A 144,179-nucleotide genomic window follows, 5' to 3' on the forward strand; every position below is an offset into this window, starting at 1 on the left:
ATTTAATTTCAATGTTTTTTATGTGTTTTTTTTTTTTTCTTGTGAAGACAGGAGAAAATGTAAATGTAAAAACGCATCTCCTGACAGACTATTTCATCATGTGAAATTATGTACAGGCAACAACAGTGAAGCCAGCCCTGGAAGCTCTAAGGTTATTGATGTTCTCTGGTGCTATCTAAGCCATTATTTTTCAAGAGCATTTGAGACAAAACTTATGTTGGGAAGGAGAAAGCTGAATTCTACGCAGGAGACACACAGCTCGCATGGAAGAATTTAAACTCATGCTGATGAGTGGGAGATTTTGAGAAAAATGGTCTAAAAGCGGGAGATCTCCCATCCAAAGTGGGAAACGTGGAGACCAAGATAACCACAACACGAACTGGATGAGAGACATGGCTGTGAATTAGCTGCTTCAACTTACCGCTCGGACAGCGTCGATGACAGGGGCCTTGTCTTTCTTGTCAGCGTACTGCAGTCGTGTCTGCTCACTGACCAGGCTCCATAGCTTGTCACAGTTGATGGCAGGCTTGTAGTACCTCTGCTTGGTCAGATGGAAATGCCTCATGCCAACTTTGCCGAAGTAACCAGGATGGCTTCGGGACGACAACAACACAAAAGAAAAATGCATTAAGGTTTGGAAAACGAAACATTCTCCAACAGTGTTTTGTCACTGTATTGTAAAATCATACCATGGCCCAACATAATGATGTTAAATTAAATTTGCTTCTTTGCTTGTTCTTAGCATTTTTCAAATCAAAGTCTTTGGGAAATCTTAAACAATTTCAAAATGCATATTTTTTTCATCAAAACTTACTAATGCTGTATTCATAAACTTTATCTACAACAGTTACACACTGAATAGTGAAGCTCCATCTGTTAATCCCTTAAGGCGCACCTGGTAAAGTAGGGACTGCGAGCGACGGAGAGCGACACTCAGCGACGGGGACATATTGCGAGAACAATGAAGTGCGTCGCAGTATGTTTTCACTCCGTCGCTAAGCGTCGGTCAAAGCAGTACGCGCCATCATTTTGATGATACCGCGACGCTTGCCGACGCTTGCTGACACTTGCCGACACCCTCGAAAGAAGCTGTTGATTTTTTTCTATGTTGCGTGACCTCCGCTCACGCAAGTGTTCGTTTTAATAGCGCCGACGTTTCGGGACATGGCGCTTGAGATGTAGCGAGATTTCTGAATGGTCACGGCCAGTGCTCAAATTGAATAGCGAGCGACGTGTCCAGACGCGCCTCTCCAGATTACAAATGATGTTCGTGATAGCCCGACGATGAGCGACGTGTCCCGACGCTTTCCTTTGTATCAACATTGGTTATGAGTTGATTTGCGTTTCGTTTGGCTACTGTAAAAGTGGTTTCTTTCGCGTACAGAAACTTTCGCGGTTTCCATCGGTGCCGACTTTTTCGCGTGTGTTTAAATTCGCGGTCGGTAATGACGGCGTTGTAACAACCCACGAGTTCAAAACGTAATTATGGGGTGTGATCTCACTGAACGGGGAACACTTTGAAAGTAGCGATCGACGAGGGTTTATGAAAACACATGTAGGTCTACACTTAAACGCGAATGTATGCCTTAATTAGGCAGCTCCATACATGTAAAATTTTGCATGCATGAGGTGAGATCTTTTTTTATCTGTCAAGTGACTCAAGAACTAAATACAGTGTATTACGAAGTCGTCCTATTTCTCCCGTAGGAAAAAGTCAGAATGTTTGCCTTTACTTTTGGAAATGAACAGCGGCAACAATCGGCTCCGCAAGATGCTAAAATTAATGTCAGGTGTTTCATTTTAATTTTGGAAATGAATAATGGTAATTTCGTATGATACTAAAATAAATGTCGGATGTTTGTTTATACTTTTGGAAATGAATAACGGTAAGATTCAGCTCCATACGGTGCTAAAATTGATGTCAGATATTTGATTTTGCGATCGGAAATGCATAAGGATAACATTTTGCTCCGGAAGATGCTGAAATAAATGTCGAATGTTTGCTTTGACTTTCGGAAATGATTAACAATAATATTCAACTCCGTACGATGATAATAAATAAACGCCGCATGTTTGCTTTTACTTTCGAAAGTAAATAGCAACATTTGGCTCCAGAAGATGCTAAAATGACTATCAAATGATTGCTTTTACGTTCGGAAGCGAATAGCAGTAATATTCTGCTCCATACGATGCTAAAATAATTGTCGGATGTCTGCTTTTTAAATTTCGAAATGAATAACAGTAACATTGATTCATTAAAATTGATGTTTGATGTTTGCTTTGACGTTCGGAAATGAATAACAATTATATTCAACTCCGTATACGATGATAAAATAACTGTCTGATGTTTACTTTTATGTTTGAAAGTAAATAGCAATAACATTCAGCTCCGGAAGATGCTATAAATGCTGGATGTTTAATTTAACGTTCGAAAGTAAATTAGCGATAACATTCAGCTCTGGAAGATGCTAAAGTAAATGTTGAATGATCCCTTTGACGTTTGGAAATGAATACCAATAATATTCAACGCCGTGTGATGGTGAAATAAATGCCGGATGTTTGCTTTAATGTTCGAAAACAAATATCAATAACATTCAGCTCCGGAAGATGCTAAAATAAATACGTACGTGTCTGTGGGTGTTAAGGTAAGTTAGTAATCGACGCTGAAAATTATCGAAGAGTCCGTCGACGTTCAATCGACGAGGGAATTGCAAACCCAACGGCTGCTTATAAGGTACCACCAAGATAGGAAAGAATGAATTTTATGAAAACCAAAACAAACGAATGAACACGAGTGTGAGCGCTGGTACCAAGGTATGTTGTGATACACATCGATAATAACATTTTATTGGTGATGCAGTTATGTTCCCTATCTATATACATTACTTTTTTGTCTTAATACTAGATGAATGATGATACTGTTGATTCGTGAATGGACAGAGAAAAATAAATCGTGATGAATGAACAGTCACTGATGCCAACATGTGAATGTCCAGACCCCCTTCTTTGATGAACATTTTAAACCTTTTCGTATTTAATCAGTGTGTATATAAAGACGAAATTTAGACGAAAAGTTTAATGACATAGGTTTAATACAGAATTTAAAACTGCTGTCATGAATGTGACAGCTTTGTAGAGCAGATCTATATCAGCAAGATGATGTTCTCTCTTTGAAAACAATGGTTTTACCAAGAATTACAAACAACGCACCAACGCGCGCTGGAAGATTAAATACTACGTTAGTATGCTTCATGATGATGACTACAATCGGCCTCGTATCTATACTTGCCACTAAATACAACTGTACTTAGTGGGTGCTGTTCGTTATTCATTATAAAGTAAAGAATGGCATTATAAAGTACAAGTGTATAAAGAAATTCGGCATTTTATATCCTTAACTTTTCCACAGCTGCGTGCAGTCACCAGCTGTCCGAAATACTTCCACAATCCCCTTTTCCGTTTCTCTGTCCAGCGTGCAGGCACTCTCTTTATTTCTTTCTTTCCCTTCTTCCCTTAAATGTGTGTGTGTGTGTGTGTGTGTGTGTGTTTTTGCTAAGGGTATTCCTTTCAATCGTATCCCCCTCAGTTTAGTCATGCCATGTTGTTGTGTCTCTGTTCTTTGTTTCATTTTGTCTTATTTCTGTATTATGTACATGTACTTGTACTTACAACAAGTATTTTTGAAGATATTTTAGAGTGGTCCACAATCTACAAGCAATGCTTTTTAGTGGACCCCTCAGTTCTCATTTTTTTATCCTTCAAACATAACTTTGTAATTCCAGTATGTGTGCATATCTTTGCAAGTTTGTTGATTACCATTGATTGTTATACTTTGTAATGTATATAATTATGCTTATGATTGAATTTGAGATTTACTTTGTGTTATGTTTTGTGGAATGAAAGAAAAAAATGAAAATGAGAATGAAATGAATCAAATCAAATCAATTCAAAATTCAGAAGGTTCGCTATTCTGAAGGTTCGTTATTCCGAAGGTTCGTTGATCCGAAATACGCAAATTCCCTATATCTAGACGTTCGTTAATCCGAACATTTGTGGCGTTATTCCGGAGATTCGTTAATCCGAAAATGAAATTCGGGAATAACGAACCTTCGGAATAACGAGCTATAACCTACTTAGTAGCACGTAAGGGACTATCACAATTTGCTGAAGGTCTCAAAGAACGCATTTAAGAGAAGAAAACGAATCACGTTTTACTTCCAAATCCGTAGTATTTAGAGTAACTTTACGCTTCATTAAGACATTGTAAGATAATGATTAATCTTCTCTTCTTTGTTTGCCAGTACAGTTTAGCGCTTTCTATTCATTAAAAAACAGCAGTCGCCATATCAGAGAGGGACTCCTCGGGACGCATGATGACGCAGTTAAGCAGAAAGCAAAATAAAATGTGATGTGTGTATGCTGTGGCGACGGACATCCAGTCGCTGGTAATCCAGAATGCGTCCGGCATGCAGGCATTCTCTACTTCATTCCCGGTCCACGCATTCTGCCTGCACTGAGAATGCCCTATTGTTACTCCCCTCAGCCTTGTGAATAGAGGCATTCCGTCGTATTCCGAGAATGGGGATTATAAAATCCTCTATTCAAGGCGTCCGGAATGCGTCCGAGAATGCAGACGCGTTATACTGAAACCATTCATTCACGAAGAATGATAGCGGCCTCGTGCACCTCTACTATTGTCTTTGACCTTCAAAAGAACTACACGCCGCCCTGTTGCGTTGTGAGAAAGAAAAGTCGCGCCATTATACACGTTGTGTTTCAGTGTGAAAAAAAAAATGAGTGAAAGTGTCTCTGGAAACTGATTTCTAACACAGAGATTTTGTTTTTATTCGATTTTCTGTATTGGTATGTTGGTTAATTTGTTTTTTTACGATATAATACTCGTCGCCTAAAATTGCGTTTCGTACCGCAGTTCGATACATTCGTATTTTTTCTTGCCAGATTGAGACGCCAACCCTGTTGCTAGGAGGTACCTACCAGGTATACCGTCAGGTCTCGATACTAGCGGTGGCCCGGGGCCATCAAAAAACGCACGTCGGGCACCAGAATTTCATATACAAACTGTATGAAGGTTTTGGTGGACCGATCGGGCCACCAAGAAAAGTCGGATGTTTGCCTTTATACTTTTGGAAATGAACAGCGCTAACAATCGACTCCATAAGATGCTAAAATAAATGTCGGATATTTTGTTTTTATTTTCGAGAAATGAATAACGGTAATATTCGACTTTATGATACTAAAATTAATATCGGGTGTTTGCTTATACTTCTGGAAATGACTACAGTAAGATTTAGCTTCCTAAGGTGCTAAAATTTATGTCAGATATCTGATTTTGCGTTCGGAAATGAATAAAGATAACATTCGGCTCTGGTAGATGCTGAAATAAATGTCGCATGTTTGCTTTTACGTTCGAAAGTAAATAGCAATAACAGTCAGCTCCGGAAGATGCTAAAATAAATGTCGAATGATCCCTTTGACGTTCGGAAATGAATAACAATAAAATTCAACTCCGTACGACGATGAAATAAATATCTGATGTTTGCTTTTATGTTCGAATCTGTAGCAATAACATTTACCGCCGAAAGATGCTAAAATGGATGTCGGATATTTGTTTTTAATTTTGGGATATAAATAACGGTAATATTTGACTTTGTATGATACTAAAATAAATGTCGGATGTTTTCTTATACTTTTTGGAAATGAATCACAGTAAGATTCAGCTCCGTACGGTGCTAAAATTAATGTCGAGTATTTGGTTTTGCGTTGGGAAATGAATAAGGGTATCATTCGGCTGTGGAAGATGCTGAAATAAATATCGCACGTTTGCTTTGACGTTGGGAAATGAATAATAATGATATTCCACTCCGGACGATGGTAAAATAAATGCCGGATGTTTGCTTTTATGTTCGAAAGTAAATAGCAATAACATTCGGCCCCGGAAGATGCTCAAATAAATGTGGAATATTTCCTTTAACTTTCGGAAATTAATAACGATAATATTCAACTCCGTACGACGATAAAATAAATGTCACATGTTTGCTTTTACGTTCGAAAGTAAATAGCAATAACATGCAGCTCCGGAACATGCTAGAATACATGTCGAATAATTTTCCTATCTGTAATTTGCCCGTTTGCTTCATGGTTGTGAGGGTAGCTCGTTAGCCACGCTGGTCTGTAATTTCATAACAGCAGAGACTCCAACCCCAAGCACCTTCTGATCTGGAGATTCTCCCGCCTGAAACCCCTAGCAAACGGGAGACTCCAAGTTTATGTGTGCGAAGCGCGAAGTTCCTAGGATTATAGATGCTCTCTGGTGCTATCTGAGGCTTATTTTTGCAACATACGATAGCAATAAGTAAGAAATCCTTTCCAACGGGAGACATTGAGCCAGGGCGGGAGAAATTAAATCTCAAATGGGAGAACGGGAGATTTTGCAAAAATGGGTTTTCGGCGGGAGATCTCCCGTCGAAAACGGGAGAGTTGGAGTCTCTGTGAAACAGCCCTGTCGCTTTAAAAACGCTTTGTAATACATTATAGGTCCTGCAGTATAAGATCAGTAACTTGTAATCATTCGTAGTGACGTAGAATGCGTTTGTATTGTAGCATCAGCACTGATTTTCATATTATTATTCATATCAGTTCAATTCTGTTTGATCCAAATCCGGTTAATTTCACATGATCGGCATTTGAGGACAATTTATGGAACTGTGCAAAAGTATAGGAGACAACATGCTCAGCAGACGATTCCTCCTTTTGATTCCCCTCTCCCTGTCTCATTCCCTCTCAGCTCACTTTGATCTTTCCTCTCCCCAGCCCACCCGACAAAGAAGAAGTTCGGTACAATACAAAAACAAAAACTAAACTAAACTAAAACTAAAACAAACAAACAAAGGAACATGTGCTAGCTGAATAAATGGAATGATACCTATGCCCCAGCCAGGCAAAGCTTGTGGAAATTTCCATGAAAGCAGAGTGGATCAATCAATAAGTTAGTGTTGCCTGCCAGCAAAGGAATGCGCGTATGCATTCCTTCACACCCCACCCTTGTTGTAAACCACGTGTAGATATCAATTAGACAGTCTGGCCTGGGAGTGGGAGTGAGCCAGGGACATGTCTCTAGCACTAGTCTTGAGTAAAAGCCCCTTTTGAGTTCCTGTAAACGTCATATGATACTGTTTTGTCTTTCTTTTCGCCTAAAAAAAGCATATAGCGAACAGACCTCACCTCCCTGATATCATAAATGTTCACGTAGCCATGCAAAAGGATTGATTTATTCCTTCTCGGCGAAAACTGAATTAAATGTCCTTTGATAGAAAATTCGAAATCTAGCATGCCTGTATAAAGACTACATTGGTACCTTCGCAATACCAGGCCAGCTAGAGATCCAGCCACATGTTCGATCGTTGAGAGCTAGCGAAGGAAGCAAAACGGTGAGCTAGTAGCGTCATGTACGTATACAAAATGCACCTCATTGGTGAAAGCGTGGGGCTGATGGAATGCATGCTAGAAGACAAAGGTTGTGAACCCTGGTAAATTAATCCTGTTGGTAGTGTTACCGCTAGGTTTTAACAGACAATAGAGAGATTAGACAAAGTCACCCTTATTGTTGATGCATTCTCAGTTTCATTCCGGAATGCCCGGCTTATTTCTAGGCCCTGTTAAGCTGAGCATTCCCAGGCGACGGCCGGAATGGGTATAGAATGGGCGCATTCTCGAGTGCATGCCACTGAGATAAAAGGTACAAAGTGTATTCCGAACGCATTCTGGAATACCAACGAGTGGATGTCCGTCGTGCCTTAAAATGACAGTAACAAAAGTTGTTGGGACCAGGGCTCGCTGGCCCTGTGAGAGATTTGACTTGCAACTGCAAATAAGTAATACAGTTTTGCCTGAAACTGTGCGTTGAATTAGAAACAAACGCAAATTGGCATTGGATTCGTCAAGGTTGCGTTCGATATTTTCCCTACGAAATCGAGCGTCCGCTTAGCAATGAACTTGCTTGTCGCTCTCGGGCGGGAACTTGCATGTGTTGATGCTTTACCTCTCACAACTACTGAAATTTCCCAAGCTCAGTGCTTAGATTATGTGCACTATACCACACGCTATATTATAACACAATACTTAATGCGTATCGGGGATTTTCGGAACGATATCGGGAGTTGTAGCGAACGAGTAGCGCGAAACAGTAAATTCGCGATTTTTGTAAGCATCGGGCAGCAATTCTACCTTCATACTTAATGCCGAATTTGGTTCGAAACTGCACTGCTGAGGAGCTGAATCATGTCAGACTTCATTTCTGTAACCTAGAAAATCAGTAAGTGTAATTTTCAGGTCAAAACGGTGCGTAGCCCCAAACCCTGTTCTATTGCTGATGGCTTCTCCGCTTCGTCTGCTAGTAATATGTAGCACTTTCTATTCCATTTGATTAGCGAAGGTTGCGTTCGATATTTGCCTATACGGAATCACGCTTCCTTTTAGCAATGAACTTCCTTGCGTTTAAATGAAAATTTACGTACGGTGCGGGGACTTGCATTTGATGTTTTAGCTCTCACAAGTCACAGCTGTGCTTCATAAAATTTCATCTCAAGCCCAGGGCGCAGATTGTGTGCCCAAGTATACTCGGACGCTGCACTACGTACACGCACGCGTATCGGAGATTCGTATGAGTAGCGAGCGAGTAGCGCGAATTAAACGGTAAACTCGCGATTTTTTAAAGCATCAAGCAATAGTATATTTATGGCATTTCCTCCTTAATACTAATTGCCGAATTTGGTTCGCAGTTGCATTGCTGAGGAGTTGAATCATGTCACAATTCATTTCTGTAACCTAAAATACATTAATTATTTTGCACATGTATCAGTAAGTGTAATTTTCATGTCAAAACAGTGCGTGGCCCCAAATCCTGGATTGCCGATGGCTTCTCCGCTTAGCACTAGTAGTAGCACTTTAGTTTTCTATTCATTACGAAACAATAGTCGCCATTCAACGAGGGACGCCTCGAGACGCATCGGGACGCATCGGTAGGGTAGAGGGAAGGAGCTTATTTCGCGGACGCAGCGAGACGGCCACCAGGTAAGCTCCTTTTCGTACATGCAACGGTCCACTTGTGAGGGCTCGTCTTTTACAAGTATACTTGGGAGTTAGCCGACGCTTTGCGACGCTCGGCGGCGCCCGCCGACACGCAGTCTAAACTAGTGACTGTACGCCGTCGCTAACCGTCGCTGGGTGTCCTTTGACGTCGGAAATTGAAAGAAATTTGCAGAAGCGTCGCACCGCGTCGCTCGCCGTCCCTAGTTTACCAGGTGCGCCTAAATGCATTTTCCAACAATAACTACCATTCATCAACTCTCCCCCCCCCCCCCCCCCCCCGATGCTCCCTCGAAGGGTACTTTGTGTTTTATACTCACTATTTGTCAAAGTTGATTCGATGGTGGTGCTGTCCACCAGCCAGACCACGTCCTCCGGGATGCTTGCGGTGTTTGCCGATGCGGCCGTGCCCGTGGCTCACGTGACCACGCAGCTTACGGGTCTTCTTTTGCTTGCGGGGAGCCTGGCAATGAGAGGGTCAAGTAAAGCAAGATAAGGGTTATTAGCCGAGACTTTTGCTCAGCACGAAAAATTAATCATGCGAAAATGTTGACATTTCAATACACCAAAGTACTTTCAAAGGAATGGTCTCACATACAAATGTAATCTATTTTCTTTAATATTGACATTTACTCTACAGAGGAATGGTCTCACATAATAATCTATCTTCTTTTGTAAAAATGTGTACGTGTGTCTCTAAATTTCCATTACCTGGTACATGTAGGCGTACATATTCAAGTCCCCACCCTTCACTATCCCCACACAATGCACAACCCACTAACCCTCCATCCCCTTCCCCCCACAAAATTCAAAAGGTGGCTGCCAAAAAAGAAACAGAAAAAGATCAAACTAAACTAACGTTTGACTTATGCACTTGTCAATGTAATGACGCACCCCACTACCCCCGGACATGGGTGCGTCATGGTCATTTTTTGACTGACCACATGGGGTTTTTGACGGACACCACAGTCACTTTTTTGACGGACATAACGCTGCAAGTGACGAACACCACAGTCACTTTTTTGACGGACAACACGTTGAAAGTGACGCACACCTCGGTCACTTTTGTGACGGACATCCTCGGTACATGTGACGCACCCCCGTAAATACTGAAACGATTTTTGCATACGTTTTATTCAAGCAATTTCATTTTCTTTTGGTTCGTACACATAATTTGTAAAAGTTTCGGCAAGTTTCCCTTACCATGTAAGCACCGTATTGTCATTCACCGTACATCACGCTGCTGCTACGATAATAGTATTCCGTATAGTAGTATGTATTCTGTGCATGCAATCCATACATGACAATCACATGTGTGCAGAATTTGCGCTGTGTGTGCGCGGCCATTGCTAGTGCGGTGGATGCATACTGCTGCAGCGCAGGTAGGTACACACCACGCCACGGCATTCATATTCCCGCTCGAGTACTGCGTAACTACAGCCTACTACTAGTAGTCGCTGTACGTAGAGATTCGCACATCTAACGTCGCGCGCGCGTCTGGCCAGCTGGTCGGGCTATCCCGCGAGCAGAAAATGGCATGCAGCAGGCAGTTCTTCTGCTGCCGTTTCGACAGGAAAGATTGAACTAAGTTGTTACATCGCTGAACAGTCCCTGGTTTGAGATTGAGTATGCATGATTTCATGGGTTTGTTGGAGGGAAAATGTAAGGAGAAAGGGTGGCTTTTAAATTCTTTGCTTGCCAGATTCTGGCAAGCATTTTTTCCTCTTATTCCAAAACGCTTCCCGACTTTGATTTTCACTTGCCGCGGGAAAGCGCTCACTGTAATTTCACTCGCGGTACGTGTATCCGGGACGCGGGGACCGGTAGCGCGCAAAAATGCGTGCAGTTTTCCACAGCCAAGTAACGTACCATGACGCACCCCTCGGTTCAAAATAATGCGTGTTATTTTCCATAGCCAAGTGACGTACCATGACGCACCCCTCGGTCAAAATTTTGACCGACAATGATGGGATTTTGACGCACCCCTCGGTCAAAAATTTGACGGACAAAGCTGGTAAAATGACGAACACCTGGGTCACAAATTTGACGGACCAAACGAGGAAATGACGCACCCATGTCCGGGGGTAGTGGGGTGAGTCATTACATTGACAAGTGCATTAGGCCGCCTACGCTACAGAAAAATCATAAATGCAGTGCCAGAGGATAAACATTGAGATGATCTGCATTTTTACTGACTATAGTCTGTGTAAATGATGGTTTGCAGGGCTGTCAACTCTGCCGACTCACGCATTTTGGTCCTTTCTCACTCTAAAATTTTATTTCATTTGCATGCATTTCTATTGATCTCATGCATTTTGACTCTTAAATTATAGCATTGGCCTATGGGAGTCTCATTCTCAACTAACTGCTAGTTTCCTATGTTGACAGCCCTGGGTTTGGTAATTGGATTGAGGTTTCTGGTTGCTGGACAAACCACAGTGTGGAACTGAACTTGAACAACGAGATCAGTTCGTTCGCCGGCTCATTGACATTGGGTATTTGTACGCGTACCGAAATGTGACAAAATCTAGTGTAGTCCCATCTGCAGAGAACGGCGTAACACTGCACATTGTTTCAAGAGAAAACGTAAATTACGAGTACAGTAGGTGATTCTTTGTGGCTAGTTCTTCCTGAAATAATACATCTTGGCGTTAACTGATCAGCTAGCAGTAATTAGATACACATGTCTCAACAATCAAAAGAAACACCCCTGTTGTCAAGATCATACTCGAGATCCAAGAACAGATGAAACCCGAGGATAACACAAAGTACGAGTCTAAAATCGCACAGAATTCCCCCACTTTGTCCCCAAAACATGACAAGATAACAAATTTTGAATAAAGTGTCATCGAAAATATAACTGCTTCATCATATTTGATCATTTTGACCATTATTATCATGGATGAAAGTGGATTTAGTGTTTCAGTCACAGTTGTCTGCCTACCATTCTTGAGACGTACGAGAAAAAGAGACAGCGAGAGGAACGCCCTCTGTGGACTAAATTTGCCAGGACTGCTTTTCGAGTGTCGCCGCCCTGTAAGTCCATTTTAGACCATGGGATGACATGGAAAAATCAGCTTAGTTTTTGAGTTTCGTAGTCCGTATTTAGGCTCCACCTGAAAATGTGCCAAACTGGGGTAATTTGGGGTGCTGAATCCAAATATCAATGTTGCCAAGTCAGCAACATGCACGTTCTAATGATATTAGTGCTTAATTATGCAAATTTATGCAAGAATGTGATATTTTCAGTTTGTGTTGGTGGGTCTGCATTTGAATCACTGAAAATTAGCAAACTGGGATAATTTTTGTGTGCTGAGTCCATATATGAATGTCATTTAGTCAGAAATGTGTGCTCTTTTTCATAATAATGCTTAATTATGCAAATTTCAGGTATTCTATGCAAAATTCCTATTATTTCTATTTCATCTTGGTATCATGCATTTGAACCAATGAAAATTCATACATTGGAGTTATTTGGGATGCTGAGTTCATTTATGAATGATGAAAAATCATTAGCCATCATGTTAACTTGGTATCAGTGCTTGATTATGCAAATTAGATTAATTTATGCAGAACATAGTATTTTCATACTTTCAGAGCGAGTCTTCATTTGTGGAGCAATGAAAATTAGCACAGTTGTTAAATTGGGGGTGCTGATTCCAAATATAAATGTGGTAAAATCAGTCACCTGCATGATTGTACTTGATTATGTAAATTTAATTAATTTATGCAAGATACAGTAATTTCTTCTTTCTTGGTTGGTCTGTGTATTTTGATCACTGGGGGAAAATGCCCAGTGGGGTTATAAGGGTTAGGGTCCGTATGTACAGGAAATGTTTCCAAGTTAAGCTGCATGTGATCAGAGCTTAATGACACAGAGTACAAACTGCAGTGATGCACTGCATTTGGTTTGCAAATTAAGTGCTTAATTAAAGCTTTTCCACATCCACACATTATCCAGGGGTAAAATTACGTGTATACTCAGACCTTGGTCATTGTAATAACAAATAATTCATAATCATATTGCCAGCTGATATGATCTCTTATTATTAAAAAAAAATTAAACTATTCAATCACACAGTCTCTGTATCTCTGTCTGTCTGTCTGTCTGGCTGTCTGTCTCTGTTTCTCTCTCTCTCTCTCTCTCTCTCTCTCTCTCTCGATATTATATATATATATATATATATATATATATATATATATCGCACATCAGACCTTTTTGCAACACAGGTAAAATAGTGCACAAGGTACTTTAAAGTCAAATGAGAACTTACAAAATGTTTCACATCGGAATACCTATGCTGTATTGCATGTTCAGTTTACAAATCACTTCTATTTCACTTTAATTTGATCTCAATTTCAGTCACACAAAGTGGTCCATAAGTATCATTAGATCAATGGACATAAACGTAATGGTCAACCAAGAAATATAAGCATACATTGTAGATAGTGCAAACAGAAAAAAAAGGCTGTATGGTTGTGTGGTTTCTTTAATCTTTACATTCAAGAACACTCTTTTTTTTCTTTTCTATTGTTTTTACTCTCTAAAAAAAGTCGAGTGAAAATATTCACTCTTAAAAGAGTGAATTAAAAAAAAGAGTGAATTTCGAGTAAAATTGGAGTGAAAATGCTCTTTTTCACTTGTTTTAGAGTGACGTCAGGGATCCACAAAACTTCACTCCAATTTCACTCTCAATTCACTCTTTTTTGTATTCACTCTTTTAAGAGTGAATATTTTCACTCGACTTTTTTTTAGAGAGTACAGATGTACCTTTAATAGAGATTATTTATTTGTGAGCATGGGAATCCAAATTTCATATTCTTTTACTGGCATAGGGCAAGTTCAACATCCCAAGAAAGAGGAAATAATTGTCAAGAAAGTAATTGATTCTATCACATGTATAAAATGGAAATTGCACTTATACCAAATATTATCAATTCATCACTTCTGCGTTCTATTCATTAAATGTATAGGCCCACTTTGCTTTGCAACACAAACTAACAAGTGTGTTTTCATAGTATCTTCAACAGTATGACTATCATAAACAATAACTCTGATTGCTACAAATTTTGATTTATCTTTAAGACTATTTTGCCACAAAAGTCTATCAAGATGCAATTTTTTTACAATGTCACATATGCACAAACTCTTAGTACAAAATCACTTCTTTGAACCAGTTTAACAGCCTTTTTTTTATTATTATGATGTACATGTACAATGAAAAATATTCAGGGATACAAATCTCATATTGTATGTAAATACGCGATTTACAAGTGAAGGCCTACATGTGTATTTTCACTGCTAAATAATGCAAACATATCTTGACATATTGTTGTAATTAATGTCACGAAGGAAAAGTTCAATCTTCAGCATATGCTTTCAGCCACTTCTTGTTACAAAAAGATGCACCCACGGTGAGATTATTTGCTGTGCATATCATTAAGTATGAGACAGTGTCCAACCAAATGCATATCTATTTGATGTATATGCATTGTGCAAATACCTAGATTCTGCTCTTTGGAGTTTCCCAACATGACAAAACTTCAGATAACAGCCACGATGGTATCCAGCACTCTTTTTCCTTTCACTAGAGAAACACACTGGTATCGATGTAATGACGTGAATGCCACATTTCTTGGCAAAATTCTTTGCTGCATCTCCTTCTAACGAGTCAGCAATCTTAGCCCAACGAAGACAGCAACCACGTTTTTGTCCAACTTTTTTCTTGAAATGGTATGACTTTTCCTATTTCTTTTGATGACACATGAATACAACGCTCAGCTGAATTTCCAGAGTCTGAAGAGTCAGAAGATTCATAAACCCCTGTCAAATCAGGCAAAGCTTCCATGATGTGATTGTGTGCATTGTCAACAGTACAATGATACTACCACTGAGCTCTATTGTAAAATGATATTCTATTCCCTTTCTAACTCCTTACATCCATCCCACTATGATGACCAGAACTGTCTCTTTTTCTCCGGCCAGTCATTGACCTCCAGCAATACTCTATCTCCACTTGCAGTGAATCACAGACCTCTATCATCCCTCGAGTATAGGCCTACCACTAGAATGTTAGAATGACCCCATTGTACATCAGACAACATCCAGCCCTGGTAACTTAGGACAAAGTGTATCAGTTAAACCATGATTTACGACCAGGGTGATTTAATCACCTCCCTGGTCAATCCTAAACATTCTGTCCTACGAAAGGGCTTTTTACACTTGTAAATTTTTGCTTAGCCCCGGACTATCGGTGGGGCTAAGGGGGGGCCTTAGCCCCACCGTTGGTACGGGACTATCCTTTGCCCACTTTCTGTTTACACTCGTTTTTGCCAAAGTGGGCTAGCCCCACCGATAGTACGGTACTATCTGGCCCTGCAAAATAGCAGGGGTTAGCACCGCAATTGCGGTGCTAGCACCGCAATTGCGGTGCCAAGCAAGTGAGTGTAAACAGAACGAAAAAATAATCCTGGGCTAAGCGACGGAGACGAAGTCCGACCCTCACTGACCAATCAGAAACGAGGCAATCAAGTGCTGCCGGTGCGTGCGTGTACGTGTACAGTACACAGCGTAATTATGAATATTCATGTGGTTTGGAAAGTCCGGGGCTAAGAAATACGAGTGTAAAAAGGTCAGTTTTCTCCTTAGCCCCGGACAAGAGATAGTACGGGACTAATTGGCCAGTGTAAAAAGCTGAAAAAATTGGTACGGGACTAACGATAGTCCTGGGTCAGAGAAAGTCCGGGGTTAAGAAACACAAGTGTAAAAAGCCCTTTAGAATTGTTGTTGAGCCAAGAGTTAATGCAGTAGGCCTATGGCTCTATGAATACTACCTCCTAGTCACCTCTTTGTTTCCATAGCGATTAAAATTTTGTCTCAACCCCCATTCACCCCGTCATTGTAAGTTTCGTTGTCTTTGAATATAACCCCCTAATACAAACACGCTATTCGAAATAAAATTTTATTTGAATTGAACTGAAAATTGCATGTTTACAAGTTGTGTATCATTGATGTATACAAATGAATTGTGACATGCTGGACGACTTCAGATTCAAATCAATTCAATTCATTTATTTTATTCTTTTCTCTTTTTCAGCATAACGTACCACAGAATAAGTCAGAAATTATAACACAGAAATGAATTCAACTTTTCATGATTGATAATGGTTAACAAATAAAATTATATATGCATACCGGCGAAACAAAAAGTTATGCTTGGAGAAAAAAAAAAGGAACTGCATGAGATTGAGAGGCCCACTGAAAAGCATGCTTGTATACTGTCAACCACTCAAAAGGATTCTTCTGAAAATATTTGTTTACAAAGCTGAGAGAACATATATCACACATTACATCAGAAAAGAAGCCTCTTTAAGAGAATACACAACAAAACTACATTCATTGTGCATCAGAAGTCTAGTCCGTGATCAACAAACTATCCCTGTAGTAATACACACAGTTTATGTGCATGAAGATATGAAACACACTGAAAGAGGATGCGAATCCCATTGACTCCTGTACCTAACACACACACACAACATTCACACACGCACATATGTACCGATGCACACGGCTGACCACTCAGGCATGTCACTGCACACACGTCTATGGTGACCTCGTTCATGTTGATTCAAAGCCTCTTATTTTGTGGCTTTAAAAATCATTTTTGAAGTAAAATGCAACTTTAGCAAAAAAGCCAACAACTTTTTGGATGCAGTATATTTTAAACTAAATTGTTAAAGAAAAATTAGGTCAAGTTCTCTGACGGACAACGAAAAGTCAGAATTTTGAGGGTCATCCCATGGTCTATTTTTAGTGAAAATAATTATTCATATTACCTCGACTTAAAGAGTTTGTTCGCAAAAACCGATAAGTCCATATTTGCCAAATGGAGATATTTGCGATTAAAGGTCAAGAAAAATAAAGAGAATAATAGAAAATTTTTGCTTCTTTTGACCATAACTTCACAAATGTACCTTAGATATTGTGACCAATGTCATTTGAAAGGTATTATTTTGTACTTCATGACAGAGTCCGTATTTCAAAATCTTCAAAAATGGACTTATCAGTTTTTGCGAACAAATTCTTCACTTGTTTCTGACATACATGGAGAGTATTATAATTCCCCCAGATTTTTTTTTTTTTTTTTTTTTTTTTTTTTTTAGAGGCAAGTAGAATGATATGAAAATATTGTTTGATTCCTTATAGGATATTTGCTACAGTTTTCTCATCCATGACGGCAGGAGCATCGACACTTTAGAATCCCAGACTTTAAAAAAAAAAATCCTCAAATTCACTGATTTGTTCCAACATCACACTTTTGAGTTCATTCTCTTTGATAAACATGAGTGGGCCCCTCTTTCCGATAAAACTGTTCGAAAAGTTTCATATATGTGTGCATCGTTCTCATTTTCAGTTTTTTTTTTCTTTTGAATGTAGTCCTATGTTCCTAATCTTTTGTATTACATTGATTTGTTGTACCACCGCCGGCGCCACGTTTTAGCTGACAAGAAGAAGAAGAAGAAGAAGAAAAAAAAGGCCTTTTGCGCGACGCAACTTCTGGTGCCACTTCCGGGTTTCTTCGCCTGACAAACGCAAAAAAAAAGGTCTTCAGCCAAAATAAAATAAAAAATAAAAAAAAATAAATAAATAAAAAATAAATAAATGAATAAAAATAAACGTTTCTATTTTATTTTTTTCTAGCTTTCTAGTATCACTTACGCACTTCAACCCAGGGTAAAAAAAGAAAAAGAAATAAATGTGTGTGTGTGCGTGGGGGGGGGGGGGGGGGGGCTCAAAGTGGTGACCCCATATGTATTCCTTTGAGTGGTGCAAAAAAAAAAAAGTTGGGGGAAGGTGAGCACCCTTCTCCCCCCCCCCCCCCCCCCCCCCCGTTCCACCGGCCATGTGTAGTCATTGTATTTTGAAGAATTTGTAACTATTGGAATAAAATTTGATTTGAATTTAATCGAAGTGAACAGCAGAATACGAAAACTGACACATATAATCGAGGTGAAATTTGAGATAAGAAAATGAATCTGTCCAAAAAGGGCTGACGAAAAAGAGGAAGAAAGAAAGAAAAATTGAAAGTACATGCGTGATATTATCAGAAAAGGTCAGGCAGATATATCATGACAGAAAAATATATATGAAGAGTTTGTTTGCAAAAACCGATAAGTCCATATTTGCCAAATGGAGATATTTGCGATTAAAGGTCAAAAAAAATAAAGAGAACAATAAGAAAATTTTTGCTTCTTTTCACCATAACTTCAAAAATATACCTTTATATGTAGTGACCAAAGGTATTATTTTGTACATTATGACAGAAATCGTACTTCAAAATCTTCAAAAATGGACTTATCGGTTTTTGCAAACAAACCCTTCATATTATGATTATGTTGGTGTATATGATACATACAAGTTGCCACTTTTCACACTACGTGTTTAGCAGGCATGATCAAGCCCGTGGATATTACTTTCCCTCTCTTTCCCTCTCCCTCGAGTCTCTAAATATACGAGGAATATCACTATGTCTATTATGAGTACAAAAATCTGGTACCCAAATTTCGTTTCATTTGATTCATTTCTATCGTATCTATCGAGAAAGACGAAAGAAGCATATAGAGGGCTAACATGCAAATCCAAACAACGCTGACACGATACCACCTTTACAAATCAGTGCACAAATTACACAAAAAGATAGCTGACGATAAAAATGGTGAAAATGGAATGTATAAGAAAACATTGATGGCTTGTAAATATGTTCATACCTAATAGTGTGAGAACGTATTGGAATCAGCGGGAATAATGTTCTAGTCATAGAAAATAAGTATGAGACAAAAGATTTAAAGACATAACTATTAAAACTTTTACTTTCACACAGAACATCAGTATGAACTTCGAAGGATCTTTTCTACTGTTTTTGTAATGCGGTGGTTTTTTTTTCTGAATTAACTTCGAACAAGTGAGTTATACGTGCGTCATCACGATCATGCCCATTGATGGGGGGGGGGGGGGATTCGACTCGAGATTATCCATTATCCATATAGATCAATTAGATTTTGACATAAGTTCAGCATGCAGCAAATGAAAAAAAAAATCACACAACAATATAGAATATTTAGTGTTTCCCCAAGAGTAAACATTGCATGTATACCCCAACCCCTGGATAGGGGTCATGTCGACCCGGAGATAGCTCCCAGTTGCTCGGTCTCTTCGCTCGGACCTCAGAACTATAGAGAAGGTTCATGATTAAAATTTTGAATCCCAGTCGCCCTATAAAAATCCTAATCTATAGTACTACAAGTAAATCGTGTAAGAGAAGGTTCATGATTCAAATTTTGAACCCCAGTCGCTCCATAAAAATCTTAGTACTACATGTAAATCGTGTAAGACCTATACTTATAGATGGAAACGTCATTCTGCAGGCCTGAAATGTTAATTCTTCACGTAATGGTGCAGAATTGCAACATTCAGATAATGATAATTGATGTAGGACCTTTTTCCTCAGGAAAAAAAAAATGTTTTGGAAAAAGCAAAAAGACCTATGTAAAGCAATTATTCGATTATAATTTATCAAAATTACGTGCCATTGCGGCATTCATGAATAGGGCCTAGAGGCTTTGATTATGTAACAGGCCTATTTTGTCATAACCCCACCCCCACCAAAAAAAAAAAGAAAGAAAAGAAAACTGCAAAAAAATATATATTCAGAACGTAGGCCCATATGACATTCTTCTGACTTCGTATGCATTCACCCGCAGAAAACATATTAGTAATTATATAGGCCTATGCCTAATAATCATTTCTTTATGACATAAGAATATAAAATGATGACAAAAGATGAGGTTGAAATGGGTGTATGATTTCGCTGTTATGATTGAATTATACAAGCACGGGTAGAAAAAAAAAGATGAAGAATGAGGAAGAGGAGCGAAAGAAAATAACGAGAAATACTTTAGACAAGTAAAAGGAAAGGAAGAATAAGATGATACTTTCTTTAATTATCATAGGCTACTATAACCACCCATGCATCAAAGAAATTTGGCGTGCTGTAATTAACCCTATAAAGCCCAAGGGGGGGGGGGGGGGCACATTGTGCCCCCCTACCGTATTTTCGTTTGCTACTCCTACACACTTTACCCGATTTCAACCAAATTTGGTGACTTTTCCTAAAATCTTATTGCAAACATTTTGGTATATAATTTAGCTATGTTTGATATTGCTGGTTGCCATGGCAACCGTAAACTGACAACCATGTTCGTCAGATTTTGCATGTTTTTCTGTTCCAATTTCAATCAACAATATAATAATGGATGAAATGTGGGTTTTCTTGGCTGTAATTTGCTGAAGAACCAAAATGTGAAGTAATTATGGTTGTGAATTACCCTGAGATGGTTTTCTTATTATTTCCTTTATTTTTATATGATGTAGGCATCAAACAATAGATATAATAGAAATAATAAAAAATACAGCATTTTCCAAAGACTACCCGTTTATTTTGTGTTATTTTCACACAAGCTTTGCCTGTAATATCATTTGTTGATCATATCATCAATCTGCAAACTCAAATTTCCAATATTATGGAAATATTAAATGTGATACCAATATATGTACCTATCCCAAGCAATACATCAGAGGTTTAATATATTTCTCATATGAATAGCGCCCCTATATGCTGACCTTGAGAAATTTTAACCATAACAAATAGTGATGGTTGACTTGCTCTTCCTTTGTGGCAAATATGAAATTGATTGATACAAAATAAAAGCATATATACTGGGGATAAAGAAATATAAAGAAAAAATATGATTTTAGCATATTAATTTCCTATGTACTTCTTTATATTTTGGTAAATACCGCCCTCAATAGGTGACCTTGAGAAGTTTCAAATGTTAGGTCATGTAGAGTATGAGTTGCTCTATCCATGTGCCAAATATGACGGTGATATATCATATAATAAAAAAGTTATATAGGGGGGGCACAATGTGCTCCCCCCCCCTATAGGCCTGGAAGGGGTCAAAATAGCTTGGGCTTTATAGGGTTAAAGCAGCGTAGGTGAGGCCCTAATGTTTTGCAGTATAATTTCAGTTGGCTTCAACTGAATTGATAGTGAATTGAATTGAATTGAATTGAATTGAATTGATAGTGAATTGAATTGAATTGAATTGAATTGAATTGAATTGAATTGAATTCAATCTTCACAAAAATTCATGGTATGTATAGGCCTATAAATAAGTTACTGAGGCTGCATTATAGTCACAAATTTTATTTTGTTTATTATTTCTTCTATAAAGAGACTATACGTGTGCCCTCAGCATTTTCAAATTGATCACATACCGTTATCTGTTGGGCCTACTTATTTGTTGGAAATAGATGTCACTGAAGTGAACTTGAAACTATCAGCATTTTATACCCGTCATTCAACATCATGTAGCCCGCCGTAAAATGTAGGCTTACCGGTACATCAATTAAAATTGAAGCAGGTGTATGGAGGCCTATACACATCAATTATTGCGTGTGACCTATAAAGCACAGCTTGTTGAAAAAAAAAAAGAGAAAAAAGTTCCCCAAACACAGATAGGGCCTACCCGTATACTTCATATTATGTTCAGACAAGTGAAAGTCATATTTCAGAATTAAGGTGAATGGCTGAGATGAGAAACCAAGAGGAAAGTGGGAAGGAAAAAAACAACAACAAACGAGTTGCGAATTCGGATATCAAATATATTTAGGAGGACGAATACAAATACAGTATGACAGTGCAAGTTTAATTGGCATTGTAATATTGAAAAGCTACACAGCAATCGTACGTATGATCAGCTCAATAAGAAATAGGCCTAGGCCCTAACAAGCATGGGGCGCGTTCACAAAGTTAAAGGGGCGCACGCACCGGTACCCCTCCCCCATTTTTCTTTTTATTTCTTTTGTTTCATTAATTAACCATTAATTTGTTTCATTAATTAACCAGGCTTTCGCCTGGTGCCGTCCTCCCTTGATCCGCCACTGCTAACTGTATTTGCCCATCATCAATCAACATACATGCATACGAGATGAAGGGGATTATTTATTTTTTCTTTTTTTAAATACAGATAATTAGTAAAGCTATGGGCCGAGCTGCAATTGATACTCAATTGGTTGTCATTGTCGTTTATCAAACAAAACTGAAGACCCATGATGAAAGAATGTCGTTGACTTGTTTTCTCTCACTGATTAATAATCCACTGATAGTACAGTGTACGTTCTCTATCGATATAAAATTATCCAGGACTAGACTATTCCTAATCTTCCTCGAAACTTCCAGACGATAATCCCACTCAGGATGATGACACGACCACGCGTGTGAACACGTACAGAGTGTGTTTGGAAACCGCGTGTGCAGGTATGATGCACCCACATGTACGTCGAAGGCCCATGGCCATTTTTGATCCAAACACGACTTGCTGATGTAAAAATGCACGTTATTCGTTTATTCACGGCTGCTTTGCAATCTTGGTGATCTGAAAATTCCAAGGAGCCGGGGACTTTCTTGTATTTGTGATCTCAATCTACGCATACTGTAAGCGACAGAACATCTAATAAGGTAGGATATACAGGGGAGATAGCTCATGGCAAAATATTTTATGGATCTCATTGCTAAAACTGTAAAACGGTGTAAAAACGAACTTGCTCTCATCGCTAGTCCCATAGGTGTATGTTGGTGTTAGTAATTTCTTGTTGTTCCTAGGCAGTGAGTGTAAATCCAATAATTTACTGCAATAGACACTCTCTAACCAACTAACCGTCACAAGGCGATAGATATCTTTGTGTCTGCCCTGTGCTGTGTAACACTAAACACTCAATAGTTGTGGTTGTGTCCTGACTTTAGGTTTCCAACATTTTTTGGTGAGATAATGAGAAAACTTTAAAAAAACTTTGAAGAGCATGCATCATGCATGTGGTTTCAAGAAGAGAAATTCAGCATTTATTTAATGAAAATTGGTTTTTAAATGGCCGAGATATCAAAAACAAAGCGATCCTAAATGAAAGTTCGGACCCACCTTTCATTACAATCGCTTTGTTTTACTGTGTTTTTGGATGTCTCAGCAATTCCAAGCAAAAGCAATTTTCATCAAATAAACTTTGAATTCTGGAATGCCTGAATCAATGGTATGTACTATTTCATAAGTCAGCGATTGATTTCTTGGTGTCGTGCAAAAAGTTTAAACCTCAATTCTCATTTCCACCATTACTAAACCATCCCTTTAAGTTTACAATTTATTGGTACCTAGGCAAAGGTTCGTCTTGTATCCCCGCTAAGGAATATTTTGTCTTGCCACTCTGTACTCCACCGGCCACCCTTGTCACGTGCAGCTGCACGGATAGAATGTATGCGTATGCTGGCAATGTCCCAACCATGACCATTTGCCAAGTATGTGTGAATGCATGCATCCGTGCATATTGTAAAAGCTAACATTATAGCAAATTTAGTGGGGGGGGGGGGGGGGGGGTACATAAGGAACTCTTTCCGGCACACGAACCAAGGTGAGACCTCCCTTAGTATTACCAAGGTTCAACTGTGCGTAAAAGCATATAGGTTAAACCTCTTTCAAAAAGCAGAGGGATTAATATTACCCTTAACATATGTCAGTAGCATGTCAATGGAATGTGTGTTTACTTTCCGTGAAAAATTAAATTTTGTGGTATTCTCTATATATTTTCTTTATTTTTATTGTCCACAATTAAAGGACAAGTTCACCTTCATAAACATAAGGATTGAGAGAATGCAACAATATTAGTAGAACACATCAGTGAAAGTTTGAGGAAAATTGGACAATCGATGCAAAAGTTATGAATTTTTAAAATTTTTGTGTTGGAACCGCTGGATGAGGAGACTACTACAGCTTGTGAGTCATATGCGTACAACAGTATAAAGAAAACGTAAAGAAAATTCAACATATTTTCACTTTTTTCGCATAATAAAAGAGCACTTGACTTGCCTCTTTCTAAAGGCACGGGGAATGATATTACCCATAACATATGTCGGTAACGAGTCAGGGGAATGTGTTCTTTTTTCAAAAGATGAAATTTTGTGAAATTCTCTTTATATATTCCTTGTATTGTTGTACGCATGTGACATCTAAGTTATTCATACACTGCAGTAGTCTTCTCATCCAGCGGTTACTGCACAAAAACTTCAAAAATTCATAACTTTTGAACGGATTGTCCGATTTTCCTCAAACTTTCAATGATGTGTTCTTCTAATATTGCTACATTCTCTCAATCCTTATGTTTATGAAGGTGAACTTGTCCTTTAAGTCATGGACTGCAGTAATCTCCTTATCCAGCAGTGACTGTACTGAAACCCTTAAAATTCATAACTTTTGAATCAACTGTCCGATTTCCCCCAAGCTTCAAATGATACATTCTACTAATAATGCTACTTTCACTCAATCCAAATCGATATTTGAGTTTTGGTTTCCTTTAAGTATGCTGAGAATGTAGACCACTGTTGGTGATGCACCTCCAGTTAAAACTCCATGAAGAATACATTGTGTTTTAGAGGGGAAACTACTGTAAAAGCGGATATTTTTGCGCGACTAATTTTTCGCGGTCAGCGGGGTAAGAAGAGTTTTGCATGTTTGTAATTCCGCGGAATCAAGACATCAACTACCATACTGGAACATATGGCAGGCAAAAATATTTAAAAAAAATTGACACCGCGAAAATTTCCACTTTTACAGGACATGTACAGTGTAGATCTACCAAAGCACCAAGTACCAAGTGCCTACCAGTCAGATGAGTTTGGATAGAAAGGTGTCACTATCAGTCTTGTTTTGGCCCCTTTTGTCCCAACACTCACAACCACAATGAGCCAAATTTGTCTCTGATTATTATGGATTTGTTTATTTCATATAAATTAGAATTAATTGAACTAACATTAAAGATAATAAAGAGTTTTGGTACCTCAAAAGTTTCCCTGAATTTCCTTGTCTTAGTTTGTGTTTCAGGTTAAAGTGCGTTGTCTGTGAGAATTACTCGTCCCAAAGTGCTCTCATGTCTTAGTAATCATGCAATAATGGTTTCGTACCAGAGCCACCGCCGTATGGCGGCGAGGTATAGTATTGTACGAAACCAATGACTGCGACCAGCAGCGTGCAGCCCCATACGCATAGCTAACTGCGACCAGCAGCCCCATACGCATAGCGTAATGGGGCTTCGCATTGTAGCATTCAGGATCAAGACAGAATTAGTATCGCGGGTAAATGTCAACTTGAAATCCAAAAATTTCTTCAATTTGAAGACTTACCAATTAAGTTGAAGTATTGAAAACAGGCTTCGGACAACGTTTGGTTCTGCCAATAATCCCTTTCTGTTCGAATTGATGACTGAATGTGACTCGGTCGAGAGGACCTTGGGAGAGCTACATACGCTGAATACTACGGCCAGCGCATGCGCACACAAACATCTTATCCGTTCATGGATTTTAAATTTGTGCGCATGCGATGTGTTCGCATGCACTGGCTGTAGTATTCAGTGTATGTAGCTCTCCCAAGGTCCTCTCGACCGAGTCACATTCATTCATCAATTCGAACAGAAAGGGACTATTGGCAGAACCAAACGTTGCCCAAAGCCTGTTTTCAATACTTCAACTTAATTGGTAAGTCTTCAAATTGAAGAAATTTTTGGATTTTAAGTTGACATTTACCCCCGATACTTAATCTGTCATGATCCTGAATGCTACAATGCGAAGCCCGATTACGCTATGCGTATGGGGCTGCTGGTCGCAGTTAATTGCATGATTACTAAGACATGAGAGCACTTTGGGGCGAGTAAGTCTCACAGTGTTAGTTATATGAAAGGTACTTTAACCTGAAACACAAACTAAGACAAGGAAATTCAGGGAAACTTTTGAGGTACCAAAACTTTTTATTATCTTTAACAACTCGAAGGCTACTTGCGGATAAATTCAATCTAGATTTGTCCTCTTGTTGTTTGTGCTCTTACATGATTACCTGCCTTCACACTTTTCTTTTCTTCTTCATGAGACTTTGTGAGAGCATTATTTCCTAGTACATCATGTATTTGTTCCTCTGTTTCATTCACTGAAGTGGTAACCATGGCTACAGGAAGAGAGGGAGATGGATCGGGGCGGAGAAGGGGCGGAGGAGGGGCGGGAGACAGTATCCAGGGAAGTCTCAATCAAGTCTTGCAGTACGCCATCGCGAATACGTCGACAGACTCCCCGTCACAGCCACGAGAACAGGAGGAGAGAGAGGCACTCACTGCAGAGGTCAGTTTCAAGAAAGTTTTAGGTTTTTGTCACTCCTATTCTTCTTTTTCTTCTTCTATGACAGGGACCACAATCAAATACAGTTTGTGCAGTACTATGGCATTGGAGTTTGATTGTGAAAAAAAAAAATGTATGGGGTAGATATGTGATACAGCTTTCATTTACCCAGTTGCAAACTAGTCCCAAAGTATACTCGCGAAGGTGTTTATAGGAAATGTGCTCTATAGCAAAACTAGCTTATTCTTAATGGATTAATGTTAAGATATTGTCACTTCCTGAAGTAAGACGGGGTGGATCCAGGAAATCTGTAAAGGGGGGGCGTGACTAATATTTCTGGTGCCACTACCGGGTTTCATTTAATTTTTTTCTTTTATTTCTTTTGTTTTTAACAAAAAATAAAGGGGGGGGGGGCGGGCGTGCGCCGGTTGCGCCCCCCCCCCCCCCCTGGATCCGCCACTGTAAGAGAAAAATGCAAAACGAGACATTACATTTTTATGTATAACTACACTCACACACATGCAATTATGTAGAATATCATGCAGATTGCAAACTGAGTGAAAAAAAAAAAATTGTATTCACCATGATTTCCTTTGGCGAGATATTTAGATGCAGTTTCATACAAGTTTATCATCTATGTCTAATGAAAATAATTCAAAGACTTTAAATTGTGGTGAGTGGACTTGTAAAAAATGTTACTGTCATCTCACAAAAATCCTAACTCAACAGCAATCATCAATCAGATAGACGAAAATGTGGGTGATTTTCTGTTTCATCTCCTCTTTGTTGTGGCATGTATTCTATGTGGCAGAAAAAGGAATTCATGGAGAAGGTCTTTGCAGAAATGCTGCGTGATGAGGTGAAGGAAATGAAAGAGCACATCGACACACTCAAGGGAATCCTCAAGTCGGAGACGGAGGAAGACCAAGAGACGAAGGAAGAACGCCTTGAGTTGCTGCTCGATCTCTGCGAATCAATCGACAATGCCCAAGGTAGGGCCGGTTCCCCCACATTTCAGTTTCTGTGCCTTGTTTTATGTTCCCTGTGCCTATTTTTATGCCTCCGCCACGAAGTGGTGCCGGAGGCATTATGTTTTCGGGTTGTCCGTCCGTCCGTCCGCTTTCGTTTACGTGATAACTTGAGTAATGTTTACTGGAATTTTACCAAACTTGGTCCAAGTATGAAGTATGATAGGTCAATTATTTGATTAGATTTTGGGTGAAATCGGCTAAAGGTCAAAGGTCAATGTCAAATCATGAAATTGTATCCGTTTACGCGATAACTCAAGACTGGATAGAGCAAATTTCACCAAACTTTGTTGGAGGATGATGTATAATGGGAAAATTACTTGACTAGTTTTTCAGTGGAATCAGACAGAGGTTAAAGGTCAAAGATCAAGGTCAAATCCCAAAATTTATCTGTTTACGTGATAACTCAAAACTGGATGAAGCAGCTTTCACCAAACTTGGTCCAAGGATGATGTATGATAGGACAATTAGTTGAGTAGATTTTAGTGACATTGGCAAGAGGTCAAAGGTCAAACGGTCAAGGTCAAATGCTACAAATGTTGCAATTTCCCCCATATCTATGCAATGCCCAAAGGTATTTTCTTGAAACTTGGTGTGGACATGAACTATTGCGTAGAGATTCTCCACAGAGAGTTTCATGTCATAAGGTCAAAGGTCAAAGGTCAAAGGTTAGGTGAAAATGTTGCAATATCACTTTTCTCGCAAGTTGAAATGGTTCAATGTATCTTCGTGGAACTTGGTACATACACATGTACTGACTGGCAGGGATTATCTAGGGAATTTAGGGGTCATGGGTCAATAGTCAGGGGTCAAAGGTCAAGGTCATCTCAAAATTTTACTATTTCCCTCATATAATATGCAATGCTTGCATTATTAGTTTCAAAACTTAATACATTCATTACCTAATGGAGATTCTCTGGGAAATTTCCAGCCAGAAGGTCAAAGGTCAAAGGTTAAGGGTCAAAGGCCAGGTTTCAATGCCCCCCCCCAAAAAAAAAAAAAAAATGCATTTTGTACCGTCATTACACTCTTTCTTCATACCTTAGAAATTACTCAATGCATAAACTTATAAAAAGGTCTGTCAGAATTCAAGTAAAAATTCCCCATATATGTGTACCTGCACTCTAAAAAAATTAAAGCAAACCCAGTTCAAGACATTTCTGACAAACCTGTCATTTCAATATTTTGCCAGTTATGTGAAACTATCATGGATCACACATTGTGAAGACATTGTACTACAGTTGAACCTCTCTTATCAGGCCTCCCTTTATCCGGATCTCTCTATTATATGGACGCATTCTTGCCGTGATTTTTTTTTTTTTTTTTTTAATAATTACGGGAGGAAAGGGGGATTCCCAACTCCTTGAGAACTCTTACACAAACACACATGAATTACATATTACTTCCAACATGATTAACATACATTACATCAAATTTCCTTCCAAATTGCTTACCTTCAGACATTTTAACATCCCCAAACATCCCCAAATCATCGCAAGAACATGGACACAAGATTATGCGCTTGAGTCCTCTCACATGTAACTATGGAAAGGTTGCAGTATACACATTACTACATGTGGTACTACAATGGGCTACATCAGTACATGTGTATGTATATGCACATGTATAAAGCATTGAGTCTCCCGTATCCGGCCAAATCCCTTATCCGGATGAGCCCCGGTCCCGAATTGCCCGGATACGAGAGGTTCAACTGTATACGCCTATTGGGAGAATCATGCATTATGGTGGAGGCATCAGTCGCCATAGCGACATTTCTAGTTCAATGCTGTTTCTATCTGTATTGATAGTCTGACAAATGCCCCAGTTTAACATGTTGAGGACGAGTCCCAAGTATACTTGGGCAAGTGTCTATGGGAAATGCGTGTTGTTGCAAAATCAGTCCGTCCTAAACGGGTTTATAGGAACATTCCTACTTTTTTTAAAATTCATACTTTTGGAAAGAAAAAGCTTTATTCAGCTTTTTGTTGCTATTATGAATACTTACTCATGGTGCTGGATGGAATATAGATAAACATTTTGACATAAAAAATTCTGCCAGTGATTTACCCATTTACTGCTATTCATTGAAACTTGGGATTGGTAGGTATTATAGTCCTAATGAAATAAGGAAAGACGATACTTGGAGGATTTTTAGCATGAAGGGGATGCCAAATTCTTACAAAATAGTATTGCAGCTACAAGATATCATCATGTTAGCATACATGGCAGCTGGTCCTAGTTAGTCAGAATATATTCCTGCTTTTTCAGGAAAGAAATTGCATGTAACAGTGTATTCGTATTCTTATGAGCATTTACTTATCAAATAGTTGAGGAGGCAAGATTGGTAAAAGTGCCAATTCTGCCGCTGTTCTTCCCATTTTTTCCAGTTTGTGTATTTTCAGGGATGGCTGGTACATATGCATCAGTTGTCACATTCTTTGTGAGTAATGATTCTTCTTTGAAATTGAATAGAATGTAAAGTGACCCAATCAAGACTTCTTGCTTTATGATAACTCTTTTAAATTCCTTTCTAAACCAAAGATTTTCTGAAACTCGGTGGAACCGACGTCGCCATGTCGCTGTGCAAGGACCCCAGCGCAGAGGTCCGGTGGCGTGCCCTCGACCTACTTGCCACGACAGTCCAGAACAACCCCACGAATCAGGGGGCCATGCTGGACCGTGGAGGCCTGAAGATGTGTCTGCAAGTGCTCGATGAAGATCAGTCATACCAGGTCCGGGTGAAGGCGCTCTACGCAGTATCCTGTGAGTTGCATACGAATTGTATGCGCTTTTTACTTTTCTTGTACATTTTGCCATATCCTGTGATCAGAGACACCACATATCCTCAGTTCTACACTAGGCTCTCTGAAAGATAAAATACTCTTTTATGCTCTTACATGAAGAAATTGCAAGCCTGCTTTTGGGATTGCTACACCTCTGCCACAAAGTTTCGCCAGAGGCATGATATTTTTGTTTTGTTGTTTGTTTTTTGCCTTTCTCAAGATGCATGTAATAATTCTATTACGTAATACTCGTATAAGTCTTCAGAGGTTAGCATTTCCCAGGTGTTTAAGGCAGTGAAGTCACATAATGAAATTCAAAGTAGGTAAAAATTCCAGGCAGTCCCAGTTGGCTATAAATACCTGTGTCAGTGAGCAGTAAGCATCTTTTTCAAGTGTGACGGCAGTGAATCATACCAGGGAGGTGAGACACCTCCCTGATTATACATCTCAAACTCCAATGTCTAGTGATCGGGAAGACGACGCTACCTCTCAGCCCCCATCCCCGCGGGAGATCAGGGCATGGAAGGCCGCCTTGGAACTCAACTACCGGTATAGAGAGACCGAGATACTCTCCCGCTTCATGGATAGGGCGGCGGCACACCGTGGTAATGACAAACGGCATGCGAGCCATGCCAGCTGGTGCAGGAGAGCTTCTCCTCCCGGCGATTAGTCCGGACATGCGAGCCATGTCCGCGGGGACAGGGGCGCTGCCCTGCCCATCGAAGACTTCAGCGAGCTAGCCATCCCCATCGGCAGCTCATCAGACGACGATATTCTCATGTCAGCCTCCTTCCCGGCAAAACTGATTGCGTTACCCTGTATGGGTGGCCTTGACTCTGCCCTTGTGGTTATGGTCCTTTTGACAACCGAATTGATCCGGATGCCATGCCCTTACAGCCAAACTCTTTCAAAGCCTGGTACCAAATTTGATTTTAACTGAAATTCTGATCTCATTTGGGCCAAATTTAAAGACTGGCTGATTTACTAATGAAGGCAGTCACACTGCCACATCAGAAGGTAAGTCTCTGTAAAATCGCGAAGCAAATGCTCAATTGCCATCGAATGCCCAAGCAGTTCTCACACCAAAAATCGAGAGCAAAATTTGGGCGATCCTCCTTCACGAGGCCTTGGGTCTTGTGAGCTCCCACTTCTACAACAAAATGTAGTGAAGGGACTTCTATACCACATAGATAAATCCTTTCTGAAATTCACAGATCATGCACGGATAATCATCCATGCAATTGACACAACGAGAATTTGAACAACTCATGTCACCATCGATGGCCTGACACTCCCAGGCTTTGCTTATCGTATGATCTGAGCATGCACCATCGAGGTATCTTGAAACCCCTTCTCAACCCTTCTCAACAACACTTGCGCAGCAAGTCGATTCCACTTGGTAGAAAGTTGTTCAGAAAGACATCTGAGAAAAATTGACAAGTGTCACATAAGCATACATCGTGGGTCATGAATGTCTCTACGCAAGCCAGTTTAAAAAGAAGAGTACTGTCCAAAATCGTTCAGTGCTGGAAATCTCAAGCTTTCCAAAGATGACTGGTCAAAATAATTCCCGAACCTTGGATATTGGCCACAATATTTGGCTATGAAACCAATAATTTCATTTCAACCCCATACCAATAAATTTTTCCTCTACAAAGTGTACATTCTACCGAGGAGGAAAAGGCAACCCATGAAGAATTGTCTCCGAAGATTCTCGCAAAGCAAGCTATTAGAGTGATTCCTCACATGGAGTATCAACTCTATTCTAGCGCTACCAAAGACTGGCGGTCTAAGTCCAATCATAAATTTGAAAAACTTGAACAAATTTGTAAGATACGAACACTTCAGAGTGGAACAGTTTCGCTTGATTACGGCCTTAATTTGCCCCTCCAAAGGGTGCATATTTATCGGTATCCGTCCACCTTGTTCATCAAGCATAGTCTTTCGAATAAAAATAGTATTTTTACTGCTTTCCTTCATTGCCTTCCATCTGGCCTTAATTCGACCCCGCAGAATTTCCTCAAAGTTATGAAACCTGTCTTTGCCTCGGTGAGGAGTAGTGGCTTTAAAACAATCACCTATTTCGATGATATCCATATTCTTTCTCACACAAGAGAAGAGTGTCTTGACAAAGCCAATTTTATGATCAACTTGTCACCCTTAAAGAGTTTCAGTAAGGATTTCGACAAATCCAGTTTCAACCCAAAGCACGTCGAGACCTTCCTTGGTTCTCATATTAATTCCCAGCAAATGATTTTCAGTTTTTTCCTCAGAACAAGATTGACAGATTACTGCCCTTGGAAATTCAATCTTGTACTATATGGCAACGAAACCAAATTTCGGGAATTTAATGCTTTCCACAAAGAAATCTACATTCTCGTCACTTGGGACTAGAAAAAATAAATCAACTAATGCTCTGCGTAAAGCAGAAGATGACTTCGACACGAAGTTTGGTTTCGTTATCTAGTCATGCGATACAAAACATTCTTTGGTGGTGGCTGTCTCGCAAGACAAAGAATTATTTTCCACCTCCATTAGCATGATAATTTCAAGCGATGCTTGCATCTCAGTATGGAGAGTAGTTAATTCTGAACAATGACAATTCCTTTGCTCAGAGAGTCTGGAGTGCCAAACAGAATTCTCCGCATAGCAATGTGTGTGAACCTCTTGCAAATTCAGAACGGTCTTGAAGCCCTGTGTGACTCGTGTACCAATAAAAATGTGCTTATTCATAATTCGCTCAGACATTAAATTCTACAGCTAGTAGCATACCTGACCCGAACGAATTCGCGGCCAACATTGGAATTGGTGTCTAGCAATTGGATATCAGCTTCACATTCAACAGATGTAGATAATTCTGAAGTTTCCTGCTTGTCTCGCAGAGACATGAACAACTAATTACTATTTTACATGCTTTTCACCACATAATCCACAAACTCTACATATAGATTAGCAACGCTCCTCATGTCAAATGGAAGCCGAGTTTTATTGCCCAGAATTTTGATGCCTTTTTCCTTACCCTAGAACGTTTTCAGTCCTCCACAAGCTTCAACTGAACAAGGTGACCTGAGCAATCGTCACTGCCCCAATGGTGGCGGCAGCCATGGGTCTCATTATCGCTCGAAATGCGAATAGCCCCACCTCTATTACTCCACGAGAAAATTCTTGCCCCACACCCTCACCCACCGACGAGCCTCCAGCTCACACTAGCCGCCTGCATGGGTGCTCTCTGCCAGCGATGACAAGTGGCAGACACATCGCAGCACATTGCAAAGCTCCTTTCATCATGGCGAGAGAATACCAATAAACAAAACAAATGAGGGTGCTTGAAGACAGTAGCTATGTCTGTATTTTGAACAATCTTGTGATCCTTTTTAACCCATCTACAGAACACGTTGTCAGCATTCTAAGCCTATAGCATAGCTTTTCAACAAAGCCCACTCCACGATTAACTCATAGACCTGCTCGGTCTTCCATACTACCTGAAACCGAGAGCTATGACATAGGCAAACAGCCCCTAATAGTCAGACTTATGAAGGGCGTTTCTATTAAACTCCGACCCTCGCAAGCCTAAATCCGGGGATCTTTCAATTGTTTTGAATCACTTTTTATCGTTTCAAGATACCTATGAACTATAGATTCCTTCAGTGCCATGAGCCAAAAACAATTTTCCTAGCTCATTTCGGCAAAACGTATACAAATGCTGAGACATCTAGTTCTTATGACATTACCGGAAGATGAGGCCACGTTTGCACATTAGAGATATGAAAGGTATATCTCTAACCAGGTAATTAAAGTGCCTTCTTGTACCTCCAACCCTAAACTCTGTGTTCCGATCAACTCTTTACGAGTATAAAAATGCACAGAGCATCTCCAACAAGCAAGTTCAGAAAGCAAACTCATAATTTCTCCGAAACATCCCACTTCCAAATCGGTGACGACAAGCATCTTGGAGCGGAGGCTGAAAGCCAGTCCCTCGCTGCTGCTTGTATAAACACTTAAAATATAACTAATATACTGTCAATAGCTGTACGTATACATCCCTGTACACTGTACTGACTGCTGCATACAATTAGGTATGAATATATTGTTGCTATGGGAACATGTACCGAGTTTGTTCTGTCTTCGAGATCAGTATGAAAGGGTACCACAGGACGTACCTCGTGTTCACATACATAAGGATTTGGGAGCACAGTCATCCCGCGTTCATCCCAGACTCTGGTCTGGTAAGACATCCAAGGATGACTCTGGTCTGGTAAGACATCCAAGGATGCCAATATGAAAGGGGTATCACATTCTCAGCTCATAGCTACAGAAGCGCCGCAACTTCTAAACTTTCGCGCATGGAGTAGAAAGGTCTTAACGAAATCTTGTCCACAACTGACTGGACGAACGCTGGTACATTTTGAACCTTCTACCTTCTAACAATTGATTCCACATTAGTTCAACAATTCTCAGTTCTACTGAGTTAAAAAGATGCATGTAAATTGTGATAGTATGTGTATACCTGTATATTAGTATCTCAATTAAGAACAATATGTCCTAATACGAGTCAGATAAGACACAAGACCATCACGTTACGTTGTGCATTGGAAAATGGCGACACATTACCCGGCCACTCGTTTATAGGAGATTCGGTCCACCAAACTGATGAATTTAAACTCTAATATCAACCCAAAATGCAGTGGACTTGCCTCTAATTATTGCTGCAATATTACTTTGCCGAGTATGAACTGGTTAATGTCTAATTCTTCCTTGAAATGTACATGAATTAAGGAACATGATTATGATTATGTCTTGATTGGAAAATCGGTACAAGAGGCCCATTTGATTTGTCTGTGCGCTATCATGCTTAATCCTGCTCCAGTTAAAGCACGCAAGGTATCAAAATGATATCATACTCAAAACATATGCCTTGCACCTTATACTAATAGGTTCTCAAGCAAACTTTGCTCGAGTTCTTCTCCTGCTTGCGACAATGTGTGTCACCATCGATAAACACTCTCTATGCATGAGGTGTCATGACTAAAGTTTCAACCTTGTTGTGAAAACTGTCCATCATCCTTCTTGTCCTCTTGCCCTCACTCATGCCACAGACTGACTTCTGGACGGAACTTTGAACATGCTAACCTCTGAAGACTTATACGAGTATTACGTAATAGAATTCCTAAATTATACAAGTAATAAGAAGTATAATTAGAATTCTATTAGTAATAATGAAGTATAAGTCGAAGAGGTTCTCACCCAGCATCTCATTTAACCCTATAAAGCCCAAGGGGGGGGCACATTGTGCCCCCCCTACCAGATTTTCCTTTGCCACTCCTTCGTCCTTAATCCAATTTCAACCAAATTTGGTGACTTTTCCTAAAATCTTATTGCGAACATTTTGATATATAATTTAGCTATATTTGATGTTGCTGGTTGCCATGGCAACCATAAACTGACAACCATGTCAGTCAGATTTTGCATCTTTTTTCTGTTCCCATTTCATTTAACAGCATTACAGTGTATGAAATGGGTGTTTCTTGGCTGAAATTTGTTGAAGAAGCAAAATTTGAAGTAATTATGGTCCTGGAAAGTTTTTCTTATTATTTCCTTTGTTTTTATGTGACAAAGGCATAAAACAATAGATATATTAGAGATAATTGAAAACAATAATATTTTCTACAGATTGCCCTTATATCTTGAGTTATTTTGATTCCTTCACCCAAGTTATGCCCCTAATATCATTAGTTTATCATATTATCAATTTGCAATCTCAAAATTCCACTATTATGCAAATATGAAATGTCATAACTATACATGTACCCATCCCAAACATTTCATCTCAGGTCTCATAATGTATCACTATGTTGATATGTATAGCGCCCCCATGTGGTGACCTTGAGAAATTTCAAACATAACAAATAATAAAATTCCACTTGCTTATCATTTGTGGCAAATATGAATATGATTGGTCTATTAGAAGACATATATAATGGGGATAAGGAAATTATACCGAAAAATCATGTTTTTAGCAGATTTCCTATGTATTTCTTTATATTTTTGTAAATAGCGCCCTCCATGGGTGACCTTGTGAAAATTCAAATGTACGGTCATGTAGAGTATGAGTTACTCTACCCACGTGCCAAATATGACGATGATACATCAAATGATAAAAAAGTTATATAGGGGGGGCACAATGTGCCCCCCCTTGGGCCTGCGAGGGGTCAAAATAGCTTGGGCTTAATAGGGTTAATCGATACTCTTCAGTTCTGAACCCTCCCTTTCCAACACTGTACAGAAGTCAAAACTGGTGGGCCCTACTGTATGCTGATGTTCTGCTTAATTGCTTGACATGAGATGTCCATACGTATAAGAATGCTCCGTACCTTTGGAACAGCAATGATTGTGCTTTATTTATTGCTTGTCTGTATGATGAGAAGGACCAGTGAGCTAATTGTCTGCATTGCACCCAATACTGCATGGTGTTGCTGGTCTGTCTATTTAAAGCCGTATTCTCTTTGAAAAGATGCTTACTGCTCACTGACACAGGTATTTATAGCCAACTGGGACTGCCTGGAATTTTTACCTACTTTGAATTTCATTATGTGACTTCACTGCCTTAAACACCTGGGAAATGCTAACCTCTTCGACTTATACTTCATTATTACTAATAGAATTCTAATTATACTTCTTATTACTTGTATAATTTAGGAATTATACACCATTTGGGGTTTTTCTGTGATTTTGATTAAGGAATATTGCCCAGTGCTGTATGATATGGGCACAGCATACCTACCAATGATTCCTTTTTCGTGGAATTATTCCTGTCTTGCAGGAAAGAAGCCTTGGTTAACCCCATATTGCTATTTTTGTGAACATTTGCTATTACTAGTGTTAGATGGTAGATGGCTGGCAAGTTAAGCGGCTCCCTGAGCACATCAAGGGCTGAAAGCATTGCCACATCAGTTCAAATCAATATGCTATGTGACAGCTATGTGAGAATTATTAACCCGTTGAGGATGAGTCCCGAATATACTCGGGCAAGTGTCTATGGGAAATGCGTGTTGTAGCAAAGTCAGTCCGTCATCAACGGGTTGAACGGAAACATGTCGGTTCAATCTTTCCATTACATCGTCCACACATTGAAATGTGACCTTTGACCCTGCGACAGGTCTTGTGCGGGAGCATGACGCCGCTCAAGAGGCGCTGGTGGAGGCGGATGGATTCTCCTCCCTGATGAGGGCCATGCAGTCTGACGTAGAGAAACTCCAGATAAAGGCAGCATTTCTGCTTAGCGCCCTCTTGTGGGAACAGCCCAAGTTTAATGGTGAGGGGAGATACTGTAAAACATGATATATTTGTGGCAGGAAATTTTTCGCAAATTGGAGCCAAGAGCCTTTTACGTGACATGAAGTTTTCATGAATTACCACTGGCATTCAGTGCATAAAGTGTAGACAAGAACTTTCACATGCATTTTAAATCCACGAATCTTGGCGCTCGTGAAATTAAAATGCATGCGAACATTCCTCGTTTTACAGTAGAGAAAAAGAAAGAGGAGAAACCATTTTCTCCTCGGTTTTTAGGTGATCCGAGTATCCTTCGGATCATCTTCTGTATCTGTACAGATTCTTTATTTCTTTATTTCTGGACAAAAGTTATGCAGAGGTTAGCTCAGAAAGTCCTCTTCCTATCAATTTCAAACTCATACCATATGTGACCTGCTACAACAAAATGATCCTAAAGTCGGGCGAGGTCGATTATTTGAAAATTGCATGACACAATTCCCTAATCTTTCTGCTTTAAATTGATATATAACACGTCTCATAAAAATAATCGGCTGCGGAGGTATCGATGTTTAAAAGAAAGCATGTCAAGACGTCTGGGAAATCACTGTTTCGAGAAAAGCGCCCATAAAGTTCTCCTTGCGACGCAATCACAATCAAGAGACACGCAAGTCAGTATTCACCTCCGGACAATAGAAGTTAAGCCCTAGCAACCCCCGAAATGCTCCTTCAAACACAGCGTCGGCGGTCTCCTCACCAACCAATCAGTGACCAGGATGTCAGGAGAAGCGGCTAGGCATAGCGCAACCCGCCCGCACGCACCAGTCGACTGGGCAGTGTGCGAGCTTCACGCTTCGGTTAGCGGCAAGCAGCAAACTGACCAATGAGATCACTCTGGTCGTTGTTAGGGGCGGAGCCTATGTGTGGCGCTCAATCCAAATGTTCGAACCAGTTTCTGCTTCGTTGAAACGCCAAAACAACATGGCCCAGAAAAACGCTATTTTTTGGTCTTTCCTTTCATCATTTTGCTTCAAAATTTCGACAGATGATAGAAGACATGTCAGACTCTAATAATATGTCAAATTCAGAAAATCGTAACTTTTGACCAATTTTGATGCTCTAACTTCAAACTCGATTTTCACGGTTTCGACAGTGCGCGACTTTAGGACCATTTTGTTGTAGCGGGTCACATATATGTATCACGTCCCAAAGACGACAAATCTAATGTATCATAGTGATCAGTCGACCGTGACGTCACTATGACGTCATTATATGAAAACACATTCTCAATCATATCTCATTAATGGAATGGAATTTTTCAATGAAATTTACGTCACATATATTTCAAGTTATGCGCATTCTACTCATGTTCTCAAAATTCATATTTTCTCTCAAAACTTGCGCGTATGCGCTCGTTGAAATATTTGTATCTTCAAATCGAGCTGAAATTTTTTTTGCACACGTTTCAGACCATTTGGAGCATTTTTTGAAAAATTGAAAAAATCGGACGGACGCGTACGCGCGCGGATATATACGCACGCACAGCTCATATGCAACAGAAATTTCCCGTTTTTTCACTCTTATCGGATGCCTGAAATGTCAAGGAATATTTCTACCAAGTTTCAAGTCAATCCGACTCAATATGACGTTATACGGGCCCGTCAAAGTTGAAATTCCGCGCGCGCGTCAATGGCGATATACAGTGCAACTATGCCAAAAACCCGCCAATTTTAAATCCGATTTTACTCGTCAGGATGGATGGTGACTTCCAATTTTCTTTATATATTCTGAAAGCTGATGAGTTGTACATGTCATTTTATGGGTTGGCGATGCTGGAAAAATGATTAAAAGATCTCAAATTTCTTAATAAAGCAAAAAAAGTAAATTTTCAAAATGACGTCATCAAATTTCAAGTTCACTCGAGCGTATCTCACTTATCCTTTGCCAATTTTCACCCAGATTTCAGTATGTTGTAGCTTATTGAATGTTCTTTCATTAATGTAATAACAACATTTTGATTAGATGACGGTATCACCTCGTAAAAATGGATTGAATGTAAGCTTGTCAAATTTGACCAGTTTACGTGTTATCTCTATGGGAGTGCAGTTTTTCTGGAAATGAAAATTGACATGACTATCTTTATCGAGCACTAGCCCACTTACCCTTCGGTGAATTTCTCCCAGATTTTAATATGTTGTAGCTGAGACTTTGGGCTATCGTAAATGTGCCCTTCGTTTTTTCATTTGATGTCGTGATCACATCAAAAAAACTTGGTTCAAAATAAACCTTATCTTCGATGTATTGAAATATTTCTTTCTTTCTGCATCTTTCTTTGCAATAACTTAAGAAAAACATACCCTATCACCACCATATTTTGCACATGTTTAGTTCATGTCACGTACATTATTTCATAAAATAACAACTACTTGATCAGACGCCATCTTGGGTATGTAAATTAGGGTCAGAGGTCATAAATGTATCATCCTGTATCTTGGTAAATGCATGTCCTTTCTTTCCCATATTTTGTACATGTAAAGACCATTTTACAAGGATCATTTCACAAAATAACCACTTTTTGCTCAGATGCCATCTTGTCTGTGGAAAGTGGGGTCAAAGTTCAAATATACTTCATTCTGTATCTTCGTTAGTATACACGGAATTGTGTACCATAGATGGCAGATCTGACTCCCTTTTCTAAATGAGAATCCAAACATCACACGGCCAATGTCCACTAAACACAGATGAAACCGGTATGGTCATGCCTATTGGGATCAGGAGACTCGAACAATTGATTTCCGAACAGATCGGATGTGCCCATTGGCAAAGAAAGCAGTGGGCATTTTAGTTGCTGAACAACACACACCAGGGGCCAGTTGCTTAAAAGTTTCTACCTGAGAAACCTCAGGTTGATTTTTCAACAAGATTTTTCCTGTGTTGAAGTCAATCCAAGTTATCATTTCTTACCAGAGTATTTTTTTTTTTTCAGTGTAAATGTATTATGCAACAGGCCCCAGGAATTAAGGAACTTAATGGAACACAGTCATCCTCACCTAAAGTAACCGTGCACAAATGAAAAAAAATTTGCTAGAAAATCCAAGAAAAATTCTACCTTGGATGGATATAAATGTGTTTAAATTCTGTTGTGCACATCAAATTCACATAAATTGGAAGGCTTTCTCTACTTCACTGTGGATTTGACCGAGGCAAAGTTGATTGTACTTCTATTCACATAATTATGGTGAGGTGTTTTCAACGTGATGATATGTTATACTGTAAAACATGATATATTCGCGGCATGAATTTTTCGCGAATTGGAGCCGACAGCCTTTTTCGTGGCATGAAATTTTCGCGAAGTGCCACTGACGTTCAATGCATATAGTGTAAACAAGGACTTTCGCGTGCATTTTAATTTCGCGAATCTTGGCGCTCACGAAATTCGCGAAATTAAAGTGCATGCGAAAATTCCTTGTTTTACAGTATATTCTTATTACTTTCTCCCCCATCCCAAATGTTCCACCCTCCCCTCTTCCCTTTCCCCCTCCCCTCTTCCTTTCCCCCAGACACCCTCCACAACATGGGGATGGTGCAGCAGCTCATTCACATTCTACAGGGCGAGCATCGCATGTTCCATGAGCACGTCATGTCGGCCGTTCTCCACCTGGTCTCCGGGCACGACGGTTGCTGTGACGACGCGCTGAATCCCCAACTCGGCTTCCGGACCTTCTTGGAGAACCGTGTCAAAGAGCTGACCGGCAAGGAAGAGTTCATGGTATGTGGATCGGATGCTGTGCATCATTATTTTATTTGTCAAGAGCATCCCATCAAAGTGAGCAGTGATTTGGAATAAACTAGTAGCTAGTTAGAGCAAAACAAAGATATTATGAAAGGTACCTGGTATTAGCTGAATCTGATGAAACAGTGAAATATGTGACAATTTCATTTTCCCTATGTCATCATTAAAGCCTGGGATATATTTGAGAAGTACAGAAGACTCTAGCTTTACTCTTTCGTATATAGAATCACTTTGTATATGGCTGGGCGTTGTGGCATGTGCCTGTATTCCAGCTACTTTGGAGGCAAGGGCGATGATATGGCTTTTCTTGCATAATTTGTCTTTTTTTTCTAGCATAATACAAGAGTACTTGACTTTTTGAAATTACTTACATTTAAAGTGATGAGAGACTTTGCACCAAATATATATCATTTTCACAGAATTCGAATAGGTGCTTTGAGCTACAGCTCATTTTGGAATGGTAGAAATGAGCTTGGAAGTCATTGTTGTTGTTTTCAGTTTAGAGGTACTTAACAAATCTGACTATTAGCATGTCTTTTTTTTTTTATTATGTAAATGTCTGTTTGTAGGAGGAACTGGATTACAGCCAGAAGCTGCTGGCACTCTTCAGAAAGTTTGCACCTCAGGATGGTGCCACATCGGCGGACAGGTGACCCACTTGCAGTGCCACCCTCTACCCCTCACCCCCCTTTAATGGCTCCAATCCCTCGAGGCTTTGCTTTGTGGTTTCTCTCTCGGGAGCTCTCGAAGATGGGCAAGAAGCCGAAGGCAGAACCAGTCGGAGCTCGCCATTGCGAGAGGGAAACGCCCTGCATCTGCCTGTGCCACTGCAAGAAGCTCGCGACTGCGCACATGAAGCCCATGCATGCACATGATGTGTGACCCTGGATAACAAAACTCACAAAAAGTTGTCTGGTTTGATTTTGCAATTGATGTAAAAGTAGCCCTCTGGTAGCACAGCTGTTTGGGACTTTTTGGTGATATCTGACAGAGTTACCCATTTTCTATTTGAAGTTTAACTTCAGAAGCACAAAAATTAATTGTAAGTTATGTTTTGAGTAGTTTTTCAGAACTTTTTTTTTCTGTATCTGATTTTCCGTTTTCCTGCTATTAGGTGTGTGAAAATGCACAGGAAAATCTGACAGAAGTTCATAAAAATTCGTGTTATAAAGCATGTTAAGTCCTGAACAAGATCTTTACTTTCAGAGTTTGAACTCAACAAAATAAGTGCTCTCTGTTGATTTTCTGTGGACTTTGTTATGAAGGGTCACTCAGTATTATAGGAGTATATTATGTTTAGTCCCTAATGTGTCATACTCACGTATGCTTGCTGCTGACGGAGTGCTCTTCTGTTGCTGTCGGCACTTCAGTCATTGTGTATTCTCATTGATCTTGACAGCTTGCATTACATTGATGAGTGACTTCTTGTTTGAGTAATCGCAGGGACTCTCAATGTGTTTTGCTTGCATGTTTACCTAAAGAAGCCTTTTGCTGGAGTAAACTGCTATTGTAGTGTTAAACTGCTAGTGCTAAAATGTGTAATAATTTACAACATTATCTCCAAATATATTGGACACTAGAGGATTAGGCAGCTTGGTGCTATCTATTGGAAGAAAAGCAGAAACGGTGTTTTTGCATGAAAAATACAAATGTATGCCTTTTTAGCCATCAGTAGTGATAGCGAAATTCTAAGAGTCCACTGTATTTGTTTTGTTTTGTTTTTTATGCAAGTTATCAAGTGACAATGATGCAAAATTATTATTCAATGTCAAGAACAGAAGTGTGAATACTTTCAGAAAATAATGGCAGTTGTCAAGTAATTATGTGCTTTTATACTAATCAAGTTTGACTTTAAAAAAATCATGATAATTGTTATTTTTTATTATTTTCAAGTTCTGTGAAATGGTGTTTTCCACTTGTCTGGCAGGTTGTATATGAGATTCTGTCTAATGTGTGATTTAGTCATTGAAAAGCTGTGATCTATATTCATATGCATAGATGCTGTGAACAGGGTATTTACTAAAACCTGTTTTACATCATTTGACTTGCTTCTCTGTACTCTTTGCATGAAAATGTTTTGTTTACAGAGAGATGTATGAATGCAACCTCTGTACCCGTAATCATGCAAAGAAATCACAACTGATAAAGAAAAAAAAAGCGTCAACAACAACAGAAAATAGACCTAGAACCTAGAAGAATAGAGCTGTAACCTAAATGTCTTTATTCTGCACTATAAATGCACCAGAAGCAAGGACTTTGTTTTGTATGACAGATACACCTCTAGCAAAAATAGTCGACCTTGCCCAAGTCGGGTGCCAACGGCACCAAATCCTTCGACTTACTTGAATTTTGAAATACACAATAGAATTAACAGAAGTTCACATCTATCCCGGAAGAATTCTTCTTCGACTCGGGCCAATTCTTTTGACTGGTGCTAGGTTGACATAGGCAAGATTGACTCTATTATGACTATTTTTATTTATATAAATCCTGAACTATTTGTGAAAATCCCCCAGTTTGGAAAGGGCAGCTGAGAAATGACCATCCCAACATACAACATCAGTATTTCTGTGCACACATGTGTACAACATACCTCAGAGGACGCAAGATGATACAAAATGTACGCTTGTGTTTTGGATGCTGAAATTGGTAATGGTCCCTGGGAAAAACTGTGTTGTTAAATCAGCGCTTTTAGACAATGTTATCTCCACACTTGTACGTCATACACAAGCTAAAGAGGCAATACTCACACTGGTATTGAAAAGCCACAGAGCACAACATAATGCAATTTGTAAAGTAATAATGCTCCCAAACCCTTACTGTGCTTTGTTTGTCCATTGGCACAGGTGTGTGGAAACTAAATTGTCAACAGATAGAGATTAGCTAATCCCCCTAATCCCCCTAATCCCTCTTGAGTCACCATGGCCTTCCTGTTGGGACTAAGGCACATTGCTATAAAGACACGTGAGAGGGCTAGTTAACTTTGCAGCTGGGTCAAGTTTGGACTGAGTTCTAAATGCCAGTGAAAAAGTTTGGCAATTTAAGTCTGGTGCCTGGGAAGTAAAGAGTTAATGACCTTCATAAAGGCGATGATATTAAGCATTTTCTGAACTTGGTGCTCTTTCATAAGCCTGTAGGAGAATTAGGGTGGGATTTCACGGAGCACGCGAACGATTTGCGAAGGATGCGAATGGCAAAATTCAGCATTCGTATTTTAATCGGCAAAAGATCGCCAAACGAACGTGAGGGTTCGGAAGCGTCGTCAATTGTTCGCAAATGTCGTTTTTACTTCGGCGATGATTTCAAAAAAGTTTGACATTTTTTGCGAACCTTTTCCGCACACTTGGTCGTGATTTGCTCGTGAATTGTTCTCGAAAGTGTCTTTAAAGCCTCGTCATATGCGCAAGACCTTCGCAAGACACGCGCGATGTTCGCAAAATGTTTGTGAAACCCCAAACAGACTCTGAAACTTTGGAGAATGTCTCGCGTATGTTACGCGAAATCTGCGAAGTTTTTCCGATCATTTTACGACGCAATCGCAAACTGTTCGCGTACCTTTTGAGACATTCTCGCGAACGTTTGGCGCACGTTTGGGGATGTATGACCTATACGTTTTCTACAAATAAAAATCGTACCATACATCTAAACATCAAACAATCATTAACAACTACAGTAACAAAAGAAATTAAAGACTACCAAAGAAAAAGACATGTTTGATATACAAAAAAAAAAATCGCAGAATACACTTAATATTAATCTAAAGTATGCAAAATTTCATATGAACTGTATATAGAGATTATGTGTTGGAGGAACTGCAAAAAAAAAATGAAATGCTTTACTAGTGGAGATAGGTCCTAGGGAAAAAAAATGTAGGCAAGCACACGATAGAGAAATGAGAGAAAAAGAAAGGAGAATAGAGGAACGAAAAAAAAAATCAACATAAGACAGCTTCCACCTCTCCTTGGGTACATTTTCTCCCATGATTATTGAACATTTTTCGTTGTTTGCATTTCCGTCGCGTGTTCTTCGTGTACGTAACATGCTGTACTTTAGCAATGATACACACGACATTCGCACATACGTCGTGGAAACTTCGCGCAAATTGCGCAAGAATAGTTTTCGGCTTCATTGTTGGAACACATTCGGAGAAAAACTTTTCCGAATGTTGGATTTTGTCATTCGCGTCCTTCGCAAATCGTTCGCGTGCTCCGTGAAATCCCACCCTAACTGCACATTGTTCTGTGAGGGCCTAGTTACCCTCACCTGTAATGTAGTCACTATCTGTTGTCCAGGTCTAGTGGTTTGAATGTTTGACCACCAGGCAGGTGTAGGGTTCAAGTCCCCACCCCAACAGTTGTGGCTTTCCGCTAGATATGGAATAGGCCTATCTATTATGCTATGTGTTACCAAGGCCTTTGAATTAATTCATGCACTGGAATGGAAGAATAAGCGAATGTTGATCTTATTCATGTCATATCGAGCAAAACATATAATTAAAATGAATGCCATTTTGGACGCACCCCTTAAAGTGTGTGTGATGTACTTCTTTTCATTTTTGTTTGTGGATTTATATTCTTGCCCAAATGCAGTAACTTAGTGTTGATGTTACGGTCTTCTTCTTCTGTCGTATGATGCAATACTATTGGATGGGTGAGGGGTTATAGACTTACAGGTTGATATGTAAGCTGCGGATCCAGTTCAGGGCAGCATCACTTGCTTGAACAAGTTCTTCAAGCCCACCTGGGAACCTCCGCAAGTGGCAGTCTTCGACAATGTGATGCAGGGTTTGGTCAGTCACACGCTGGGGTAGCTGAGAACCCCGATTTGTGTAGACAGTGGCCTGTCCTTGCATGGAGGGTTTGGATGCGGTTCAGGATGAGTCACGTGTTTCCCAGGGAGGTTGAAGCCCTCTGGCTTTGCTGTCGGGTCAGTGATGGTGTTCCACGTGACTTGAGTTGTGTTGGAGACAACATCAGACCAGCATCTGTGCCATTCAGTTTTGGAGTCAAAGTGTTCCAGCGATGAAAGGGACATGCAGACTGGCTTGCAGGATTTCAGGCGCATTGATGGTAGGTTGTTCAAGTCGTCGTGGATTGGAAGGTCAGGGTCTGCATTGATGGCACTGGCGACCCTTACCATCCTATCCTTCCTACCTAGGGAGGGGGGAGTGATGTGTGCCAAAACAGAGAGCCGGTGAAGAGGGGTGGACTTGAGTGTGCCCGAGATTGCTTGTGGTCACCAGACCTTTGTTACCTCCACCAAGGGAGGAGGTTATGTTTTCGTTGCTGTTTGTTTGTTTGTTTGTTTGTTTGTTTGTCCGTGTGCAAAATAACTCAAAAAGTAGTTAACGGATTTGGATGAAACTTTCGGGAAAGGTTGAGAATGACACAAGTAACAAACGATTAAATTTTGGTAGTGGTCTGAGAATTTTTTTTGGAATTTATGAAGGATTTTTTTTTTGATATTTTAACATCTCCAGAATACATGTATAGATTTCTGTCACCTTGTTGTGAAGTTTGGGATTATTGCTGGTGCTTGTATTGAGTTAGCACTACCACCAGAATTTGAAATCACCCAGTGTATTATTTTCTTTAGATTTGATACATAATGAACACATAAACACTGCATACACTGTACATAGTGATGGAAGCAAAGACAGCAGAATCTCTCATGGATCGGCTGAATGAACCATTCAAGTACATGTACACAGGCACAACACACAATAATCTGCAGTATGTATGGTTTAAGGTTTATTCTTCGTTTACTGAATGGACGATAACACATAGATACTTTACAATATTTTACAAAGTTGAGTGAAAATTTAAAAGAAGTTTTAAAAATGAATCACTGAAGTATTATCCATTCACAGGAGCACATATTGTCTAGGAAATGCATGCCAATTCCTGCTCTACCTACACAAGCCTACAGGAAAAATTCACGATGTTCTTATCGAGATAGAATACTTTCTTATGCCCTACATAATGCCACATTTACAGACAGAATATTGATCAATTTGCGATGCCTATGTACACAGTCAACAACAAATCTTTTACTGTACACGACAAGGACTCTCAGTCCCCACTCTGGAAAGTTTAGAATTCCAAGATATTTACACATTTTGGTACAATTGTATTTTTTCCTACAAGGAATGCAAACAGATACAAAGAGACAATTTTCACACAATTAACCTTGCTTAAGACAACCTTGCATAAGTCAAATAATCGCCTAAGTTGAAGTTTTGAAGTTCTCTTCTCTCGATATTCTATTGATTTTAATCCCTCACATCTTGAATTTTTCTAAGACGAAGCTTTTTCTTCAGTCCAAATAGATTCAACTTGGGCAAGGTTGACTTGTATAATCAGGGCAACTGTCTGTCTAAAGGTACAATGCTTGTGACCTTAAGTAAAACGTGAAGTATCTTCCGCACACTTCTTATGCATATCATTACCCCTCCAATACACTCCCTTTACAACAAACACTGTTTGTACTACGAAACTCTCGTTACAACAAAGTAGAAATTCAGGTCCCAAAATTATGTTTTACATCTTTTTATACACGTACATTACTGTTTCCCTATAGTGATATTTCAATACAACAAAAGAAAACTGCCAGTTCCCTGAACATTGTTACAAAGGGAGTCGCCTGTACATTGTATAACGTTGGACTACTGCAAGACATGTACAGTGCACTCCCGCTATAACGAATATAACTGTTATACAAATGATGTTCGACTCGTGCATGTTTCACAATTGCAAATACCCTCGAGTGCGCTACATCTCCACTAACGCCACGAAATAATCCTGTGCATCATTTGTTTTATAAAATGGGTCGAAAACTAACAGCATTTTTCACGTACCTTTGTGGGTCAATACCAGTCAGCTACATGTAGCACTCGCTCAAGAGTCAAGATGTCCGAAGATGTTCGTCCCAAACATTTACACACGTCGCACTCGGAAATCCCCCACATATAAGTACTGTACGTATAAGAGTATACGTATGCCACACACGTTATGCACACAAGAAAGGCCGGCAGGCAGCCTGAACTAGAAGTTTTTTACAGGATTGACAGCGCGTAATAGCAGCGTGTGACGCACTTGTAACAACTGATTGAGTGCGCACTGCTAGTGTAAACATTGTGACGTCAGGCCGTACATGTTAGTGAGAAATTAATGCACGCACACGTGACTCATTTCAGCGCTTCCAATTGGCTACATTCTTGAACCCATTTTATAAAACAAAATACTAGTGACAACAAAGTAAAAATTTAGGCCCCAACATTATCCGCTCTGTTTTCTTATTGTTAATTTGTTTGGTTATAATGAAATTTTGATACAAAAGAAAACTGCTGGTCACAAGGACTTTGTTTTGATGGGAGTCCACTCTACTGCTTTAAACCCATTCAAGCCCTGGAGAAATTTTGTAGCAGACATCATCTTGTCATCTGTAATTAACCTTCTCTGCACTAATGAGGCAAATGTGCACACATTTCACATACTCTATATGCTGTTACTTTCACGTACAGATATTTTCGCGAATGAGGAGGTCACGGACATATTCGCGAGATGTTTTTCGTGAATTGACACAGAGGCCTTCATAAGCACATTATTAGCTCAGCACATGGTGACATTTTCGTGTGTTGTTAAATTCATGGTCCAACCGTGATTCGTGAATACGTGAAAATAAAACCCTTGCGAAAACAACAGCTTATACAGTACATGCCTATGGGCTAATGAAATGTGGTGCACAAATGGTTAAGCTGACCTCTAAACTCTTGGCAGACTTCACACTGAATAGAGAAGAGATGGAACTGATAAAATTAACTAGAATTGCACAAACATAAGGGAGATGTTTATAACATTTAAAAAATCCCATTGAGGAAGAAAGGACTTCAATCTTCTTTAAAAAAACTTGCCATTTTTGAACATTTATAAACGTAGAAAGATTATCTTAATAACTTATAATTGAAAATTGAAATTGAAATTGAAACTGAGCCATTAAAGGGGATGGCTAGTATCTGATCAGTGGGAATCAGTGGGAATGCTGAGGGATGATTGTTCCAATCCTTTGGGATTCATTTAAGAGTACATTATATATCTACTGTTGTGTGAAAATTATTAGCTTCAGAACGGTCTCATATTCAAGTAATGTGCAGATTAATGGCCCGTCACTGACCAGGCACACTAACCTGAAAACATTAAACTGAATATGAGACCATTCTGAAGCAGATAGTATTTTCACACAGCAATAGATATATAATGTACTCTTAAATGAATCCCACAAGGATTGGAACAATCATCCTCCAGCATTCCCTCTGATTCTCACTGATCGGTTACTAGCCATCCCCTTTAAGAGCCTTTTTGAAAATTTAGCAACAGAAGCAATCTACTAGCACCATGTGAAACACTCAAAAGCAAAGTTTATAACTAGAAACATCGATCACAGGATCAGAAAGAAATTGAAATTATATGCTTGAAAGTTTGATGGCAAAACCCCACAATGTATTGGGTGGTTATACAGTGGACATACATTCTTTGAACCAAATTTCATTTGAATTTTGACCCCATGGATCACAACTTTCAAACAAACATATATATACAATAAAAACCAATTTTCATGACAATACTTTCAGCAATAGTTCAAGATATGGCACAAGTCAAATTTTGACCACATGGCTCAAATCTTGCAATACAGAAACAGTGTGCAGTATTAAATGCATGAGTATACATTGTATCAAGTTTAATTAAGCGCATACATGTACATTGAGTTATATCCAAGATGTGGATAAAGTAGCGTTATTTCAGCAGGAAATAGTAGAATTTTAGCATTCATACCCGACCTCTCACTCCAGACATTTAACCCGTGACCCAAAACTTTTCGAGAGAATCATTGCTAGGAAATACATGTACCAGGTATTTGTGGTATGCATACCAACTTTTTATGAAGATACCTTGAGCCACTTCTGAAGGAATGGAGAAAAAAGTTAAGTTTAGCCTTTTCACTTGAGCTGGTTTTAAAATTGTCAAAAATTGATTGAATGTCTGCTCTCTGGACAAGTAAAGAAATCAGAATTAACTGTTCGGTCATAAATACAGTAGATCTTTGCACCAACTTCTATATAAAATCCTGAATAGGTCTTGAATAAAAATACCTAGATGCATATATTAAAAATAGAAAATATGAGGACATATAATGCTTTTAATACCACCATCAAAGAGACCTAATAATGATACCTCGGTGCATCTGATAAAATCGGTATGATCTGCTGTATATGCCATGCATTTCACAATGGCTTTTTCTTTGTGATGAATTTTGTTCTGTGACTTGGTGTCATTTTAGCAAAATTATCCTCATAATCAATTATTACTTCCCAACATAAAAATTTGATGCATACAGTCTCAAAGGTGGGAAGAAGTTTATTTTGCTTGAGGAAGAGAGGTTTGTGGCAACATCATGTTTTTTTCACCAAACCTCTCTTCCTCATTTACATCACCATGCAAACCAAATTTGGTTTTGTTTCTAAAGGGGATAGCACATTGTATTTGCTGTTTTTTATATTCCATTATTGTGGTTCTCAATTGCAATTTCAACCACAGGAGATATTGTCTTTCAAGTCAATACCCATTCACAAAATACAGTGTATTACATGTATTCTTGTGAATCTATAACATGCTTACAGTACAATGTACATGTATTCTATGCTATTTTTTACTCTTGTGAGTAAGCTCATCAAAATGGTATGTAACAGGAAAAAATTCCTTTGGTATAGGATTTGTTTATCTCATCAGTGTTTGTTACTAAGCACTTTGCAAAGTGACCAATTTCTAAGTTACAAATGTTACGTACAACTGGTTTAACCCTAATCAGACATTGGTTTGTTTGTTTGTCTGTTTGCAAAATAACTCGAGAAGTTGTGGTCGGATTTGGATGAAACTTGCAGGAAAAGTAAATAATGTCACAGGGAAAAGAGGATTAAAAATTGGTAGTTATCTGAGAATTTTTATGAATTTTGAACTGATTTTCTATCTTTTGACATATAGGGTCAATGAATGTGGGAGTTCAAGCAGCGCATATTTTAGGTATTCGTACATGCACTAAAGCACACATTCTGCTCAAGGCCGTGCTGCGCAGCAGGAATTGTGAAACTGATGATGTAAATAAAAGGCTTGTACATTGGGAAATTGGGCGATTTTCAGCATGAGTGTATAGGTGGACATGAGTTGCTTGGCGGAGGTACGAGTTCTCCGAGTGCTTTTCTAGCTATTTTTTAATTTTTAATTTAATTTTTTTTTAAACACAGGACCCTTCACTAGAATCAAGGAGAGGTTGCTGCTGTGTAAAAAAAGTCTTTGTTCTACCTCTTCATAAAGTTTATTTTAGTTCTGACAACTCTTTCTGAAATTTGCAATGATTGCTACAACTGTAATTCACATTGATATTGGCAATGAGAAATCTAAATTGAAACAGGCATGTCGCAATAGCATAACCTTAGGCATCTACTACTTTAATACATGTACTACAACTTTTTCTCTCAGTCTGCTTCAGTTCATCCTATTTCTTTCTTCTTTTTTTTGGCGTTAATGCTAGTACAAGCAAATTCAGTCAATTCACAAACAAGATTGTTATATTGCATAGAGTGCTATCTCTCTCTCTTAATGTGCATTTGATCTGCATTCACTACCTAGCACAAGTTTTGCACTAAACTTTGCTTTCCAATCTTGCATAAAGCAAAGAGTAACATTGCCCACTAACTTAAAGCAAAATGAAAATTCACGGTCTGAATTACTCTCATGGTGACATTGTGGAAGTTAACATTACTGAGTGAGAGTGTGCGAAATATTTAGGCAAAGTGATGGGGCAGTTTCAGCTTTTTGAAGAATACTTCAATAAGAGAGAGTGATCAAGAAAATTGGTTTAATACGAGCGGTGAACAAAATTGCACCCGAAATTCCTCCACTGTTGAAAAATTCTCAGGTCTTGATATCTAGAGGGCATTTCGTGAAGCCTTTTGTCAGATATTTTTTTTTCTCACAAACTGTTATATGCTACTGAAATTATTGCTTCTGATTGGATGAGAGGAAATTTGTAAGACAAGTTTGTCGGTCCAAATTGTCTGGCCCTTTTAGGGTTAAATATTCCTTGCCCTATAAGGTTCAAACTTGCAGTGATTTATTCGAACATATCAAGCATTTGAATAAGAATAACTTCACATTGTCACATTTGGCGTATGATCCCAGAAAGGCATTTCAATTTCAATTTATCCCCAGCGATGACGTTATTAAAGTAAAAGTGGGAACCACCCAAGAATCTGTAGTGAGGACTTTCAGGATGTAGCGCATAATACATCTGCTGAGGCATGATGATATTGCCTTCAAGCAACTGTGCATTTACACCTTCACAAAAAACGCATGCCATCCTGATTTGGTTTGTTCGCTCGTACAGTAGGTTGTGCTGTTTGTGATTTAATTAGGCACTGGACTTGCCAGAAATGATAACCGCTGGGGAGAAATTGAAATGCCTTTCTGGGATCATACGCCAAATGTGACAATTTCAAGATTCTCATGTCTGACGCCAGGAAATCGCACTCAATCACTGCCCTTGCAAAACATGCGACTTCCCCCACTCACAATGTGATTCAGCTAAAAGGGGAAGGAGTACTTTACATGTTATTGTAGAGTGCACAGCAGGAACCCGGCGAATCAGGAAACGGTCATTAGTACACTGAAGTATGCCTGTATACATGTACCTTTGAGAATTAATCTAGATTGCCATTCTTGGGGTGCATTTGAGACTTTGTTCCTTAACCCGCTGAGGATGAGTCCGAAGTATACTCGGGGCAGGTGTCTACGGGAAATGTGTGTTGTGGCAAAATCAGTTAATCCTCAACAGGTTAACCTCATCTCTTGGTTTGTGGAAAGGTCCCTCCCCCACACAGTGTGGGTGCAATAAGGGAAGTAGTTAGCCCCACTACAGATTCATCTGAGACTAAGGTTAAAAAGTCCATAAAATCCCACGAGCTTATGAAATTCATAATCCTATTCCCCTTGGCAAAAAAAAAAAAAAAAATAGAATAGAAGAAATATACAAATAACTAGAAATGTCGCTATGGCGACTGGTATGCCTCCGCCATAATGCATGATTCTCCTAATAGGTCTAGATAGTACATGTAGACAATGTGTGATTACATTTTCACAAAATTGGCAAAATATTAAAAAGACAAGTTTGTCACAAATGTGTTGAATGTTCACCTTCCTTGACCTAGGTTTAATTGGATGAATAGGAGAGCATGTATTTGGGGATTTAAGGACTTTAACTTGACTTTGACCCATTCATAAGTTTATGCATTGAGTAATTTTCAAGGTACCGGTATGGAGAAAAAGTGCAATTTCTGTATTGAATAGTAAATTGTTACCATTTTCATCTAGCCTTTGACCCTAAAATTCATAAGATAATCACTTTCAGGTAGAACATGCATAAATATGTAGTAAGTTTCAAGATAACTTGAGCCACTTCCAAGATATGGAGGAAAAGGTTAGTTCAGCACTTTCACTTGATCTTTGACCTTTTGACCTTTGAGGCAAAAAAAAGAAAAAGAAAAAGAAAAACTTTCCAGAGAATTTCTATTAGGTTACACATGCATACACCAAGTGTAAAAAAAAATAATAATCCTGCTGGCATTGCATAAACATGAGGGAAATAGTAAAATTTTGAAGTGTTGCACTTGACCTTTGACCCTTGATCTTTGACCCCCATGCACCCTACATTCTCTAGATAATCACTGCCAGTCAGTACATGTATATACTATGTTCCATGAAGATACCTTGAACAATTTTCCAAGGAATGGAGAAAAAAAGGAAGTTTTAATGTTTTTACTTGACCTTATGACCTTTGACCTTTGACCTCATGACCCAAACTTTCACCAGAGAATCTTAATTGGGTAATACATGTATACACTAAGTTTCAAGAAAATATCTTTGGGCATTGCATAGATATGGTGGAAATAGTGAAATTTCATGTATTTGACCTTGACCTTTTGACCTTTGACCTTGAGCATGTGCACCCAAAAGTTGATAGGCACAACTTCACCCCCTAATACACATACATGCCAAGTTTCATTAGGATACCTTAACAGGTTTTGATAGTTACCTTGTCCACAAAATTCATTACGGACGGACGGAAGGACGGACAGAAGGACGGATGGACGGACGGATGGACGGACGGACAACCCGAAAACATAATGCCTCCGGCACCACTTCGTGGCGGAGGCATAAAAAACATTCACATGCAGCGTCCAGATAGCTCCTGGTCAATTTGGCAAACATGATTTTCAACAATCCACTCAAAGTTGCTTGCATTCCTGACGAGCGCTTGTGAAAAATACTACGGCTGCGTGAGATGATTGGCAAAACTTGGGCTACTTGCAGGACATGAAAGGAAAATATTGCAAGGCAATATCACAGACATACTCAGCGAGACTCGAGTTGATGAATGCAATCATTATATACGAGACAATTTATACCTGAAAAAAACATCCAGGCTTGCTCTTTACATTACTGTATTTGGTCCAGGCTGAGCTGCTCCATGGGCCACTGTATTCATAACAGTTACTTTCTCCAAAGGTCTTTGTCAACCACGAGAAGTTCGAGTCAGGGCGTGGCAACATACGATCTCTCCCAACATGAATGATAATGCCCAGGGAGGATTTGAGCCTGCGACCCTGTGATTTTGGAGCAAAGATGAATACACCACGACGTATGGCCCACCAGGGTTTCTGGCAAAATGTCCGCTCACGAACGAGACGAAGACGTCGAGACTGTAGGAAATCTCTGCCGCTATTGGTATCCCTACAAAACGTTCATCCATCCTATATACACGCAGAAACGTCATACATTGGGAGCAAGGTGCACTTGTGACAGGACTTCAGCCTCGTCGAATGGGGAAGGGGGGTACTGTATACGCCATACACTATCGCGAGTCTAAATTTTCGCGAATCGCGAATTCCTGACGATTTCGCGAGTGGTTAAATTCGCGATCGTGAAGTCCTGTACTGAATGGAGAAGAGTACACGTGTACGTCACATTCACATCGGGATCAGAGTCAATATTTTCATGTGTCTTTAATTTCGCGAACAGCACCTGACTCGCGAAATTCGCGAAAATAAAAACCTCGCGAAATATTCGGCGTAGACAGTAATCTCAATGGCTGGCAAGAATGCTTCATCGCTGGTTTAAAGTCTGAAGGTGGGGAGTGGGCGCTGGGCTGGGGAGGTCGCTACTTGATGTGTATGATGGGGGTGGGGAACTCCTGTTTTCGCCGCTTGGCGGGCCGGTCCTGCCCCGACCCTGCTGCAGTGGCGTGGGCCTGAGCATCGAGGTACTCTGGGAGGAACCGCCTGGTGAAGCGGGAAGCGTAACGCTGCAAGTGCTGGGCCACCTGACCCAGGGTGGATGATTCCTGGAATACAAACAGGCCAGAGTAATTTCAGTGATGGCTTCCTTACAACTGACTATTCTGAAGAAGGTTCATAATAGGCAAATACCTGTTAGTCTGTAAAGATGGGTTTCATTGGTTTTGCTTTTCTGCGTGGATATACGTACATTTAGCTCCCGATGTCATAACCACATTTTTAGTCTGAGAAACATTTGCTTAATATTGCAATCAATTTTCATTAGCTGACTTGCACATTCATGAAAGTGTAAAGGGTGATTTTTGTGTAATTATTCCTTGAACTTCTTTGATGAAATTCAGTGGGCAAATTAAGAAATAAGATAAAACATATGCAGAGAGTCTTACTCTCTGCATATGTTTTATCATACGACAGGTATTCAACTGTTAATTTCATTTCAAGTTTCCATTAGAAATCACAGACTAACAAATGATTGTTAATTGTCAAAATTGTTATTCTTTTTTTTTTTTTCAAGAGCCAGTACAGTTTGACCTCGATTATCCGGCCTCCTTTTATCCGGAAAGCTCTATTATCCGGACGCGTTCACGCAGTGAAGGACTTTTTTTTCCATCCAAAAATTGAGAAAAAACAGTGACTTTAACATCTTTTCATGGATCTACTTCACTAATTTCATAAGATGTGCATGATATATTTCTCAATATCTAATGAGGTAAAACATGTATGATTTTCACATAAAGATATACTTTCTTTTTGTGAAGAAGGGACTACAATTTTGCGTAGGCTACCATAGATTACACCACCGTTGCGGGGTATGCTACCTGCCTAGCTGCCAGTGCACTGGGACAGCAGCTTGGACGGTAGCTATATACATTAACATTGTGTCTCCCATAGCCGGCCAATTCGCTTATCCGGATGAGCGCCGGTCCCGACATGGCAGGATAATCGAGGGCGAACTGTAATATGGGGGCACCATCCCCCACCCACTCCATGGCTCTGATTACTACTATGAATATGTTTATCCTTGCCTCTCAAGCTACATGTACCACTACAATTAACTCTTTTTATCCCAGGGAGTCAAATGTGCACAAATTTTACACACAAACCTATGGACAGGAAATCAATGTGACTTACATACGGTTAACAGTCTTTAGCTTCAACACTACCATCGCCATATCTGACCCAAACCAATCCCCACAACTATCTATCATCATCATCATCAATCATCGTCATCGTCGTCGTCATCATCATCACCATCATCATTGTCATTGTCATCATCATCCATCATCATTATCATCCATCATCATCCATCCTCATCATCCATCATCATCATAAATCAACATCATCATCACCATCATCATCAACATCATTATCATCTGCCATCATCATCATCACCATCGTCATCATCATTATCATCCCCATCATCATCATCAACATCATTCTCATATGCCATCATTATCCATCATCATCATCATCATCATCATCATCATCATTATCATCTGCCATCATCATCATCATTCATCATCATCATCATCGCCCCAACAGTCCATCACTCCCCCCCCCCCCCTTCCCCACTTCACCCCAGAGAGGACAGGACTACTCACCCCGTTGTAGAGGTAGCAGTTGGTGAACATGACGCGCAGGTCCTCCATGACCTGGGAAGGGGTGCCATACTGACAGTGGGGCAGGTAGCTCAACTTGACCTTGATGGTAGAGAGGTCCATGGGGTTGGTGATCAGCTCATGGTAGCCCTCCACCTGCCCAGGAGAGAGGGGGAGAAATAGTTGGTGGGATCAACTGGACAGGTCAGAGCTTTTAACGAGCACAGACATTTGTTAAAAACATGTATAGATGTGTGTGTGTGTGTGAATACATAAAAGTACATGGCAAACCCTATCTACTTTAACCCACTGAGGACGAGTCCTGAGTATACTTAAGCATGTGTCTATGGAAACATCGGTTTCGAAATGGATGAGATATCCAAAGCAGGATTGCTTTGTACTTTATCTTTGGATATCTCAGCCATCCCTTTAAACCTTCGCAAAAAATAACACTGTAAACGCAGAAATTTTCGCGGTACATTAATTTTCGAGTATTTTGCACCACTTCTGACTAGAGCGACTTCTAAAACCAGTGAAAATATCTTCACAATTTTCTCAGCACATTGCGAACTGTTTGACAATTGCCCAGCGCGAATTCAACAACCCATGAATTTGTTTTTAGGCCGCTCAGAGCGGAAAATTATTCACGCGAAAATATCGACATTTACGGTAACAGCTTTCAGAGAAATGTGGGAAGGTGACGTACGTCTGGTCCTACAGGCTCCAGGAAGGGGTCCGAGTCCTCCAGACAGTACATCTCCAGCAGCAGACGCTGACAGAGCTGAAAGAGAACAAGACAGAGACAGACCGGGCCCTTTTAACTCCTTGCGTGCTGTGAGTGGTGATTGGCACAGAAAACCCCATAGCATTGTACACTGTCCTATGTCCCTGGTACAGAAAAGGGTTAAACTCTACACCTGCACTTTGGGACCACTGTCTCATTTTTCTACTGCACTCTATTAAAGGGGCTGTACAGTACTGGTTGAGGTGGGGATTCATGTTTTTTACATTCCTAAGTGAGATAATGAGAAACCTTTTATGAAATATGAAAGAGCATGTAATTTTAAGGATTCAACATTTATTTGATGAAAATTGGTTTTCAAATGGCTGAGATATAAAAAATGTATGTATGTGTATGCCTCCGTCATAATGCATGGTTCTCATAATAGGTCTATAGTACAATGTCTTGACAATGTGCGATGGCAGTTTCACACAAATGGCAAAATATCAAAATGACAGGTTTGCCACAAATGTGCTGAATGTTCACTTTCCTAGAACTAGGTTCAATTGGATGAATAATTAAAACGTCAGAGTGCAGGTATTTGGGGGAATTGATGATTTTTACTCGACTTTTGACCCTTTTACAAGTTTATGCATTGAGTAATTTTCAAGGTATTGAGAAAAAGTAAAATTTCAGTATCAAATGGTAAAATAGTATTATCTAAACCTGGCCTTTGACCTTTGACCTCACAATTCCAAAGAGAATCACTGTTAGGTAGAACATACATAAATATGTAAGTTTCATGATAATACACCTTGAGTTACTTTTGAGATATGGAGGAAGAAGTGCAATTTAGCACTTTCACTTGACCTTTGACCTTTTGACCTTTGACCTTTTGGTAAGAAACTTCCCACAGAATATATATTGGGTTATACATGCATACATCAAGTTAAAAAAAAATCCTTCAGGCATTGCATAAATATAAGGAAAGTACTGATATTTTGAGGAGTTGACCTTGACCTTTGACCCATGACCCCCAACTTCCCTAGATAATCACTGCCCATTGGTATATGCATATATACTAAGTTCCATGAAGATACCTTGAACCATTTGCGAGATATGGAGAAAAACATGAAATGGAAGATTAAACGAGAACTTACCGTTTGAAGTTTAATATTAATTTTATGAGTAATTGGAGGGTGAGATTACGTCATATATGAGATCCCGCTAGTGCGCGCGCCACTCAATATTAGAAGCAAGAATGTGACCACTGATGTAGGAAGATAACGAGAGATTAAGTTACCGTTTGAAATTTGGGGGAGGGTGAGGTGGGACGTAATCTCACCCTCCAATTACTCATAAAATTAATATTAAACTTCAAACGGTAAGTTCTCGTTTAATCTTCCATTTTATATCGTAATTTCGTGAGAGATTACGTCATATATGAGATTTCAAAGCCAGTGGTTACATTCTCGAGGCAACCCCCCAAAAAAGGGGTAGGAAGCATACCTTACAAGAGGTTCCATTGCAAATCTCATTCAGGTTGAATGCTGCAGAGATATTGTGTCTCCAAGAGTTCACAAGTTCAGGCAGTTCAAGACATGTCTGCCCAAATCTTAGGGCTTCACAGTCTATTTTTTGATAATTGTTTCTACAAAGGTTTTCTCAGCAGGACAGGGCTTGTTGTAGTACTTGCGAAAGATTCTTTCGTTGGCCCAACCGGCTTGCGCAAGTATCTTAGATACTGGGAATTTTCCTTATTGGCTGCGGAGGTAGACGCTGCCCGAGTAGAGTGCGCCTTGTAGATCCCTGTATCAATACCCGCAGCCTCCAAAACCTCCTTAATCCAGCGAGCGATTGTTTGAGATGAAACCCTGTGATACGGTTTCTTGTAGCTAACAAAAAGGTACCGTTCACTAGCTCTGATTCTGCGGGTCCTGCTGATGTATTCCTGCAAGTACCTGACTACACAAAGTCTCCTGTCTGGCGGGTATGCCTGGAGCTTGACACTGTGTGAGTAATTTCCAGGCTTGCTCTGTTTTAGGAGATCATGAAGGTGAAAGGTGACTGCATTATCTCTTAACACCATACCATCCAAGCTTAGATAGTGTAATGATTGAATCCTTTGTGCTGAGATTAATGCAATAATCACACACAATTTAAGCGTCAATTTTTTCAGGTCCAAAATGTGCGCTGGGGACCAAGAACGAAGAAAATTGAAAACAAGGTTAACGTCCCACATTTCCATGTATCTAGGCTTGGGTGGGCGTAGCTGAAAGACTCCCTTCATAAACCTCTGGATAAAGGGATGGTTTCCAACTGTAAACATAGTATCTCGAAGAATCACAAATGAAGATAGAGCACTCCGTGCTAAGTTTATGACACTGTAACCTGCCCCTTTATCGAAGAAAATGTCACTCAGGAATTCCAGGATAGCTTGAACATCTGAGTACAAGTAGTTGCTGCATTTTTTGTCACAAAATGCTTTCCATTTGTTTATGTACACTGCATACTGTTTTTTAGTCCCTTTTCTCCAAGAGGAGGCCATTACAGCAGTTATCCGTGCATTCAATCCCGCATCTCTGAAGGGCTTGCACAGAACCTGCAAGCAAAAAGATCAATCTGAGTGTTAAGTGGGTGAGGAGTGTTAGAAACTGGCAATGTTAGTAAGGATTCACTCCTATGAATAACAAGTGGTTCCTCATTCATTATCCTGTTTAGGAGAGGAAACCATGGCTGGCTTGGCCATTTTGGGACTACTAGTATCCCAGTTGCATTATCAGATTTGATTTTTTGAATGCACTTAGCAACTAAGCAGAAAGGAGGAAATGCGTAGAAGTACCACTTTCCCCAATCGAGAGTAAAGGCATCAATAGCCTTGGCATGTGGGTCGGGCAACCATGAGACATAGCTCTCTACCTGCTTGTTAAGTCTGGAGGCAAATAGGTCTATTTCTGGTGTCCCAAAACGTGAAGTTATTTCTTGGAAAATTGTGCGGTCAAGCATCCATTCTGTGCTGTCATTGAAAATTCTAGACATTCGGTCTGCCTCCACATTCAGCTTTCCTGGCAAGTGTGCTGCTGTGACCCAAATTTTACTAGTTTCGCACCACTGCCAAATCTCTCGGGCTGCCCGATCACAGTCAAGGGATTTAATGCCTCCCATGTTGTTAATGTACGCAACAGCAGTACTGTTATCTACCCGTAACAAAACATGAATGTTTTGTGAATTAGAACAGAAGGACTTGAGTCCCATGCCAGCAGCCAGGGTCTCCAGATAATTAATCTTATTCTCCCTGGCTTTTTGCAGCTCGTCTTCATTCCATCTACCCCCTGTATGGGTGGTATGATCAGATGCCCCCCAGCCTTTGCCACTGGCATCCGTGCACAATTCGAGCATAGGTTTAGGGTGTCGTAATGGTGAGAAAGCAGACTGCACATTGTCTGTCCACCATTGCAGCTCTTGTTTTGCTTCCAAAGATAGGCTCATTTTTCTGTCAAAATGCCCCTTATTCATTTTGAGTGCTTTGATTTTGTCCCTTTCTAAAGCCCTGTAATAGAGCTGTCCATACTGGACTGCGGGAAATGATGCTACCATTTTCCCGATAATTCTAGCCACCTGCCTGATACTGGGGTTTGCTATTTGCATAAGTTCAGTGCACAAGGACTGTATTTCCTCTGATTTGTTATCAGGCAGTCGAATTGTCATGGTCTGAGTATTGAGAATGAAACCAAGAAATTGTATTTCTTGAGTGGAGCATAGTACTGATTTTTCTGGGTGTACCAAGAACCCAAGTTGTGCAAGGATGCTAGTGGTTTCAAAAACCGTGTGCAATGTTTGATTCTCACTTTCTCCAATAATGAGTACGGTACATCGTCAAGGTATCCAATTACTACATGCCCTTGCTCTCTCAGTAATGTGAATACAGGTTTCAGTAGTTTAGTGAATAACCTTGGCGCCATGCTCAGGCCATTAGGCAGTACTTTGAATTGCCAAAGTTGATTTTTCCAGGAGAACTTTAAGAACTTCCTGTGTGTTGGGTGCACAGGTACTGTATAGTACGCGTCCCAAAGGTCGACTGAAGCCAAGAAGCTATTTTCTGAAATGAGTTCAATAGCAGTATGGATATTTTCCATCTTAAAATGCTGGTACTGGAGATATTTGTTGAGATCAGACAGGTCTAGGATAACGCGTGTATACCCCCGTCTTTTTTAGGCCGTGTAAAAATATTAGACACGAATTCTCCAGTTTCCCTCTGGCACGGTTCAATTACTCCCTTGTCATGGAGTTTAGAAATTTCAAGATCAATATCAGCCTCTTCGGCTTTATCACACCGAAAAAGGTAAGGGGGTTTAGTTCTAGATGGTGCACCCATCTCTTTACTGAATTCAAGCCTGTAACCACTTACAGCATTTAGCACATGTGGGTCTGAAGTAATTTTGCGCCACTTTGGGAAGAATTGCTTCAGTCGAACTCCTACCATAGGTTCTACATTATTATGACATAGCTTTGCATAATCACTAGAATCAGATGTCATGTTTACCTCGTCAGTTGAACTGGAGGTTATCGTGCTCTCTTCATCCCTGAGCCCTGCTTGCTGCCGCAGTGCGGTTGGTGCTGGCTGGGATGTGTGAAGGTGTGGGGAGCCGACGGCTTCCCCCTCCCCTTGGGGCGCTGGCCTAAAAAAGCATGGCTGGTAGCTCCAGTCCACGGTCCTTTTGTACCTGTAGGCCTAGTGACATCACTTGTACTTGCACGAGAAGTAGTCCAGCCCGCGTCGCGGTACTGTTGGGGCAAATTTGAGCTTTTTGATGTAATCTTGCTCCTGCCCTTGCCATATGCACTCCTGCCATAGTCATATGGGCTGAAACGCTGCTTTTTGTATTGTCTGCTATGCTCACTCCTGAGGACACCCTCAGTTGCTTTTTGTTCATCTCTTATGTCTTTCATTTGCTTTCCCAGGTCGTCACCAAAAAGGAATTTGGAGACCGGGGTAGAGGGCTTGCAGAGATGCTGGAATTGATAACCAATGTCTGGTTTCATGAATTCCTTGCGCAAGGAATTTAGCTCGAAATTCGCACTGCACAGAAGTGCTAGTGCATCTTGTTGCTGTTCAGTGATATCCTGTGCCGACACTGTATGTATGTAGGCATTGATGCCTCTCGTGAGATTCTTTTGGAGTCTCTGAAATTTGAGGTCTCGTGTCTTTGAAAAGGCAGGTAGCCCATTCCAGATTCTTTGGTTGACTTTCGGCACATCCACCAGCTCACAGTTGCTGGGAATGGGGTATTTAGTGATCGTTTCATCTACCACTTTGGGCTCGAGCTGGTGGGTCAGAAGGTAGGCTGTAGACTTAGCAATTTCTGGGTCAATGGGGGGACCAACTTCCTCAGCCACAGCAAATTTGGCTGCAATGTTTGGAACTTTCTCCACTACAGAAGGGGGAACTTCGCCTTCTTCAATATCAAATTTGTCATCCTGACGACTATCCCCTTGACCTGGTTGGATAATCACAGAGTTTTCATCCATATCTCGGCCCAGAAATGGTGCCGCATATTCATCATCATAATGGCAGTCAGTATCTGCCGAGTCTGAAGGGGAGTATTCAGAACGAGTCCTGATACTCTTTCCATTGCCACCGCCTTCACGGGCTGGTGTCTGCTTTGCCGACTGTGCCTCCACAAATTGAACAACCACAGCTAATTGGCCTTCAAGCTTGCCGAGTCTATCTTCCAAAGTTGAAACTTTAGAGACCAGTTTGGCAGGTGGTTTCACTGTTTTGTTTGCACCGGTACTACCGCTAGGGTTAGCACTGCTTGTTGTAGTAGTACTATTACTAGTACCTGCCTTGCCGGCTCTAGTAGGCGTTTTACCTTTGGCTGTCGCAGTTTTCTGCTTGCACTCTTGTGCGTGCTGGTCTCCGCGACCCCCGCCGGTGGCTGCCGGGGACGCGACTGCTGTCAGCAGCGGTGGTGCGGCTGCGCCGCCCACGTTTGGAACGTTGGTCGAAGACATAAATTCCGTTGCTGTTCAGCTGAAGAATGATCGTTAAAACCAGAAAAAACCTGGCAAAACCTCCCGTGGAGGTAACTTTCGCTATTACGTCGATCCAACTCGAACGAAAACTTGAATATTCAAGTGCAATTCCGGCGAATTTTCCGAGCACAGAAATTCGCGTGTTAGCAAGATGGCGGCGACTAACGAATTGAGTGGCGCGCGCACTAGCGGGATCTCATATACGACGTAATCTCTCACGAAATTACGATATAAAATTTCAACCTTTTTTTCACAAAATAACCTGTGACCTTTGACCTTTGATCCTGTGACCCTAAAATCCAAACAAAGTATTATCCCCCAGGATATACCCTCATACCAAGTTTGATGCAAACCACCTCATGGTTCTTGAGATATCGACAAAAACAAAACGGGACGGACGCACGTACAGACGGAGGACGGACGGACGGACGGACGACCCGAAAACATAATGCCTCTGGCCACTTCGTTGGCGGAGGCATAAAAAGTGATAATACTATAAAAGACTACAGGCCACGCCTTTTATTAGGATCTCTTTGTTTCACCATGTTTTGGGATATCTCAGCCATTTCAAAACCAATTTTTAATCAAATAAACTTTTGATACCCCTTAGAAATGCATGCTCATTGACATCTCATAGAGTGGTTTGTGAATATCTCGCAAAATGTCAAAAGCTAAATCCTCACCTTGACCAGAACTGTACACACCCTTTAAATCACCACATGTCAAGATACCATCAAAGTGTGACCCCAGGCTAAGAGTAGGACAGGTTGCTTCATACCTTGAGTGGAGATTCACATTACCAAGGTTTCAAGTTGACTCAAATTTTACTGCAAAATGAGGAATGTTCGTGTGCATTTTAATTTTGCAAATTCAGCCAGAGCCAAGATTCGCGAAATTAAAATGCACATGAAAGTTCTTGTCTACACTATATGCATTGAATGTTACAGGCAGCGCGCGAAAATTTCATGCCGCAAAAAATATCTTGTTTTACAGTAATAAGGAAGTCAAGCAGAGAACCGAGAATATGCACTTATTTTGCACCTTACAATCAAAGTTTTGTGAAAAAAAGAGAGACTCTAAAATTCTCTAAATTTCTAATTTTCGTTTATGATAAAACTTCTACCACTCTATTTGTCTGATTCTGCCTTGATTGTACTCTTTTACATTAGATCGTCCACTGCCTCGCCCTAAGAGCCCTAATGCTTGTGCACTCGAAAAATCACTCCAAAATCTGGTAACATCATGAAAGAGCTTTCAAAACTCTGTCGAATTATGTCATAAACCAAAAATTTCACACTAGGGTCCATCTGTCGGGCAGGCGGCAATTAGCCAAACTGAACAAAGTCTGGAACTGCACCTGAAGGCTTCCTTACATTGGACAAAATAAAGAGAAGGGAATAAGATTTTGATGTTCGCATGTTCTCTCAAGATAGGTATATTTGCTACAACCACTGACGCAAATAAAGTTTCACCTCCTTGGGAGAATTGTTGTTACAGATCAGACGTTAAAAAAGAAATCACCTTCAGGTTCCTCTTTTACAATATTGTAACACTTAACTCTTTATGTGCCATGGTGTAAACCTCCTATGCGCCACATTATTTGGAGACAGCAATGCAGTCATGCTTTAGGAAAACATTCAGTTTTCAAATCTTCACGTTGCATTTAAGGGTGTGTACAGTTCTGGTTGAGGTGAGGATTTAGCTTATAACTTTTTGCGAGATATTCAGAAACCACTCTATGAGATGTCAAAAAGCATGCAATTCTAAGGGGTATAAAAAGTTTATTTGAAGAAAATCTGTTTTGAAGTGGCCGAGATATCCAAAACCAAGGTGAAACAAAGAGATCCTAATAAAGTTGTGGCCTGTAGTCTTTTATCATTATCACTTTTTTGGATATCTCAGCCATTTGAAAACCAATTTTCATCAAATAAACGTTGAATCCTTCTTAAAATTAGATGCTCTTTCATATTTCATAAGAGGTTTCTCATTATCTCACTTTGGAATGTAAAAAACATGAATCCCCACCTCAACCAGTACTGTACAGTCCCTTTAACTTTCATAGATTTTTGTTACTGTGGACAGAGGAAAGCTGTAGAGAAACTGTAAAGCTTTGCTTAGATGTAAATTGTGTGACAAATCTATGGTTGCTTTTCTTTCAAAAGACCAGTAGCTACATATTATAGAGCTATGAATCTAGCATACAAAACAGTAGCAGAAGCTCAGAATTTACTAACTTGCAGATCCAGTGGGAAACGTAGCTTGATAGTCAATAACCACATAAAAATGCAAGCTACCCATGACAGGAATGAAATCGTGAGAAACACTTTCATTTGAACAGCGGCATAAGTCGATTCATTGATTGGTATGGGGCAGGTTTCTGCGTTTGAGTAGAATACGCAAGCTTGACATGCAGTCGACTGAATCGGGTGTGCAAACGTGGCACATAAAAAAGGGCTATTCGTATCACGGCTCTTCCTGTGTGCGACCCACCTTGTACTCTCGTGACGTGAAACCCGGTGGAGCCTCCACGTCACGCGCATATTCCTCCTCGTCCGCGTTCACGTCGAAGCACAGTGTGCAGGACCACGCTCCGCTGCAAATTTGCCCAAACAAAAGGAGAACGAGGGAGTGAGACAAAGAATAGCATCCATCTTTGTGAGCACAGCGCTGAACACTCTCGTACTCTAGTTTTCATCACTATGCATTGTATTTGTATATATTCTGTAATGCTGCATTTTTGTGTATGATTCTGACTGAACATTACTGATTTTGTCAACTCCTTTTTTGGTAGGTGCTGTGAATATTATTGTTAGTAGCATTCACTACATATCCATAAATATTCTTCATATTATAATTATTATTATCATTATCTTTATCATCATTATTCTTATGACTACTACTACTACACTACTGAGTATTATCATCATTATTGTAATAACATTTTCATAATCACGACATTTCATGAAGCTTGGGAAATGATAACCATTTGTCTTGAGGTGAAATCTTAGATAAGACATAAGGCGGTTTGTTTACTGCTTCTAACCTTCGTCAGGTACAATAAGACACAATGGCGCTTGCACGTAAGTCACCACCATGTCTTATCGTACTTCACAAAGCTCCACAGTAGCCAGCAAAACGTTGTATGTCTGCCCTACGATTTCTTCGCGAGAAAAACGATTATCTTTATCGCAGCATCATAAGATTCATCGCAATGGTCAACGTTTACAAAAGGGGATTTCTTTATAACCACATTCGTTGTAACAGAAGTGCACAGTATTACGTGGTGACCTTCCCGGCTACTTAACACACAAAATTGTTGTGGCATGAAATTTTCGTGAATTGGAGCCGAAGGCCTTTTTCGAGGCATGAAATTTTCGCAAGTTGCCTCTAACATTCAATGCATATACGTAGTGTAGGCAAGAACTTTTGCATGCATTTTAATTTTGTGAATCTTAGCTCTCGCGAAATTCGCAAAATTAAAATGCATGCGAACATTTCTTGCTTCAGAGTAAATTCTTGGGATGGGCCTCACCCTGGTAATTCTTTGAGGACTGGGATGTGGCAGTCAAGGTGAAACACGCGGGGGCAGTTGTCGCAGCAGATGAGCTCCCCGCCGTTGTTGCAGACGGCGCACCAGTCGTCGTTGGGGTCGTCGGAGCGCGAGCACTGGGTGGGGTTGCGCAGCTTGTAGCCGTGCCGGAAGCCGAGCGACTGCGGATCGGAGCTGCCGCTGCTACCACCGGTACTGCCACCACTGCTGCTGCTTCCACTGGTCGTGGCTGCCTCCTCGGCCGGTCGCTTGCGGCCAGAGAGGGATGCGTCACTGGACACCAAGTCTGGATCGGATTCGTTTGCAGCCTGGCATTTAGGATCACGATTTTCTGCCTTTGAAGTGTAAAGCACAACAGGAGATAAATTCAGTGGTTGCAGCTGTGTTACACCATGGAGAAAACATAACAAAATAAGAGCGTGCAGCTAAATAATACAATTGTCACTCTCTTTTTTTCTTTTCCTTTTTTGAACATATGAAAACAGCTGGTAATCAGGAATGTTCTTTCCATTATGACAGGCATCATTTCATGGAATTTATTGAGTCATAAATTCCTGGAAAATATGGCACACGGAATGACACATTCAGGTGCCTCTTATGTTTAAACAGACATCAGCACCTGAAGCCCTATTCTGACAGACAATATTTTTGTTGCTGTTTCTGGTGAGCGTTTCCAACCATGAGAACATCGACACTGATCAGGTAATGACGATGATGTCTGTTACGCAAATAATCATTGACTGTAAGTGCAATGGTACAATCTAACACTGCCGAAGTCATCCGTGAGCGAGGTGTCTAGTCTATTAGCCCTTGCCTTCAGCTCAGCCTCAAGGATCACCAAGGCGACATTAGATTGTATCCATTGTACAAGAAATAGGAAAAATACATGAGCATGATTAACAAGCAACAATTTTAGTACTGAATGTTTACATACAGTTCTTTCCTGTACATGAAGATGTAGTGTGTTCTGCATTCAAAATAATCTAGTAGCTTCTTGCAATGCCTCAGATATCTACATCATGGCGCACACAGCGTCGAGATATATCTACGATACAGTAGTTTTAACTGGTTGCACACAATCCAGCGCTGGCTTTATTCTTTTTCTTTTATTTTTAGAAATGGCATTTGTTGCTTTTGCGAGTTGTTATTTTCGTGGTTCAAAGGCGATTTGTTACATTCACATGAATAAAAATACCATGGAAATTTCAGCTCCTACAGTATACAAAATTTCATTACATTTCATTTCACGGTCTGTTCTTATTCCCGTTATTTTTCCTTCATTTTACACCTACCTTTGGCTGTCGATTATCCTTGGGGAAGTAATCAATGATGGTACGCCGGAATTCTGCCAAAAAACGCTCACTCTTTCGCGGGTAGAGCAGGTAGAATTTTCGGTGCTTATTAGAATAAATCAAGACTGTTGTCACGTCCGGTGTCAGGTGGAATCGAATCGCACCAAACTGGGTTGGGAGGGGGAATTTCAGAACATATAAAAAGGAAAGTCAGTAAAATGTTAAAGGCATAATTTACCATTTGCAGATGAAACAAAAACCAAGCATTAGTGCTTTAAAATAGTTCTAAAATGTATGTAAGGGATAGAAACAACCACTGTACAAATCTGAATTGGTACAAAATTTTATATGGTAGGATGTTTTGTGATACAACTGACCTACACATATGCATCAAATGTGAAATCTTGAACATTTTTAATATCACTGCTCCCAAAGGTGAACAGGACCTTTAAAAAAAAAGACAAGAAAGTAACAAGCATAGTAGCAGGCCTCACACTACAGTTGATCAGTCTTTGCATGATTAAGAACTAATGAAAATGTTGCCTAATGTAACGCAAGTGTGCGGTACATCACCTCCACTGTAAGAAATCGCTAACTTTTCTCTTGCAACAAATCTTTAATAATATTCTTTTATTCTGTCAATGTGGTTCTCAATTACAAATTTCTTTTACCACTCGCAAACTTGTCTTACACGTATCCATACGCATCATACTTTGCTTGCGAAATACATCATACGGCATTTGCGAAAAGGAAGGAAAATGTCCGGGGAAACTTGCCACTTCATTTTTCCGGAAACTGGAGACCAGCTTCTTGTATGATTCCTTGCACGCTGGATCTGCCTCGAGAAGGAACATGTGGTGGTCACGAAGAATCTCCACAAGCGGTGACTGTGGAACAGGCAATAATACAAAGGGCCTCTTGAGAGTTGATGTGATTTGCAGATTTTTAAAAAATTTCTTTTTCCATTTAATTCATAAGGCGGGAGAAAAATGGGATGCAGCAAAGACCGAGATCCTCCAATGTTAAGATACAAGCATCTACCTTAAGGGTTTATATATTGTAAAAGTGGACATTTTTCCCAGAGCACTTTTTCGCGCTCAGCTGGGTAAGGTGATTTTTGCCCGCTTTGCATACTGCAGAATTACAGTGTGAACTATTCATAGCAGGCAAAAATACTTGTGTGCTATATTTTTGTACTAGTTGCATGTCACAGAAAATGCGCAAAAACTCCGCCTTTTCAGTATGACATGAACATTAATTCCTCAACTTTTGCCCTTCTGGAGCCTGTTTCGTAAAACTTGTCATCAGTGACAAGTTGTCATAGATGTGACAAGCTACTGAAATCCTTGCATCTGATTGGCTGAGAGCTAATTTGTCATAGAAATGTGGCATTTGTCACTCATAAAAAGTTTTATGAAACGGGCCCCCGGACTTTCTATAATAACAAGAAAACATGTTGCATGCTGTTGGACTTGGGAAGTGCAGAAGTGAATGAGAATGAAGAGGCAATCCAAGGCAGAACAAAAAGTGACTCACCAGTACTTTTAGCGACATGATTTTGATGGTAAGACTGGTGGGCCATTCCACTTGTGGCTGAGGCTGGCTTGCTATGCGCAAGAGATTGGCGATAATGGACACGCAGACTTGGCTCTTGGACTCGGACATCTGACAGAGGAAGATACATGGATGAATATGAAAAAGAATATGAGAGGATAATCAACTAAGATCGATAAAATACATCAATGAATGAATGAATACACAACTGAAGAAATCCATCATACCCATGAACAAATACACACATCATTAGCATACACAAATCATGCAAGAGAAAATGAACAAATGAATGAATGAATGAAAGAAAGTTAAATATCTATAAATTTATATTCATACATGTATATTCATACAAGGAATGAGTCAATCAACCGTTCTGTGAAGTATTACAATTTGTAGATGCTTCGTTTCCTATAGCCTAGTAACAAAGTGGTTCATTCATCAGCTGCCACCAATCAAGCTCATCAAGTGGGAATTAACTTTTTGCTGTTGCTAGGTAGGGCAAGTCTCTGGCATGCTTTGCAGTTCTCAAGGGCAACTTTTGTGAACAAAGCACACATGAAATTTGCAGTAGGGAATTGAGGTTATAACTTATTGTGAGATATTTGGAAACCGCTCACTGAAAGCATTCAAAAGAAGACAATTCTAAAGAGGAATTAACGCTGTTTTGATGAAAATTGGTTTTGAAATGACTGAGATATCAAAAACAAAGTAAAACATTTAATAAAAGATGGGACCCACCCTTTTTCAAGGGTCTCTTTGATTTTGGACATCTCAACCATTTCAAAACCGATGTTCATAAAATAAACTTCTAATTCCTTTTAAAATAGCATGCTTAAATAGTTTCTATCTTGCGAAATAAAGTTATAACCAGAATTCCCATCTCAACCAAAAACTATACCATCAAGAGCTTATAATCGAAAATAAGCTATCCTTGACATTAGGGAGCACTGTATGAACCAATCCTAGTGTACCTCCTTCAGTGTTCAATACCTTTGAGAGCCCCCCCCCCCCCCCCCCCCCCCCGCCCTTTTCCATTCATGTGACCGGACAGTGTTAGCTGGCCTACTCACCTCCAGCCAAGACACTTTACCCTTCCAACAGGTCAGGATGGTCTCCTGGCTAATGTCTTGTATGATGTCATCCTGTGAGAAACAAGAGTTCAAAGGTCAAAGGTTAGTACTCACTCTTTTTGTCAGGGTAACTCTACTCCATCTTCTAAACTGACTGGGGGGAAAAAAAAAGGAGAAAAAGAATCAAGTGAGATCCAGCAAATGAGAACAGCAACCGTGTAGTAAAAAAAATGGACAAAGAGTACGTGAAAGTTTCCAACCTACTCACAAATTAGTGATATTTAGCATTATGAAATGGGTTGAAGAATGTAGCCAATTGGAAGCGCTGAAATGAGTCACGTGTGCGTGCATGATTTCTTACTATTGCACGGCCGTGGCCGTGCAAAAAAGCGTAAAGTCACTGATGTTACAATGTTTACACTAGCAGTGCACACTCAATCAGTTGTTACAAGTGCGTCGCACACTACTGTACGCGCTGTCAATTCTGTAAACAACTTCTAGTTCGGGCTGCCAGCCGACCTTTCTTGTGCATAACATGTGGCGTACGTATACGCTTATACGTACAGTACTTATATGTGCGGGATTTCCGAGTGCGACGTGCGTAAATGTTTGGGACGAACATCTTCGGACATCTTGACTTTTGAGCGAGTGCTACATGTTGTAGCTGACTGGTATTGACTCACAAAGGTACATGAAAAATGCTGTTAGTTTTTGACTCACTTTATAAATCAAATAATACACAGGTTTGAGTTCGTGACGTTAGTGGTATCCACTAACGCACTCTCACCTGTGTATTATTTGTATACTATTGACTAGGCAAACTAACATACATGAGTGGCTGAAATCTTCATCTCATAATACACCTTCTGGATTGTTCTTTGTTCTGTTCCTGAATGTCTATTTCATTTTAAAGTCATCTATTAACCATCATTTTTTTGTTAAAGTCATGTTTAAATTTCCTGTGTATTACTTTCTAAAGGTGAAGATTTCTGATGGGTCAAGTTTGGTTCCTGGGTCCTATGTGGGTTATATGTGACCAACTTTGTTATCAACCTGCCCCATTAGAGATTTCTCAGCTGAGTCAGGTTAAAATCTGACCAAAAGATGAAGGTGTAACATGCACATGAATAATGTATTACATTAACTAGTTGTGCCACCCTTTCCTGATATATCCAAAAGACGCAGTGAGTCACTTATACTGTTTCTAATGCTACAAAAGATTGGACTATGAGGTCTGCGGCAATGAAATCATTTGAAATGCAATGTCTTAGGGGCATTGCAGGACTTAAACTGAGTGACTGAGTTAGGAAAGTGAGTATCAGACAAGAACTTTGTATTCAAAGGACCATTCACCAGGTAACCAACAAATAGTCAATTGACTTTAGTTTGGACATACTGCCAATATGCCTCACTCCCGACACCCGTAGGTACCACACATATTCACACATCTTGAAGACTTTGTGGACAACCCCACTCATATGAAAAGATAAGATCAGGGGCATCCCAGGACCCTGTCCCTTCACGACGCTGAATATCAAGTCCAGAGTAGGACTGATTGGAGAAGGCAGGGTGCTACATACCTAAGCACTTGCCCGATTTCCCAGGGCAAGTGAAAATCAAATTTGAGAAAGTGTTTTTGAACAATGAGAACAAACACTTGCCCGAATTGGGCAAGCAAAAAGTTTTGAAATCACCATTTTTCACTTATTCCCCCCAACAAATGCCCAAAGTCAACCATACAGAAGTCCAAATATAATGGCTGTTAAGTGATGCAACACACTTTATATTTCATTTCAGCAACTTTCCAACACTTATATGAAGTAGCCCCAATGCAATGCAATACAATGCAATGGCACCACTTGATCGGACCAAGTTAGTTACTATGTTGTATCTAAGCGTGCAAATCAATGTGTGCTGTTTATTCCAATAATTTAAGCCCTTGACTAGCACATGATTTTCTATATTATTTCCTTATATTTTGGACTTTCTTCTCACATAAGTAAAATTAATGTTTGTGTAAGTGTCTGGCAGCAAAATTGAAAATCTGCTTGCCCGACTGGGCAAGTGGGGGTTAAATGAAGTTATGTAGCACCCTAAGAAGATTATGCCGTACGTATGCAGTATGCCGAGCATCTAAAAGTCAAGTCAAGTGAAAGAAAGGTGCCACATTGGGAGGCAGGTCACCTGTTAGAGGAAAGTGAATCAGCAATTCGGCCGTGAGATGGCAAAACAATGTATCTACATGCAACCTCTTTTCCATTAAACCAAGTTTAAAGTTTTTGCAAAGGTTACAACTCTTTTTCTGTTTTTTTTTTAATGCTTCATATCTTAGCCTAAAGGAACCAACAGTATTAACAATATATTGAATACAAATTGATTTCACTCGACCCCTTCTTTTTAAGAATGATTTGCATAAATCAACTTAACCAAGCCATTACTACAGCAAAACAATGTAAGTCTTGTCAATGGGGCACGTACATGTAACACAATGTAATTCTGCGAGCGGTTCTGTGGTCTGCCCGCAGCCTATTACTGTGTAAATATGTATTTCACGTAGATCACCTGTATATATATCGTTTTGCCAGATTCATGTAGGACGTGTGTCAAGAAGGGGCAAGTTTATTGCCAATTACGCTGGTTTAACAATTTCCCACTGGGAAGGAGCGTCATATCTCGGTTATGGACTACGCTCTGATCTCAAAATTTGTTTCACAGTTAGATTTACACACTGAAACACATTGATATATTTGGCTACGTGTATTAAAGTCAATTTTCATGAATTTTCGACATAGTTTGTTTTGCCACCTTAAGTCTGAATTGGGGTTATCTCCAATGGGGGACACTTACCATATCCCTCAGGAACTCTCCTATCTTGTCAAGTCGCTGGTTGAAGGTAGTCTCCTCTGACCTGCCGGCAGCACTCACGGACGAAAGAGGAGGCGTGTCCACCACCACAGCGACGACGGAAACGTCGCTCTCCGCGGATGCGTCGACCGAAATGGCGGGGATGTCGAGCTCCGTGGCGCTGCTGGGGATGACGGCCGTCGGCAAAGAGGTCATCTGCTGGCCCTGCTGATCTGATTTGTCAATCTCGCCTTCAGACAGCACCTCAAGGGCCGGGCTTTGGGACAAATCATGCAAAACCACAAGAAAAAAAGGAAAGAATATCAAAGGAATATGAGTATACCACCATTAACCACCTGATACAATTTTGTAGAGGATTTGGACTGAGCTCTACTCACATAGATTGCTATAACACTGAACATTTTTCCAATTGTCTTGACAAGTCCATTCATCCAATTACCCTCCCAACAAAACATGCCAAAGGCATAATGACATTCCTGTGAAATTTTAGTATTATTAAAACTTTCCGTCAATTGTATGGCAAGTGCTTTTTACATTCCTCACTGGCATGCTGCTGTAAAAGTGGACATTTTTGAGTGAGCAAGTTTTCATGCTCAATCAGGTAAATCCATTCCAGTCTTTTCAACGGCGCTGCAGAATCAGAGACCTTAAAACTTTTACAAATATCAAACAAAAACAATGAAACTCTCTTATTTTTGTGCTGGTTTGATGTCATGTGAAATTTCCACACTGCAAAAATTCCCACTTGAACAGTACACTACAAAGGGCCAGGAAATTCTACAGGTATGGTTCACACCTTGCTTTATCACTCCCAGGTTGCATCTCAAGGCCAGAGGATGAGGGCTGGTTATCCTGGAGTCCGTTTGCACTGCTCTGGTTCTGGAACCGACAGCTGGGCCGCTCCGACTCGTCCTTGCTGGGAACCCGCTCGCTCTTCACGTTCACGATGCGCGGCACCGACGAGTCTTCAGAGGGGGCCGACGCAGATGAGGGCGATGCCGAGTTGGGTCTCCTGCTCAAGGCTTCCGCACTCGTGCTGCTACCGGTAGTCGCACCGCCCAGACTTTCACCACTGGTGCTGGCGTTGGTGACGGCGGTGCCTGAGTGGGGGCTTTGCCTCGACTGCACCACCTGCTGTGGATTCTGGTGCTTGGCGACCTTCTCCTGCAACATTTGGACGTTGGTGAGGTCCCCAAACGTCATGAAGTTGCTTGGGATGGTGACGTTGGGTGGAGCCGTGGTAGTTGCCTGTGAGAGAGGCTGTTGCATGGCGGCAGGCTGCATGACTCGGCTCTGCTGGGGGCTGCCCTGCAGCAGGACCATTGAGGCCTGCTGCTTGCTCAGCACTGGTAAGATGTTGGCCTGCATGTTAGGGCGCACTTGGCGCAGTCCAGGTTGTTGCATGGCCCCCTGGCGCGATGGGTGCATCCCCGGCCTAGCTGCGGCCCGCTGCATCATCTGCGCATTCTTTATGAACTGCTGCTGACTGATGACCTGATTTAGGTTGGGCCTCTGTAGTGGCACTCTGGCACTGGCAACAACATTTTGAGGTTGCACAACAACGTTCTGTGGCGGCTGCATGACATACCCTTGTCTCTGCTGCCCCTGCATGGCCATCATGGCCTGCGTCTTATCTTTGGTCAGCTTTGACTCGTACCCAAGGATCTCTCCGATTGTTTGCAGGGCTTCCACGCAGGGGACGTTGGTCTGCTTGAAGTTCAGAATCAGCTCCGACACCGGTGACCGGGTCAGGGGTACGCGGAGGAGGGCGTCTGCCCGCTGCCGCACTAGTCGATTTTGCTGAAGTGCTGCAACATCGTTTTCACTATTGAGAATGATTTTGATGACTTTGCAGCACTGATGGAGCCATCCTTCCACCATGCTTACCTCTCTTGATTGCATAATCAGGGCACGGTTTTTCACAGAGGTGCTCTCTTGAACTTTTCCTTTTAGCTTGTTACAATGCTCATCCAAAACGGCCTTTATTCTGAAAGAAATAAAAGACACACACACACAGAAAAAAAAAAATAGCAAAGGCAACATGCTTAATGGACCCACAAAGAAACTGCAAGATCAATATTTGTACAGAATGCAGCATTTCGCATTTTTTAAAACAAATCATGCAAGTTAAATGCTATTCGCAAAACTGAAAAGTTGCAAAATATTGCCGACCGTAACACACCTCAGATGTATGGTGCATTATATTCAAGGAGGAAAATGCTATCATTTAATCTAAATTATAATTTAATCTAAATCACCCAATGTGGTTCTGAACTGTGGATACATCCTCTCACAAAATGGTTTCACAAATTACGTATATTGCACATGCACAGTAATGCATGCTAATACAATTTCCACTGTTAAGTGGAGAATTTGGTGTCAGGGAACACTGCTTTTACGGGACAATACATTTAACAGTAACATTTCTAAGGCATACAATTTTTCTCCAAAGGCACGAGAAAACATTTTTTATCAGACATTTACATGTACACTTGTATGAATTAATAGAAAATTTACATAGAATTTAATCTTACTAATAGAGGAAAATTAAATGCCGCAAATAACAGTGTATTAACCACACCATTTTTCCTTGCACTGAAACAGGTTAAAATCAAGGTGCGGTTTACAAATACACAATTACGGCCAATACCTTCTGTGTGTACATACAAAGGTATGTGTAGTGTGCTGACAATGTTTACAAATGTGTACAATCTGTACATTCTCAGCTTGCCTTAATGCCTACAGCATGGATGATTAGGATGATTGAATGTTCAACCTGAAGACACATTGGAGACATTATTAATCATTCAAAATATAATGACATATTATGGAATTGACAGAAGCAATACAGCTTGATACATCCACGGCAAGCAATTCTGCCTACACAGAGCTAATGGAAGAAACATCGTGCTGGTGGAATCGATGTTGGTTCGTACTCCCTGCGCTATTAAACTACAGTACAACTACAACTTTTGTAAAGCCTATAATCTCTACATATCAACCGTTTATTGCTTTACATGTATATGCATTACCATCAGGTGCAAACAAATAAATCACAAAACAGCCATTGGAATCCTCCATAGTCATACCAAGAAAATGAAAAAACAAACTAACAACAAAACCACCAAATAAGGGAGAACAAACCCTTCTTCTCTATTTTGTTAATTTTCTCTTACTCGGTCACACCTACACAGAATGTTGGTACAATAATTTCCTTTTATGTTGAGCATTCTACTGTACATTTCTTCTTTTTTTAGGGCACAAAAAAAAAAAAGCAACCCGTTTTTTTCCCCCGAACATTTCACTCAATTCAGCCAACATGTCAACAGTATCAGCATCCATCAGCGGCCTGTTTTCTGTTTGTTTGTTTTTTTCCTGCGACGGCCAAAAGAAGAGGGTGCGGTTAATACACTGTTATCTATGATAGATTAATGAAATGAGAATGGCGGTTCCATTCACCGTAGCAACGCTCTTTGCTTTCATTGTACTCTGCATGAGTCACACTTTTTCAAAATCTTGCAATACAGAGATTGATATTCTATTCAAAATATCTTATTTATATTGTCTTCAAAGACGCCACAGTGTACTGCAAAGAAATTCACAACATGATCTATCCATACATTCTCCCCACACTGCATTGAATAGTCTTCTGCTAATGAGGACAAAAAATAAAATAAAAAAATACTGTAAAAGTGGATATTTTCGCGCGACTAATCATTCGCGCTCGGCCCGGTAAGAAGAGTTTCGCATGTTTTTAATTCCGCAGAATCAAGACAGTAAGTATGGGAACAAATGGCAAGTAAAAATACTCGCATGCTTTTACATGTATTTTCACGCTAGTTTCTGGTTGCGCAAAATGCATGAAAATTTCAACATCACGAAAATTTCCACTTTTACAGTAATAAGTTCAAGAAATACAAGAGTGCAAGAAGAGGATCCTCTTTATCACTGCTGGGTCAAACTTACCGATCGAAGAGGTCAACTATTTGTGACAGAACCAACGTCTGCTGCTCCTTCATGCGCTTGTAGAGCACATCGATCTCCTTGCGCATGTCGCGAGCGCTCTGCCTCTTCACTAGCAGTTTCTGGAACAGCTGGCGGAGGATCTCGCGCTGCGAAGCAGCAGCCTCGGACAGGAAGTGGTACCTGGGAGGGGGGAGGGGGCATAATGAGAGTGGGAGTGGGGAGGTATGGAAGGGAGATGACATGGTATTAAAGGGGAGATCCAGTCAAAATATAAATTAGTCTGATAAAAAAAAGAGTAAAATATTACGAGTTCAACAGTAAAATTTTGATCGAAATCGGTAAAAAAATAAGGAAGATCATGACATTTTGAAGTTTTCCTAATTTTTCATGAAACAGTTCTTGAACGATCAATGTGAATATATGCAAATGGCAAAGTGAGCATGTCATTCCCTCACAACTTTATACCATATAGTTTGTACAAAATTTTGAAATTTCTAGTTTTCCATTAAAATGCAAATGCCTGAGGCTCAAATCCTGGGATATCTAACTGATCACTTTTCTGTAGTTTTTAAACCAGGAATAACATCATGTTTCAGACTTCAATGACAGTCCTATTGAAGTTTCATCATTTTTTGTACACGATCAATGGAAAATTGTGAGGTTACAACACAGTCAGCTCACTCATTTGCATATTCATATCCATTGTATAAGAACTGTTTTGCAAAAATTAGCAAAACTTCAAAATTTCTTACTTCCTTATTTTTCATCCGATTTCAGCCAAGTTCTTACTGCTGAACTCGTAAGATTTTACTCTTTTTTTTAATGAGACTAACTTATTTTTTGACTGGATTTCCCCTTGAAGTCCAACAAGACTGTAGCATGCACATTCTCTTGAGCACTCCCAAACAAACATGTTACAAGATGTTACAAACACTGCCAGTTGCAATGCCAAGTGATAAGGTACAGTAGTCATTGCACCTGTTACTTATTCATCTTCACTAGGACTATTTCTCTACAAAGACATTGTCCTGAATTGCTTTTAAGATCAATAGTCCAGGCTAGGCTCCATAGAAAGTGCACCTAACCTTGTTTTTTGATATATACAATGTTTTTTGATGGTTTCTTGTCAATTCGAGGGTGCTGATTCCAAATCCGATTGATGCCACTCGCGTAACCTTGAGCATTTTCGGCACAACGCAAAAATTCAAAATGGCCGCCAGATATGCTAATTTGGCCATGATAATCCCAGTTATGTCAATTTTATGACAAATTATTCCATCAAAGTTTTTAAAATTTTTGTTCCTTGAGTAATTCTACTTGCACATGCAAGAAATTTTTCATTTGAAGAGGTACATTTAGTATTTTAAGCTTATTTTCAATTCAAAATGGCCGCCACTCCTATACTCATGTACTATATGAATGGCAAAAATATGCATAAAAATAGAAGACGAATTTCCAGTCACATACCTACGCTTTTATCAAGTTTTGCATGTGCAATGCAAATCTGATGAGTGCCACTAGCAAAACAAGCAAAAAAAGCAAACAAACAGAAAGTTTATTGTTTTTAGGCTTATTATATTCTTCTTAATACAAAACTTCAAAATGGACACCACTCATATACCCCTGCACAATATGAACGGCAGAGCTTGTGAAATAAACAAATTTTCTTTTTTTTTTCTGTCACTCAGGTACACTGTTTACCAATTTGTGTGCTGATTATAAATCAGAAGGTTGTTACTAACAAAGGCTGTTTTATTTTTTGATGCAAACATCCAAATTTGCTACCTCAACCTGAAATTTTGGAAAAATCCACCAAAACTTGAATTGACGCCAACATCAAGATCGTTTATCAGGAATTATTAGATATGAACATTTGATACTTACTTGCCTTGAGATGTTCAACATCAAAATATTCATTCTGATTTACTGAATTAAAAGGCTGAATCCTAGATGATGACACAAATGAAATTTCCAATTAACTGTCCTGTTCTACATTATCTAAAAGCGATATTATACAAACTTTTCAGTCCCCTCATCCGAGAAAGAACATGAGGCAGGGGAAAGTGGAAAAAGGGACCACCTCACTTCCTGTTGTCAAATCTCTGAAATGAAAACAATGCCCCAAAGTTTTTAATGTTAACCCAGATGAACATGGTAGATGAATTTTACGTTTTTTTTTTTTTTCGGAGTGAATGTGTTTGAGTATAGGCCTAAGCATGATGTCGAGGGAGACTCTGAGATCTGTACAGTGCTGCCTTATTCTGAAAGCAGTGTTATAACAACTTCACACTGCTTGTCTTTAATCTTCAGCATTTGAAGATTCAGGATTGCTCTCGGTAACCAGACCAGCTGTGTTAGGACTCTGAATGATGGCCTCCTTAATGGTGGCTGTAAATTAACTCCACTAGAGGTCTTTTTAACATATATGTGGTGACATTACATTCACTTCACGTAGGAAGTTTGCAGATGATCTTGCCTTTACGTCTCAGGGTTAAAGTCCTTGGATGACATGAGCCGAGTACTGACCCATCTCAAGACAATAGTGGAGTACTTCATCTTCTGGAGACTTTGCCCCAACCTTTATTAGATTATCATCAGATCCATGCCTTCCATCTTAGTAACCATCTTGCCAACGCCATGTTTAAGGCAGCCCTCTGTGGCAAGCCTTCCAAGCATAGGCTAAGGAAGTCCACCCTCCTTCACTGGCACTCGATCACTCTCCCTCACACTGGAAGAAAAGGATGGCAAGTGTCACCAATGCCGTCAACGCATACCTTGACCTTCCAAACACGATAGCATGGGGGGGGGGGGCATTTCATGAAGCATTTTGTCGGACAAATTTGTCTGACAAATTTGCTCTCAGCCAATCAGATGCAAGGATTTAATAGCTTATAACAGTTTGTAAAAAAGAAAAGATCTGACAAAACACTTCATGAAATGCCCCCTTGAACAACCTGCCATCAATGCGCCTGAAATCCTACAAGCCTATAGATTTCCCTACTGTAACTTGAAAGCTTTGACCCCAAAACAGGTTGGTGCAGATGCTGGTCTGATGTCATCTCTGATACTACCCAAGTTACCGACAACACTATCTCTGGCCTGGCATCAAAGCCACAGGGCTTCAACGGGTGGTGATCAAGCAAGTCTTCATGTCTTCATCCTGTTTCTATGGCAAATAATCGCCCTCTGACCCCTGAGGAAGTGCTGAACATCACCAGATGTGGTTGCAAATAAAACAATTGCAGGACTAATATGCATCTTTAGCCTGAGAATTCTGCAAACTTGGGGCTGATGTCGCCTGCTGCTAAACATACCATTAAATTAAGGGTTCTTTAAAGACAATAAAAATGACAGTTTTAGTTTTAAGACAACACTGAATGAGATCATGATGTCGAAGTGTATACATGAATTATCAACACCTGATGGGAACTGTGAGAGAACTGAAAGAGGTATCTCACATTGCTCCTTAGTTGATGTTAAATGAACAGTTTGTACGGTATTGCATTATATGACAGTTTCGTTTATGCCTTCAACAGTTTTTGTTGTTGTTTTAATTCAAGAAAATCAGGTTTGCTCGATAATATCAAGGCGGCACTTCTAAACTAAATCATATCAAAGTGATGGAGGTTATAATGATCCATTTCGAACTCGCCTCAGGACTGCTCCCCCCCCCCCCCCCCCCCCCAACTCCTTGCTGGAAAAAAAAAATCTACAATGTAAAGGGTTTTTAGTTGTGTCATTAATGTCCGATGTGTTTTTGTCTGCAACCATGTATCTCTGCACTTACTGTATAGGATTTTTCTGTACTTTGTTAATATGGTTTTAGGGGAATGCATATTACAAGCTTTGTTTTCTAGCTTCCCCTCCATTTTCAACATTATTTGATAAATACCATGTATCTAGGCTCCTTGATATATTGTGTTAGTATTTCATGTTTATATTCAACCGGCATGTAGACTATGATGGTATATTCATTCCTTGCGAGACGTTAGTGAACTTATATTGTTGAGACTTTTGTTGAGACAAAATGAAATATATAAGAAATTATGTTCAACATCGTAAGGTTTATGAATATTAAATGCTCATAATGTAGGTCCCTATATATTGTAAGTGACACCCAACATATTGCACATACAACACTTTATGATAGCGTAGGTACGGGACTGGAAATACAGTAAATTTGTCCTATATTCCATGCATATGTTTTGCCATTCATATAGTACATAAGCATAGGAATGGCGGCCATTTTGAATACAAAAATGATCTTTAATGCTAAATGAACCTATATGAAATGAAAATTCGCTTGCAAATGCAGATGGAGTAACTCTAGGAACAATAATGTACAAAGTTTGGTGGAATAGTTGGTCATAATATAATGCACATTATTGTGTTTATCACAGCCGAATTAGCATATCTGGCGGCCATTTTGGATTTTTACATTTTGCCGAAAATGCTCAAGGTTGCGCGAGTGGCATCAATCGGATTTGGAATCAGCACCCTCAAACTGACAAGAAACCATCAAAAAACATTGTATATATAAACAAGAGACCCGCGGGTCTAGCGCTCACCTGAGTATCGCAAGTTCACCTTTCACGCAGTCACTAATCTAAATTATTCACAGCTCTACCAAAATTTGACCAGGCATTCTCAAGTAGAAGATGAAACTGTACAATAAGGGCCCAAATTTTTTAAGATTCCTTTATTTGGGGGGGGGGGGATTGGGGCCCCCTGGGGCCCTCTGGGTGGGGCATGGTGCCCATTTTTATAAATTGAGATCCTGACCCCCTAGGGATGCTACCTGCCAAGTTTGATGAAAATACATCATGAGGTTTTCAGGAAGAAGATGAAAATGTACAATTCAGGTCCCCATTTGGACCTTCCCAACCAACCCCCCCCCCCCCCCCCCTGCCCCCAAGAGGGGCACCCCTTGATCTCCTATGAACAAACTTGAAAATACAGTCATTAATGTACTCACTCATAGTATTATCTTACCTCTATAACTTCTGATTCTAGAGAAGATTTTTAAAGATTCCTTCATTTTGGGGGTTTGGGGCCCCCCTGGGGGCCCCCTGGGTGGGGAATGGTGCCCATTTTAAGAAATTGAAATCCTAACTCCCTAGGGATGCTACCTGCCAAGTTTGGTGAAAATGGGTCATGGGGTTCTCAAGAAGAAGATAAAAATGTACAATTTAGGCCCCATTAGGACCCCTCCTCACCCCCCTCCCCTGGGTCCCAAGGGGGGCACCCCTGATTCTGCCATGAACAAACTTGAAACTACAGTTATCAATGTACAAACTCATAGTATTAACTTAGCTCTATCACTTCTGGTTCTGGAGAAGAAGATTTTTACAGATTCCTTAAGTTTGGGGCGTTTGGGCCCCCTGGGGGCCCCCTGGGTGGGGCATGGTGCCCATTTTAACAAATTGAGTTCCTAACCCCCTAGGGATGCTACCTGCCAAGTTTGGTGAAAATGGGTAATGGGGTTCTCAAGAAGAAGATGAAAATGTACAATTTAGGCCCCATTAGAACCCCTCCCCACCCCCCTCCCCTGGGTCCCAAGGGGGGCACCCCTAATTTTGCCATGAACAAACTTGAAACTACAGTCATCAATGTACTAACTCATAGTATTAACTTAGCTCTATCACTTCTGGTTCTAGAGAAGAAGATTTTTACAGATTCCTTAATTTTGGGGGGTTTGGGCCCCCCTGGGGGCCCCCTGGGTGGGGAATGGTGCCCATTTTAAGAAATTGAAATCCTAACTCCCTAGGGATGCTACCTGCCAAGTTTGGTGAAAATGGGTCATGGGGTTCTCAAGAAGAAGATAAAAATGTACAATTTAGGCCCCATTAGGACCCCTCCTCACCCCCCTCCCCTGGGTCCCAAGGGGGGCACCCCTGATTCTGCCATGAACAAACTTGAAACTACAGTTATCAATGTACAAACTCATAGTATTAACTTAGCTCTATCACTTCTGGTTCTGGAGAAGAAGATTTTTACAGATTCCTTAAGTTTGGGGCGTTTGGGCCCCCTGGGGGCCCCCTGGGTGGGGCATGGTGCCCATTTTAACAAATTGAGTTCCTAACCCCCTAGGGATGCTACCTGCCAAGTTTGGTGAAAATGGGTAATGGGGTTCTCAAGAAGAAGATGAAAATGTACAATTTAGGCCCCATTAGAACCCCTCCCCACCCCCCTCCCCTGGGTCCCAAGGGGGGCACCCCTAATTTTGCCATGAACAAACTTGAAACTACAGTCATCAATGTACTAACTCATAGTATTAACTTAGCTCTATCACTTCTGGTTCTAGAGAAGAAGATTTTTACAGATTCCTTAATTTTGGGGGGTTTGGGCCCCCCTGGGGGCCCCCTGGGTGGGGCATGGTGCCCATTTTAACAAATTGAGTTCCTAACCCCCTAGGGATGCTACCTGCCAAGTTTGATGAAAATCGGTCTTGGGGTTTTCAAGAAGAAGATGAAAATGTAAAAAGTTTACGCACGACGCACGACGGACGACGCACGACGGACGACGGACGACGGACGACGGACGACGCACGACGCACGACGCACGACGGACGCCGGACGAAGGGCGATCGCAATAGCTCACTTGAGCCTTTGGCTCAGGTGAGCTAAAAAACAAGGTTGGGTGCCTTCTAGCCTGGACTACAAATATAATTTGCTTTTTGCAATTCTCATAATGACAAAAATGATAGTGCTTTGGAAAAAAAAAATGTACAACTGACAATAATGCAATATGATGTAACATAGTGTATTATGTTTGTCTCCAATTTCATGTCTTGATCTTCAACTAATTTAGTAAATGGGAATTGTATAACCATAGACTTAAAGGATCATTTCCGGTCATTCAGTACATTTGTATGTCTTGCTTCCATACTATGCAGGGAAGACAAGAATCTACTGAAGAAAAAATGTCTGGTCATAACGACTCTCTCGAAAATGAAACGCAAAAATAAGGAATAATGGTGAGAGGACTCACGGATGTTCTTTGTGTGAAACAAGCTGACAGTCCCTGCACGTGAGCTTCATGCACCTCTCGCAGTACAGCTGAAGCCTCTCATTTGGGTGCAACGAGCAGAAGGGTGGCTGAATCCGTGGGGCCTCGGGCATTGCCCCGTCCCCCTCGTTTCTGGGCTGAATGACATGGTCCTTCAGGATCTTGACCTTGCGATGAAGCTGTCAACAAGTGAGAAATTTAAAAGTTGACAAGGCTGTTCTATACTTAGCAGTAGAAGAACTCTGCATTCAAGGTAGTGAATTATGGGCAGACTTTAGAGGTATCCATCCCCTAAACAACATGAATTATTGAATAGATAATATACTTGAATAAATCAATATAGTTACAAGAAGAAATGAATGCAAAGATGGACAAAATTACTTGAAAAGGATTGACATTAACAGTACAATATTATCATTAGTCGTGAATGAGATCAAGAAAGAAATGACGTAACTTGTCAAATCTTGCCTTAAACCCAACAGAACTGAGACAAAAAAAAAAAAAAAAATCACCACATACCTACATTGTAACATCTAAACCGTCAGTAGCACTATTTGTGAACAATGGCTACAAAACTTAAATTCAGACTACACATTCTTCATACCGACTTACGTTTGGGCATTGCGACCAATGTACAAAAATGCAGAGTGTAACTTTCCCATCATTGTGATGCCTACTGGTGCATACTGTTTCATGCAGTGTCTGTTTGCCTTCAGATAGATTATCTACAGTATGTCTAAACACTGATCATTTTTTTAAAGCAAATCAGCTTCTTTCATATTACTTTGACCTAAACTAAATGTTAGAAAGGTCATTACCTCATGAGAGATATCCTCTATCATGTACACTTCACTGTGAGACACAGCTCCCTCCTACATCTACAACTGTACATCATAAATAAGCGACTCATACCCCGTTCATACTGCTAGCGGGTTTCAGAGCCTCCTCGAAGAGGTTCAAAAACCCACTCTGAAAAAGCAGCCTCTCGTTTGTTTATACTGCTCGCCAAAAGCAGACCCTAGCAGGCCCTAGCAGGCCCAACCTTCTCCTCCCCTCTGATATATGGCACGGGCTTTTGAGTGACAGTGTGCAAGTTGAAAAGCTTTCTGCAGCAGGGATTGGTCGAGATGGCTGGGTTGTTTATGTAAGCAGGCGATGACCTTCAGCAATTACCTCCAGGTCGGCAAAAAAGCGGGTTCTCGAAACCCCTATGCGTTTATACTGCAGTCGAACCTCCTCGGCCGCCTCTGAAACCTCCCCCTGTAGGTGGTTTCAGAACCCGACCTGATTGGATCGCCTTTTCTGAATTCTGTCTGTTTATACTGAGGTGAAAGCCTGCTCGAGGCGGCTATAGCAGGCTTCAGAACCCCCTTTTTCCTTAGTATAAACGGGGTTATAAGTTTCTGTGCAGATCAGACACATTATGTTTTCATTGTTTGCTCAGATTGTGTAGAAAAGATGAATAACATAAATCTTAAGTATGGTATTTGCTCAAAGAGTTAAGACAGAGAGAGAGAGAAGAAGAAAAAAAAGAGTTACAAGAAAACAGACAGACTTACAGTTACACATTGGTCGCATAATCCACCATGACAGTCAACACAATAGTTTGTTGCTGGGACGTCGTCATCACAGTTTGTGCACAGCATCTCGCCCCTGGAGCTGCTCTGTGCCGTCCCCGTGGTAACGGTCCACGTGTCCTCCAAGACATCTTCTGGATTCCTGATGTCAATCTTGCAGATGGGGCACTTGGCTACTGTGTGTGAACAAGACAGAAGGTGGAGAAGTATTCTTAATACTCCCCACTGGACCATCCCACAATGGTTAGCATTGATTTATGATGATCAAGAAGCTTGGTAAACATATTTTGTGTAAACACCTGGCCCCCATCTGTAGACTTCTATCACTATCAATCATGACTTTTACATGATACGACAGAATGCTTCATGTGACTGAAAAGAACATACACTGTACATACAATCTAGTGTCCCACAAGAGGCCATCTACAAATGTACCAGGTCAATAGCACAATCAGGGTATGCAATTGTGTAACAGGGCAAAAATGAAAAAAACTTGGTGAAAATGCTTTTTTTGTTGTTTGTTGTAGCTGTGTGTTCAAATTTTCATTTCATGTAAAGAACGAGTCAAAATTTTGCATTAAACTGCGCATAAATTAGCATTTAAATTAGGGGTGTCGAATTACATTGAAATGACTAATATATTGGAAAAATTCATTAAAAAAAAGGAGAATGTTTTTTTCATCTGATAATGCTGTTAGATATTCCTGATAAATATCTCTTTCATTCACCACCAGCACATAGCCATGACATATCACAAAATATGAATGAATTTCATATTTTCACTTCTCGAAATGGATGATCAATTTTGTAGGCATTATTTTGAATTCAAATAAAACCACTTTTACATATTTTATCATATTTCACTTTTGCCAAAGAGTGAAGAGGCATAACTTTCAGGAATAGGTAACAGACATATAGTGGCCATTATTACAAATTTTTATGAAATTAGGGCTGGTACTTTGGAAGATATTATATTTTTCATCAAAAAATTATCTGTACAGTTTGACCTTGAATGTGCGCACAGTGTTTGGATCAGTTCTCATATTTGTAAACACAGATAGAAGAATGAATGTGAGATTTATGATGACTTGAGTTGATATCCAAGCTGTGACAGTCAAACAATGACATATTAAGCCAAAATAATATGTTTTTGCTTATGATATCTTTAGAAATTGAACAAGCATTGAAATATGAACACTGAACACTTACATTGTATCATATGACCTTCATGCAGTATAACATGGGCGTGTATCGCACTTATTTATGCTCAGCAATTTGTAAAAATATAAAAAAATAAGTTCCTATTGCTCAAATTTGCTCAAATTTTCACACAATAGATTTCTACATAGATGTACAATTCATGGTTAAAAAGACAAGGATATTCAATAAGGGGAAAAGAGTCTTTAAAGTGGTCAAATTAGGATATACCTCACTGAAAATACTGAAAAACGGCTGCACTTATTTTACTCAGCATTTGAAAATGGTTCAAAACTCAAAACTGGCTGAACATTTATTGGCAAACAGCGCACCATATTGTAGTGTGTCTTCAGTACTTTCAGGAAAAGCAGAAAAATAAGCTGTTTCTCCATGTATAGCTGTACAGCATGGGTTAAAAGGTCACAATGTCACAAAAATAAGCTAGCATTACACTCCTACCAGGATGGGACTTCAGACCTTATAACTTTCTCCAGCTGAAACAACCACTGTTTTTTATTGCATGCAAGCAATGCCAGGAAAAAATCTGATACCAAACACATAGGGGTAGACTTAAAATATGGACCTCAAATCTTGATTTTACTTAAGTTGTAAAACGCTTTTTTTTTGACGCATTACGTGGGTTTTGGGGGACTTTTTGGTAATTAACCTTAACTAATTAACAGTAAATGAGAAGAAATTTGTCTTACCACATGTGATTACTGATGTCTTAGCATGCTGCATGTGAATTTTTAAGTCAGTTGGTGCATTCTTTTAGAAGTTACAATTTTTTAAAGTGAGAAAGTCATGATTGCATACCCTGATTGTGCTTATCACCACCATCCAGTGCATACAGGGTGCAAGCAATACAAGCTGTTGGCGGGATTTTCAGAGCGAGCTTACACATATGCACGGGAAGAGATTTCTGTTGCATGGCTTGTGCGCTGTCTGCGCTGGATGCCGTGGGGCACTTTGCAGGAAAGGCGGCATATTAAAGGCTGGTGGACTGCGGAATTCACGAAGAAAGTGAACCCCTTAATACCTACATTACGTGTACTGTAAAGTAATTAGTTTGCTGGCAAATTCTAGTAGAATCTATTTGTACCCACCATGCCCACCTAGTGCACCTACATCATTTTGTACATGTACCTGTACTCTATCATTAGGGAATATTAAATTTTGAATAGATCCAGGTGCCCAAGGCCAAGATCAGAATAGTTTTAGTACTGATATAATTTCATTTTCCTTGTAATGGAATAGAAGTCTACCAGTCCCAGTAGGGCCTACTTGAAAAAAAAAAAAAGATGTCCGACATGCACTCTTTAGTTTCATGCCTCATGGGGCTAATTTGCGCCTGGAGAGGTGAAAGCGACAGAAAAAATCCCCCCCCCCCCAAAAAAAAAAAAATTACCGGTAAATAAAAATTGGGTCGATACAGGCCGATAGGTACCGATGCATCTTGCTTTTGAGCGAATACACTTGTCGCTGGTGCCCATGCTTCAAATTTTGATGCCGATGGGTCACTTGACCATTGTTAGGTATTTGTTGACATGACATCAGTGAATTCACGTTAGAGCTTGATCGATTGTTCTCATAACGTACACACACAATTTTTTTTTCTCCTTTCATCATGGGGAGTGGTTCAAGGTTCAAGTGGTCGTGTGTGTGTATCAAAATATCATCCAGCTAACTTGCGACAATTTATGTCACTCAGATGTGAGATGGATGAGAAGTGAAGAGAGAAGGCCTCCATGACTCCCGGGGTGACGGGCGTCATGACATGAGCACATCTCTCAGCTTGGCTCCGGGTTGGGGTGCTCATGAGGGGGAGCGTACCTTCTCCTCTGACTTAAACTAGAACTCAAAGGTCTTGCTCTTCAAATATAACGCTAACGCTAGACTAGTCAGTAGACAGTAGAGTAAAGTAAAAGTGCCAAAGCCCAGGGAAAGCCAAGGTTCGACCTCCCATGCCAAAATTCAACCACCCGTAAACGCATTGGTTCTACTTTTACATTCAGCAGGCAGTCAAATTTTGGACGGAGCTTGCTTTAAATATCTGTGTTTAGACCATTTCTAGTCTAAATTCTGCTAATGACATTAATGTTGATGAACCCCATCCACCTCCCCTCCTGGAGGGCATTTCATGAAGCATTTTGGTCGGATATTTTTCTGACAAAACTGTTACAAGCTACCGAAAACCTAGACAGAAAGATCCGTCTGTCCGGAGGACTCTTTTTACATTTTGCCATTAACGCTGTCCTCCGTAGACAGACGGAAGGTTGCAGTACCCATTGCTGTGTGGATGTTCTTAACCACTGTCTCTATGGAAAATTGGGTGAGGTACCTCACCCTTCTCGATTGCGTCTAATTCACGGCCCTAGGTCGGCAAATTTAAGCTTGTATAGTGAAATTAGCTTTTTAAGAATACATTACACTCACCAGATTAATGAATAATCCAACATTTTAGTAGAATTTTCAACGTAAAACACAGCTTGTCGCGTCGTCACGTTCAAACTGCAGAAACATACACTATGAATCTATTAGCTAATCACATGCGAGGTAGTTTCTACGCCCGTACGTGTTTGTTTTACTAAAACACGTACCTCGCATGTGATTGGCTTACAGATTCAAAATGGCGACTTACAGTTTGCGAACGGCGATGTTGCGATATCGATAAAATTTCTGCGTTATAACCGAGTTTGTATTCCGAGTATTTCGATTGCACAATTGAGAAATTTATCCCAAATATTGCTGCATAATGTGTCATGTCATGTCAAACTTGTTTGAATGTAAAAAAGCTGTCTGAAATTTGGTTTATCGTAACGTTTGATCTGTGCGCGACTGCTACACACAGGAGCCGCAATCATTGACTTCGGTCTGTATACGGAGGGGATCCGTGAAGCCAGACGCAGTCTCCGCGGAACATTCCCCAACTGACAGATACAGACCGATCTTTCGGCCAACCGAAAACCTTGCATCTGATGATTGGCTGAGAGCAAATTTGTCTGACAACTTTGTCGGACTAAATGCTTCATGAAATGCCCCCCTGAATAATGATGAGCGGGTCTCCCGGACACAACTCTACCCTCTAACGTTATTCTGTTTTCTAATCTGTGAGCATTGCCATTGGCGAGTGTGACTGTGTTTAATTTAGTCATAAATTTACTCATAAATCACGTTACACATGATACAAGATTAAACAATCTGTAAAATTTAAATTTACCTTTTTTTCGTCTCTCAGTTTTCCTAACGTCTAAATATCAAGTGGCTACAGGCTAGCTACACCTAACGTTAGGCTAGGCTACTTAGCTTAGGACAAGGTCTAACGTTACACGTTAAGGTTCTAACGTTAGATTTGTTAGTTAGGCCTACCTGATCCGGGCTGACTGCCCTGCTGCAGCTGCTGACCGCTGGCAATCGCTGTGTTGGTCGCTACATTAGCCAAGCACTGTGCACAAACTGTGTGCAAACAGGGCAGCAGTCGCGGCTGAACTTCGGCGGAATACGGTCTGTTACAAGGCCTGCAGACTGTCTCCACGAAATTATTTTGAGGTTCTTGTCCACTTGTGCTAGGCTCCATCCTGACGACCTGGATCGAATGCACTTGATTTCCTCAAAGACGAACAAAACGTAGCCGAAAAGTACGACATTCATTAATCCATAGAAACTCAAGAGACCGTTCTCAGGACACAGCTACAGTGCTTACTGTATGTATGAGGCGCCATTTCGAGTGCAATTACCAATCTTGGCGCAATGTTACAGTAGTATACACGTGAGAAAATATTGTGTGAAATCTCTTCGTGTGATAACAAGCTCGACAACTCATTATTAGCGCCTATGAGGATGATGAGTTCACGTGAAATGCACTTTGAAGGGAGTCCAGTGGCGGATCCAGAGGGCACGTCCCCGGTTTATTTTTTTTTATTTTTGCTAAGACAGAAGAAATAAAAAGGAAAAAAATGGGGGGGGGGGGGGGCACGTGCGCCCCCTTTACTTTTTTGTTATATAAGGCGCCTTCCCTTTACGGAATTCCTGGATCCGCCCGGAGTCATCCCACGAGCCTGACACCCACGAGTCACTCTGCCCTTTGCAGTAAGTCATACTTCTCACGAGAAATAAGCCCATGAGCTCGACACTACTGGCAAGTCCCCTGAACCCGACATTAGGCAGAGAAGTCACACTGTCACAACTTTGATCATAATATAGGCTATAACATATTTCATGTTCACTGTGTTTTAATTCCTTCATGAAGAACGTATCTCACTGAAGGGGGAGTACGTTTGCGAACGTAACGAATTCTTTAAGAAAATTGTGTGTTTCTCCAAGGTTCGTTGACAGTTGCAATCAAAACTGTTTTTTTTTTTTTAATTGCGTCATTAGGGCCTATGTATTGACCGATTCGGGTTCGTTGAGGGCAGCAGACATTTTACGGCACAGGGCGCAGCCATAGTGGGTGTATCAGCCGACCCCCCCCCCCCCCCCCTGCTCTCCCCCACCCCGGGGCAACATGTTTATCACGCACTTGTAACAAAGGTTCGCGCACTCAGTACGAGACGCCCATTGGCTAAAGCAGTTTTTCATTCTGCGCGCGTGCTCCTGGTAGGGAGAGGGGTGGGGGAGTGCGGAGGGGGGGGGGGGGGGCGGTCGGCTGATACACCCACTATGGCTGCGCCCATGCCAAAAATACACATAGCGCGTCACAGAATCGGTCAATATTGAAATCTTTTACTGGTAAAAGAAGCTGATGTTTTTTAATTTTTTTTTATGGGGGGGGGGGGTGAGTTGATAATGCAATAAACGAGTGAATGAAAATGAATTAAGCCAACCATTTTTTCCATTCTCGATTTAATGAATCCTGTTTCTTTTCCGGATTACTGAACATCTATTTCAAAAAGACATTAATTTTTGCATACAATTTATTTGTAATGTATGGGATTGTCCTTCTTGCACGGCCTCCGAATTGTTTTTTTTTTCAATTTCCTTCATCAAAATTACATTGTTAAAACGAATGTGTTGACTTTATGACTGCTGTCTATCAAAGTATCGATATGTTCTTCAAGACCGAAGTGATAATTTGATCGTTATATCAATTCTTTCCTCGACATAAGCAACCATCGAAAGTCACAATGGGAGATCACAGGTCCTCACAACTTTTTTCTAGCTCGCTCAACCATGACTCATTGCCCAACCACGTCTTGCGAAACATGTCGCAATGATAAATTAGAGCCCATCGTGATGACGTCATCGATTTGACACTTGAGAATAAAATCCGTTTCGACGTGTGGTGCAATTGATTATGTTCCATTGATGCAGTACCCTGATGATGTCATGGTTGGCCTATGGTGCAATGTTGTGATGATGTCATGGCTCTCCTTTACTACATGGTGCAATATTGTGATGACGTCATGGTTAACATAATTATGCATAGTGCAATATTATGATAACGTCATTATGGTTGGCCCAAGCGGTGTGCCAAGCATGGTGCAATAGGCCTATTGTGGTGACGGACGTCATGGTTGGCCTTTGCATGGTGCAATATTGCGATGACGTCATGGTTGGCCTATGCATGGTGCAATGTTGTGATCACGCCATGATTTGCATAAGCGCGGTGGAAAGGATCTCATCAACTGATCATGAATTGTAACAGCAGTCTGATAATTGTCGTGGATAAATGGATGGTCAGATTGTATATTTTTCTCTTTTATTTTTTTATTTTTTTTTTGTGTGTGGATTTCCTCTTTAAATCGTCTATGTGGGAGAATGCATTATGTGCGGATGATGGGGGCATTAGAGCGACGGATCAATGAGTGCCCATGCCCACACGTTTTCAGCGATAGGTTGGGCTTTCACGAGCCAGTCCTGGGGCCCGTTGCACAAAAGTTACTATTATGGTAACTTTGCCAGCCAATGGTAACTTCCATAGAATTCTTGATTTTGATTGGCTGTTGAGTATTGTTGCCATGGTAGTTACCATTGGATGGCAAAGTTACCACAATAGTAAGTTTTATGCAACATGCCCCTGGTGAAGGTGTTGTTGTTGTTTTTGTTTTGTCCTACCCGTAAGGGCTCAACGCGTCCCGCTGACCTAGAGATCGAAATGAACAGAGACTTTTTTTTCCTAGCTCATCCTTCGGCGACCATTCGATAGGGAATTTAGGGTCATTTCGGGGTCGGGTTTAAATGAATTATTCTCTCTCTCACTCCCCCCCCCCCCCCCCCCCTCTCTCTCTCTCTCTCTCTCTCTCCATCTCTCTTTTTTTGCGTGGCAATGTTGTTACTGGCAGGTTGACGAATACCGTATAAACTCTTCAAATATTGCAAGTACTGAAGTTAATAATCAGAAATACAGATCAGTCTGCGGGTATGGTCACGTCATGTTCGTCAACGAACACCTCGAAAATCTGTAATGGTGAAGTTAACGCTTAATCAATTAAAACATAGAAGATATCATTAATGTGAAATTTAGTGACTTTTATCATACTAAAGCAAATTGAAGGTCCCATTGCATGAAGAAAACGTATGATGAGTCTCAAAGATGTTTGATCTTCACACTTATTCTCAGCTCGATATTTCAATAAAATGAAACAGCATATTAAATAAAAGCAACCTTCGCAGGACATTGGAAGAGATCTTACAAAGATCTTCTGTTCTATAGTTTAGGCTATAGCTCACATTAACCGTGACATTGCGCACCCATGCATGTCTTTCGAAACATGTCGCAATATTACTACTTTTTGTAGTTCATTATCTTATGATGACGTCATCGATTTCGACACATTGCGCAATATCATTATGACATCATCAATTTTCGATGGGTGGAGGAGCAACACTATAATGCATGCCGTGGTTTGCGTAAACATGGGTGCAATGTTATAATGACTGGCGTCATGGTTTATCTATATTAAGTTGTCGCGATATCATGATAAGCATGGATGGCACAGTGATGATGATTGTCATGGTTTGCATTCTTTTACGAGCAAGTATCATTAGGATCTCATACTCATCGACTGATTATGAATTGCCACAGGGTGGCCTGATGTGCCATGGATAGAAGCCGGTAATGGGAGGAAAAGCTACAGGCTTGAATTCCCCGCCTGCAGATTCATTATTAATAGTCTGTACGTGTGGGGGAGTGCATATAATTATCATCATAACGTGCGGATGATGGGGATAAGGAGCGACGGACGAGTGCGCACGCCATTTTACTTAAAAAAAAAAAAATAGGTTGGGCATTCGCCTGATAGTAAAGGTTTTTGTTTTGTTTTCTTGGTTTATGACCTTTTAGCCCGAATTCACGGGTCATCCCACGAGACCGACACCCCCGAGTCATATACGGTCCACGAGACCGACATAAAGAATAGGTCCATGAGTCCAGTGGCGTATCTAGGGAAAACGGCGCCCGGGGCAAGCGCGAAAATTGCGCCCCTAATTTCTGAAAAAGTGTTCAACCCAACCCCATTCCGGTAGGGACTTTAAAAAAGTCCACATGATATGCCTTTTCAAGCACTTAAAAGGGGTCTTTTTGAGGGTGATTCAAATGTAATAGATTTTGATAAATTTTGGCGAGCGAGCGCCGCGAGCGAGCCGACAATTTTTGTATTTCAGCTTACAAAACATGGAATTCTTGTCATTTTTTGCTTATTAAGTCTTACAATTCTAGTCAAGATATAGTGACGGCCTTATAGATAAAGATCTATAGTTTTATACTAACAAAATGAGGACTTGAAAAAACATTCTAAATTAGTACGCGCGAGTGCCCCGAAATTTGTATATTTCCGCGTCATCATCACGTTTTGTTCTTATCTTCTTCTTTTTTGATAAATTTTTGGCGAGCGAGCGCAGCGAGCGAGCCGAAATTTTTTGCATTTCAGCTTACAAAACATGGAATTCTTGTCATTTTTTGCTTATTAAATCTTACAATTGATATTCTTATCAAGATATAGTGACGGCCTTATAGATAACGATTTAAACCAACAAACAGAGGACTTGAAGAAATACTCTAAATCAGTAAGCGCGAGTGAGCCGAAATTTGTATATTTCCGCGTCATCATTACGTTTTGTTCTTATCTTGTTTGATGTGGTGTTTTTTGCGCCCCCCCCCCCCCCTCCGTATGTTCGAAACCGTTGGCGCCCTCTTTGATCCAATCGGCGATTGCTTCAGAACGAAAGAAATTGCAGCGGCTGCTCCGTGTAACATTTTGCCTTCTAACGATGGCATGTGTGAACACAATATATGTTGTCATTTTGTCAGCGTCATCATCACGTTTTGTTTTTATTTTCTTTTTTCTATATATATAAATTTTGGCGAGCGAGCGCTGCGAGCGAGCCGAAATTTTATGTATTTCAGCCTACAAAACATGGAACTCTTGTGTGAACACAATAAACATAGTAATTTTGTCCGCGTCATCATCATGTTTTGTTTTTATCTTGTTTGATTTGGTTTTCTGCCCCCCCCCCCCCCCTCGTCCGGGCGACGTTTGCTTTTTTTCTTCTTCTTCTTCTTTTCTTTTCTTTTTTTCTTCTTCTTCGTTTTTTTCCCCGTTTTTTGCGCCCCCAAGGAGTGGCGCCCGGGGCACGTGCCCCCCTTGCCCCCCCCCCCCCCCCTAGATACGCCACTGACTGCATGAGTCGTTGTATACAGCCCATGAGTTCGACACTACGCACAAAAGGCGAAGTCACGAGACCGACACTACACAATAAAGGCTCACGAGACCGACAGTACGCAAAAGAGGCTCACGAGACCGGCACTATATAGCAAAGTAAGCCCACGAGACCGACACTATACTCTAGGCATAGAAAGCTTACGAGACCGACAGGATGAACCGACAGTGCCATCTAGGCTACTTGTCAATTACAAATAATGTCCCTGTACAGGATGTTCCATTAAGGGGGAAATTACATACTGGCGGGTGCAATTTTGTCACGCTGTCTAGGGAGAGATTGTCACTAATATTGAACAGCAAAATATCCATATTATCATTAAGAATATATTTCTGCACGTGTGGCTTTAAGGAGACTGTTCTGCCACGCTACGGGGAGCGACCGATCGTTACCAATTTTTCTTTTTGTGTGGATAAAACTGTCCTCCTCATGGGACCCCCCCCCCCCCAAAAAAAAAGTATGAAAACATAAGAGAGGACAAGAATGACGTATACGGTTAAATTTTACTAAAGTCAATGCTATTTCTAATAGGCTTTCCTAATTTCTAGCTATAGACGGCGGACAGGATTTAAGTTTATTATTTTTTTGCCCTTTTCTTTCTCGCTTTACAAGTTAAGTAGACCTTATGAGATATCCTATCCGTCTGATTTTAGAGGTTAAAATTGTAAATTTCTGTGATAATGTATGAAATTCAACTGATGACAACGTTTTATATCGCAGCGATTCAACTCGATTTGTGGCTTGTGTTTGTAAAATGACTCTTCTCAAAACGTTACATTTTTCATCAAACAAAATAATAGTTTTTCATGGATGCATCTTACAACTTCTTTTTAACGAATTCTTAACGCTACTTTGATAGACAATTTCATCGTTATCTGTGAATTCATGCTAAATCAGCCCCCCCCCCCCCCCCCCATCATTGTAAAGCAGGTGCATGTGCACTGCAGCAGTGGCAATTTGGTGAAAAAATTTCTTGTTGACAGTTGTATAGTGATTTTAATTTCATGCCTGGGTATCATATACTTTTCTACTTGGCTGATCTGAATGTCCACATCATTTTTTTCTTCTAAGTAGGTGTATACCGGTATGGGCTTTGCGGAAAGGGAAACAAGGGTGTTTTGGCATTTTCGAAATGTTGAAGCATCTCATGCACTTTTACTGGTTTTTTTTTTCACAAACAATCACATACACAAGCACAATTAAAGATCTTGATTGTTCAGAGGGTGAGGGAGGGCAATATTGACGGGGTAATATCCTGTCATAGCAACTCTCCTTTCACTTAAGTTCCATCTGTTATATCTTCCTTATGTCATTATGTGGGCACCCTATGCAATATTGGTCTATAGGTGGCGCTGTTCATCCTGTCGGTCAACTAAGGCTCTGTGTCGGTCCAGTGTCGTATATAAAGGGTTTTTTCCCCCGTAACGATATATAAAAGTAAATTTAAGTTTTTTGGGTTTTTTTTTTTCATCATCATATGCAAAGGTAAAGAGAGTATAAGCATAATATACACTTTAAACACATGTACGGATGTAATGCGTTAGTATACACAACTTGGAAACAAATGATAGTGCAATATTATTGAATGAATAGCTGTCAAAAGAAGCTGAAAATACGAGCTGTTCTTTTCGTGTAATCGATCAAATGCTATCACATAATTTAGGGCCTACAGCATATATCTATGAATTAAAACAAAATTAACAAAAAACAAACAAACATAGGGCCTACTTGGCGGCAGCTATTTACAGCATTTCAACTTTGTTGTTCCAATATCTTCGTTTCTATCTTGTATTGTGGCTTTTTGCATCATCAAACTTGGCCTTAATAGCGTACTATTATCTTACCAAAGATCCTATACGACATAAAAGGAAAAAAAAAGATCAACGGCCGCTGATGAAAAGGAAGTGGCTGCCGCCCGCTTGCCTTGAGCGGGTAAAAGAAACATTAGATTAAATAGATTAAACTATAGATTATACACTAAAGGAACGTGATTAAACAATGCACCTATATGCACTTTGATAATAAAATATTCAACTCTTTTGTGAATTATTCAAATTTTTTGATTCACTAGTGCCAAAAAGTTGTAGAATTAATGGAAACAGAAATTGCAGATGACCAAGAACATTTTTCTCTGAAATATACACTCGAGTGAATATAGAATATAGGAAAGTCTTATCGCCTTCATAAGCATTTGTCATCAGAGTACAAGTACACGCACGGCAGGACCTACCTGCTCTGCAACAACTCTGCTAAAAAGTTTAATTTTGAATTATTTTCATCGGACACTTATTTGTAGTTTTTTTTTTCTGAATTCATCATAGCTTTTAGCAGGTTAGCACGCAATACGCAGGCATTGAAAGTTTCAATGATTTGCATGAAGGATTTTGCAAAAATGGTTGTTAGCCGCCATATTGAATTTTTTGGGGGTGCTGGGGGTATACTGGGACAGCATCACTGTCCCACTTCTCCATTTATCTAAAGCTATGATGAAAATATTATTTTTTTAAATATATTTTCTCCAAATTTCAGATGTTTTAAATGCAACTTTCTCTGATGGACCATTGTGGATATAAAGTAAACCTCGCATGAGTCGAAGCTCTCGGAACTGACAAAAATGCGTCGACTTAAAGGACAAGTTCACCTTCACAGACATAAGGATTGAGAGAATGTAGCAATATTAGTAGAACACATCATTGAAAGTTTGAGGAAAATCGGACAATCCGTTGGAAAGTTATGAATTTTTGAAGTTTTTGTGCAGTAACCGCTGGATGAGAAGACTACTGCAGTGTGTGAATAACTTAGAATCACATGCGTACAACAATATAGGAAAATATAAAGAGAATTTTACAAAATTTCATCTTATGAAAAAAGTTCACATTCCCCCGACTCGTTACCGACAAATGTTATGGGTAATATTATTCCCCCTGCCTTTAGAAAGAGCCAAGTCAAGTGCTCTTTTATTATGTGAAAAAAAGAGAAAATATATTGAATTTTCTTTATATTTTCTTTATACTGTTGTACGCATATGACTCACAAGCTGTAGTAGTCTCCTCATCCAGCGGTTCCAACACAAAAATTTTAAAAATTAATAACTTTTGCATCGATTGTCCAATTCTCCTCAAACTTTCACTGATGTGTTCTACTAACATTGTTGCATTTTCTTAATCCTTCTGTTTATGAAGGTGAACTTGTCCTTTAAGTGAACTTCGACTCTCGCGAGAGTCGATTTTTTTTTCGACTCACAGTTATGTACATGGAGTACATTTACATGCATGTGTGTGTGTGTGTGTGTGTGCGTGCGTGTGTGTGTTTGCATTCAAATTTGTCTGTTCTTGAAGATAATGTTCTTATTTTGTTCAAAATTGAACATGGAATTTGTATCAATACTAGTAATTAACCGTAGTTCTGAGAATGTCTGCGCTAATGTGGCAATGTGCATGTGCTATGTCTATGGTGCAACATAGGTAGCCATCTCTGTCAACCTACCCTGAGACAAACACTCTCCCAGGCCCATCCCACCTCCATTGAACAAAACTATTAGTCCATGGGCCAGGCCAGATATTGGTACCATCTGAGGTGGCAAAACCTTTTTGGTGTCATTTTGTTTGTCGGGCATAGATATGCTTATCAAGCCGTGATAGCATTTCCAAATGAGTAGCTTAGTCATAGTAAATGAATTTTTAACCAATGTGGTCTCGTTGTTATATCCCTATACTTCTGAATCGAAACTAGCCGCTATACAAAGAAGAGCACTGTCTTCTGTATGTTCCATAGAGCTGTAAAATGCAGCTCTATGGTATGTTCACAGGTGTTCTGTTGTAAACGAGGTGCGCTTAGTCTTTATTCAAGGCAGCGAAGAGAATATCCAAAGGTTATGATGTCCACAGCGCTTAGTCTTTATTCTAGACGGCGAAGGGAATATCCAAAGCGTATGATACAGTGTATATCCTTTTATCTACAAACAACAACAACAACAAAAGCAATTCCTCGTGAATTTTACCGTATCTTTCAATTATTTATCATTTTCCAGCGAAAACGCTACGGTGAAAACGCTGATACCACGCCAATGTCGCTTTATTTCCCTCCAACAATATAAGATAATGCAAAAACAATGTACCGGTACACTACGATACATTATAATGAGTGATATTGTAAATGAACAGAGTGATTTTTGTTTAAAACTGATGTATTTGTTGAAAGGGTAGTATAAAAACAGTATAGATAATCCCTTTTATGAGGAACTTTAAATATGATAACGGTACATTGGTCTAGATAAAGACTAAGCGCACCGCGTGACAGCTGTGGACATCATAACCCTTTGGATATTCCCTTCGCTGCCTTGAATAAAAACTAAGCGCACCGCGTTTACAACAGAACACCTGTGGACATACAGAAGGCAGTGCTCTTCTTTGTATAGCGGTTTAGTTTCGATTCAGAAGTATAGGGATATAAAAACTAGACCAAATTGGTTTAAAATTCATTTATTATGACTAAGCTACTCATTTGGAAATGCTATCATAGCTTGATAAGCATATCTATGCCCGACAAACAAACTGACACCAAAAAGGTTGTGCCACCTCAGATGGTACCAACAACCCATTTTTCGGGTCTTGGCCCATGGACTATATATACAGCCAGCCGGGCACGCACAAACAAGCTCCGCCCACTTGGCCTGTCACTGAAATATTAAAGCAGCGATTGGTTGACCAAGGAGTTCTGGCTTGACATGGATAAAGTATGGATGTACTGTGTGTATGGATGAAGTATGGATCGATGTGCTGTGTGTATACATGTATACATTGTGTATACTCGACATGCGTGCAGAGCGGTACGGTGAATGTGCATGCTTTAACCTGCAGCAGGTCAGGGACGGGGTTCTGCGACATGCCGATTTTTTTTTTTTTGTTGTCCTCTACATGTAATGAAAATGCCAGACAAATCTTCTTCGGCTCAAGTGATGTAAACTACGTGTATTTTGTACAACAGGGACTGACTGTTTTACTTCGACACAGCCGAAATTCGACTCTTGTACTTCGGCTTATCCAAATATTTCTTAGAGAAAATGCATAGGGAAAAATCGGGACTTTTTATTTTGCTTCGAGTTAAGTGATTCGACTCACTCGACGTCGACTTATCCGAGGTTTACTGTATGTCATTTTGCGATGAACCTAACCTCTTCATGTGTAAATATTCACACAGTCACACACACAGGGTCTACGCACGCATACACGCACGCACACACACACACACACACACACACACATACATTATTGTATTCTTGTCTAACCTATTATAGTTACTGTTTGTCCCACTTTACCCCAACCAATGTCCCACTTCTCCAAGAGGGGTCCCAATTCACCCCGTGAAGAAGCTTCGGTTTTTTTTTAAACCAATACGAAAAAGTCTCATATTTTGTGTATTATACACAAATATGAGACTTTTATATTCTTTTCTCATCTTATCCTATCTCATGTTTGTGTATTATACTCAAATATGAGACTTTTAGGAATATGAAGATAACAACCCATCATGTGGCCTAGTATCAGTAGTCTTTGGGTCCAAGACATGAGTGCCCCGTTCTAAATATCAGAAAAATTATACGAGAAAATTCATCAAATCATAATTTTTTCGTCCTACTTCTCCCCACTCTCCCCTTAGGCTTTATCTATACGTGAAACTTTTGCATGGAGGAAAGTCTAAAGCACTTACAACTTACAATAATTGCTAAAAAAGTTATGTCTAGGCAAAACATATAGTCTGGACTTCACTAGTCCTATAGGCCAGCCTCAGCTATGTCCTACTTTTCCAAATTTTATACCTTCCCCTTTGTTACATAGTTTATTCCACATATACAGAACTTTAAAAAGGTGACTATATAGATAAATATCAGATGGTCGTACAGCACAATCATGTTGGGCTATTGCTGTCTGAGAATCTACATTGTACATACGTAAATATGGTGGAGATATATCAGATCAAATTCATAACATGCCAGGCCTAACGTTACAGATTATTTTATAAAGGCTTATATAGAAGACGATGAAATTCTGACCAGGACCTCATTCTGCATGTCTGTAAGTATCTTCAGCTTATTGAAGGAGGCACTGACATTGGTTTCTTTGATTTTGTTTCATATAATGTTTGTAGTTTCATTAAGTCCTTATTATTTAACGTTTGTTCTCTTATGTATTTTCCGATGGTCTCATACCCTACAAGCTTTGCGGCTTTTCAGTGGGACCCTCCATTTCCAATCCAATCTTTGTATCATGCATAATATACCTTAGAAAATGAATCTATGTTGTTACTCGAGATCACATGTTCGTTTTTTGAATTGTTGCAAATATGTTCTGTTCACGCATTGTAGTAATTTTCCCTGTTTATCTAATGGAAATGAAAAGTTGAAGTTGAAGGCAGACTTAAACAGACAAACGTGCCAGAAGAAGAAAAAAAGAAGAAGAAGAATTCCGAATGCGCAACTTTATTATTACTCAAAATTCACGCTTTACATGAAAAATTTCTCACTCTCTTTTCACACATTTAAGTCTTAGATAATATACACTGTAAAAACATCGGTGTTAGATTTAACACCATGGGTGTTATATCTAACACCGATCAAACTTCAATAGAGGACCACACCCACAGGTGTAGAAAATGCACTGTGATGGTGTTGAAAAGTGTTCACCTGACACTTCGTGGTGTTAATTTGACACTGTACCTGGTGTTATTTTGACACTGTACTGGTGTTAATTCAAAAATGACACCACATGGTGTTGATTTGATATTTGTTGGTGTTAATATCAATGGTTTAACACCCGTCCAGCTTCAATAAGAGACCACACCAGCTGGTGTTACTGTGGTGTAAATTTATCTTCACATTTTCTCAAAAATCTAGTATTTTAATGTAAAATTCTTGATCGTCTTGTTTAAATTAAAAATCAACAAGAAGTGCAGTTACTAAGAAACTCTTCAAAAAACAGTTTTATATTTGGAAATGACACCCGGAGGTGTTAATTTAACACCATAAATGAGCACCGAAAATTTAACACCAGCTCGGTGTTCACTATCTAACACCGGACTTTTTGCAGTGTATAATGTAAGAAAAACTTTGATAATTTTAGTGGTATTTATTGATGCGTAGTCCTCGAAGTTGAATAGAATCAGACGGCAAGTATACACGGCAATTGAAAAGTTTCAAATATTAAAGTGATTGGAAATACAACCCCCTTTAGTTGAAAATAATAATGCCCTGTTGTTGGGTGTCTGAACAGGTTTTAGCATAAATGACTTAGAAATGTTAAACAACCACTTGGAAACAAAATGTTAACATGCAAAATCTCTTCTTTATATGGCACAATTTTTTTTAAAAAGACAATATCATAGGGATCAATATATATTGATGACGACTAGCACTTATGAATGCATAGGCCTAGTTTTTGTTAAATCTAAAGACAAAAGAGGCGGCTTCATTTTTGTTACCTGTCCGGGCACCCTGTAACGCCATCCTCACGTTTGATGGATCTAACTTTATAACCTACATCCAACGTGAATGGTGAAACACATTTGTTACTTTCATGGATCTTTTAGAAATCGAAATAATGATAAACCTGTTGATGGTTTGGTGCAGCTACTGGTGCAGCTTAATGGACTACACCAGATCTTAGATTTACTCATGATTCTTTACAGAAAATGCCTTCTCTCTTGTCTTAGCCTGTCTTCACTTGGAGAGTACAGCTCGCCAGGAATATTTACCCTCTCAACGCTAGATGGCGCACTCCTCGGCAGCGTTTCACGTTTTGACCGAGAGTTCGTTAGCTAAACAACGCACAGAACTAAAAGTGGAAATTTTCGCGGTGTTGAAAATTTCCCTTATTTCGCGTATAACCCGAAACTAGCGCGAAAATAAAAGCACTATAGAGTATTTTTGCTCGCCATATGTTCCAGTTTCAATAGTTGATGTCTTGATTCCGCGGAATTTAAAACCCGTGAAACTCTTCTTACCCGTCCGATCGCGAAAAATTAGTCGCGCGAAAATATTCACTTTTACAGTACTAACCAAAAAGCTACGCTAAGATGGCATACTCCCGCGATCTCCCGCGATACTATAGGGCTCACACCCGTAAATACAATGGAATGTCCCAGACCCCTTCACAAATTCGTGCCAAAGATACCAAAATAAATGAAGAAAAAAATTGGTTAAAAATCAGTGATAGTTTGGCAAAAAACTGAATGGCTGTAGATATTGAGTACGAATTCCTCTACAAACTAAATTTTGGTTGGAAGATGAAAGCTTTTCTGATGGAATTTGAGGGGACTACGTGTGTACGGAAAATAGGTGATTTTTTGAGTGACAAGAACTCGTAGTCTGGCTTTGCGGACCCTTGGACAGAATTTGAACTGAAGAATCCACCCTGAAAATTTGACGGATGAAAGGGTATATCTCACTTATCCAGGTTAGTAAAGCTGAAACACCTCATTTCTCCCAGCTATTTTACAGAATTTTTTGAAATTTGATTTTTAACACACATCCCTATAATATGGGATAATATTTATGGGTGTGAGCCCTATAATGAGCGATACGGACGCCATTAGCTGGCAGACCGACAGAGGGCGTATATTACGTGATGGGGGGGGGGGCATTTCATGAAGGAACTTGTCGGATAAAACATCTGACAAGTCAATTATATCCGACAAATCAATAAGGTTATTTAGCTTATAAATGTAATAAAGTTGGGAAAAAAATGTGTGGAGTGGATATGTATTTTATTGCTGCATGCAAGACTCATTGTAAAAGTTTTGATTTCACATCTCTTAACACTCAATGTTTTCATGTGTATAACATTTCTGTCCTGTGTGCAGAGAAGCAAAGCTTATGAAGAATAATGTTAAAACAAGAACTGCGTATGTAATGTTTTGATCTAAATGTAAAAGATTCATTTACCTGATGGCTTTCCTAGAAAAGTTCAGTATCTCGAATATACACCAAAGTCACCAGATTTTATATAATTTGTATAAACACACTTTAAGCTGTATGAATTGATAATTACTGCAAGTTGCAACTTGATACCTTACAATTAATGCTAGTATGAGTGATTGTTATCTATACTTTCTGACCAATAAAGCAGAATAAGCGATGCCTGGGAGAGGGCTGCTGTAGCACTCGTGAGTACTGGCCTACCGCTTTCCAACAGAAAGAAAAAACGTGGCGTACACCTTCGGGACCTGTGGCACAAGATGGTGTCACGGGCCAAGGTTTACCGTGATGGGCGGTCCCAGACAGGTGAAAGATATCAAATAGTGATCTCACATTACCTACACAATATTGAATGTTCTTGAATTTCACATTTGAAGTCTAGATTGCTTAGATGTCCTTGAGATACGTAAAAGCAACCTGCCTGACTATACTCTACGAGCTGAAATTTTCGCGTACAGATATTTTTCAAGATTTGCTACTTGGAGGACATTTCGCATGTTGTTAATTTCGAGGTTGCGAGGGTCTAAATGAACTTAGTTATTTGGCCATTGTTATTTTCGCGGTTCAAAGGCGATTCGCGAAATTTGCAAAAATAAAACCACCGCGAAAATGTCAGCTCGTACGGTATTGAATCTTTCCACATGTGATAATATAGGCCCATGTTGCCAATCACTTAAAATCATTCACTACACTCATCTGTTTCATTAGTTGTAATTTTTCTTACAGGCCACCATTATTTTATCACCGTATCACATACTGTAAAAGTGGATATTTTCGTGTGACTTAAGTTTTTGCACTTGGGCGGGTAAGAATATTTTTCCCTGTTTTTGATTTTATGGAAACAAGGCATCACGCACAGTAACATGACTGTGTCGAGCTAAAAGAATTCGCGTCCTTTTATTATCATGCTACTTTCTGGTTGCGCATAATGTGCGAAAATTTCCACTTTTACAGTATATTCTTTTTCTTCTTCTTTTGTTACCATTATTTTGGTTTTGCATTCTCCTAAATCCATGTGTTTCCTAGTCTTATATGAATAGCACCAGTGCGCTTAGAAACACCAGTATGGAGCACCATATAGATGCAGTTATAGAAATTATTATTATAACCAAAATTTCTTTGCCCGCATAAGTTGCTCAATCTCCCTCACTTCATATGCCTCATATACCAGGTCAATGTCAGTGTCGCTAACTCTTTATCTTGGGAGTTTTACTTTCTAATCTTCAAACTTTTTTTTTAATAATATTGTTAAGCCTCCTAACAAAGTGTTGCTAGAGGCATAATGTTTTGGTTTGTCTGTCTGCCCGGCCATCCCTCCATCCGTAATCAATATTGTGGACAGTGTAACTTGGCATACGTACATGTGATTGACAGAGTTGTGCATATCAACTTTTGGGTTCAGATGCTAACAGTTATATGTCAAACAGCAATGTCAAAATTATTAAATTTCAATATTTTCCCAATATCTCTTCAATGCCCAAAGGTATTCTCTTCAAATTAGGTGTCTGCAGGTACTAACAAATAGAGATTACATAGGGACAGTTTGGGGCCATGGGGTCCATATTTACGGTTTATATTGAATATCTATTGTACATGTGAAAAAATGCCTGTTGTCAATTACATTGTAACATGCATTAACTCCTTTCCTTTTTTTGAACAGGTGGTGGACTAAGACCCTACTTTCACAAGCGCCATGAGATGGTTCTGGAAGTCCTTCCAGGACCATGCCAAATGGAATTCCTTGGCTCCGATTCGGAGGCAGGGAACATCATTTCTCTGGTGAGATACAATTCCTTAAAAGTTGCAACATTTAAACATGTGGTAGTGAGGGCAGGGAGTGTTCTAAATCTCTCCAAATTATGGGATCTGTAAAATCTTCTTGTCTAGAACCTTATAATAAGACATATAGAACTCAGTTTATATTTTGAGTACGGACATTGATGCCTGTAATTCCAATTTTTTTCTTTTAAAAAATTTGAAGAACTAAGTTAAATTATACATTTTTAGTGAGTGTAGTTTCAGATTTATTAATGGCAGATCCAGGAGTGCCACTCAAACCCTACCCAACTGCTTCCAAGCGGGAGGGGGGTCTAATTGTGCCAAAATTATATATTTTCATCTTCTCAATGAAAATCCAACCCCATGTCAGGCCATCACCAAACTGTGTATTATCTTCTTTTGGTGTTAGAACATGATTTATATTGGCATATATTAATTTGTAAAGATAACGGGCACCATTTCCCGTCTTGGTTTTTCACCAAACCAAATGCATTACATGTACCACAAGGATGGCAATGCATGTTATACAATGACCCCAGTACCCTCTTATTCACCCTCCAACGGAAAAAATAAAATTCAAAATGGAAGTACACTGACAAAATGTGCTAGTGAGTGCACTTTCAACTTTGGCATAGTACATCATTCGGTTGTGCAGGGATCTAATGGGAGGCAATACTTGTATTAAAATCTTATTTTTGGGTTAACTGCACAGTCAAATACACTGTATTCTATTAAAAAGCAGCAAACATTGCAGGTAATAGGTGTTACAAAAACATTTCACAATTTTGATCCTTAATAGTTTGAAAAATAAAGATCAGATAGCACTGTCATTGATATGAGTAATAGCTGAATATTGTAGAATTTATTTTGAGGCTACATGTTTTTGAATATGAGAGCACAAATCAGTTTCATTATATCTATGATTGATTTTACAGTTAAGTTCCAGAATTTGGTCAAATTCGAACCCTCTGTAAAAAATTGAATTTTACGCAGGAACCAACGATGTGTATGTGAGTTTGTGCTTACAATGACCCTGAATAAACAAGGAAAAGTAGAAATTACGCGGTGCGTAATATATGTCCCCGCCGGAAGTAGCATTTAGTAGCAAAATGTACAATATAGGTAAAAAGATCAAGGTCAAAGGTCAAAGAAGTCAAAGATCAAAATTCTATGTAGAAGTTTTGAAGCCCTCACCTAGTGCCATCACATAAAGCAAACGGAATCGAAATCGGGTTAGAAATGGCGAAGGAGTAGCATTTTGTAGCCAATGTACAATATAGGTCAAAAATCAAGGTCAAAGGTCAAAGAAGTCAAAGGTCAAAATTCTGTGTAGAAGTTTTGAAGCCCTAACCTAGTGCCATCACATAAAGCAAACGGAATCGAAACCGGGTTAGAAATGGCGAAGGAGTAGCATTTGGTAGCAAAATGTACAATACAGGTCAAAAATCAAGGTCAGAGGTCAAAGAAGTCAAAGGTCAAAATTCTGTGTAGAAGTTTTGAAGCCCTCACCTAGTGCCATCATATAAAGCAAACGGAAGCAAAATCGGGTTAGAAATTGCGAAGGAGTAGCATTTTGAAGCAAAATGTACAATATAGGTCAAAGGTCAAGGTCAAAGGTCACAACTGAAATTCTGTGTAGAAGTTTTGTAGCTCCCATGTAGTGCTATCATATAAAGCAAACAGAATCAAAATCGGGTTAGAAATGGCGAAGGAGTAGCATTTTGAAGCAAAATGTACAATATAGGTCAAAGGTCAAGGTCAAAGGTCACAACTGAAATTCTGTGTAGAAGTTTTGAAGCTCCCATGTAGTGCTATCATATAAAGCAAACAGAATCAAAATCGGGTTAGAAATGGCGAAGGAGTAGCATTTTGAACATTTTGATCACACACGGACGCACGGACGGACAGACACACGGACACACACACGTACGGAGCCCGTTTCATAGTCCCCTGCTCGAACTCGTTCGGCGGGGACAAAAACATGAATACTTTGAATAACACCTTTTCATAACTCTGCTGACTACTCTTTTAGACTCTTGCTCCAAGGCACATCACTGCTTTATCAACAGTTCATGATGGATTACCTCCAACAAAATTGTACACCATTCAGCTATTTCACATATCAATGTCAGTGTTATGAACTATTTATGATAAAAATTGGGAAATGTTTCGGAAACACCTAGTATTAATGCCAGTATGATTGAGTCTGCATATGGACAACGCAACGGCGTAGCCAGGATTTCATCTTAGGGGGGGGGGGGGGGGCGGTTAGTCTGCGAGCGGAGCGAGCGAGGGGGGGGGGGGGGAGGGTGTGGGAGGGGGTTGTCCCCCCTCCCACAGTGAGAACTTTTTGCATTTTGATGTTGCAAATAGTGCACTTTGATGCATGTTTTTGTGCGTTTTATCGACGTGAAACAGTCCCACTTGTTTATGGTAGCAGTTTATTTTGATGTAGGTTATTATTGAACAATTTGCCTATAAAATGGTATAATTCAAATACACTTCTATGTATAAAAATTCTTTAGACAGGTGGCCACTGAATATCATGAACGCGACTGAACCCGAGCGAGCAGAGCGAGCGAGGGGATAGTGGTACGTATGCACACGGTGTGGGAGGGGTTTATGAAATTGTCACCCCATCCCACAGTAAGAACTTTTTGCATTTTGATGAATGCAGTGATGGTGCAATTTGATGCATGTTTTTGCGCGTTTGATTGACGTGAAAAACACGCTGTCCCTACTCCATGTTTATGGCTATAGCAGTTTACCGCGGGAAACAACATTTGTGGCCGCTGGCCGCGTTAGACAGGTGGCCGCTATACACAGGGTCTTTAACATGGCTTTTCTCTCGGGGGATTTTTCAGTGGCCGCTATAGACAGGTGGCCGCTATAGAGAGGTGGCCGCTAAGGCAGGTTTGACTGTACACTTCTTGTATTAATTCTTTTCACTGAATATCATGAACGCGACTGAACCCGAGCGAGCAGAGCGAGCGAGGGGATAGGGGAGGGTGTGGGAGGGGGTGTCCCCCCTCCCACAGTAAGAACTTTTTGCATTTTGATGTTGCAAATGGTGCAATTTGATGCATGTTTTTGTGCGTTTTATCGACGTGAAACAGTCCCACTTGTTTATGGTAGCAGTTTATTTTGATGTAGGTTATTATTGAACAATTTGCCTATAAAATGGTATAATTCAAATACACTTCTTGTATTAATTCTTTTCACTGAATATCATGAACGCGACTGAACCCGAGCGAGCAGAGCGAGCGAGGGGATAGGGGAGGGTGTGGGAGGGGGTGTCCCCCCTCCCACAGTAAGAACTTTTTGCATTTTGATGTTGCAAATGGTGCAATTTGATGCATGTTTTTGCGCGTTTTATTGACGTGAAACAGTCCCACTTGTTTATGGTAGCAGTTTATTTTGATGTAGATTATTATTGAACAATTTGCCTATAAAATGGTATAGATACACTTCTTGTATTAATTCTTTTTACTGAATATTATGAACGCGACTGAACCCGAGCGAGCGGAGCGAGCGAGGGGGTAGGGGAGGGTGTATGGGAGGGGGGTGTCCCCCCTCCCACAGTGAGAACTTTTTGCATTTTGATGTTGCAAATAGTGCACTTTGATGCATGTTTTTGTGCGTTTTATCGACGTGAAACAGTCCCACTTGTTTAAGGTAGCAGTATATTTTAGTGTAGATTATTATTGAACAATTTGCCTATAAAATGGTATAATTTAGATACACTTCTTGTATTAATTCTTTTCACTGAATATCATGAACGCGACTAAACCCGAGCGAGCGGTGCGAGCGAGGGGGGAGGGGAGGGGAGGGTGTGGGAGGGGGTGTCCCCCTCCCACGGTAAGAACTTTTTGCATTTTGATGTTGCAAATGGTGCAATTTGATGCATGTTTTTGCGCGTTTTATCGACGTGAAACAGTCCCACTTGTTTAAGGTAGCAGTATATTTTAGTGTAGATTATTATTGAACAATTTGCCTATAAAATGGTATAATTTAGATACACTTCGAGCGAGGGGGTAGGGGAGGGTGTGGGAGGGGGGTCCCACGTGAGAACTTTTTTCATTTTGATGTTGCAAATGGTGCAATTTGATGCATGTTTTTGCGTGTTTTAACGAGTTGAAACAGTCCCACTTGTTTAAGGTTGCAGTATATTTTAGTGTAGATTATTATTGAACAATTGCCTATAAAATGGTATGATTTAAATACACTAGTCTTCTTGTATTAATTCTTACACTGAATATCATGAACGCTGTCTGTTCAGCAATCAAACAGAAAAAGCATACACACGAGGGTGTATAGATAGGGGCATATCCCCTCCCACACGAAGGTGATTTTGCGTTTCCAGACCTGAAATTCAGCGATCTGGTGCAATACTTTTTCATCGAAGTGTTAAAATCACGGAATTTAGCTCTTATTCCGAATGTGCACCATCTATGCGTATGTATAAAGTCTAGTGAGGTAGAGCTTAGGGGAAGGGGGATTCCCCCTCCCGCTCGCGGAGCTTTTGCGTTTTTAGAATTGAAATAAAGCGATCTGGGTATAGCCACAGTCTACTTCTTTGCATGGCGGGGTGGGGGGGGGGGGCGAGCAGGGAGAAAGCGTGGGCGAGTGTTATCTCCACCCTTCCCTTCCGATGGAGCCTTTATCTTTTTAGGGTTGAAATTGAGATATCTCGTATACGCATATTTGATGGAATCAACATTTGCGAAATCACCAAAGAAAAAAAAAATGATGGGGGGGGGGGGGGTGGCTGAGGGAGGAAAGGGTCGATTAAAAGGGGAAATTCCCCTTATACATGAGGGAACCTTCAGTTTTCGGAATATAAGTGATAAGTCTTGTGCACTCAGAATTATTCAGAATTTTTTGTAAATCTAAAAAGTGTACTTAGCTAGGGAAAGAAGCACAGAGGGGGAGGGTTTGGGAGGGGGATTAACCCTCCCAAGCACGAGAGATTTTGCATATTTTGAATTGAAATTCAACGATCTGGTGCACACTTTGAGTGAAATATTCAAAAAAAAAATCTTATTTGATGAAAGGTTGCAAAGGAGACCCGCTTCATGTGCATGCATACAGTATGCACGCATTTTTTTTTCCGCCTCCCAAATCCCCGGTCCAAATCTTAGGGGGGGGGGGGGGGGGGGGCGACCGCCCCCATCGCCCCCCCCCCCCCCTGGCTACGCCAGTGGGACAACGTGTCCTCATTGAAGCCCCCAAATTTGACATGTTCTCAGGAAGTAGTTCGCAAGAGTGCATGGAAGGTGAACTTGATATAATCAGGCGAGGGTAGCCCCCTCCCCCATAGTAGAAGATGCATCTAAAGTAGTTGCATCTTTTTATGACTCCACCATGAAATGTTTTGCTGTACCGTAAAACATGACACATTCGGGGCATAAGATTTTCGTAAATTTGAGCTGATGGCATTTTCCGTGGCATGATTTTTTTTTAAATTGCCACTGGCATTCAAAGCATATAATACACCTTGTGTAGACACAAACTTTCATGTGCATTTTAATTTCGCGAATCTTGGCTCTCGCGAGATTCACGAAATGAAAATGCATGCGAACATTCGTTGTTTTACAGTAAATGTGTATGATACAATGTATAATGCAGGTACAGAACTCTGGTTCAGCAAACATCAACACAAATGCTTTGTTATGATTGATTTGATTTTTTTTTTATTTAGTGAACCCATAGGAACAACAATGTCATTATAATGCTTACCGCAAATAAGTATTTGATAATGATGTGTGATAACAGAAGCATTAACATAAATACATTTTTTTTTCACAATTTTAAGGGACAATATACATTGTATTTCAAACTAGACCTATGGAATTATAGTTTAAATAGTGCAGACAATATATTTGAACTGACGTTGGAATTGATGTATTCACAATTGTAAGTAATATATATATGACATTCTAATTTTGATTGCTTTTAATTTCCAGCTGCTTGATAGAGAGCAGGAGCAGCACCTGGATGAAGGACAGCAACAGCAACAAGACCAACAGCTCCCCATGCAACAACCAGAAAATGATGTGCTACATCAGAATCAAGAGCAAGAGCAGAGACATCAACCGCAGCAACCACAACAGCAACAGCAACCACAACAGCAACAGCAACCACAACAGCAACAGCGACCACAACACCAACAACCACTACAACAGCAGCAGCAACAACTTCACCAGCATCAACACCAGCAGCAAAAGCAAAAGCAAAGTGTTAGCAAGGGAAAAAAACAAAGTGTTGAGGAAGAACTTGTCCAGAGACATCAACAGCAGCAACCACAACAGCAACAGCAACCACAACACCAACAGCAACCACAACAGCAACAGCGACCACAACACCAACAGCAACCACAACAGCAACAGCGACCACAACACCAACAACCACAACAGCAACAGCAACAACTTCACCAGCATCAACACCAACAGCAAAAGCAAAAGCAAGGTGTTAACAAGGGAAAAAAACGAAGTGTTGAGGAAGAACTTGTCCAGAGACATCAACAGCAGGAACCCCAACAGCAACAGCAACCACAACAGCAACAGCAACCACAACAGCAACAGCGACCACAACAGCAACAACAACCACAAGAGCAACAGCAACAACTTCACCAGCATCAACACCAGCAGCCAAAGCAAATGCAAAGTGTTAACAAGGGAAAAAAACGAAGTGTTGAAGAAGAACTTGTCCAAATAGAGACAGAAAAGCTGTCTCTGAAGAAACAGAGGCTCGAGATTGAAAGAGAAAAGTTAGAAGTGTTGAAGGAAATTTTGGCTGCCATCAAGAATGTGTCCGCAATTAGCAATGAATTGCAGATTTTCTTTTCAATTGATCTGTTTTTGTCAAAAAATTTGAGGTTTTATATTGTCAATACTTCTGATCTGGTAATTACTTTTTTCAATGAAGATTCATTTTGTGTTGTTCAATCTTGAGCCTCTCTTCCATTCAAAACTCTTGGTACTTTAAATTAGAAGAATACAAATGAGATTTTTCAATAATTACAGTAATACAGATGTACTTTCACCAAATCCATACAAGATGAAAACTGTGTTGCATCTGAAATGGATAACTTTCAATCACTATATGATTGCTTCCTTCAATTATCTACCTAAAAAAAAAAATGGGTGGATAGTCAATATTAATCTACAATGGCTGATATTCCATGTGGATCAGTTTGATGCTGAAGAAGATGCTGTAATTAAAAAAAGAAATTACTCATTTAGACTTGGGAATGGAATCTGCATCCTTCACATCTTGAGGCATATGCCCTAATGGCTGAGCCAAATCACTACCTCTGAGGGTTGCATTTGCTTTCAAAGTATTTCATGAAACTGCAATACAAATGTAATGCAAATTTTGGGGAATAAACTCTCTTTCGTTCAGTAATTTGTGTAGTACTGGAATTTGTGAGAATCTATAGCATAAAGTGGTTAACACAAAATACAACTGTATTCTAATCTGCTCAGAAATTGGTTAGGAATGAATCCTTTATTAGTATTGCAGTCTGTGAAATAAAATCAAATTGTCCCTGAAAAGATAAACATGGAGCAATTCTAAATGTGACCATGTGATACAGCAGTTGTGACCTGGCATCAAGAAACAAAACAACAGCAAGGGGAAAATGACATTCATTGATTTTCAGTTAAGAGCAGATCTGGAAAGAGAACACTTTCAGCTTTAATGCTGATGTATTACTAAATTCTAATGGATTCTGTTTATCTTAAAATTTGAAAGACAAAAGAAACACTGGAAAAGTGTGTACTGTACTGAGAAAAGAGGCAATGAAGTGTAGGGTGTATTCAAAGTCTTTATCTAAACAAGCAGTGCTGTGTGCATTGAAGGAACCAACTACAAAGAAAAGAAATGAATACAGGAGTTAAAACTCCATAGCAACAATAGTAAAGGGATTATCATATTAAGGTGCAATAGAGTATGCTCTCTTCACACATTTTATCTCTGACTTATACTGTGAAAGCTATATCATCAACTTTTCAGAAGTTAAACTTCAGATGAAAGAAAAGAGAGTGTAAAAGGTTCTTTTATGTAAAAGGGCCTTGACGACATACCTAATGTCACTTTAATATAAAACAAAATAATTCTAGAACATTTTGGAAAAAAAAGTCCTCATGTGAAATGAGTGCTTGCAACAGATTGTAGGTTTTGTGACTTAAAGGCAAAATTATTTATCAAATTAAATTTGCACGTTATGACAATACTCTTAATTCTACGTTCATGACATATCATACTTGAAGTAACATTACAGTATTGATATACATGTATGAACTTTCTTGAGGCTTGCTGTATTCTAGAGAGAATTGAACTCAACCTGAAGCTTAATAACTTCAAAGTCAGAAGACTGTGACAAAATTCTTCTGGCACATCATTTCACAATCTATGTGAAGAAGTTATTAATGATGTCGTCACGGGCTTGTCTTCCAGGCATTGCATCACGCACTTCATCATGCCCCTCAGCTCCATCTTCTTCAGCCCTTTCCTGATGGACATCTGGCTGTCTTAGGTGCTTGCTGATGTTGTGCAAGCAGGCACATGCAGTGATGACATCAGCAGCCCTCTGCGGGAACATGTGCAAACCAGAGCCAATCAGGCAACGAAATTTACTCTTCCATTGCCCATTCACCTGCTCAATAACCACTCGTGTGCAGCTGTGAGCTCTGTGAAAAAGAAATAGGGTGAATTAGATCATGAATTGTTAAAATGCTTTATAATATTTGTGATCAATTGTAAAAGTTTTTGAAACCTGAAATATTTTCCCACTTAGTGGGTCAGATTGCACAATACGTGAAAGGAGCAGTCATACTCATATTCATAGATGTGAAGCATTGAAAATTCAAAAATAAGATGTGTCACTGAATGATAGTTGTATCAACTCTACTGGACTAGTATTTTTTCCATTTGACATATTGGTATATCACAAGAGTGTTTTGAGACAAAACATATGTCACGCAATCCTGAAAAAAAAAACCTGTTGATTTGCATTCGGAAATATAAGAAATGTTTTAAGAAACTCTATGATGATGCACTTCCAGCTTGCAATGACTAAATTGCAAAATATTTGAAAAGGAAAACAGGAATCTCAGAGCAAACGTGGTTGCGATTACTTTGTGTTGTTAGATATTTGACTGGTTTACAATGTATTGGGCTGTAATGGCCGTATACAGTATAATATTATTGCAAGAGAGTTTCACAAATGCACAAGTGAACACATGTCAATCAGTATTTCTCCTAGGGCACATTTCCGTCATCACTCTACAAGTAACATTCTACTGATGAACCAACTTCTGAACAAGGAGGCGTTTCAGGAATGAGAGTTGTGACGTATGGATACTGAAAAATATTCATTTTTCCGGGCATATTTTTTTATATATTTTTAGTGGACCTGCTATAATGCAAGCATATTGAGAATAGCTGGTGATGATGATTTCTTTTAAAAATGTTAACATTTTAACTCATTTATTTTTCATTTTTCGATTTCTGTACATCATTGGCATATGAAGGTTATTTTTTTCGGAATTTTTTTTTTTTTTTCATATGCTGCTCAATACGTAGTGCATAAAATGAGATACATCTCATACTTAGTGTAGTATACATAGAAAGGCATGAAGAGTACATACTGTTTATATCTCCTTTCGGCTCTTGTCGTAGGAATTGGCACTGGTGTCATCAGCCAAGTTTGTGGACCGTAACCGGTATCACCTACAAGTAATCCGTCAAGGATTCCAGCAGCAAATGCCTCCCCAATTGTACTGGTCTATCAAACAAAGAGTGAAACGTTTCATATCATTTCATCACCACTTCTATATGGATGATTGTATCGAAGTTATGATATTGACACATTGGAAATTGACTTATTTGCTTAGTTTAAACCTCAACTAAGTTTAATCAGAAGTTGACCACAACTGTTTAATGTTGAATGGATAATGTTAACATGATGACCTCCTCCAAGAAGGAGGTTATGGTGTTATTGGTGTAGGTTTGTTTGTTGAGCCTGTTGGCAAAATTACTCTCGAAAATTTGAACGAAATTTAAAGAAAACGTGCAGGAAAGCAGATTGTGACACATGGAATAGGTAAGAAAATTTTGGTACTGAACAAGGATTTTTCATGGATTGTTCAAGGATTTGTGAACTTTTAGCAGATAAGGTCAATGAACATGGTAATTCAAGCTGTGCATGATTGAGGTTTGCAAATGTGCTGTAAAACATGTGCTGTGCTGCCGCATAGCTGGTTTGACATATTAACAGTAGGCTTTGATATTGGTAAATTGAGTAGATTTTCGCTCAGCATGCAAGTATGAAATGGAAGTGAAATTCTTACTTTGACAAAATAGAAAATTTATGTTTCGTATGTACACGCACCCTGTCTTTTAATTCTTACAATCCACACTATATGCATTACTCTTACGTGTCAATGTGCATAATTAGATAAGAGTGGAAAGTTAACATGATTACTCACTCTGCAAATTCGGCTGTCATGAGTGCTCCCAGGCCATCTGGCAGACACACTCGTGATGTAGTACTGTGCATCGCAGGTCAGCTGAACATTTATGCTATAGAACCCTTTACGGTTCACATACAAATACTCTGCTGCACCGAGAGCTACACCGCTGATGCGGATGTGGGTTCCATCAACCGCTTCAATCACCCGTGGGAGTCCAGCCAAAAGAAAGTAGTCATGTTGTGTCTTTCTGACTTCTTCTGGGGATCTTGGAAATTTGGTGAACTGTGGGATAAAACAAGATTAAATTGCCATTACAGTGATATTCATGACTGTACATGATTAAGATAGGTATTACACACACACACACACACACACACACACACACAAAGATACGTATATGACTCATGAATAAATCTATACCTGCTTTCTTCTTTACACTTCTTACACATTACGTGTATTTACATACAAGGTTTTTTTTTTAAATGAATCTTATAAGAAAACATGTAAATAAAACTTCATTGAAGTAATTATCTATTCATTATACATAATTCAGATAACACAAACATTAGTGTATATAAAACAAAGAAAAATTAATACAAAGAATGCATTTCAGTTGTACATATTTCCAGTGTTTATGATTTATGCTTATATTTATGCATATCTATATAAGATTTTATATGAAAAGAAATATTACATATATTGTAATCAAAATTAATGTACTGCCTACATGAAAGTAATGTATATGATGAATGATGTTATACTGTTTTTCAAATGACCAATGTTGACTTTAAAGGACAAGTTCACCTTCATAAACATAAGGATTGAGAGAATGTAGCAATATTAGTAGAACACATCATTGAAAGTTTGAGGAAAATCAGACAATCCGTTCAAAAGTTATGAATTTTTGAAGTTTTTGTGCAGTACCCGCTGGATGAGAAGACTACTGCAGTGTATGAATAACTTAGAATCACATGCGTACAACAATATAAGGAAAATATAAAGAGAATTTCACAAAATTCCATCTTTTGAAAAAAGTACACATTCCCCCGACTCGTAACCGATAAATGTTATGGGTAATATTATTCCCCCTGCCTTTAGAAAGAGGCAAGTCAATTGCTCTTTTATTATGCGAAAAAAAGTGAAAATATGTTGAATTTTCTTTTATATTTTCTTTATACTGTTGTACGCATATGACTCACAAGCTGTAGTAGTCTCCTCATCCAGCGGTTCCAACACAAAAATTTAAAAAAATCATAACTTTTGCATCGATTGTCCAATTTTCCTCAAACTTTCACTGATGTGTTCTTCTAATATTGTTGCATTTTCTCAATCCTTATGTTTATGAAGGTGAACTTGTCCTTTAAAGGGAAGGTAAACCCAAAGAGCAATGTGGATTGAGTGAAAGCAGCAACATTAGTAGAACACATCAGTGAAAGTTTGAGGAAAATCGGACAATCGATGCAAAAGTTATGAATTTTTAAAGTTTTGGTGTTGGAACCGCTGGATGAGGAGACTACTAGAGGATATGACGTATGAGTGGACAACAATACAAAGAAAATATAAAGGAAATTCAACAAAAATTCACTTTTCTAGAATTATGAAAGAGCAGTGGACCAACCGCTTTCAGAAAGCAGGGGGAATAATTGCTACCCTTAACATATGTCAATATCAAGTTGATGGAATTTGTAATTTTCATGAAAAATGGATTTTTGTAGTATTTTCTTTATATTTTCTTGGTATTTTTGTCCACTCATACGTCATAACCTCCAGTAGTCTCCTCATCCAGCGGTTCCAACATCAAAACTTTAAAAATTCATAACTTTTGCATCGATTGTCCGATTTTCTTCAAACTTTCACTGATGTGTTCTAATAATGTTGCTGCTTTAACTCAATCCACAGTGTTCTTGGGGTTTATCTTCCCTTTAAATGGTTATTTCTGGATTTTTTAGTTATGATTGCCTATACAGACATTACATACTGCGAGGTTTTCACCCAATTTGATTTGCTTACTTTCAAAATTGTGTCGCAAGGTAAACGAGGATGTACAATGTATAGATAGATGGCGTGAAGAATGGTGATGCATGCATGAGTGGCAATTCATAACATGCATTCAATGTTTAAAGAAAAAAAGAATACCAGGATTTAGAGAATTAAAAATCATTTGAATTGATATTCTCTTGTTTGTACTTGACACATTTTCTGTAATGAGTATTTTCCCGCACAAATGATTGTAGCTGCTAAAATATCTATTAGAGCATGTACATGCTGTGTGTGTGGTTGATTATGTGTGACTGTCTTAGTGTGGGTACCATGGGTGCCTTTTGGAATGCAAGTGAGAGTAAGAAGTTTGAATTACTTTGTATAATCCCGAAATATATTTTCCTTGTTAAATTGTCATGTTTTTGCAAAATTGTAACATGGAGGTGTGGAATAATAACACAGAATTGAAAAGAAAATTCTATTTCATTTACCATGCATGAATTATAGAAAATTGTTTAAATTCTCTAGATGTAGCTTCTTCAAAATGTCTCTTCGGCCTTTTTCAGATCTAACCCTGGTGGCCTGTGTACTAAATCTATGGGGCTTTAATTGTGCTACAGTATTTAACATAGCTGCACAAGATAATGCTGCCAACATGTTATATATATGTATATGTATATATACATGTATATAATGTGGCGTATGATTCACAGCTGATAATCAGTGATATAAAAAAAAATGTGTAAATAAGAGTTTCTATATACATCAATTTCTGTAGCGTTGCATGGCTTTGTTGTGTTTGTTTTACTTTGTTTGTTTTTTATTGTTCCATATTCCAGATTTCAACATATACATAAAACATAAACATCACAATACAAAAGCCTGGATGAATTGTCAAGTACAGCTTATAAGACAATAAAACATGTGAAATATGAGGAATCTACATAGAAGCATTGCTTGTAGGGTGTAGATTCCCAGATGCAGATGTGAGATTATTTCTTACTTGGTATATGTAATTAAAGGAATGACAATTTGTGAATTGGAGAAATATAAACGCCAAAAAGTAAAAAGAAAAAAAAAAAACAAAGAAAACAGTGTCCGCGGCACAAGACTTCTTGAGAGTTGCGTGATCACCCGAACGAGGTACAAGTCAGATGCAGTGTACAATAGCAGAGATACGTGTACAAAGGAAGTTCAGGAGATAATACATAAATCACGAGCGAGGCACATGTTGCATAATCGATAATGTCAGTAATGTGAAGTATGAACAGAGAATGTCGAGGAGGATTGAAGAATAGCTATAGATATGAATTCAGAAAAACTAGTTTAAGTATATGCTTAAATTAATAAAGAGACTGAGATTGGATTATTTCTCTATCCAACTCATTCCAAAATTTAGGTCCTGTATAGTGGTTATTGTTTTTAAAGCAGATACGGTCCGTACAGGTGAAAGATGAAAAGAATCTTTTTGTCTAGTAGGGTAAGAATGAACTTCAGTATTAATTTTTTTTTTGACAAACATCGAAGAAAACACATCAGGGAGACCACCTGAGTTTAACTGATACATAAATGACCCGATATTGAAATGATATAAATCCTGGATCTTAAGACAAGTGTTCTACTGGAAAAGAATAAGACATTAGTGTGTTCCAAAAATGTGGTGAAGTTAATTATCCGTATAGCTCTTTTCTGTATCAATAATAAAGAATTAAGTCTAGTTGTACAGCAGTTTCCCCATGCCAGGATTCCATAACTTATATAACGCAAACATAGAGTAGAATACAATGAATGCACAACATGTTTAGGAAAATACTGTTTTAACTTATACATAACACCTACATTTTTTATAGCAATTTACGCAAAGAATCAACATGAACTTTCCATGTCAACTTACAATTAATATAAAGACCAAGGAATTTCATATATTCCGCCTGGTTCAATTCCACGTCGTGAACAACCAACTTACCCGGTAAAAACCATAAATTTTGTCTTGGTCAAATTCAATGACAATTTATTAGCCTGAATCCACTAAGATACTGATTTTAATTCAGTATTAATGGTATTCAGTAAAACATGAGGGTTTTGATTTGAATAAAAAATGCTGGTGTCATCGGCAAAAAGTAGAAAATAGAGCAAAGAATAAACAGTAAAGGATCTAAAAGGGATCCTTGCGGTACCCCAAAAGTTATAGGCTGTGAGCTGGACACATGGCCATTCAAACTAACAAATTGAGTTCTTCCAGTAAGGTAACTTCTAAACCACTCCCAGGCCCTTCCACGAATCCCATAGTATTGTAATTTGTATAATAATATTTCATGGTTGATCGTGTCAAAGGCCTTGGAGTAGTCAAAAAAGATACCTACTGTGTGACACTTGGCATCGATCGCTTTGGTAATTTTCTCTATCATTAGTAAAATAGCATGAATTGTGGAATGCTCTTTACGAAATCCAAATTGATTATCATCTATTACATTACAGTCGTTTAAGAATCAGAATACACGTGTGTACACAATCTTTTCAAGTAATTTAGAAAAAGAAGTTAATAACGATATTGGTCGATAATTTCCCAGTTCGTCCTCTCGGCCCTTTTTATAATCAGGATAACTTTAGTGATTTTCATCCTAGTAGGCACTACACCGTTCAGTAATGACAAATTGAATATATGGGCGAGAGGTACAACAATCTCATGTACAACACATTTCAGAAGATAATGAGAAATTCCATCATAACCAGTACTTTTTTTTTTTTGGCTTTAAGATTATTTACAATGTCAACAATTTCGGATTATAATACAGGCTTAAAAAAACAAAGATTGATTATTGCGATGACTTAAATACGTAGAAACGGTATATCCGTTTCCGGAATAACATCAGCTAAATTAGAACCAACCTTCACAAAATATGAGTTAAACGCTTCAGAGATTTCATTATCATCTCTTAACTCGATGTCATTTAAACAAATCTTATGGATATCTGAATTATTTCGTTTCTTCTGAAGAACATTATTAATGACTTTCCATGTGGATTTAATGTCCTTCTCATGGGGAAGAAACAGTGAAGAAAAATATTTCTTTTTTTTTTGGTCTCACGCAACAAAGAAGTAAGAACATTACGATAACTAGTATATTTGCTTTTAGCAGCATCAGTTTTTTGAGACTTGAATATATAAAAGAGCGTATTTTTCCTATTGATAGACCTCAACAAAGATTTCGATATCCAGGGGGATCGTGGTATCTTTTTATAATTTGATCTAGAGTGTGATCTTATTGGAAAATGAAAAGAGAAAAGAGGAGCGATCAGATCAACAAACTTATTATGCATCATTAGGCTCATTCGCATTGAGAACCATTGACCAATCAATATTTAACAGGCTTTCCTTAAATCATATAATATTTTGTTCCGACATAACACGAGCTGTAGAATTCATTTCCCAAGTTGCAGGCTTAAAACGATTTAGTATAAATGGACTGGAAGCAAACACTGGGAAATGATCAGACATATCCAAAACTATCATACCTTGATTAGTTGGATAATGAATACTAGTGAATATATTATCAATAATTGTATACGCTGAATCAAATCGCTGAATTTTGTGACACATTCAATTAGGAGACAGTCGTGTAGCTCTGCCCTCACTCTTGTTATGAATATAGGCACAGGTATTACGCACACACACACACACACACATTTATATATATGTATATATATATATATATATATATATATATATATGTGTGTGTGTGTGTGTGTGTGTGTGTGTGTGAGGGTGTGATTGTATGTGTGCACACGAATTATTTTTTCCCATTTTTTTCTTATACACAACAAGTAATCATCAACTCATTCATTTATTTTAATAAAGAAATGTAGTTAAGATAACACATCAAAATTATTTTGGTTATTTATAACAAAAGAATAGACCAATATTTGCATGTCAATTAAGAAAAAATGCATTAGAGTACTTAGTACTTTGCTTAATTAATGTACTGATGGGCCCTTTCTTGCTAACAACCACTTCTAAAAGTATCCAAAATCCAAGGGCTCTACTTTCTGTGCTAGAGACTCTACTAGAGGGCGTCGCCGGGTGAGGGCGCTTTCCTAACATTGCTAACGCTTTCCTAACACTTTCCTAACACTTTCCTAACATTCCTAACACTTTCCTAACGTTTCCGAACTTATGTCCCTGTGTCAAAACCTTATCTGCGCATGCGGATACGTCCGTCGCCCGTGAATGGCTGCATCACAGTACTGTATTTGCATATGTAAATTACAGTCTTCGTATCATCGTCGCTCTCTCTCGCGCAACCAACACGCGCGAGACTCGAAACCTGGAGCGAACTCTCTACAATCCTGGCCGCCGAGCGCCGCCCGGCGGCGCGCCGGCGGTTCCCGGCGGTTGTGGTGGTGCACGGTGAGGCAGGTGGATCGGTCGAACCTCTGTCTGATGTTTCTTGCGAATGCCAGTTCGAGAAAAGTTACTTCCTGCTAAGGTAAAGGTGAGTAAGAATCTCATAATACTAATTGAACGTGTGTAGGGAAATACCCGGGTGGTAATAGAGCATGTGTGAGGAAATGTTGATGTTGGAGTTACTTTCTCAAGAGCTCTCAAGCACGCGTCAACGCTTATTGTCGTGCTTTGCGTACATACAGTGCCAGTGCAGTGGCCAGGTTGTCTCTGCATTTCTTAATTCATTTCCCAAATCGGATATTGTAGAATCTAAACCACTCCGTCTTTCATCGAGTTAATCTACTGTGGTTATATTTACTGAAACTGAAACATGATTTAGTTTTGTCCTCACTACATTTCGAGGTTGATGACAAAATGTTACTCTAACGTTACTACCTAACCAAAATTCAAAAGTAAATAGAATGTCACAATGTCAGTAAACGGTATCGGTATACGGTCATGGTTCTAACGTTAGATCCACTCGTTGCTTCAATTTTTACGTAACTTAGCATATTGAAAGTTAATTTCATTAAATTCCCCTGCTAAATCTAATTTTCATGTATGTTTCTGCTGCTTGTTTAACTTAAAAATACCAGATCTAGAGTAATTGGGTTACATGTAACACTCCACAGTAACACAGCTAGATAGGGCACTGCACACTTTACAGTGACTAACCCATGCCATGGGCATGCATTTTCCCTATTCTGTTCCCATAACTGGTTCTGTAGCATAGTGGCCTACTTTTGTTTTTTTTTTTTTCAGTTGGCCTTGACAATGTTGTATTGGTTGTTTTACGTGGGCATTATCGCAAAATACAATGTAGGTCCCCACTCCATTCACCTCCAGTCATTTCGTCAAAGCCGGGGACTTCTTTCTTGTGAGTTGTAGACTTTGCACATACAATTGTATATAATTATGAACACACACGCAGAACGAGAGGGGACCGACATCACGATTTGGCCTTTACCTGTCATGTCAGACCAGAAATTTAACAATCTCTGAAAATTTGCTCGTGCAACAGTGGTTTTTAGGGCCTACTAATATTCTGGGACCGTCAGACCAGTGCCAGTGCAGTGTTTGCTGCGTTGTGATGTAAATGCAGCGTGTCTATGGCCAAGGCTTTTATGGCATGCTGTCACTGTAAAGGGAATTTTGGAGTAGGTGATGTAAAGCAGATAATGGGTCTACCAATTTTGGGCATGTGGTAGTAACAACAACGAATTGTTGTCACTACTAATTTCACTTAATAGGTCAGGACAAGGGTGACGAGCTGGCTGATTGCCATTTAGCATTGCGCACAAAGTCACACAGTCTAGCCTCGACCAGTTCTCTATATGACCGGTATATGACAAGTAGGGTTACTAATAGACAATTTATATGTCACTGGAGTCTAATATTGTAGATTAAGTGTGGTTGATTGATGAATGTTACATTCTGTCCTTTGTCTCATTATAATGACGACAGAGGAGGAGAGCTGGGTCTGGGACCCTAGCTTTAGAAACTATACCGAACAGATTAAGAACAGTTGTTAAAGGGAAATGTTATCACTAATAACAGAAATGCAGCAGAGAGAAGAACATTGGTGAAGAGAATTATGGTTGAGATGAAACAAGGGAAATGTTAACAGAAATAGCAAGGATGATGAGGTACCTGGTAAAGGAAGTTATACAATTAGCCAAGTGGTGATCCCTTACAGTGACAAAATCAAATTGTTGTCACTTCAAATTTGACTATGGGTCAGGTTGAGGATGGTAAGCTGGCTGATAGTTATCTGTCGACCAAAGTCTTACAATCTAGCCTCTACTACATGTAGTTCTCTCTGTATGACAAGTATGTCTACAAGTATGTTTGTCAACACAGTTCTTTTCACATACAGTTTAACATCAATGTTCTGTTCTGTGTAAGGTAAACTTCCATTTCAGCATATCTTAAACGGTGATACATTGTACATGTTTCTTCTTCTCTAGTCTTGAATAATTTTTTTGTTTGGTATCTCGTATGTTGTTCTTTGTTTCTCGTCTAGTCCCTCTCTCTCATGCCATGAATAGTAATAACAATGATGATGACGGTGATGATAATGATAGCAATAAATTGTTAAAACTATTATTATTGAATTCATTTGATTGATTGAGGCCAATTTAGGCTATTTATTCAGCAAAATAAAACACAAAAACATACAGTATAATAATAGTGGCGTTTACGATGAGAGCCAGGCAGCCTTGAAAGCATCTTGTGCTTATACAGTAGGATGCCTACACAGGAAAATATTTGGCAACATTACAAATAATGTGTGAAGTCGAGTAGATAAACACCATCACATACACTCACACGCACAACACATACACTCACATGCAGTAAGACAGGATAGAAAGTATGTTGTCTAGTCAATCATGGGTAACTGTTAAAAAAAGGAGCACTTCAGTAAGCACTGAAATGTAGAAAGAGTTGTGCTGTATTTCAAAGCGGTACTTTTACACCCCCCCCCCTTTATGGAATTCCTGGATCCGCTCCTGAGTAACTCAGGACAGTATAAGTATGCTATTAAAAAGGTCAAACCTTCTACCGTTTTCTCTTCTGTTGTCTACAGACTACTACAGTTCAGCATGCAAAATGACCAAGACTGGGAAGTCGTACAGCTGTTGGGACCATATTATGAGATTGTGTGCAAGAGGACAATATCGGTTTGGTGTAGGCCAATCACCAGGTGGAAAAAAAAGTGGAAGGAGGTGAAAAAGAGGATTGATGCCTGCCACCTTCATGGTTCCATCTAAAGAAGCAAGCTATTGGTGTGTTTGGAGCTGTGCTGGCCTGCAAACATCAATAGGGCCCTACCACGAGGTGAGTTTTTTTTTTTTTTTTTTTTTTTTTTGTTACCTCCGCCAAGGGAGGAGGTTATGTTTTCGTTATGGTTTGTTTGTTTGTTAGTTTGTCCGTGTGCAACATAACTCAAAAAGTAGTTAATGGTTTGGATTAAACTTGCAGGAAAGGTTTAGAATGACACAAGTAACAAACGATTAACTTTTGGTAGTGATCCGAGAATTTTGGGGGAATTTATGAAGGATTTTTTATATTTTGGCAGGTAGGGTCAATGAACTTGGGAGTTCAGGCTGCACGTATTTGAGGTTTACATGCGCGCACTAAAGTGTGTGGTCTAGTTTCTGCTAGGGCTAGGCTCGCCATGCAGCTGAGGGTTTATGACGTAACAAAGGCTTTTATATTGGGAAATCCGGCGACATTCAGCACACAATGCTATGAGTACATATGGGTGGATGGAAGAACAAGATCAGTGGTGGAAATGAGCTGCATGCTTGGCGGAGGTCTGCGCTCTAAGTGCTTTTCTAATTTTGTTTTGCTTTGTTTTTGTTTTTGTTTTTGTTTTTGTTTTTTGTTTGTTTGTTTGTTTGTTTGTTTGTTTGTTTGTTTTGTTGTTGTTTTTTTTTGGGGGGGGGGGGGAATAACACCCAGAAAGTCCCCTGAGTTGTCCGATTAAATATTTCCATCCTCATGTTTTGCAAAACATAGCTGTACATGTGATGCAGAGTTCATACAGACTGTTGTAAATGTCCAATACATTATATATTAGGTTCAGAGATTGTTTGCTGGGGAATTTAAAGTGATGCAATATTGGAAAGAAGTGAAGAAATTCTAATTTCAGCTGCAGCCTCTATATCATATTATGTATGATGAAAAAGAATAGAAGTCTGTCTGAAATGTCAGTTAAAAAAGTCCAAATAAAACATATTGAAATTGGTGAAATACTTTGTACACACTAAACTGTACCAATTTTGAAGTCATTCATCTTAGAAGTCATGCCTTAGACCTAATCTTTTTGTACCAGCAAGTTCTTGTCCAAAATGTGTTATTGCGATTCTACATGATAAATTATTTGTATGTTGAAATTACAATTTGACTTTTGGTATGACTTTCAGCCCAGGACTGTAATAATGTATCAGAGGGATGAGAGTGATTGTACCTCGGAGTGGACATGAATTTAGTGTTAGTCTGTCTTTGAATGCTATTTTTTTTTTTCAGTTATGAACTAAGCTCCAAATATGCCTTTGAAATGAAATTCTGACCCTCAGCCTACAATTTTAAGCCTCCGCCACGAAGTGTCGCCGGAGGCATTATGTTTTCAGGTTGTCTGTCCTTCCGTCCGTCATGAATTTTGTGGACAGCGTAACAAAAAAAAAAAAAACCTTTGAGGCATCCTAATAAGACTTGGTCTGTATATGCATGAGTGAACGAAGTTGTGCCTATTAACTTTTAGGTGCTCATGCTCAAGGTAAAAGGTCAAGGTCAAATGGCTCCAAAATTTCACTATTTTCCCCTTATCTATGCAATGCCTGAAGGTTTTTCTTTAAACTTGATGCAAACATGTGATACCAAATAAAGATTCTCCAGAGAGTTTGGAATTATGAGGTCAAAGTTCAAAGGTGAGAGGTCAAGTTAAAATGTTGAAATTTCACCCTTTTTTCTCCATATCTTGGAAATGGTTCACGGCATCTTCATAGAATGTAATTACATCTATGCATGTACTTACTAGCAGTGATCATCTAGGGAATGTAGGGATCATGGGTCAAAGGTCAGGGGTCAACGATCAAGGTCAAATCAAAATATCATTTGTTCCCTCATATTTCTGCAATATTTCCAAGATTTTTCTTGAAACTTGATATGTTGCCCAATAGAGATATTTTAGGAAGTTTCTTGCCCAAAGGTCAAGTGAAAGTGCTAAATTTCACTTCTTCTTTTTTTCCATATCTTGAAAGTGACTCAAGATATCATCATGAAACTTAGTACAGATTAATGCATGTTCTACCTGACGGTGATTCTCTCGGGAATTTTAGGGTCATAGGGTCTAAGGTCCAGGGTCAAAGGCCAAGTAAGAATGCAAAAATTGTAGTATTTAATACATGAATTACACTTTTTCTCCATACTTTGAAAGTTACTAAATGCATAGACTTATAAAAGTGTCAAAAGTCAAGTGAAGATTCTCAAATCCCCAAATACAATTGTACCTGCACTCTTAGGCAGTATAGCCATCCATCCAATTAAAGCTAGTTCAAGGAAAGTGAACATTCAACACATTTGTGACAAACCTGTCATTCTGATATTTTGCCAGTTATGTGAAACTGTAATCACACATTGTCAAGATGTTGTACTATAGACCTATTAAGAGAACGATGCACTATGGCAGAGGCATACCAGTCGCCATAGCGACATTTCTAGTTGTTGTTGTTGTTTGTTTGTTTGTTTGGGGAAGTGAATTGTGTGCTACAGTGTTCAGGTTTGTCCCATGGATTCAATTGGAGCTCTTTTCCTGTTAACATAGATATCAAGAAGTCCTTGTAATTTGCGACAAAGAATGAACCATCTGATTACATTAAATCAGCACAATAACAACAGTAACATACATAGCTATCAAAAATATTTTACCCATTTGAAAGATTTTTTTCTTCTTCTTTCCAGTTATCTAGGTCTAATGGTTACAGCAGTTTGTTATTATCCTTCTTTAAATTTGAATTTTTATGGTCGTGACAAGTATGTGGAGGTGTATTACATTGGAATTTACATTTATTTTTCTCACAAACAGCCGACTAAGAAAAGCAGTGAAGGCATTTCACCTGTGACAAGCATCTCATCATCTGCAGCAACAAGGCATCCAGCAACTGAGTCAGTGTCAGCATGTGCTCAGCCTCCATTACCTGCTCAACCTCAACAATCTGCTCGGCTTCAACAACCTGCATCTTCCGAGCAACAGTATTCAAACTAGGCAGCAAGAGAATGTGGCCTGTGTCACTGAAATATCTTAGTCAAAGACTTTGCAGAGCATCATGACTGTACCATGCACAGGTGTCTTGCCAGATATGTGGCAGAATGTGTCGTGTCCAAGTAGAAGAGACGCTTACTCAAGATATTGAACAGCACGCAACAACACAATCTTTGCCAGCTCTTCCAAGACATTCAGCAATGTATGGTTAATAATAATAATAATAATACATACAATTTCTATAGCGCCGTTCTCCACTTTGATTAAATGCTCAAGGCGCTTTACAATTGTACATCAAAGCAAACAGGTTAGTATCATAATTGATGATTGTCTATTGGCTGATGAATTTTGTAAAAAAGTTGAGTGAAACGTATCCAAATTCCAAATTTCTCTCCTCCATCGTAAATGAACATGCTTGAAATGCTTGTAGAATTGTGGGACAATATTGACATATGTGTATTTTCTAACAGCTACACAAATTTACCGTAAAACTTATGGAAGACAATTGATGCATCATTCATTTTGAACTAAGGTCACATGCTCATCATACAAGTGATAAACTGAATTATACTTCTAAGAACTATGTGAATTAGTGTTGACCAGATTCTTTGAGTGATGCTGTATTAAAATTCATGAACTTCCTCTGTCAAAATGTTTTATTTGAATAATTATGCAGTACCCGCTGCATGCTATAAGGATTAGGACCACCACTTGCTGTCTGGCGTAAGCTCTGTAGTCTAGTGGAGATGATGCCTGTCAGAAGATCAGGAGGCCGTTGGTTCAAATCCTGCTTGAGTACATGTACATTATGCCCATGATTTCTATTATTATGGCTGCTGGCAAAACACTGATCAGTTCACACCTAGTGCTTATTTACGTTGGTGTAGGGCCATTTGTCTGTCAGTTGCAATGGAAGCATCTTGACGGAAGAATTTCATTAATTTGAATGATTGAGCAGTATCCGCTGCATGCCATAAGGATCAGAACCACCACTTGCTGTCAGGCGAAAGCTTGGTGGTCTAGTGGAGATGACGCCTGTCCGAAGATCAGAAGGTCATAGATTCAAATCCTGCTTGAGGGCAATTCCACGGTAACTAGGACACATGTGCCAAAAATTCAAAATGATATTTGTTTCAAACACCATACATTTTCAGACAGTACTTGAGTTGAAGTTTTAAGAATCATTATGTTTTTTCAATAAAAATGGCCATTTTGATTTTCAAAATGGCTGCCAAAATATGCCTATAACTCAATGGTGAAAAGAGTGGATTGTGGCATAACTTACTCTCTGTATATCTACTTTATTAGTACTCTAAACAACAATCTTTTATATGTATGCAGTTACCAGAGAAGTCTTTTACCACACGATAGAAAAAAAAGCTGGTTGCTTTAAAGAATTTGATAAAAACTTTTAATTACTTTGACAATGATGGATGTAACGTCAGTTACCAAAAACAAGGAATTTTTAACTTTATTCATCAAAGAAAGTGAGCTTTATGATGTAACTTGGGATTTCTAATGTATGCCCATATGCCTTCATTTCAATACCAGAAATAAGGATACTTGGCATACTGGAGAGTCAAACTGATCACTACAAAATGTGTAACGTCAGTTACCGAAACGTCATACACGAGTATGTAACGTCAGTTACCATGACAGTAATTATAACTGAGGCAAAATTTTTTACTCTTGGCCATTTCAATACATCTGGGAAGTCAACTTACAACAAAGAGCAACAATCCCTTTCATAGGGAATGATGTCATTACCATGGTATGTCCATGGATATATATTTTTTTCATTTTATTTTATTTCTAAATTTATTTATTCACTCATTTACCATGATTATCTTTTTTTTTTTGGGGGGGGGGAGGGGGGGGAGGAGGGGGCTTGAGCTTTCAATTTTTGATTCAGCACAAGTTTAAGGCTAAATCATCTGGAAGTTTAGTTTGCCACATGCAGTATATGCACTCAAACATTCCCAGTCCTACGGGATGATAAAGTTACCAAAGTTTGTAGGCCCAAGGAGGTACTAGGCAAGCTAGTACCTCCTTGGTAGGCCTAATCAGTGACATGATTGTTTGTTTGTTATAGAAAAGGTGGTTAACATGCAAACTTGTGCACAGCTTTATGCCAACAGTTACAATCTTCACCAATGTTTGCTTTTGCCAGCATTTTTTTTTCTGGAAAGTTAATAGTCAAGTTTCCACCTCAAGGCAAATGCACAAACAGATATGTCTTCTCTTGAACTTAAATGTGTGGTGTAGTTAACATGACACATCTTGTATTATGGTACGTAAGGCATGTACTCATTACTGTTTCAAACTTAACACTGATGTTGCTCAAAGTGAGAGGGGATTCTAGGGTTTGAAAAAAATTGTTCATACAGTGTGTATTTGTTGATTACTTTATTCTATTCATGCAGGGACATTATACAATACATGATAATTATGAACAGGAAGATTTTTTTTTTTTAAATTGATCTTAGAATTCTTTTGTTGCAAAGTACGATTTCTTGGTATCTGGAATGTATTTGCAAGCCACGATATATCAGTGTAAAGGAAAAGAAAAACAGTTAAATTACTTCAAGCAAGGAATAAACCTATAATGCTCTTTTGACCAAAAAAGCATTTATTTTTCTTCTTCACAGAGAAATATTAAAAATGCTACACTTTTCATTTAAATCTATTGATGATGGAGACCTTTTTTTTTATTTATGGCCCTAACAATGCCTTGAAGGAGAAGGAGTAAAATAAAGAAAAGAAGAAGAAATATATCACAATAGATTTCATACATATTTATGCATATTTATGAGTTGATAAGTGTGTTTTCCCCATGACTTGAAATATATTTTGACATTTTTTTTTCAAGCACAAAAATATCAATGTTTTGTGTAGTAGGGTACTGCAAGGTATTATGGGTGGAGCACTCTAGATATAGAAACTTTCCTGTTCATTAAATAAAACAAACAAACATACAAACAAACAATGTCATGTCAATATACATGTATTTATACTTGGAACTGCTTAATCTATCAATGGCTCTGTGTAATCATAAATGTTGAATTAGAATTCAATCTTCAGACAAATGTCAAGAAATATCCTCTTGAAGTGCATTTACTTTATTTTTGCCCATCTGTGCTATGCCATGGGGGGGGGGGGGGGGCAACCCATTTGTGTCTTTAGATTTTGTTTTAATTTGTTGCTAAGTAGTTGCCTGGGATTGTTACTGGTATATTGCAGCAGTATAATAACCTGCTAGATAAATTAGTTCTCTGTAAACCCCATGGCAAAGTACATGTATGTGTAACGTCAGTTACGTAACGTCAGTTACTGACATGTTTACCTTTAAGGGCAAGTCCAAGATAACGCGCACGTTACGTATGGGACATTCAGAGACTTTTATGACCTGAAAAATAGTGTTAATGGCCTTTGATCATATTGAACTTCATCATGGTGATTGATATCTAGAAGAAGTATAATCATGTAAAAAATTGAGAAAAATGACCTTGACAATTATATTCTAGAAGAGAAAATATGTGCCGTTACGTATGGGACCAGAAAAATTTTGTTTTTTTGAACATTTTTTTCAACCTCAAAACTCTCTGAAAGTATTTCATTCTACAACTTGTAACTCACTGTGATGAAAGTCACAACACTCAAGATTATCACAGGTAAGTTTCATGTCATTAGGCAAAAAGCTCTAATTACAGGTTCTAATTAAAGACAGACATGACGTGTTACGTATGGGACAGTTACGTATGGGACAGTTTGTCCCCCATTCATTTAGTGTGTGAAAACCATGTTTATGGGTATTTAGCATAATTATTGAAGTAAAATCAGTTGAAACTACTCAAATACTGATCCAGATTGTCAAGGAAACAATATTCCCCAAATATTCACCATCATAATCATATTCAATCATATTTTTATATTTTTGTGACCAACCTGGGTATGCATGCCCTTTGTTCCCCATTCGTTTAGTGTGTGGAAAACCATGTTTATGGGTATTTTGCAAAATAATTTTGCAAAATACCCATTTAAACAAATTTTTGCATAATTATTGAGGTGGAATCAGTTGAAATTACTCAAATACTGATCCAGATTGACAAGGGACAATATTCCCCAGATATTTACCATCATAATCACATTCAATCATATTCTATATTTTCTATGACCAACTTGAGTATATGTACAAGTATGCCCTATTTTTATCAGGATAGTTACTACTGAAAAATTGAATAGTTTAAAGTGTTTACTTGCATTGATGATGGGCAGTTTGCCATTTAGTTTCAATAAAAAACAACTTGACACAAGAAATATTAAGTTTAATAAATAAGCAATACCTGCTGCGTGGAACCCCAGTGATCGAGTAGATATATGATGTCTGTCTAGCAGTCAGGTCATTGATTCGAGTCACAACTCAGTATGTATACCCATGAATTTTGTTGTGGCTACTACTGAAAACTGAATAAGGACAATTTGTGTATCACTTGCAATAAAAAAAAAAAATCATTTTACTTTTTTTTCTTCTATACTATCACAACCATTTCAAATTGGATCTCCATCACATAAACTTTGAATTCCTCTAGTCTTACGATTTTATGCTCTTAAGTAATTCGTACAATTGGTTTCCAATCATCCCTTTAAATGTTGAAAACTGAATCCCAATTTCTACAAAAAACTATACCATCCCTTTAATGCTGATTTTTCATTGTGTAATAATTTTGCCATTTTCCCCTCCCCTTTCTGAAAATTGTTCGGTCAAGTTCATGTATTGTTTCAAGTGTCTATAACTCAAAAAGTAGCTACAATGTTGGGATGCTTTCTTCAGGATGATTGACCATTTGTGTACTGAGGGACCTTCCCAGCTAGCTACATGCATTCACATGCAATATGTATGAGGATGTCCCATACGTAACGCATTTGTCCCAAACGTAACATTATTTCAATGCCTAATAAAAAGTATTTCTTTTACTTTTTTTTCTTTTTTCTCTGGTATTTAATTTCTCTAAACAATAAATTAGAACTTTCCAAAAGGGCATTAAAATAACCTTAGCAATTTCAGAAAAAACCTAAAAAAATGACCTCATTTTGTTACGTATGGGACATCTCATGATAGGACACGAGCTAATTTGCATAATCATTTGCATAATCCCTAAATTTTCATACCAAGTTAAACTATGTGATGAACTTCTTATGTCCACATATTAATCAATTATTATTTGCTTTCCTTCAAATTAATATGAATTTTTATAAATGTCCCATACGTAACGCTGTGTTTCACATTTATGCAAATGAAGCCCTTGAAATTTGCATAAATTTACATAATATCATTTTTTCCTTCACGGAAACCAAAACTTCAACTCATAAGCTTTAAAATGATACCAAACATGTCAATATTGAGCAAAGATGAAATTTTGCCTTCTGAGGGGACCTTATCTTGGACTTGCCCTTAAGTTTTCATAGAACACAAAGAAAATGGACTAATGTTTCATTTCATTTGTGTATTTATGACTGATGAACCAAGGTATGACTCCATATCAAACAAATCATTCTGAATGGTCAGAATTATGAAAAATCACAAAGCTATTCCCAATCATGATTTTGCATGTGTAAACCCTATGGCAAATGTAAGCGTAACGTCAGTTACGTAACGTCAGTTACCGTCATGCCTTCACTGAAACTGGCATGGTGCTAAAGGGAGACAACTAAAGTGCACATTATTTTGCACACCTGTTCCCAAGAACCTAAGTGTATTGCCATATTAGACACATAAAGGTTAAAAGTCAGGGACATGAGATATTTCCATTTAAATCTACACCATAATTTCCCATGTCCTTTTTCCGTAACGTCAGTTACCGACACATTTTCACTTGCTATGTGATAAGAAATGCAGTTTGAGAGAAAAACTTCCCACGTATTTCTTCATTCTCATGAACTTATTCATCAATGCTAATTGCAAGCCCCAGGTGCTTTCATTCACAAAACTACAAGGTAAACAATTTCATGAAAATCCTTATGCGTAACGTCAGTTACCGTGGAATTGCCCTTGAGCGCATATGCCCATAATGTCTTTTTGTCATGGCTACTACTAAAAGACACTGATTAGTTCAGTGCTTATTGAAATCAGTGTAGAGCAATATGTCAATCAATTGCAATGATGCTGAATTGTAATGTTGATAAGCAATGATTTCCCAGACATGGCTTTGTATGAATAAGTCTTAGAATAGTGAACAAAATAGATTGTATTTTTTTATACTTGTCAGCTGTGCATGATACACATGAGATATTGAAATATGTGTCTGTGAAAATATTCTGCATTGTTTGTTCTGTCATGCAGGAAAGACACGGCCCCCTGTCACAGTATCCCAGCCCCCTGCGGAAGAGTCTGTACCGACTGATGAAGAATCTGTGCCCCCTGCTGAAGAATCTGTACCTCCTGCTGAAGATTCATTTTGACACCGCAATTTTTCAAACTTGTGTTTGTATTTGTTAATACTATATAAAAAGTTCAGATAAAAAGTTGCCCATTTAGAATTCATTCAAAAGTTTAGAGCTTAAAATCTGATACGCACACACACACACACAAAAGAAAAAATTATTGTATGTAACTAGCATAATGAACATAATTTAGAGAAAACAACCATGTCTTTGGAAAAAATACCTCTTTATTCTTGGAGATTATGCGATAGGGAACATGCCTGGCGATTTTCGCCACGATAGTTTGATCGATGGCCAAGATCTTAAGGAGGAGCCCAAACAACCCTCTCCCCCATTTTCCCCATGGTCGGGCGATTGGAGGTCAAGATCTGAGGAGGGGGACAAATAAGCTCCAACCCCACACTTGGATTAGGAAGGGTTAAATGTGAGTTGTGTATCACAGAATATTTGCATTATATATCTTATATGACAGTGACATGTTGTCATGATACCCTCATCATAAAAGATTTTGGGTTGTCTGTTCAAACTTGTTTTAGCACACTTGCATGAACTAGCAGTAATCTTTCATGATTAATATGATTAACCTGGGAAAATGAAACCTTGAGAAAGTTGACAATGGCTCTTGATATCTTTAAAGGTACTAAACTTTTTTAAATAATTTCAAGCAATAATATTCATTACCAGCAAAGTCGTGGGTGTTTCCATCAGGACAACATCATGCCAACTCAAAAACACTGTACATGGTCTAGTGTGTGAAAAGGTCACATAATTTCACTCAGAATGTAAGGACTGATATATCCTTAACACTTTAATTTGGTTGGGTTATTTTTCTGTAATGTATGTTTGCAGATGACTTCAAGAGAGCAGAGCTCTCCCAGCCCCCTCCCCCCTTGCAAAACACCCAACTTTACAGTTTTATATGTACTGAATTATTCAGTACATACAAAACTGTAAAGTTGGGTGTTTTTGTTTTTGTTTAAAAAAAAAATACAATTTATGCTAATGTATGCATAATGTCACAATTTGCTGAAAAATCACTTTAAAAACTGCACAAAAAGGCATATTTTTGATAAATTTGGTGGATGAAAAAATTGTAATCATTTTTTTTTCATGATGCCTCCTCCACAAATTGTAACCAGAGACATTGTTTTGGGGTTGTCCATCCCTCCTTCCATCAGTCAGTAATCAGTTTTGTGGACAGCATAACTTAAAGGGAACCCAACCCAAAGAGCGATGTGGATTGAGTGATAGCAGCAACATTAGTAAAACACATCAGTGAAAGTTTGAGAAAAATTGGACAAGCGATGGAAAAGTTTTGAATTTTTAAAGTTTTGGTGTTGGAACCGCTGGATAAGGAGGCTAGAGGTTATGACGTATGTGTGGACAACAATTCAAAAAATATTAAAGAAATTCCACCAAAATTCACTTTTCTAGCATGATGAAAAAGCACATGACTAACTGCTTTCAGAAAAACAAGGGAATACTCAATTTACTCAGTCCACAATTCTCTTTGAGGTTGGTTCCCTGTAAGAACCATTTTAGGTATCCAAATGAAACTTGGCATAAACAGTGAGTATGAGAGAAGGAAGTTGTGCCTCTCAACTTTTAGTTGCACATGTTCAAGGTCAATGGCCATGGTCGATTTTTAAAAATTTGTCTGTATACATATTACCTGATAAAGTTGCATTGGTAAAATTCTGGCCTATGGGATCAGAGGTCAAAGGTCAAATGAAAATGCTAAAATTCTAATTTTCCCATATCTCAGAAATGGCTCGTGGTATCATCATGATATTTAGTGGATATGCATGTACTGCCTGACAGTTATTCTTTGGGATTTGGGCGACATTGAGTGAAAGGTCAAGGCTGAAAGGTCAGGTTCAGAGGCTAAAATTCCATTATATTTGATTACTCTTTTTCTCCATTCCCTGGAGATGAATAACAAGTCTAGGCACAAGAATACACATAACTCACTGCCCAATGATTCGTAGAGAAAGATTTTTGCCATGGGGTCAAAGGTCAAGAGAAAATGTTCAAATGTCACATTATGAACTTATTATGAAACTTTTTAAAGGGGTTGGCTAGTAACTGATCAGTGGGAATCAGTGAGAATGCTGGGGGATGATTGTTCCAATCCTGGTGGGATTGATTTTAGAGTATTTCATATATGTGTGAAAATTAGTTGCTTCAGAATGGTCTCATATTCAAGTAATGTGCAGTTCAGTATTTCCAGGTTAGCATGACTGCAGTGACAGGGTAATCGTTAACGATCACCCCGTCACTGCACAGTCATGCTAACCTGGAAACATTACTTGAATATGAGACCATTCTGGAGCAAATGATTTTCACACAATAGATCTATATAATGTACTCTAAAATGAATCCCACAAGGCTTGGGACAATTATCCCTAGCATTCCCACTGATTAGTTACTAGCCATCCCCTTTAAGACATATATGTGTCAGTTTCCAGAATGTTTTATGATTATATCATAAAATTGTTTAGGCTACCAATACTTTGTACCTGTAGTTGCATACTTGTCAGTTGCCTCAGGAAACATGTACAGCATGTACAGCTGTATTGCCAGTGTAGGCCTACCAAATAACAATGTATATTATGTCGAATGATTCTGATGACTTATTATGTTTATTGGTAGAGGAATGTTAAATGGGGGGGGGGGGGGGGGGCTCATCCCCTGGCCTAGATTTGGTTCATCTCGTGGCATTATTTCATCTGCTCAGTAAAGTAGGGGACCTTTTATGAACATTATGAACTTATTATGAACATTATTAAGACATATTATATAACATAAATGTCAGAATGTTATGAAGGGGGTCTCCTCCCCTGGCCTAGTTTTGGTTTGTCTCGTTGCATTATTTCATGTGCTCGGTAAAGTAAGGGACCTTTTATGAACATTATGAACATTATTAAGACATATATGTGTCAGTTTCCAGAATGTTTTATGATTATATCATGAAATTATTTAGGCTACCAATACTTTGTACCTGTGGTTGCATACTTGCCAGTTGCCTCTAGGAAATATGTCCAGCATATACAGCTGTATTGCCAGTGTACCAAATAACAATGCATAATATTATGTTGAATGATTTTGGTGACTTATTATGTTAATAGATAGAGGCATTACATACTTGCCCAGCTCATTTAGGAAACACTTCCAGTTTAGATATGTATGTGATATTTGCCGCAGGAAATAAGTGACTTTCTGTGACAGCATATGTAGTGAAAACATGGTGTACTTGACAGTTGCATGATCTGGAAACACTCCAGGTATTCATTGTCTGTGTGCAAAATGCCATGTATCATCTTGATGAATCTTGCCAAATTCATTTTAATGAAGATCATAGTTTTGAATAAAGAGAATATGAACCTTTTGGTTCAGATCATGTTAAATGAAGGTATGAATTTGTTTTCCTCTCTTTCATTTTCATTTTATGTGTTTTACGAGTAAGTTCATGTGTATAATTTATGTTCATTGTAAAGTTTTGGTCTCTCCCATACATCAAAAACGAGGCATAGACATCACTTTTCTGTCAATGGTGACATCAACAATTTGATGTACTCTTTCCATGAAATCTTTGAAGGTTTTTGCGGCGGTAAAACATTGGATGGTACAAGGCTTAAAGGTGCACCGCATATATTTTCAAGATTATGTGTTTGGCCCTGAAAAGGGCCTTCCCAGCCCGGATAAGACCTTTTCTAGAAAGAAGTGTTGCACCTTTAAGTCTTATACCACCCAATCTTCCTCCAATCTTCCTTCAATTTTCCACAACTTTGAGCTATTACCATCAATCCTCACACAACAGCTACATACTTAAACATGCCAGTCAAGTTCAAATATGAGTGATGTCTAACTAGGTCAAAGGTCAAAGTGAATGTGTCAGTGAACTAGCCCTGATAAGCACTATACTCATAATATTGATGTATACTCTGTAACTTTCTACAGATCTTAGGCTTAGCTCTGACTACCAAACTCATCACAGGTGCATGACCTAAAGATACCAATCAAGTTCAAAATGTGGTTGTCAAAGTCGAACAAGTTCAAATGTCAGATGGTTGAAAAATTTTTCCTCATAGGCACAGTACTCACAGTATTGAAGTTACATTGGTTGCCAGTAAGGCAGATAATTGCATTTAAGATTTTGTTATTTATAAAGTACTGCATGGTCAAGCACCTGGTTGTCTGTCAGAATTAATATGAATAAAATCATATTCATATTCACATAATTTACGAAGAACACAGAAGTTGTAAGTTGCTTCTAAAGCAACCTCACTTAAAACAAAAGTAACTTTTGGGTATTGTGTCTTTAGCTGTGCTGCTCCATAAGTTTGGAATGAATTACCTGAGAAAATGAGGAAGGCCCCATCACTTGCTGTCTTCAAATCTTTGTTGAAGACTTACCCTTTTCAGAAGCATTTGATTAATTTGTTATTTATTTCTTTGTGTGTGTCTAATCAGTAACAATGTCAGGAGCTCTGTTACATCACAGCACAGTAGAGTACACTGTATATTTACATACCGGTAGTAGCTGCGCTATACAGATTTGTCTAATCATTATTATTATTATTATCATTATCGTTATTATTGAGGTGTACTCATCAATATTTTTTTTTCAGATTTGAGCAATGGCCACCAAACTCACAAATTAGGTAGGCTAAATAAATAAAAAATGCCAATCAATTTGTATATGAGTGAAGTCCAACAAATTCAGAGGTCAAATTAATGGAATTAATGGTCAGTGAACTTTACCAGTACTTAATAAGCACTTGAAACAATATAAGGACACATTGTGGTGTACTCTCAATAACTTTCCACATTGAGAGCTATGATAGCCACACATTAACACCACATGCATATCACCTGAAGATTCTGCTCAAGTTTGAATATTGGTAAATATTCTAGGAACTAGGTCAAAGGTCAGATGGTCAATGAACTTTCTCTGATTTAGTGTCATATATTGTTTGATCTCAATAACGAATTTCCACAACTTCGAGCTATGTCCGCAAAACTCAAACATGGGTACATCTGCTAAAGATATATGCCTGTCAAGTCTTGGTACTTGGTTAAATTGAACAATGTAAAAGGTCAGAAGTAAAACTCTAGAACTAATACACTTAAAAAAACATTTTAATGACAGAGTGTAATATTTATGTGGGCGAGGATGATGCATGGCTTGGTGTTTGTCTGAATTGTCATGAGTTACGTGTGTGTAGATGTTCATTTGTTATCTACAAAAACTTGTTTTTTTTTTTGCGTGGAAGATGCAGTAATATAAGGTTAAGATTTAAAAGCTTTGAAGTAGGATCCTGAAATATGTTGCCATTTTTTCTCACTCAAGGGTGCAAATCTAGTCAGTATTTGTAAGTATCAAGTTGACCTGACTATTATAAAGGTCAAAGGTCCCAAAATTGAATGATTATATACAGAAAACCAAGTATTTTTCAGTATATTTTTTAGAAATCCGTGTTTTTTTCTCCCCCTCCCTTCCCCCTTCTTCCCCTCTTTTCCCCTTCCTTTTTCCTTCTCTTTCCCCCTCCAAGCAGTCCATTATGCCCTGGTTCATGTCTACATAGTCACAGAGACTCCAACCCAACGCACCTTCTGATCTGGAGATTCTCCCGCCTGAAACCCCTAGCAAACGGGAGATTCCAAGTTGATGTGTGCGAAGCGCGAAATTCCCAGGTTCTAGATGCTCTCTAGTGCTATCTAAGGCTTATTTTTTCAACATACGATAGCAATAAGTAAGAAATCCTTTCCAACGGGAGACACAGAGCCAGGGCGGGAGAAATTAAATCATAAGCGGGAGAACGGGAGACTTTGCAAAAATGGGTTTTCGGCGGGAGATCTCCCGTCGAAAACGGGAGAGTTGGAGTCTCTGTAGTCAGTGGTGAGTCGGTATTGTTAGAGACTGTTACTTAGAAACACACAATACTACCACCGACCGTACCTAAGCCACTGCGGTAAGGTCGCCAGACATTCACATCGCATGTGTAACGCGCGCCGCGATCGGAGATCAGGTTGGGCGACGGATTTTCATCACTCTCAAAATACATTCGTAATTCACCTTTTTCCTCCGTTAAAACACAAATAATTGTAATCAAAATATATTTTACCATATGTAACAGGTGATAAAACCATTTTTAATGCGAGGATGTTTTTGATTTAGAAAGGATTTCAGGTGGCAGATTAAGGGAGATTTTCAAACGCGGTGACCGACAATGCCTCCTTCATTAAAGCGTATGTATAACACACACGCTAATAATATGTTGCAGGCTATGGGCGGCGAACTAATTCAGTGCCGATATTAGGGAGCTTTAGATTTTAGACGCGCGGACGTTCAAAGGAAAAAAACATGATCTGAGCTTGCGCAGTAGCGCGCGTAAAGTCAATCTATTTTTAGCTTGCGTCGCCTGAGTTGTTTACTACGCGTACTGGGCTATTTTCACGTCCGCACAGTTTGCGACGTAGAGAGCTTCTTCATGCACTGATCATATGGGGGCGCGATTTTATTTTTTATACGTTGCGTCCCAGCGTAATCTAAAGGTACTTTTCCACACGACGCAGGGAGAGGAGAACGTCCAGCGCAAGCGTCGGCTCAAACGTCCGCGCGTCAAAATCTAAAGCTCCCTATTAGTTCGCCAGCGCGGACGTGCACAAGAATTACACACAAGTGGCGACCATACGGTAATTGACGCGGGGATAGATATTATAGAGTGTAGACCGTCTAGAGAGTACCTAGTTGGTCTTTATTAGGAAAGGAAAGATATAGAAATTATGCGTTTTGAAGACCTTACCTCATCCTTCTTACTACAGATGGCTGTGGTAACTCTCCTCGCCACACGAGATGTCGATATGCTGCAGTCGTGCTGTGTTGCCGAGCTGTCCAACACACAAAGAGATTTTCCCTTTCTCCTCCCCACTGGTAGCATAAAGACGCAGGGCTACGAAAACCTGCAGGCTGGCTGGCAAGGCTTTGCTTCATCCGGTGGCATGCTCTAAATCGTCACTTAACAGGACTGGTCTATTAGAAACAATACTCCCTCCCGATTAAACCTGTACTTCTTAAACATCTCACTGTCATCATAGATATCTAGAGGATTGGTCTGATCTCTAAATATGCGCTCCCTCCTCCTAGCCGCAGCTCCCAACACGTCAAGCATGAGAGCCATTTTGGTTGTCAAGGAACCTTCAAAATGGATTTGTCGGATAAAATCTGCTGTCGGTTGGTAAAAGGCATCTGACAAATATGTCGGATAAAATTGATGAGTTTTTGGTGTTTTTCGTCCAACAAAGTTTCATGAACTAGAATTTTTGTCGGATGAAAGAATGTTGTCGGATATTTCTTGTTTTGGTCAGATAAAAAGGGTCTTGTCGGATATTTCATCCGACAAGACCTTTCATGAAACGCCCCCAGCCATTTCAAGTTCGGTTTTATCGCCGGCACTAGCACTATAGCACCAGCATGCACCGAACTTGAAATCACCCATTGTACTCGATACATGGAATTGGGGAGCTTTAGATTTCAGACGCGCGGACGTTCAAAGGGAAAAAAGACATGGTCTGA

The 144,179-nt window shown here is 39.3% G+C and overlaps 4 protein-coding genes across 4 annotated transcripts in view; 1 reads left to right on the forward strand and 3 right to left on the reverse strand.

Moving 5' to 3' along the window:
- Positions 1–16,727, reverse strand: part of LOC139723966 (large ribosomal subunit protein uL15-like) — a 17,285-nt gene extending 558 nt beyond the window's left edge. The window contains exons 1-3 of the mRNA XM_071635166.1: positions 16,665–16,727; positions 9,426–9,568; positions 422–593 (exon numbers count right to left, since the gene is read on the reverse strand). Of these exons, the coding sequence (XP_071491267.1) occupies positions 422–593; positions 9,426–9,568; positions 16,665–16,727 (378 nt within the window). The remainder of the gene's footprint in view (positions 1–421; positions 594–9,425; positions 9,569–16,664) is intronic.
- Positions 16,728–26,201: 9,474 nt separating this feature from the next.
- LOC139723967 (hsp70-binding protein 1-like) lies at positions 26,202–41,933 on the forward strand. The gene is made up of 6 exons (XM_071635167.1): positions 26,202–26,375; positions 27,184–27,364; positions 29,942–30,163; positions 37,340–37,495; positions 41,013–41,221; positions 41,815–41,933. Exons 1-6 carry the CDS (start codon positions 26,202–26,204, stop codon positions 41,896–41,898), a joined length of 1,026 nt encoding a protein of 341 aa, XP_071491268.1. The 3' UTR covers positions 41,899–41,933.
- Positions 41,934–55,196: 13,263 nt separating this feature from the next.
- On the reverse strand, positions 55,197–91,790 carry LOC139723968 (transcription intermediary factor 1-alpha-like). The gene is made up of 15 exons (XM_071635168.1): positions 91,453–91,790; positions 86,869–87,062; positions 85,292–85,488; positions 78,302–78,481; positions 75,132–76,322; positions 74,318–74,591; positions 71,471–71,542; positions 70,383–70,511; positions 69,623–69,733; positions 68,847–69,014; positions 67,537–67,889; positions 66,495–66,597; positions 57,954–58,028; positions 57,251–57,403; positions 55,197–55,696 (listed from the first exon to the last, which is right to left on the reverse strand). Exons 1-15 carry the CDS (start codon positions 91,658–91,660, stop codon positions 55,514–55,516), a joined length of 3,591 nt encoding a protein of 1,196 aa, XP_071491269.1. The 5' UTR covers positions 91,661–91,790; the 3' UTR covers positions 55,197–55,513.
- A 24,114-nt stretch (positions 91,791–115,904) lies between these two features.
- LOC139723969 (putative nuclease HARBI1) lies at positions 115,905–125,242 on the reverse strand. The gene is made up of 5 exons (XM_071635169.1): positions 125,233–125,242; positions 124,292–124,427; positions 117,985–118,234; positions 117,145–117,281; positions 115,905–116,184 (listed from the first exon to the last, which is right to left on the reverse strand). The coding sequence occupies exons 1-5, from the start codon at positions 125,240–125,242 to the stop codon at positions 115,905–115,907; spliced, it is 813 nt and encodes a 270-aa protein (XP_071491270.1).
- Positions 125,243–144,179: the final 18,937 nt, after the last annotated feature.

This window comes from Diadema antillarum, unplaced genomic scaffold (genome assembly GCF_040938485.1).
Source record: "Diadema antillarum isolate AM-2024a unplaced genomic scaffold, OU_Dant_1.0 scf00000204, whole genome shotgun sequence".
Lineage (NCBI taxonomy): Eukaryota > Metazoa > Echinodermata > Echinoidea > Diadematoida > Diadematidae > Diadema > Diadema antillarum.

What these genes read in the sequence shown, in the direction of transcription:
- LOC139723967 (XM_071635167.1), top strand. Translation starts at nt 26,202, where the DNA reads ATGGCTACAGGAAGAGAGGGAGATGGATCGGGGCGGAGAAGGGGCGGA. An exon ending in GGCGCTCTACGCAGTATCCT is followed by an intron (nt 30,164 to 37,339) that starts GTGAGTTGCATA and finishes ACCCTGCGACAG; the next exon opens with GTCTTGTGCGGGAGCATGAC. An exon ending in CCGGCAAGGAAGAGTTCATG is followed by an intron (nt 41,222 to 41,814) that starts GTATGTGGATCG and finishes GTCTGTTTGTAG; the next exon opens with GAGGAACTGGATTACAGCCA.
- LOC139723968 (XM_071635168.1), bottom strand. Translation starts at nt 91,660, where the DNA reads ATGGAGCCTAGCACAAGTGGACAAGAACCTCAAAATAATTTCGTGGAG. An exon ending in GAGAGTTCCTGAGGGATATG is followed by an intron (nt 71,543 to 74,317) that starts GTAAGTGTCCCC and finishes TGTTTCTCACAG; the next exon opens with GATGACATCATACAAGACAT. An exon ending in AGGATAATCGACAGCCAAAG is followed by an intron (nt 67,890 to 68,846) that starts GTAGGTGTAAAA and finishes TACACTTCAAAG; the next exon opens with GCAGAAAATCGTGATCCTAA.
- LOC139723969 (XM_071635169.1), bottom strand. An exon ending in GGCGCTCGGCGGCCAGGATT is followed by an intron (nt 118,235 to 124,291) that starts GTAGAGAGTTCG and finishes CAAATTTCCAAG; the next exon opens with ATCCCCAGAAGAAGTCAGAA. An exon ending in GCCGAAAGGAGATATAAACA is followed by an intron (nt 116,185 to 117,144) that starts GTATGTACTCTT and finishes TCTTTTTCACAG; the next exon opens with AGCTCACAGCTGCACACGAG.